This window comes from Salminus brasiliensis, chromosome 21, assembly GCF_030463535.1.
Source record: "Salminus brasiliensis chromosome 21, fSalBra1.hap2, whole genome shotgun sequence".
NCBI lineage: Eukaryota > Metazoa > Chordata > Actinopteri > Characiformes > Bryconidae > Salminus > Salminus brasiliensis.
Genome location: NC_132898.1, coordinates 6,396,482 through 6,540,660, shown reverse-complemented (window position 1 = coordinate 6,540,660; position 144,179 = coordinate 6,396,482). Strand labels below are relative to the sequence as shown.

Genomic DNA, 144,179 nt, shown 5'->3' with positions numbered 1-144,179 from the left:
TGCTTTGCCTTCAGTGATCAGAGTCGGGGAGAGCACAATTGTTCGTGCTCTCTCCGGGTGTGTAGATGGCGCTCTCTCCTCTCATCATTTTTAAGCAGTGTTGGTCGGCACATGCGTCTGTTAGCTGGTGTGGTGAAGCTGGGGACCTGGCCTTTCGTACCACAGTTCAGAAAGAGGTAGTGGCTGGCTTCAGATGAATGTGATGAGCTCCCTCCTAAGTGAGCATTGCTAGTGCTAGTGGAAGATACAAACAGGTGGGTTGATTGACAGTACAAAATTCAAAGAACAAAGGAAAAAAAAAAAAAAAGGTAAATTATTTAAACACAATGAGATATATATATATATATATATATATTTTTTTTTTTTTTTTTTTTAATAATTTGAATGCCAATACACAAAATAATTCCCAAATTACAACCTGAAAATATATATTTTTAGCTTCAGTGCAACATTAAAGATATTTGGTGTGTTGTCTACATTTTTCAGAAATATAGATAATTTGGCTATTAGGCAATACAACATTGATCTTAACCCCTTACGCTCTGTGAATTGTATTACACTCCAAGGATTGCTAAGAGATAACTACATGCAAAGAAATGCAAACCGGCTGAGTTGTGAGTTATAACAGTGGGCAAAAAAGCCAGGAGCCACCAGTGTTCAAATTACACATTTTTGGGTACTTTTTACTTCACTGGGAAGTACTTGCCTGAAAGTCATCTTTCAGCCACTTGCATTCTGTGATAAATTCTCCTGACTGATAAGCTTTTTCAGGCCTTTCACAATCTCACTCACTCCAGCTAGTGGGGACTTTTCTAGTGGGGACTCAATCATAGCCAGTTCAAAGTTTTATAACCTATGCCAGTCTTGGTGTATCTGCTACGCCAACTGTGGCTTGAAGACTCCCATGCCTCTGCTACCCTTTCATGGTGCCCCAAGGCAGTGTTGTTTTCCCTTTATCTCAATTTCCTCTGTGGTAAACAACATCAGGCCTCTTTCGTGAGTGCTCGGCGCAATGATGTCAACCCATTCTTCATGACAATGCCTGATGATATCAACCTTTCCACTGAGGGGCCTGCTTCCAGACTTGCTTGGCCTTGGGAAAGGGAAGCGAAAATACTTGATTTGGTCGCAACCAATCCTCACTCTCTTGGTCTTACCTATTCTCTTCGTTGCAACATTCTCCTTTTCAGCCACCATTCCAATCACTTCCCCTTTTATCCCAACCCTTAATTCTTTCATTCTAACCCATCGTTTATCCCAGCTTTTCCCTCTTCATCACAGTGCAATCCTTCATCATTCCACCCTTCTTACTTTTCATCCCATTCATACATCCCATTCTTGTTCATCATGATCCCATCCTATGCCAGCCTTCTCGATGCTTTAGCATCTTCACCTCTCCTCTAGCCTGCACACCCAGCCAAAACCCACCTCTTTATCCTGCCTCTGGTGAATTCACTGGCATCTTACCATGTCTTCCAGTCCAGCAGTTATGCACCCTCTGAAAAGGGTTTACCATATCTGTGCTGCCATTCGTAGTGTGCGAAAATAGCCACGAACCCATTCATATCTACTTGAATACGTTTAGCTATGAATTCTCAAATTAATTCTCAGGATTGGTGGAGGTCCATATCCATCCTGTTGGAATGCCCGGATGACACTATTACACTCAAAGGTTCTCAGGAATTCAGCAGTATTATTAAGCTCAGTAGAACTACAGATTATTATCAGCTACTATTAACATCTTAAGTTGCCTGGGACCTGCTCAGAATTCCAGCATACCTTCCCTTGCTTCTCATTGCACACGCTTTTTTCATTGCACTACAGTGAATAACTTAAAATGTGTATTATAGACCTGCTGCCTCAAATGTTCTACAAGCTTCAAACATTCCAGAAAGTCAAAGTGGCTGAGTGGTTAAGGTGATGGACTGCTAATCCATTGTGCTCTGCATTGATAATTGATAATTTCCCAAAAGTATTGGATGAAGCACCAGCCACCATTCCAGAGAACACAGTTCCACTGCTCCACACCGGGGGGTGGGGGTGGGGGGTGTGGTTGGGGGTTGTACCCTTCTAGCACGCACCTGCATTATTAGGTATGGTGCCTACAGGTTTATGCTTATGTGCGCCATATGAGTCCTAATCTATTGGCAATACTTTTCTACAGAGACTATTCTAACTGTGTGTATGTGCATTTGCCCATCTGTGTCAGTGGGTGCAACGTCAAGTAGCTGAATGCATTTGTTAGAAGGGGTGTCCACAAACATTTGGACATTTAGTGCACATACGAGTCCACTACCACTAAGTTCCTAGCACCCCTTTCTTCCTTTGCTGTTCAACACAAGCCTGAAGTTGAATTGCTTTGAGGAATGTGAACTCTAGTGTCCAGCATGGAGGTGACCCTCCACTCCTTTCGCTGTTATTTGAATGGATGAGGTGTCAGCTGTGCGAGGGCTTGCGTTTGAACTTTAGAGTAACGGAGACGTATGAGGTTCACTTAAGTCCTGCCCTCAGGGTCACGGAACTTCCTGTGGGTTCTCATCCCTCTCAGCTATACACTCACTCAATGTGTCAGAGACATTAATGTATTTAGATACTCCCACATTCCCTCTCACATGTGGTTGGACAGATACGTTCCCATGAACACACACACATGTACACACGCAACAGTGAGATAAGGCTTCTCCGAAACTTACCAACAGTAATTTACGCTGGATCTGTGCAGCCTTGTGTATTTAAGAGAAGTGGAGATAGACCTTAGCTCTTAATTAGAAGGCAAAGGGAGTTAATTAGTATGCTGTGTTTGCCGTGGACAGGAGCATCTGAAACAAATAAAGGCTTTGGGGATTTTTTCCCTTCTTCTAGTCTGGTGTGTTTGATCTCCAGAGAAAAAAAAAGAAAAAACAGTAGCCGAAAGGAAAGAAAAAAGAGAAAAATTAAAGAGTAAAACAACATCAGAGAGGAGGCAAGGTTTTTAGAACTTTCTAGAAGAGCAGACGCAAAAAAAAGGACAGGCAGAACTTCACAGCACACAAAAACATGCCTCAGGTGGATAAGTCATTATGCATCCTGTATTCTGCAGGGGATTCAGTGTGGAAGTTTCACCTATGTGAGTTTTAAGCCACTCAGGAGAAAGTTGGATTTGTGTGTGTGTGTGTGTGTGTGTGTGTGTGTAAGGGTCACCGAGTGTGGAGCAGAGTCATGCCTAAATGCTATCATCTCATTAAATCGCCAGTGCGTGGTCCAAACGTGAATGTGCCAAAACAAAAGGGACATTTTGAGGTCAGCTCTTGTCACCATCCTGTGAATGGCCAAGGGTCTGGCCTGGGACTGCTGGCTGTGGCTTCACTTCAGGGTGACTTTGCAAGATTTAACTTTAATTCATCTCTGGCCAGAGTTTTTTTTCATCGATCTGATGCAATGACACGATCTTACTGAATCCGTTTCAGTTGTATAAACTATACTGTGTGGACAAAAGTATTGGGACACCTACATGTTCCACCTACAAGAGCTTTTATGACATCCCATACTAAATCCATTGGCATTAATATGGAGTTGGTCCTCCCTCTAACAGCAGGCCTGGAGCTCTGCAGTAATTGAGGCAGCAGAGCGTTGGATACTTTTATGCACTATGGGCACTGTGGAAAGGCAGACTGCGTGGCTAGGGTTCACCTGTGGCAATGGGACCTGAATTCAATGATGAAGATTCATTAAAGTAGTGGGAATTTTTTAAATGCTGTCTTTTTTGTTTCAAACATATAACATTGTGATTGTGGTCTGATGAATAAAATGAAGCTCCACTATTTCTTGGAAAATATTTATATTTAAGCAAATTTGTGACATTGACCCTGAAGGTAAATGAAGGCCCTGAAGGCCACTGTTTTACTGTTTTGGCACTGTTTTACCCACTCTCAGGTGGATCTGCTTAACACTGGCTTTTGGGAGTTTATACCAGCTCAAGTCCACACTGTAATGAAAGTAAAAGGGAGAAACGCCACAAAATTCTGATGTTGCGGGACATTTTCTTAGTTTTACATATTTTTATTTTTTAGTATGTATTATTACAGTCACACATGTCAGATCCTTGGCTCAAAAAGTCAAAAAGTGTGCACTACTGTGCACTAAAAAGTCAGAAGCATTTTCAAATGTGGCCTTTTGAGTTTGATGAACACTATATCAAAGTATATAAGTGATTGAGTGCGTATATGAAAGAAAACAAAGGTAGGTTGGTGGCTGTAGCACTAAAAACATGCCTGTCTGTTTTTCCGTCCCCTATCTGTGCTTGCTATGTGACTTTAAGCTCAGGGTTAGCAAGGTCTACCCACTGTTCGCTTAAAACCTCCCACATTTCTGAACAAATGTAGCCCTGTATTCACGGTAAAGACTCCAGCCTGGGTGCGTTCCTCCCCTGCAGACTACTGGGCCTTCGGATGGTTAATATGTCCCTGGTTTGCGGAAGGCCGGAAAGCAAGCCTAAATAAACATACTCTGTTTAATTTATGGGTCCTCAGGCCCTCACCATTTTTTCATCCACTGCCTAACTGAGAATACATGCATCCACCTTTGCTGAAAAAGGCCAGGCGACTTCAGTTCACACCTACTTCAAAACAAATGTCTGTGCATGCAGCAGATTTCCCTGACTACAGATTCACCTTTATTTCAGTCTGCAGGTCAAAGCGCTTAGTAAGTATAACATTTACCAAGGCTTTTATGGTGTCTGTCATCTTGCAGTTTCATTCATGAAAGACTGAATGTGCCTAGTTGTCTTGCAGGGCCGGTTTTATAACAGCTCTCATTAAGGTCAGTGTTACGTAACGTCAGAACAAGGCGGATTGCAACTACAGCTTGTTTTTGCTTCTAAGCTAAAGAACTGAACGCCCAGTCAACATTAGCTTTCTTTAGCTGGTGTGGGGCTGGTAAAACAGTGAGGACTTCAGCCTTTAATTTAACATGTTCATAATGAGCCTAAAGGATGCCACATCACTGTAGATGTTAACGAAGGAACTGACCTGCAATGGATATGACATGGTGTCTTACTAAGTGAAAAGATCTGGACATCCAGGAGTTAATCAGATGGCGGAGAACACTAAAAAAACATGTGGCATTATGTCTCATGAATATAACTGGGACTTATAAGGAGGGTTGATCAGCACATATATGAAGGAAAGTGCTTCTACCCATTTCTATCAGCGGCTGCAACTAGATCTCGTACACATTCGTACATATACGACTGAAGTGTGAACCTAAGAAATTCATGAATAAGAGATTCACAAAGAGCTTCTGTCCACGATTGGGGCTGTTTTGCCAAATACACACAACTCACTTGTACTTGCCATGTACTTGAAAAGGAATTGAGAAAACAGCGACGCCAGGAAACGGTTAGAATTTCCACACTGTGGAACACTGTGCCACTATGGTTAAATTTAGAACAAAGGTTAAGTTAAGTTTAGGTAACGATTGAGTTTAGGATAAGGGCTTGGTTAAGGTTATAGTAAAGGTTAAGTTTAGGATTACAGTAGCTACAGCTACCTATTAATGTCTCTGTTTGTGTTCATACGTGTATCCTGCTTAATACTGCTGTTTTGTCATAGATGGATTGCTCATGGTTCTCACGCAAACTTGCCAGAAAACTGTTCAAATGATGACATGGCAGTAGCATCCACCAGAGATCCAAGGAAAGTTTTTTTAGTCTCTTTAATTTACTTATGCATATAAAGTATAATAGAGGAACCACTTTTTGTTCCCTAAAGATTATTTCAAAGGATGCAGGTGTGAAGAACATTTTGAAAGCTTGAGGAACCTCCAGTGACATTTTGAAGATTCCACACCAGTATGTCCTAGAGCCGTTTGTCCAAGACAATTGGGAACTTTATTTTTAAGGCATTTCTAATGCAGTCAACCCTGGCCTTCAGCTCAGCCTGTCCTGGTGATAAGGTTCAGTTCAAGACTGTGCATTCACACCCACTTTTATTAAGTGCTTTGGAGCGTGTCATTTAACCCCTGTCTGAATGCGTCCTCATGGGCTCTGCGCTTTTAAAGGTCGGAAAAAGTTAGTTCGGCATGCTCGCACGGCTGTTGCTGGAGTGTGTTAGGTCGAACAGTGTGGCAAGTGCTGTCCAGAATTAATGTAATTGTATGGCTGGGGTTTGAGAGTAGAGGCACAGTGTAGCCTCTGTCATTTCAGGTATGGTCCATTCAAATGTCCAGGAAAGAAACCCGTGTGATAAGTTTAAACCTTTAGGGGAAAACTTACAAGCAAAAGCTTACACACACTATATGGACAAAAGTATTGGGACACCTACACATTACAGTTTTTTGACATTCCATTCTAAATTCATAGGCATTAATAGGAAGGTCGTCCCCCCTTTGCAGGTTTGGAACTGGTGGTCTGAGTTGCTGTGGTTCCTGAATGCTTCCATATTTCAATAATACCACTCACAGTTGATGGTGTAATATCTGGATTTTTTTTACAAACCGACTTGATCACAATGGTGGCATCCTTTTACAGTACCACATAGTACCAATTCAGTGAGCTCTTTAGAACTACCCATTCTTTCAATGGGTGTAAAGGCAGACTGCTTGGCTAGGTGCTTGATTTTATTCACCTGTGGTAATGGGACTGAATGAAACACCTTAATTTAATCATTAAGATGTGTGTCCTGATACTTTTGTCCATATAGTATCCATATAGTATGTACACACATTGGGACAGTGTTTAAGTGGACATATGGTTAATTTCCAAACCCCTAATGTATACTGAAATCAAATCAGTTTAAGGGAAAGTCAATAAATTGCTCCACTCTTCTGTTAAGGCTTTGCACTAGATCTTCAACACAGGCTGTGAGGATCTGACTGCAGTCAGCCTCGCCAGCATTACTGAGGTCATTATTACTGATACTGAATGATTAGTTCTGGATCATCAGAAAATCCACTGCAACTCATCACTGAGGTACTAGATGGAACTCCATCACTCTGAACTGGAAAACTGGAGACGTTCCACTGCTCCACAACCCAACACTGGGGCAATGGGCTTGGGACCTTGGCATTGCTCTCAATGTGGGATCCATGGTGTGTAGCCAAGGGCTCTGAAAGGGTCTGAAGGGGTCTGTTCAAAATATAAACTTTGACATTAGCCAAACAAGGTGCAAGGTGGTTGCTGTGGTATCCCATGTGGTTTATAGGTTTTTAGCTACACAGCAAAATATATATGAGGGTCTGTCAATTTGTCCATTTACTTCTAATCGTATCTGAGCAGTCTAGACTACTGCCCACGTAGTGGTTGGCTCAGTTGGCCAGTGTGGAAAGCAGTAATGCGGTTTCTGCTAACATGTACCAACCACTGCTACACAGCTACAGTCAATTGTTTGCCTCTGGCGAGCACAGCTGAAATCTTTATTAGCAGTAGCTGTGGGGAGGTTGAGTGTATGTGTGTCTCTGTAGTCTGTCTCTGAGGAACTGAGGAACAGGAAACCAGGGGAGCAGTGAGTCCCTCAGCTATCAGCTCACACTTTAGACAAATTGATCGCTACATTGAGGAAGCCGTGACCCTGCCTTTGGAGGACTACTGCATGAAAACACAGCAAAAAACCTGGAATACTCATCGCAGACATGCCAGGATGCTGGACATTAACTGTTTCAGTACCAACCTCGCCTCAGCTTTACAGTCATACGCTCCAGCACCACCTTCCTTCAAAAATCCAAACAAAGCTAATGAGGTACAGACCTCTTTGAGCTTCTTCAGCTGCTCAGTCATTATTATTCTTTAAATCACACCTGCTTCTGAATTAGCGCTCTTAATAAGTAGGTCAGTAGCTTACACCTGATTTTCACCCATGTTGTGCTTTTCCTTCTTCTTCTCTGGGGCCAGTAACAGCTGGAAACCTATCCAGATATGGACTTCCTTCCATCTTTACATATTTCAGCATGTTTCCTCCTTTGTCCTGCTTTTGGCTCTGGACCATGAAAGTAAGCTGCTTAATTGTACAGGGACATTCCTGATTAGGCTGCCGCGGTTGGGTTTTACAGCCTCTCTTTGCAAGGCTTTTTGTCTGGAAAGCAGAAGCAGCAGATACACAGTGTTTACATCTGGCAAACAGACCTCTTCACACACTGATGAGGAAGGTGAGGAGAAATGGAGGGACTAGGAATAGGAAAAGATGCCGACATCTCCAGAATTTGCATCTGTGTTGTGAGGTAATTCTCGGAGGTTATCAAGTCTTAATAAAATATCTTCTTTTCTAACTACAAACACAAATGTGCTGTGGATTGAAAGAACCTGCATGGCAGCAGAATGTAGTAGAGTAGATATGACTGTATTAAGACTGTATTAATGTATTATAGAGGTTGGAAGGGGTTGCCATCCCCCTAGTCAGAAATCCCTCCCCTTTGTAAAACTACCACCCCCATTTTTCAGCCACTTGAAAAATGCATGTTTTGTGGATTTTCGAAGGCCCTGGCAATAACATGCACTTTGGCTGATCCAATCCCAAATGATCCAATCCCAAACGCATAGCCATTAATACCTCACATTTTAAATGCATTGTTTATATATATATATATATATATATATATATATATATATATATACCTTTCTAGCCCATGCCTGCCTTTATTAATGGTTTAAGTTAATTTGCTTCCGAGAGTCCTATTCTATTGGCCGAATTTCCGTACAGGGACTAGACAAGCTGTGTGTTTGTGCATTTCTGTGTCAATAATGGGTGCAACTTAAAGTATCTGAATGCATTAAAGTATCTGAATGCAAAAAGGTGTGTCCATAAACATTTGGACATGTAGTGTAAGTAATATGTTTGAGAGTACTTTTAAATGACTGTATACTTTAAATACCTTCAAACTCAGGGCTTAACTTGAGAGAGGTTGCAAGGGGATGCCACCCCCTAGTCAAAATCACTTGCCTTGTAAAACTACCATCCCCAATTTTTGGCCACTTTGGATAAATGTCATTATTCGGCATCACTTAAGATAAGTGAGTAAATCGTTTACATAAAACAACCTTAAATTTGAAAAAAACAATTAGAGAGTTAGAGATGAGTTAAGGTACCTCTTGCTGAAGCGGACTGGTGTAAGGGACATCCTGTGCATAAATGTATAATTCTGTTTGATTATTTTATTGCAAGACAATGAGCTAAAGACATTCTGACACAAAATATCCCACTGTTCATCACTAAGAACGTGTCCCAGATCTTTTTTTTGCCACACATTTTTAAGTGGTGTCAGGGAAGAGCTATGGATGTCTAACAACCCACAAGAAATCAAAGAGATTTTTTCCCTTTAATTGTGTAGCGCTTTCCCTGTGTTGGCGATTTCCTTCATTCTATACAACCTTATAGACAATCGCCCAGCTTATCCCCTCAATGGCTTAATACACACTAAGGTGCATTACTCACTAACTACAGGGACTTCTGTACAAACTGGTGGAGCTATTCATTGGTAATAGATGTTTGTAATAACACTTCCGGACCGCATCAGATTCAAAACCCGAAAGCTGGCCTGCAAAGCCGAGAATGGACCAGCCCCTTCATACCTGATGGCAATGGTCAAAACCAAGAGGCCTTCAAGCTTCGAGTACGGCTCAACTTCACTACACTTCGCCTGGCACTGAAGTAGTGGAACGACCCTCGCTGGGTGTCCGAACGGCAGTATAGTGCAGAATGCTGGGGTCTCCGTACTGACTTTTGTATTTAGTAGTATCTAAGCTTAGAGGGATCTTTTGGGTATTTTCTGAGTAAACAGTGAAGCACTTTTGGAAGTCGCTCTGGAAACAAGCGTCTGCTAAATGCCCTCAATGTAAAAGAAAAAAAAGATTTAAGGGAGTCTTCGTTAAATTAGTCATCCAGGTTTTGAAATTTGTATACTCCATATTCTTTCCACTTTGTGAACAGAGGCCCACCACTGGAGGATGACAGACCTTGATTATCAGATAAAGAAGCTAGCATAGACTGTTGGTTCAGCATCTGGACTGCTTTGCTATTTGACACAGTACTTCATGGAGCTTTAGCTTTAGTTACTCAATACTTAAGCTGTTTTCTTTTCTGAGCTGCTACTTTTGTGGAGTTTTTTTAAAAGGTCCTTTGAGTGTAGGTTTACACTACTCTGCATTTGATGGTTTCCTTGTAATTCTAGTTCTCAGGCTACACGGCTCCAAACACGCCCCACTAGTCAAGAGCTCATGCTCCTCCTCTTTACTGTCTGGCAGTGACGCCTCTCCAAATCGTCGATAGGACTTCAGCCCTCAGGCTCTGTCTCCACTGGCTGAACCAGCGGACAGGTATCTACTTAATGTCCAATGATTTTCAGGAAATCGACCCAGTAATAGCAACTGAGGAAATGATTAATAATGGAGGTGGGTGGAAAAGGAGGCTGAGTAAGGCTTGTGTAATCATTCCCAATGTTGTAATATGATAATATTTACATTTTAGTAAGAGAGATGACAGCCTGTGAGGCTTGGATTGGTATCATGTCTCTGTGGCTAAGAAAGAGAGTATGTGTATATCTTTGAGGCTGTGGGTGTGTGTGTGTGTGTGAATGTGTGAGTGTATATGACTGTTGCCTCAAACCATATGGCTGACTCTCAGACGTTCCCAATCCCCCACAGTATTGACTAAACACAGGAATATGAAGCCGCCTGGCTCAGTGACCTGATTTGTCATCATTTTTACCACAGCTGTTAGTTCAGGCCATGTAGCGTTACGGCTAGTTTTAGCATATCAGACTAAATTGTTGGGAAGAGGAATGTAATCACACTTGAATAGGCAACTTTAGACATAGCAAGTTTGTGCAGACAGATTACATTCGTTACATTCGACTACATTCATCTGATTGGTCATCATTTCTTCCATGACTGCTGGCTCTAGCCATTATGCATTTCAAATACATGTGCAAAAGGTCCAGTCACTGCCATTGCACTGCGCTCCCAACCAGCCCCCCCCCCCCCCCCACACACACACACACTCTCTGCTGGTCCAAGAAATTGAACCAACAACCTTCTGGACCTAAGCCTGATTCTTCAACATTTAGGGCATAGCTGCCCCCTACTTCTTTCAGCTACTTTATAAGTGGCAGCCATTGATGACACAGGGATTCAGTACCATTCACATAAACTGCTTGTATAGTCTCTGTAGAAAAGCATTGCCAGTACAATGGGGCAGCTAAACATGAGCCTATGGGCACTATGCCCACCGGTATAGACGGGTACAGACTGACAAGCCTATAGCCCCTTATCATTGAGCTTTGGAGAAGTGGAACAGCACACTTTGGAGGGAAGATCTTTCAAGAACTGACTGTTCATTTGCTGCCTAATATATCCACCATATTTCACCTCACCTGTGCTAATGTTATGGCTGATTGGTGTATTGTTTGTGGTGCAATCTGAAAAATAAATGGATACATTTGTAACCTTCCTCCATGAATTGATGTTTATAAAAGGCCACAGGCTTCTCTCAGAATTATTTTAATTATTTTTTTTGAATAAAAAAATTCTCACAATTTGGTACTGTCTTTTAACTTGTGTGCATGTGATACAGCACATGCACACCCTTGAGTGTTTGCTCTGACTCCTTGCTCAGGAGACACGTGAGTAAACTGCGATTGCAGGACATCCAGCTAAGCACCCAATGCTGTTTTCGCCCCCCTTGGACGAGGAAATACCTCCATAGCGTGCTGGCCTTATCTTAAGGTTAGAACTTTGACCTTGCTGTTGGGAATGGCTGGAGTGAGATTACATCAGCAGGTGGAGGTTTGCAACCTGGTGACCTCTGCAGGTGGTGATTCACTCCTTACCGCGTTGGACACACCCTTTCTCCTGAAAGCCTGCAACATTGTGTGCCAGGCTGTCTGACATGCGTCTAACCATTTTGAGAAATTCCCTCAGGTTCATATTAGGCTCCTAGAAAAAAAAACCCAGAATGCTAATTATGGGGTTGTGGAAGTTCAACTATGCGATGTTGTCTGGAAGGTCTTATTGTGACTGACATGATCAAAGTCAGGATACATCTTTTGCGTTATATAAGGGTGAATGTCAAACAGATGTGGCGAAGCCAATTCAGGACCAGCTGTTGCACCTTCATAACAGCTTGATGGTGGTTGTTGAACATTGTGCTTGTACATCTAACTCTATGAATTCTGTCAGAGCACCAGCTGGGTTTATCTTCAGAATATATGGTCACATTTGTGTAAAACCTAAAAAAAAATCTTTTAAGCTTTTAAGCTAAGATTTTTTTTATTTTGTTGGCCTGTGTTGTTCTTTTTCAATGTAATAACATTGGGTTACAATTTTAATTTCATTTGATTTTAGGAACACATAAAACATCATCAAAAAATCATGAATTTTCTTATCTGCTTGTTCAGGTCAGGGTCGCAGTGGATCTGGAGCCTACCTGGAATCAGTGGTCAGAGGGGAGGAATACCCCTTCCTATCCGATTGTTCTGGTCAGGGTCATGGTGGGTCTGAAGCATACCTGGAATCACTCTAACCATGACATGCCACATCCATAACGAGGAGGTCAAGGGGTGAAAACACATGCAAACCCCACATTTAGGCATAAATGGCAGGGAAGTTGAGGGAAGAAATGAAAAAAAGTTGTAATAGAAATTTTAAAAAGCAGTACTTTTTAAAGGGGAAATTCAGGGAAACTAAATCCAGATAGCAGAGAATTCTGGGTCAAATACGGCTAAGTTAAGGTAATATTAAATAGTGGTTATGGCAATAGAAATGTATTGCGGGCCCAATCTGGCTCATTTAAGGTTCATCCCGGCCATTACGTTCTGGGTTACATGTGGCCCACGTACAGCTTACATTGTGAAATGTTTGTACAACATTTCTGTTCTGTCACAACTATGTTGTGGCTTTGTCCCAGCACCTGGATTTGAACAAAATGGTCCAACTGAAAAGACCTGTTGAGCCCCAAGTTTGGAAGTTGGAAGTTGTCATTCCAAATCGAAATGTGGACCAAAGGAATAAAGTAAGTATGGGCCAGGACTGGGCTATAAGTCATTTGCTATGTGGGAAAGTACACACATTGCAACAAATTAGATATGGAAACATCAAATACAACAAGCTTCTGGAAAGCTAAAATTGAAAGGGAAAATTTGCCATTTGTGCAGAACTTGGAAATGTAGCTACTGAAGAACTTTAAAGTTTTTAGTCTTCAAAGTCTAAAGAACCTTCATGTGATGTAAAGGTTTTACACATGTTCAGAACTATTGGGACCCTAATCCAAATGCACAAACACACCTTTTAAAACTAGAGATGGAATATTAACTTGAACATTCAGATAATACATTGCTTTAGAAACCTTGATTATTGAGTTGAATTAATTGGTTTAAAAAACAGAAAGTCTCAAAAAATGAGCACGGAAAATGTACTGAACAGTGGACTATTCTTTGGTAATAGAAGTTTGGAATAACACTTTTGGCCCGCCGGCGGTCCATAGGCTTTATAGAGGGGTTAACCCCTTAACACTCCAGGGCTAATCACACACTAAGGAGTGTTACTCAGTAACTACAGTGACATGTCTGTTTCTGGTCAAACTGGTGGGGCTATTCTCTGGTAATAAAAGTTTGTAAAAACTCATTAGAAACTGGCCAATGGGGGGCCAATGGGGGTTAAGGTGCACTTATCCAGAAGGACTTAAAAATATACTTAGCTTTGTTTCCTTAGACACAGTTTTCACTGGCTATGCTTACTTTGGCAAAGGGTTTTATGGCACATTCATTAAATATCATTGATCAGTGTGATTATGTATCAGTTTTTTTGGCATTATATTTTCAGTTTTGGGGAAGTTACTTCAGATGTAATGTTCATGTTCTTCTACCTAGGAATGTTGTGTAAGAACTGTTCTAATAACATTGTGATGCAATGTTGCTTGCTGTTTTACCTCTCTTGATGGATACCAAAGAAAAAGGATGACTCTACCTTGGAAAACTACAGCGAAGCTCCTTTGGAGCACTGTATATGGTCTTCACCAAGCACCAGTGCTTCTGTGCTTCATGTATAAGAGTTCCACAGCTGAGTTGAAAGGCTGAGATCTGTGTTATGGTTAGAAGATGAAATGCAGGCTTGACTGTTGTGTTCTGCTTTCACTCTTCGTGCCAGGTAGCTTTCACTCTGCTGCAGCCTGGTGCCCTGCCCACCTGTGTGTGCTGCCTGCCTGCTTGCCTGTCTGACTTTATAAGGCACTTCCTTCTGTATTCATGTGTGTTTGTGTAGTGACATCATATCAGGAGTGTGTGTGTGTGTGTGTGGCAGGCGGCTGGCCGAGGAGCGAGAGGGAGGGATTTGGTGTGAGAGGAAAGTTCACGGCCGGGTTTCTTTCAACACTGGGCAACTTTGAGCTTGAATCAGCCGTGCAAACCTATTTTTTTTAACCTAGTTTTAAAGCAGTTGACATGAAGCGGATTAAGGGCAGCGCTGCAGGGGCATTGCACGTCAATGCATGGATCAGAAGTAGCTCCATGCTTAAAATATGTTACAGTGTGCTCACAAATTCAGGCCTACATGCATTTGCATGCAAACATACTCATGCATGCATGCAGACACATGCACATGCACACACCCGCCCACCCTTATGCACACATATGCACTCACACATGACCACAATGTATACTTGCATGCCCCGTGTGCTATATGCACAGTCATCGCAAACAATCACGTACGCAGCGCACGCACGTTCACCTCGGCGCTCTGCAAACACGCCAGCCAGGGACCGACAGACCCTCCATTCTCCCTGCTGGCCACAACTGGCCCAAAGGAATGCGAAAAGGAATGTGGTTGAAATTATAAAAGGGGATTAACGAGAGGCCTGCCCCATCAGCGGCCAAATATCTAATGATAAGCCTGTTAGGCTTGGGGGGGCCAAGGCCAGGCGTGGGGATTTACAGCATCGCAACACAAGTACATTTTGTTCTCTCTGTCTTCCTTTCCTCAGCCTCTGTTTGCTTTAGCTCTGGGTGCCTTTTTTATGTGGGGCATTGTGACTGTATCCTTGTTCGGCGCTCACCTCATGTAGCTGGTTTGTTTGGTTTTTCTGAGACAGGCCTCGTGCAACCACTGCTGCCAAAAGGGTTCGAGTTGTTTCAGTGCGAAGCTGGTGATTTCATAAACATTAACTACGAGTCTGTGATGAATCATTTATTTGACACAGTACTGTAATCAGAACCACGGAAACACTGTGCAGATACTGCCATTCGTTTGGCTTTGTGTTAATGCACCTTAGTAGGGGAGAACAGGGTGGCGTGGCACAACCACAATGATCTTCTATCAATCTGTAATATCCTTTAAATATCCGTAGTCACATTTTTCACTGAATATGCCTAGTTTGTATACTCTAGGATCCAAAGGAGGATGCCCTCAGATGCAAAATACAGTATATGTACCTATATACACAGGGCTCAGCATACTACACCTACACCATTTGGTACTGATGACCCACCTGCTCCCGACACTAGGTGGGTAAGGACATGCAAAGCCAGCCACTGTCTCTTTTCAAACTGCCGCCAAAGCAGCCTTGCCGGTCAGCCGACATGCTCAGAGGAAAGCACCTGGTTCCCAGCTCAACTGCACCAGCTACCAGATGCCTGTGCCAGCCAACATCGTCTAAGAGTGATGAGGGGAGACCATTACATTGACAATGGAGAAAGCAATTCAAATTCTAAAGCTAATTCACTTTTACTCCACCACCATGAATACAAATCACACATGCATTTCAGGTTCATGGTGGAGGAGGTAGGTTCGAGTAGGCCTAAGTTGTACGACCATGGGAGGAGCATGTATGTGTGACGATGGGAGAGAGTCAAATATCTCTAAAATCATGCAGCTTTGTTAATGAACAACCAACCCCATGTCGGTGCTGGCTGACACTACTACACTGCATTAATTGAAAATGAATGTACCAGCACTTTTATTCTTGCGGCTAGTTATGGTTAGTTATGCAAATATCCCAATGACAGTGAAAACTGTGACAACCAACCCTGTTCTTGCTAATGTAACATGCTAGGTAAACTTAAGCTACTTAAGAGGCTGAATATTTGAGGCCCCTCTATGTCCACACAACTGTGATCAGGTGACATCAACCATCTTCATCTGATGAGAAGCTACCAGGTGATATGGGTTTCATATAGCAAACAGACAGGTGATAGCGTGTCTCTGTGTGTTTGTTGGCTAACCTCGCTTATCAGTCTTGGAGCCATCTCCACGTCTGCCTCCCACTCCCACTCCCACTCTCTCTGTCCTTTTGCTCAGATTGAAGCCGTCTTCAAACAGATCCTTTTTTGTGTAGTTCCAGCTGTTGCTCTGAAACATCACTCTGTAAGACATCTTTAAACAGCTTTTTTGTCTGCTGTGAATTTTTACCCTCCAAGTCTTTGGACGCTCCCAGGTTCTAGTAAGGGTGTTCCAGTGAGTTCTACTGTCTACGATACTTGCTCTAACCAACGGCTCAGTGTGGTTAGCCACTGTGGCGCCACCAGTCACTCTGAACACAGGGTTGTTAAAGCTAAGCTAATGGAAGGGAGGTAAAGGTTTAATTAAGGGTCTTTGTTTGACTCATACCTGGTAAAGCTACCTTAAACTGAGCACATTTATATGTAGATTTGAGAAAAGCTCAAGAATGGGCGACTTTTGGCAATCTGAGCAAAGCGCTAAGGTAGTATAATACCTAGGCCTACTTTCTAGCACAGCAAAAATGGCTCAGAATTTCAGAAGATGCTTGGGTCAAGCAGTTCCAGGAGCTACTGTAAGAGAGCCCAGGCTTATTCATTAAGGACAGTGTGACTTCAGGTTTTCCAGTTCAACCAAGCAAGAGCCCACCTGATCAGTTGTTTGGTCTTCTGCTGTTGCAGCCCATCCACCTCAAGTTTGGACATGTTGTGCATTCTGAGATGCTTTTCTGCACAACATAATTGTACTGAGTGGTTATGTGAGTTACTGTAGCCTTTCTGCCTACTCCAACCAGTCAGGGCATTCTGTCGTAACATTTACAAGTCACTCACTGGATGGATTTTCTTTATTACACCATTCTGAGAAAACTCTAGAGATTGTTGTGCTGAATATCCCAGGAGATCAGCAGTTCTAGAAATACTCAAGCCAGTCCATCTGGCACCAACAATCACGCCACGCTCAAAATCACTGAGATCACATTGTCCCCCATTCTGATGGTTGATGTGAACATTACCTGAAGCTGCTGGCCCATATCTTCATGATCCACACAATTGGCTGATTGCATCTTTGCATGAATGAGTAGATGTACAGATGTTGTGCTCAGATAATAAGCAAACTTCCCCACCTCATTAACCATTTAATTCATCGTGAGAAATCCATCATGAAGTTGTAACAGAGGGGAATATTTCATGCAAAAGAGGCTGCAATGTCCTCTGTTATCAAGGGTAGATTTAGTGTAATGCAGTTACATTTCTTTTCTATGAGTATTGTAAAATTTTGTTATTATAGTTTCATAGGTGCTTCTGAATGCTTAAATACTTAAACTTAATGTCATATATTGTTTCTGTGGCTAAATAAGTCAGAGGAAGAAATATTCAGGTGCCGATTTGGTGCCAATTTTGGCATTTTATACATACTAAACTAAAACTAAGTGTGTACTAAAAAAAACAAAAAAAACAAGCAATAGCCTATTATTATATAGTATTCTCTGATACATATTCTGTGTCGAGATGCAGTTTTTAATATAATATAAATTATATTATATATATATAATTATATAATTATTTTAGCAAAAAAATATCTCAGTAAGAAATAATGGGATGATAAACAATCCTGCAACCTTCCAAAAGTAAAGCTAGAGGAATATGCCTGGCCCTGTACAACTGCACCAGGCATTTCAATGACAGGTAAATTGTTAGATTTTTCTTAAATGTAATTAAAATAATGCTACAGGTATTTTTAGCAAAAAAAAAGTTGAATATATTTTGTATCATTTTAAATATATTAATAATATCTTATTTTGTGTGTGTTTTTTTTTTTATAAGTATACGTTTTTATCTGCTCCCTGTAATACTACTTTTTACGATTTTATGACACTGTCCTTATGCTGCTGTAATACGACTTCAGTGGATACACCCGGGCTGCGAGCGCTGTGGGCTCTGCAGCGGCACCGTGGAAAGGAGTGCTGCGCCTTTAAGAGCTGTGAGGGGCGGGGCCTGCGCGTTCTGGCGCTGGAGCGCTTAAAAGAAGAGTCCACACAGACGAAGCGTTGTTAACGAGTCCATGTAAGTGCTGTAACAAAGTGCTGAATGCCTTCTGTTATCTGTAGCAGTGTAACCGAGCTCACTCCAGCTTCCAGACTCGCGGAACGGGATCTGTACGACAACATGCACTTGCTTATATGCACATGAGTTTGGAATAGGAAGCGAAGACCTACAGTCGACTCTGGGTTCGAGGTGAGGTTTGGAGGCATCTTTTGCTTCGGTCGTGTTGATTTCTGATTTCTCCTCCGCTGTGTTCTTGTTTCGGATCTGGGCGCTGATGACGACAGCAGCGGTTATCAGATTCTGTGACGAGGCTGATCTGATAGGATCTGTTATTGGTCTGAACCTTCAGGAGAACTTTAATTCATGGATGATCTTTTACCTGTATGCAGAAGATTTGGACAGCAAGTTCCATTTACTCAGTTCTGTGCTCATATAGTTTAGTATTTATATGTTTTCCAAGCACTTAGTTATACATGTATAAAGAAATAGTAATACATGTATAACAGTGATAATAATATACTATAATATGCGGCAGAAATTGTGCTTATACCTTTTACAGAGCTATTTTCGTGTCATTTACGTTCAGTACCTATTTGTTTGTGTACTTGTATTTGACCTGCTTGTGACTTTTGCCACTTTTGAGCTTTAGCAGAGTTTTTTACACAGAAAAATTATCTTAAAAATACAGAAAGTCGCCAAACAAACAGTTAACGTTGTACTGCAGTTAAGCAGGGGGCTGAGTAATGAAGCCAGTCTACTTCTACTGCTTCACTGAAAATACAAGATATTTACTTTAATATATTTTCAGCTATTCTTCCCATCTCTATATACTGTATATAGAGCAAGTTAGTCTCCAGTTCCTCTGACATTAGGCATAAGGGCTTGGATTTATTAATGGAATTTGTTCGTTGTTAGCTTATAATTATGTGGAAATTGCTCATCTGCAAAAACAATGCAAAAAAAAACATGTTAGTGTAGTTAGTTAAGAATGAGACGTGGTGTATAATCCACTGTGCAACATTTACACCGCAGACTGATTTGATTGCTGTGCTGCTGTAGGCTGGAGTAGGCAGTTAGAGCAGTGTTAAATGAATGAGTACTGCTAGTGTCTGCTGTAAATGCAGGCTTATAGCAAATAGAACCGGTTCATAAAATGATATTATTTAACAGCAGGTAGGACTTGATGTTGAAGAAACGCTGCAGTTTTATTTCATCAGGTAAAATACAGTCAGATTACGATAGTGCCCTCCTCAGATGAGTCATCCGGAAGCTAGGCGTAAAAGCTGCGTGATTTTTTTTCTTTTCAAACCCGTTTTCCGCCAAGCCCCGCCCCCGCCGCGCTGCGATTGGCTAACTTGTCGTACTAACGACAGCTACGATTGGCTAGCTGTTCATACTCGCTGCTTAACAGGTTTGTTATGGAATATATTCCATGGCTACGTCTAAACCCACATGCTACTGACCATACACACACTGCACATGCCTCGTGTTGTACTATTTAGTGTGGCAGGGTGCTGTTTCGGACGCAGCCCTAATGAGTGTCATGTACTGCATTGGCGGGCTGCTTTATGAGTACGAACAAATAGCCAATCCCAGCGCATGGGGGCGGGGCTTGTCGCTAGGAGAAGCGTTCTAGGACGGTAGACTGACTGAGGGAGTGCGGTGGACTAGCCAATCCTTCAGCCTTGCCGCGCAAGTAGAGCGGGTATGGTTGCTAGGAGACCGCGGGGAAGGTGGAGGGAGTGCGGGGTGTGATCTGGCTGTCTCGTCCCTCGCTAATGTGTTTTTTAAAAACACGAGTGCCTTTTTGTTTAAAGCAGAGGTTTAAATATCATGATAAGCCTCCCAACGATGAGACCTTTGAGAAATCAAGACGTACCGTGCTTGTTCTGCTAATTACATGCTACCACAGATATTATGCTGTGGGTTGAGGTCGTCTGTTTACATTGTTAGTTATATCCTTGAAATGCTTCAGGCTTTATAAGCCCAGGTCAAGGTTGTAAGTCTATTATCTAGTCTTGTTATTGTTGTTTACATAATGTCTGTGAAAGATCACCTCCTGATCACCTTGTGAAACATATCTAAAATATTTAATTTCTAATAAAGTGAAGCATTTCTATTGGTCCTTTCATTGTGTCCAAAAGTGAAAAATGTCAAGACTGGAGATATGATTTTTTATTATTATTTTTTTTATACAATGGAGGTTAATATAAGAAGTCTTATATAAACCCAATAGACTAACACAAGCCTGTCTCACTCTCATATCCCACCATTGTCTCCACAATAGAAAACAGTAAAACACATCAGCGTTAGCTTCCGCTGCCCATAAATACAGCGGAGAAATGTCTCTACTGACCACTGCCAGCATGGTACGCCTTGCACCTGTTGTGAGAGGAAGCGTTCGTCTCATGGGGTTCATTATAATGGATCAGGTTGCGCTGTGTGCAGTGACTGTATCCAAGGTCCAGGGCATGCAGGATGCAGCGAGGGGGATTTTCTTACTTTGCCTTTCTCCCCCTTCTCCTTTTTCCTTCTTGTCTGTCAGCGACTTTGTAAAAACACCTTTGACCTCAGCGGTACCAATATAGTGTCTGGAACTGTCCTCTTCCATGCCATCCTCGTAGTTCTCCTTTACCTTGTATGTGTTCTTCATAGCCGATGAATCGATTAACAGGCAGTATGCAACTTATGTAACCGTGCTGTGTTAATAATGTCATAAAACAACAGACACTGCAGCTGAGTATGCAGCCGAGGAGCCCCTCGTTAAAACACCAGTCCAGTGGCGCTGTGGTCGAGCATTTGCTGTTTGCTAGCAAGAACAGAATACGGGCTGCTTGTAAAAGAAAGAAACAAGATGAAGCTTGCCTCAGAGTTTGTTCAGAGCCTGTCTGACACAGATTGAAAGGCATATTGGGACGAGGCTGACCTGCAGATTGCCTTGGAGGCTGACCAACAGGTTGCCTGATTGGCTTAAACGTCTCAAGAAATATTTGCAAAGCATTTGAAACACTGCAGCTAAACAGATGAAGCTTGAGTCTTATCTAACTGGGTTTCTAGGTTTTCGATTGGCTAGCATGTGAAACTTGCTCTGGCTTACCCTAAAATAGGGGTCTAAAGTGCAGGGTATGTGGTAGAACATCCTAACAGGCCAAATTTGAGCAGTCAAGCTCTGAAATGAAGCCATCCGAGACTTGCCTATTGTATAATCTCACTCGTTATCTAAAGTTAAGATTATGCAGAAACAAATCAGTGAGCAAAACTGGTTTTCACTAGATTCTCAAGCTGTAGGCTGCTGCATTCACAGTATTCCTGTCTTTTATCGCCGTTTGTCCATCAGGCTTCCTCAGAACCCAATTCTACCTTCTTGGAGTCATGTAACATTTCCTTCGATTCAGAAAATGCCCCACTAGATACTACAGTGTTAACACTCCTGATAACGAATCTCTGCTTGCACCCAGACAACAGCATAAAAACATCAGTAGTCTGCTGAATGTTTATAACATGTGTTATAGTGTATGTGTGTGACAACTATGAGATCATTCAGTTGGATGCTTTCTATCCTCGGGGCTTGCAAGGGTGCACAAAGTGTCTCAGAGTCTTTTCAATCCAGGCGTTTGTCATACCACAGCCGCTGGAGTGGTGAAGAATGTTGCTCAATGTCCTTTTTCTGAAAAACCTCGAGCTGGTCCACTGCACAAGGCAGCCACACTGCTTCAGTTAATGTCAGGGAAGGCTCGCTGCCACTTTTGAGGAAAGTGGTTTGGGTGCCCCATTGATGAGCATATAATTATGACTCTAGATTGAGCAAACGTAAATCAGGGAGAATGTGTAGTGTAGAACTTTTGCTGGTCAGGGAACACAGAAACCGCTGCAGCACGTCACCTAGAGCTTTCCAAAAATGATACTGGTGGCCCTGCAAATGAATCACATTGCTTCCCCTCTGGCTGTGTTTCAGGTACAGCGCGGAAGCTGACCACTCGGTGAGAAGAGTGTTTCCTAGCTTGAATGCGACCCGATTGCAGCTGGAGCATGTCCACAGCAGGCTTGACTGCCCAGGAGATTTGTTTACCCTCGCAAAGCCACTTCCTGCGGGGCAGCTATTGCCATAGCATGGCCGGAGCCAAGCCCTCCTGGAAATATGACAAGTGAGTGCCTCAGAACAGATACAATGGGCCGTTGACATGTTGTTGTAAGGTGAGACTCGAAGATGGATTAGTTTTGTGGGACTCTGAACCTCCTCAGATAATCTCTGACGAACAGGGGGTGGCTTGGGTGAAATGCTTCATGAATTGTATCTAGATGCTTCATGTGAAAGTGAAAGGTCTTTTCCTGTGTTTTTACATTTCAGCTACTTGAGCCTTGATGCCTCCGTGAATTACAACCAGCAACAGTTTCCGTCGTTCTTAACAGGAGGCAGTAAGTTAAACCCTTATTCTTGTGCAATGCAATTTATTTGTTGGGACATTGTTAAGAACTACAAGTGTACCTTTAGGAATGTCATGTAAGACGAATAACCCTTTTTGGTCTTGTCATTGACCAAAGTGTCAGTCCAAAATTGTCATCAGGTACTGTCCTCGTTTCTTACAATGCATCTTTCCTTCTTTCTTTTTTTTGTACAGAACAAAGATTCCATTCCCATTCCACACATAGTCCTGGAGCCCAGCCGTTGCCTCCTAAAAAGTCCCGTCCTATACAGCTGTCCTTATCTTCCCCGGTTGATCCCCACACATCGAGCCCTGTTGAAGATGACCAGGTGGTCCCTGGCTTCCAGCGGCTGTCAGTATCTGATGGCATCTCCCCACCTCAGACACCTAGTCGGGTAGGGAAGCCTCTTCCCCCAATCCCTGGTTGTGTGGAGCCATCTGCTGACCAGGCAATGGACAGTGAGGTGGAGTCTTTTACTGGAGATGACAGTTGTTGCCTGGTTCCTGATCAGGTTCCCAAATCCCCTTTGCGATGCAGTATGCACAGTCGCAGTCAGAGCTTCAGAGACCGTGGACATCAAAATTATGCCTATTTTGAAGGGCCATCGTTGTCCCAGCAAAACAAGCAGCAGCAGCCTAAGAAGAAAAAGCAGGAACCAGATGCTCAGGAGCACCTCCTTCAGCAGCAGAGGGAACAGGAGCTCCATGAACAGCACCATCAGCAGCAGAAAGCGGTGTGTCTTCGGCAGCAGGACCGGGCCCTGCGCAAGCTGCGGCGCTCCCATTCGGGCCCGGCCGGCTCCTTTAACAAACCCTCCACCCTTCGCCTGCCCAGTCATCAACGGAACACCCAGTGCCCAGACAAACCCGAAGTCCCTCCTCGAGTACCCATTCCTCCACGGCCTGCGAAGGCTACCGCCGACTACCGCCGCTGGTCAGCGGAGGTGTCCTCGGGGGCTTACAGCGACGAGGACAGGCCTCCAAAGGTCCCGCCCAGAGAGCCTTTGTCAAGCGGGACATCTCGTACACCAAGCCCCAAGAGCCTTCCTATTTACCTCAATGGGATCATGCCACCCACCCAGAGCTTTGCTCCGGACCCCAAGTATGTGAGCCGGGGCTTGCAGAGGCAGAACAGCGAAGGTTCCCCGTGCATTTTACCCATCATGGAGAACGGCAGGAAGGCCAGCACCACACACTACTTCTTGCTGCCGCAGCGACCCACGTACCTAGACAAACACGAGAAGTATTTTGTGGACAGTGCAGCGAGTCGAAGCACCGAGGCCTCGGGCTCCAGTCTAGACTGGGCCTGTCAAAGCAAACGGAAAACGCACTCAGACTTTGTGTGAGGTGAAACGTTATAGGACCTGGACTGTACTTCATTTGACAAGGGTTCCTGCTGCCTGAGCACCTAAAGGACACTTCCGCAGCTCATGAGCAGTTATTGTTAGTTTACCTAAAAGAGTAGAGTAAGTTACATACTATTTGCAGTTACTGAGATTTCTTGTTGCTGTTATTGTGTATTTTTTGGTTGTTCTTCTCACAGTGTCAACAAAAGTCTGACATGAAAGCGCTGCTTCGAAGGCACCTGTCACTATGGACAATATCTCAGAGTAATTGTTTTATATGTGTTAATAAGTCGTTATGTGAAACGCAAGTGTTTTTAAATGATGCTGTGGTGCAGTTTTTAGGTATGAGCTGGTCTGGTACCTCATTTTATGCAGTGTTTTTCTTTCTTTCTTTCTTTCTTTTTTTTAGACTGTGTTCTTGGTAGTCAGGCTTCGTATTGCTTTGAAGAATTGCTGCTTCTGTGGCTGAAAGTGTGCTTCAGGGCTTCTTGTGTGAAAAACAGAGGGACAGCGAGTCAGTATGGCATCTGTTTGTTTTGTGTTGCACACTAAATATGAAGTACAAAAAAAAAAAAACAGGCCCAGCTATCAGGCCCATCACAGCTATCTTGCGGCCATGTTGTTAGTGAAGGATATTCCATCTAAATCGGACTATTCCATTGTGAATAAACAGGCACGGAGTTGGAAATGTCTGCGGTTTAGCCTCCTGGGTCATTGATGTTCTAAGATGTTGTCCAGAAACTGTGCCTGTTTGAGTGTGTGTATGCATATGTGCGTATGAGTGTGCATGAATGGCCCGTCTGTGAAAACTGCAATCAGACGTTCTGCAGACGATGTGCATGTTACATAGGAATGGTCTAAATATAGTATTTGTGTTCACTGTTGTGCATGGGCAATATTCATAATGCCACCTTTACAGCTTTACATACGGAACGTAGGACAAGGGTATACTCGCGATGCGCGTTGTAGTAAATGGCCGTAATGCAAGCTGGAAGTTGCTGATTTCTGATCTTTGAGAGGCAGCTTCTGTTAACCCCTTAGACCCTGTACATAAGCCCACACTTTTCACACGTTTCATAAGCCCCAACATAGAACCCTGTGGGACTCCACAAGGTTTGCTAAGCCTAATGGTTATCAAGTAATTCATAGGTTCTCCAGGTAATTCATTTAGTAGTTTCTACTTTAGGATGAGGAACTGAATAATAAAGCTAAGGTTGAGGGTAGAGCTGGGCAATATGACGATATTTTATCGTATCGTGATAAATTTTGTTATCATGATAACAATATGCTTTTCCAAGTATATAAGTATATGGAGGATACTGTTAGTTCTTAATAAACACTGATCAGCTGCAGGCTTTATTACTAACAGTGTAATTAGACTGGTTTAATTAGCTAATAAAAATCACTGTATTCAGTACGGGAGAGGATCTGAATAGTAGTTTATAAGAATCTGTCTCTACTGATCTCTACTTTTTAGTCTGTGAGTACATGTATTGTGATAAAAATGTCATGTATCATGAAAAAAGTCTTTAATCGTGATATAGTATTTTTACCATATCGCCCAGCCCTAGTTGAAGGGGTTAAAAACTCTGATCATTATAGATGCATGGACTCCTTCAAAGTTTCTGAATTTTTGCAGCTTTTTAAATTTCACCACAGCTTTTTAAATTTCAGGTCTAGAGTATTTCTCACGAACAAAAAGGGTAGGGTGCACGTTCCCTGTTTTGTCGTCGCTTTCTGAAGTGTAGCCTGCATAGCATTTTATTGCGCAAAAGGCGACTGTCTTGAAACCTGTGAAAGTGTGTTGGTCTTGTTCTCTAGCTGGTGTCTTTGAATAGCTTAAACAAGCTGTGAGTCAGAGTTGTGAAAAAGGACTGTCCCCAGTACTACCTCCCTTAACAGGAATGAAAAATAATTCTCTTTATTAATATCCCATTATCCGAGAATGATAACGAACCGCGTAGACAAAGCTTTCCCTATCTGAGCCCATTTTTTCCCCTTCAGTGTACTTAAGGCCATGAAAACCATTAACTCTAATCTCGTATATATGTCTATTCTTTGATTACATTGTTTTCATTGACACAAACCTTCTCAAACCTCTCTGCTTCTTACACTTCTCGAAAATGTTTACTTAAACCTGTATATGTAGCTACCCCCCACTACCCCCACCTCCCCTCCCCATCCATGTCTTGTACATTTGGCTGACCTGACAGAATCAGTCTTTCCTGTTCCTGTACATGCATACCTGTCAGACGTGATTGCTGTGGGTGTGGGCCTCTGAGACTTTGGCTGCTGGCAGCGGGTAAATGAGATGTTTTATTGTTCTATATTGTTCCAACACCAACGTGATTACTCAGTAAATGTAGCAAGTGCATCAAGATAGCCCTGAAAATAATGATCATAAAAAAAATACAAATAAAAAAAGCCCACAAACGTGCTGAGCTCAGAGGTCAATTTTCCACGTCACATTAGGAAGGGACACAAGCGTATCTGATGCCACTTTTTTGTGTTGTTTTTTATTTTTTATCTTTTACAAATTCATTTATCGAAAAACAGATGTTTACATTGTACATTGTATTATTTAATCATTTGACCTGTTTTTCCTGTGTCTTATTTGAACGAAATGAAGGCAAGTTCAAGAATAACTAATAGACATTCTCTGCTGTGGTATAGACAAAAAGCAAAATGCACTGAGAGAGCAGTATATTGTGATGTGTAAAAGTATTTAACATAGTCCTCCTGAGTAGTGCTATGTGTAGTATAGCCTCTAAATGGGAAAAAAGAAAAAACAAAACAAAAAAAAAAAAACCCAAAATAAACAGATTTATTTATGAATCGGCTTGTTGGTTTCTTCATCTGATGTCCATGCTGTATTTTGTTCTGCGAAAGATGGCCTATCTCTCCGGAACACAAAGATATTGCTGTTTTGCCTGTTTTATCCCGCCCACGCCTCTGCCTCATTACCGCTGGCTTCATTCCAGACAGGAGGAAGGTGAACCGTGGTGTCACCCTGCCGCTGATCTCAAGTCAGCTTGCCTGACGTGTAATGGTTAAGGTTTGATTTCACATAGGGGCCTTACAGGACGACTTGTGCCAAATGTATGAATCACACACACACACACACACACACACACTTCAACAGCTACATTACCTGCTTGGCTTCCTGTTCGGCGTTGAGACATTTTGCCCTCCTGCATAGCTGGAGAGTGAAAAGTAGAATCTGGTCTGATCTGGTCTCCCCTGAGGTGGCTTGTGTGTGTGCATGTCCTCTGTATGGACCAATCAAACCACTTAGACTGACCTGTAAGAATGGCTTGGTCCACAGGTGTGCTTGTTAACACGTTTTTGTCGTCACTCTGCGGATACATTACATTTGAATTGCTGTGTGATAAGGGCATTAACTTTTATAGTTTAATGACGGTCATTTTGCTCAGGAGTTTTTTTTCATTAGTTTAAATGGCCACAGGTGGTTCACCTTCCGAAACATTAACTCTGCTTGAGTGGAAACGGAGTGACATGACACAAGCATTATTAATAATCAGAATTATTGTGTTTTATTGTTTTATACAGTTGATGCATTGGTCAAACATTTGTTGCTAGGCCTAACTCCAACCCGAAACATGGCTTTAGACTTACTCCTGGTCATAATCCTAACACTAAACCTGCTCTTATGCCTACTTTTGGATCTAATCCTAACCCTTAATCTGTTCTTATTCCTACTTTAGGTCCAAATCTTTAATCTAGTTCTATACCTAATCCTGGCCCTTTATACCTACTCTTGGCCATAATCCTAACCTAAACCTGTTCTTATGCCAATTTTTGGATCTAATCTTTAGTCGTATAGCTAATCCTGGCCCTTTATACTAACTCTTGGCCCTAATCCTCACCTTTAATTTGGTTTTATCTCTACTCTTGGTTCTAATCCTAACTCTTAACCTGGTTTTATACCTACTTTTGGTTCTAATTCTAACTCTAAACCTGGCCCCTGAAATGGTTCTTATTCCTAATTTCTTAAATCTAATTCCTTAGCCTAGTCCTATACATAATCCGGGCCTTCAATAGCTGCTTTTGGCCCTACTCAAACCTAAAGCTTGTGTTATGTCTACTTTTGGCCCTAAATTTTAGTCTAGTCATATACCTAATTCTGGCCCTTTAAACCTACTCTTGGCCATAATCTGAAACCTGAACATGTTCTATATCTACTTATGGATCTAATCGTAACCCTAAACCTGTTTTATACCACTGTTGGTCCTTTGTCTTTTATCTACTCTTGGTTATAATCCTAATCCTTAACCTGGTTTTATACCTACTTCTGGATATAATCCTAACCCTAAACCCAGTCCCTACAATTGGTCTTATTCCTAATTTCTTAACATAGTTCCCTAATCCTTGTTTTATACCTACTTTTGGTCCTAATCTTGACCCAAAACCTGGTCTTAATCTTAACCTCGTTCTATCACTAATCCTGGTCCTTAACTCTAATGCTTTTTGAGTGATAAACTGCAGACATCTTGTCAATACCTGACAGGTATATAATCTGTAGGGTCTGTAAATGACAGTCAGTTGTCTTGATAGTGTGGCAGCAGGCATCGTGCTGTTGTGGGATGATGCATGTCTAGCTCAATCACGGCCTGATCAAAAGAAGATTTATCACAGCATCAGACTGAAAGATGAAAGCACACATCAGAGGAAGAGGAACATACCAAGGTTATCTGGTGGAAAGTCACCCAGCACTCTGTGGCTAACATTTTGAAGTCTTTTCAAGAGGCCTCTACAAGAGCAGCAGCAGCAGCAGTAAAGCGCTAGAGCAGTAGAGTAAGACCACTCTGGCATCAACAGTCCTAAAGGGCACAACTGAGATGGTTTGGTCTTGTGAACCAACTTCAGACACTTGCGTCCCTTTTTGTCTTTCTGTTTCATTTGAGGTTACGAAACTTCTGCCGTGCAGTCTGTAGTGTGGTTGTCAAGGTGACAAGTCACACCCATAGCTCTTTCCTATTGCTAAAGTTCAGTAATCCCTGTCCACTCCACAGGCACAGTGACCCAAATTCATAGAGTTTTGCTTTAGGCCATTTTAATTCATGAGTGCTGTGCAGGTAGGTATAGCTATTTATGGATTTATGGTTGCTGTTTAAACAATTATCCCACCATTTGAGGAATGGATTTTGCTGCTTAGGCTTCACTGTGGAACTTGAATGACTTTTTCCTCAAAAGAGAGGCCCAAAGGCAGCTCTCTAGCCATTTAAGCTGTCAGTGTAACTCTCTAACCAACAATAACTTAACATTTGACTGTAGTTTAACTTCCCATGATGTTCAGATGCCCACAAAAGTGTTTACTGGTCTCCACCACATAATACTCATTACTGCTGATTATTTTTTATTTTAGTATTATTTTCTTTGAGGCCTACTCTGAACATTTGTGTGGGTTTACATAACAGAAGCAGTAGTAATTAAGGTGCTTTGAGGAACCTTCGAAAACCTTCGAAAAAAAAGGTTCCTTGAAGGTTCCTCAAAGCACCTTAAGAGGCCACAGTTTCAAATTGTAGAACCTCCAAAAGTTCTTTAAGAAGCTTATACCTTTAACAGTGTACATTACCATTTACATTACCAGCTTAACAGGCGGTTTGTGTTACTGTGCCTTTAAGACTGACATGGGCAAATACGCTCTGTTCTGATTGGCTGTCCTGTGTTGTACCTGGTTCAAAAACCAGGCCTGGCTGAAACACCTACATCGATCAGCCATAACATTAAAACCACTGAAAGGTGACGTGAATAATAGTTTATCTAGGTCCAATGGCACCTCTCAGGGGTGGGATATACATATTAGGCAGCAAGTGAACAGTCAGTTTCTGAAGATGACGTGCCTGGAAGCAGGACAAATGGGCAAGCATAAGGACCTGAGCCAAGGAACAAACTATGATGGTTTGACGACTGGGTCAGAACTGACTGGGCAACTGGGCCTCACCTCACAACTTACAGGACTTTGTGCCAGATACCACAGGATACCCTTTAGAGCTCTTGTGGAGTCCATGCCTCAAGGGGTCAGGGTTTTTTTGTTCATTAATAATGGTGGACATGCTGACAAACCCTGAATACAAACAAGCATCTGTATGTGGCCAGGCCATCTTCTGCCAATTGTGTATGCAAACAGGTGTGGCTTCCTGATAATGAATTAAAATGACTGTTATAACCAACTAGCATTGAAACATAAACAGTACAGGTCTTATCAAAGCAGCAGTGGCAGTTTATTTAAAGCTGTTCTCAGAATAACAAAAACATTCAAAGCTTTTAAGCTGTACAACAGAATGCGCATTGATCCATAGACTTGTGTCTACAATACATATCCAAAAGTTTGCAGACGCCTGATTGTACTGTATAACATACTGTATATTCCTCCAGTTTGTTCCCCTCTGCGGCTGTAACATCCTCTACTCTTCTGGGCAGGTTTTGCACTAAGCATTGGAACATTGCTGTGAGGATTTGAACGCATTCAGCCACAGATGTATTAGTGAAATCAGGTACCAGTGTTGGAGGAGCACCCTATTCTATTGGCAATGCTTTTCTACAAGCTGTGAGCATACAGCAAAAAAGGCCTGAGCAAGTATATACAATCATTTTAAACACTTTACTGTGAAAGTAACAGAATGAAGAGGGTGTCTGGAAACTCTCGGACATGTAGTGTGTTTGCAATCTTCCCTAAACAACAACAACAACAACAGCAGACTAGACCAGCACTCTAAGATTCTTAAAAAATAAATACGTTTGTGATTGAGCCATAAGACTCTATTAACGAATCTGCAGTGTCCTCTAGAGGCAAAATGAGAGTACTGTCTCAGTTTAAGGTTGATCTAAAAATAAAGAATTCCATTTTAAGGCTTGTTTCTACTTCCAGACATGTTCTACGTGTTGCAAGCAGTGGTGGACAATTAAGAAGGACATGTACTTCAGTACTTAAGTACTTTTGTCAAGTATTTACATTTGATTGGCACTTTTACTTTCACTCCAAGTCAAAGCTTATTTAAGATTTCAGCTACTTCCTGTAGTGTGTCAGCACTCAGTCACAAAAGGGAGAAAACTGCACCATTCAAGTCATGACGGCACCTTTAATTAACCACCACCCCTCCCATTTCACAATTTCTCTCTGTGACTCTGAGAACTCATCCTAAAGGTACTGGATGGAGACATCTATCCAACACTGCCAAGAATGCAGTTCCATTGCTCCACAGCCCAGTGACTGCTCTAGCTGATGCTTGACGTTGGGACAGGGCGACCTTAGCCTTATGTGTGGCTTCTCCAGAGTGCCCCATTCTGTTAGCAGTGCTTTTCTATGGAGATCATACAAGCTGTGTGTGCTCAACTGTGTAGAGTAGATGCTGATGATGATGATGAACTCAGAGAACCTCTCCGAGATGTATTGAACATCTGCTCTTAAAGTTGTTGCAGAATAATACCAATCCTGAAGCTGGGATCGAGCTAATATCTTTGATTTGCTGATCATAGTTATAAATGACAAAACAGTGACATGTAATTTAGGACATGACTATAATGTTGTGACTGTAATGTATGGGCAGAAGGTGGGCAGTGGAGCCTAAATCCACACTCAAACAGTTGAATACTGAGTTTGATGGATAACGTCTACAACTACTGCTGAACGTCTTCCAGCATGCATCCAGCATCTACCAGCATTGGAACTAGCGTTGGTCAGGCTCTGCTCTAAAGTGCTTATGGAATGGATAGGCCTCTGAACTCAAGCCACAAGGTAGTACTTAATCCATGTATCCAAAAATTGTATATTTATTAAATAAAAAATCTCACAACATGCACTTAACTATGATTCACTATGATTTCTGGCCGTTTTGTTGCCACCTAGAAGAAATCACAGCCAAAAAAGAGAGAAGAAGGGAAGAGAGAACAGTTTTTAGTACATTTTAGAAACATTTTGTAAAAATAACTTGTGCTTTTCCTTTAATTTTAGCATGACATGACATAATACCATTCATACCAGCAGTCTGTTAATGAAGATCATGAAGAACGCACTAGCTATATACATGCAGCAGCACCAAGAGGCAACATGCTCTCTCACACTGCAGCCTAGATTGGGGCTATCCATGCTCTGCATTCTCTTGCAGTTAACTTTGCTAGTGTTATGAGTCCCAGGAGACTCGTGAGACTAATTCTTTTTCCTGTAATGCATGGTTAAAACGATGGGGCAAAAGATGTGCACCTCATTCACGAAGCCCTCTGAGGTCTGAGGGCCAGGTCTGTAGACGCTAGAAAAGGCACTTAGGGCGCAGCCCGCGGTAACACTGACTCCTACTGGTAGTAACGAGTAACAGCAGGTATAACGTATTCTAAAGAAACGCTTTTTTGTTTTTACATAAAATAAAATATAATACTTAAAAAGAAGTAATTAAATTTATATTTATATATAAATATGTAGCATACGGAGCGTGAAAAACATTACATGGGTTTTTCCATAATATGTAAAAAAAACCTCCTTCCTATGTAGGGAAAACACAAGTGCATTACTTACTCTGTACTGTAGGTGGCAGAAATACGCCATTCACTGTCACCACATTGTCACAATGCTGTCTTTATTATAATCCGCATTATTAAGTGGCATTGCCATATGGTATTATGACTGCATTGGCAAAATACCGTGGGGTCCATGCTCAACATAATCCAAATTTTGATGAGATGGGGGCATGCTGTCACAAGTTTGTCCCATCCTTTTAGAATGTTGTCAGATAATGTTGAAACTACTCTCTGAGAAGTCACATTTTAACATTAGTGACATAGAGGGGTCAGTCTGGAATTGGGGGGCACATTTTGTGTCTCCCATATATTAAAAAAAAAATTAAAAAATACTACTACTACTACTAATAATAATAATAATAACATTACATGTTCACAATTATAAATACTTGTAATGTATATTTTATGTTGTATTTGTAAAAAAAAATACATAAATATATATGTATTCTCAGGACACATAAATAATAAATAAGGACAAAATAAATAATAATAAAATTATATTTTATGATTTCTCCATTTCATTGGATGGGCCTGTGGCAAAGCAAGCCTATCCAGCACAAGTTGGAGTGCAGTCTGTTGTGTTATCTGGAGTTGAACGCTACAGCTAACCTCCAAATCTATGCAGTAAGGCCTGTCTGAGCTGACTAGCTGCATTTCCTACTGCCTCATTGATTCACATTTTAATGGTTTGGCGCTTTTCTTGCCCTCATATTTATTTAAATGTAATAACACGAACATGGTAACAAAATCAAAACAAAACAAGAACTTGGTGGAAATGTGATGGGTGCAATATAGTTGACTAGGCATAATGGAATTTGCATCTACACAGTATCTGATTTGTATATGTAACTATATAAAGTGGATTAGAATGAAGAGTTTTTCCTATTCATGTTTAGTTACATCTCTACAGCAAACAGCGCTCACTTTATCCCACAAATGCAAATACATTCAAAGTAACTCAACAGTACAGCTTTTACTATGCTACACTTCTGTGTTTGGTCTAAACATAAAGCAAAATGCTGAATGTAGCTACTTTTACTTTGTAAGAACATAAAAAAATGGAATGGATGCGCCTTGCATCAATACTTACATTTAATGTTGTGTCAACGTTTTCAAGACGTGGTCTGAAACTTCTAGCAGATACTGTCTCCGTCACATTGTTTGCTTCACACAGGTTGTATGTCCCAAAACAACCTTAAAAATAATAATAATTCAAATAAAGTAAGATTTATTGTTTGGTTACTGATAATTAAACATATCTGTGTTGAAGAAAAGGGTTTAAGGAGTAAGGACCTAAGCCACTGAAGTCAAAGAATTGCTCATCAAACAACGACAACCTCTTCAAGTCAGACGTCCTGGCCATGGACCTAGAAAAGTGTGGATATAAATATTTTTTCATTTGTCCATTACTGAATACTGTCAGGTATGAAAATTGCAAAATCGAAACGTACAATTTCCCCTCACGATGTCTTCGCAGAACCCAAATCACTGTTATCAGAATGACAAGCAGGACTAGGACACCTGCTAAACTCCCAAAGAGCACAGCATAAAACCCTGTAGATCTGCGGTAGAGGTCACACTGTGGCCCGTGGTATTCTTCAAAATCATTTGTTTTGCATCTGTTTGGGAAAAAAACACAACAAAACCAAAACCAGATTTTAAGTAGGCTAGGACTGATCGTTCATCTTACTTGTCAACACCTTGTAATGCTTACTTGCACTCTGGTCCATCTTTCTTATTTATGCATTCCCCATGACCATTGCAGTAGGTGGGGTTTCGTCTGCAATGACCCTCACATATCCAGGTGCCTTCTTCAATGATCAGAGTGAAGTTGGCAAAATCCAAACTGCAGTTCAAGTATGGCTGTAGTTCTGAAACATCTTTAAAAAAAACAAAAACAAAAAAAAACAACAACAACGTGTGTGATGTAGCTTCTAGAACAGAAATGACCCATGGTGCAACAATAAACATCAAACATTTAAATAAACATTAAACAATTAAATAAGACTAAGAAAATGAAGATATTATACTAGTTTTGGTATTTCAGTAACACTAGTTTTAGTAGTGATTTAGTAACACTTCAGTGTTTTATTAACATTTAAAATCAGTATTTCATTAAATTAATATTTTAGTAACATTGTAAAATCAGGATTTCATGCATTTCAGTATTTTAATAACCTTCTTAAATCTGTATTTTTAGACATTTTAGTATTTTAGTAACATTTTAGAATCTGTATTTTTTTGTAGATTTCATGGAATACTGAATTCATAGACTGATTTCTTACTTGTTATTGTACCACTCTGCACTATAATGTCTTCATACGTAACATTTGATCCCAGGGCTTCGCTTAGGTACTTAAGCGTATTTGAATCATTAAAGATGTTCTTCAATTCTTTTCCTAGATTGTTGTTGAGAAAATCAATTTGGGATTGATTGTTGGGATAGTTGTATACTGCGGTGCTGTTGACGATGATGCTTCCTTGTCTGAGAAAAGTAAATATTAAACAGGTCATGACAACAGTAGTAACAGTATTTTTTAAATCAATCATTACATATTATTTAATATAAAACCAATCATAACTTACTTTAGACTAATAATGTGTACGTCTCTGAAGTTAAGTGGATCTGCTTCTCTGCAAATATTGAAAAGCTGCAGTGCGATAAAGAGTATAAAGACATATAGAGTTAAAGAACAGAACACATAGATAGATCAGAGGTTTATTAGTATTAATGGGATGCAGACAGTATACCATACATACCATAGGTTTCAAGATGTTAATCAGTTTTTTGGACGCCTTAGAGTTCAAATCTTCTAAGTCAGAACTATAAGTTTGATTAATTTTCAGAGAAACAGTTGCATTCCTGACAGGCCTTATCCCAGCTGCAATGACAGTAATTTTTGTTGTGATAGAAGTCGTTCACTTATTCACTGGTAAAGAAAAATGTAAGTTAAAAACTATTAAAACCAATTACAAAAGGTATACTCACGCCATATAACGTCTACAGTGTTGTTTGCCAACTCACAGGAATCTCCATATGTATTATCGCTGCATTTACATTCACATTGACCAGTAATCACGTTAAAAAAACAGGAATCTTTACAGCTGTGCACAGTAACGCTGGTTTTTTGCTGATTTGTTGTTTGTTTGGCAGTTTCACTCGTCATTATGGAAGCATTAGAATTGGTTGTTAGGGGCGTCGTGGATGTCTCCCGGGTGGAAGGGGAGAGTGTCATTTGGGTCACTTTACCACTGGAAGAGAAATGTAAAGTGGTGAAAGAAGCAGGAGATTTTGAAGACTGATTTGTAAATTCAAAGGACGGCTGACTTGTTAAAGTAGAAGACTGTGTCGTGGTTTCAGTCTGAGAAAATGTCACAATTTCAGCGGTGGACCTGGAAAAGGATGTTGCATTTGTGCTAGGGGACAGTTTTCCTGCTGTGCTTGGGGTTGGTTTTCCTGTAGAATTTGTTACCAGTGTGTGGGTTTCGATTGTTGATAAAAGCGCCTCCTTTGTGGTGTGTTCTGGATTAGCTGGAGCAGTAGATGTAGCTGATTCAGGGACAGATGAAGTGGATAGTGACAAGGTAGATGACATGAAGTGGGTGGACTGAGTGGAATGCATCTCTTCAGTTGTGGAGAACAAAGAGGCTTGAGTGGGTGCTTCTGATGAAGGAATGAATGAAGTTGCAGTCATTGGACTTTCTGTTAATTTTGTTATTAGTGATGTATAGCTATATGCAGTGGTTGAAAGACTCCTGCTGGAAGAAACTGATGAAAGGCTATCTTTGGTTGAGGAGAACAAAGTGATTTCTGTGGCTTTTTGGGGTGTGATATTACTACTAGTACTGACGCTTATTGTACTGGCAGTGGTTTCAGAGGCTCCAGCAGAGGTGGTAGATGTGTTAGATGTAAAGGTTGTTGCTGAGTCTGTTGATGGTAATGTAATTGGTTCTTGGGGTTTAGTGGTAATGTGACTTGGTTCAGTTTCACTCCCTGTTGACATTGTTCGCATGGCAGTGGAACTTAATTCTGTGGTTGAAATTATAGAGACAGTTTTAGGAGTGGTAGGAAAGGACGAATGCTGTGTAGTTAACTCTGGACCTTTTGAAGTTTCAGAGGATTGTTTGCTTGTTTCTCCTGATGTGATTGTTGTTGGATTTGGAGAAGCGAGCATGTCAGGTGCAGAAGTGTCTGATGAAAGGTTTGATAAGGTAGTAAACTTAGAGTGCATGGATGTTCCTGAATGCTCCTCTTTGGGTGATGTGAAAAGAGGGGTCACTGTAGATTTTTCCATTGTGTGTGAGAATTCCTGGACTGTAGAGGTGGTGGGACTTGATTCGGTTACATTGCCTGTTGGTTCTGTTAGGATGGCAATAGAAGTAAACTCTCCAGTTGAAAGTGAAGAAACTGTATCATCAGTGGTAGGAACGATCAATGACAGTGTTGTCAAATTTGGACCTTCTGAACTTTTAGAAGATTGTCCACTTGGTTCAGTTGATGTGAGACCTTTTACTGTTGAAGAGGAAGATCTATCAGGTTCAAAAGTGGCCGACGTGGTCTGGGATAACATCTGGACTGGTGTTTCTGAAGTTTCTCTTGAAGTATGTTCTGTTGAGCTTGCAGTGGTAGGGCCTTCAGATTCAGTATTAGGCGATGAACCAGGTGTTGAAGATATAGATGTTGAGAGGGTGGATTGTATTAAATGCCCTTTATCAGTTGAGAAAAACACAGTAGTTTGTGTAGATTCTTCTGGATGTGGAGTTCTTGTTGTTGGCATTGTAGGTGTCACTCCCATTGTAGAGCTGATGTCAGGTGAAGAATTTGTGTGAACTGAGAAAGTAGATTCTGATGATGGTTGACTTGTCCCATATGGAAGTTCTGAAGTTTCTGGGGATTGTCTAGTTATTTCTGTTGTGGTGTAGCTCTCTGAGATTGACGGTTCAGACACTGTTGTGTGAATTCCTGTATAGGTAGTTGTTGAGTCACTTGACTGTGATGCATGGGGCTCAACATTTGTGTAGAATGAACTAGTTTGTGTGAATTCTTCTTGAGTTGTAAAGGTTGTGGAACTCGATTCAATTGGTTCTGTTGATTCAGTTTCTATTGTGACAGATGTTTGAAGTGGGGTTCCCGTTGTTGGTGTCACTCCCACTGTGTAGATGAATTCAGTTGTTGACACTGAAGAACCAGTGAAATCTGATAAAGTAGATTCTGATGATGGTTGACTTGTCCCATGTGGAAGTTCTGAAGTTTCTGGGGATTGTCTAGTTATTTCTGTTGTGGTGTAGCTCTCTGAGATTGACGGTTCAGACACTGCTGTGTGAATTCCTGTATAGATAGTTGTTGAGTCACTTGACTGAGATGAATGGGGCTCAACATTTGTGTAGAATGAACTAGTTTGTGTAAATTCTTCCTGAGTTGTAAAGGTTGTGGAACTCGATTCAGTTGGTTCTGTTGATTCAGTTTCTATTGTGACAGATGTTTGAAGTGGGGTTCCTGTTGTTGGTGTCACTCCCACTGTGGAGATGAATTCAGTTGTTGACACTGAAGAACCAGTGAAATCTGATAAAGTAGATTCTGATGATGGTTGACTTGTCTTTCTTGTAAGTTCTGAAGTTTCTGAAGATTGTCTAGTTATTTCTGTTGTGCTGTAGTCAAGTGGGATGGAAGGTTCAGACATGCTTGGTGTATTGGATGTATTGGTAGTTGTTGAATCACTGGATGGTGATGAAAGAGGCTCAGCCGTTGTGTTGAATGAACTAATTTGTGTGAATTCCTGGGTTGCTGAGGTGGTGGGACCTGACTCAGTTACACTGCCTGTTGATTCTGTTAGCAAGGCTGTGGAGCTAAATTCCACTGTTGAAGATGAAGAATCACTTTCATCAGTTCTGGGAGAGACTGGGAGTTGTGTTGTGGAACTTGGACCTAGTGAGCTTGTCACAGATGTTGGATGTGGGGTTCTTGTCATTGACATTGTTGGTGTCACTGCCATTGTAGAGCTGATGTCAGGTGTTGATACTGAAGAATTTGTGTGAGCTGAGAAAGTAGATTCTGATGATGGTTGACTTGTCCCATATGGAAGTTCTGAAGTTTCTGAGGATTGTCTAGTTATTTCTGTTGTGGTGTAGCTCTCTGAGATTGACGGTTCAGACACTGTTGTGTGAATTCCTGTATAGGTAGTTGTTGAGTCACTTGACTGTGATGCATGGGGCTCAACATTTGTGTAGAATGAACTAGTTTGTGTGAATTCTTCTTGAGTTGTAAAGGTTGTGGAACTCGATTCAATTGGTTCTGTTGATTCAGTTTCTATTGTGACAGATGTTTGAAGTGGGGTTCCCGTTGTTGGTGTCACTCCCACTGTGTAGATGAATTCAGTTGTTGACACTGAAGAACCAGTGAAATCTGATAAAGTAGATTCTGATGATGGTTGACTTGTCCCATGTGGAAGTTCTGAATTTTCTGAGGATTGTCTAGTTATTTCTGTTGTGGTGTAGCTTTCTGTGATTGAAGGTTCAGACACTGCTGTGTGAATTTCTGTATAGGTAGTTGTTGAGTCACTTGACTGTGATGAATGAGGCTTAACATTTGTGTAGAATGAACTAGTTTGTATAAATTCTTGAGTTGTAGAGGATGTTGGACTTGTTGCAGTTAAGTTGCCTGTTGGTTCAGTTTCTGTATGTTCCTCTGTTGTAGCTTTTGTAACAGATAGTGTGGATAGTGTCACAGGTAGTGGGGTTCCTACTGTTGATGCCACTTTCACTGTGGAGCTGAATTGAGTTGTTGACACTGAAGAACTGGTACCATCTGAGAAAGTAGATTCTGATGATGGTTGACTTGTCCCTTGTGGAGGTTCTGAAGATTTTGAGGGTTGTCTAGTTATTTCTGTTGTGGTGTAGCTATCTGTGATTGAAGGTTCAGACCCTGCTGTGTGAATTCCTGTATAGGTAGTTGTTGAGTCACTTGACTGTGATGAAAGAGGCTCATCTGTTTTATAAAACGTAGTGGTTTGTGCCAATTCCTGGGTTGTTGAGGTGGTGGGACCTGAATCAGTTACACTGCCTGTTGATTCTGTTGGCAAGGCTGTTGAGATAAATTCCACTGTTGCAAATGAAGAATCACTTTCATCGGTTCTGGGAGAGATTGAGAGTTGTGTTGTGGAACTTGGACCTTGTGAGCTTTCAGATGATTGTACATTAATTTCTGTTGATGTGAATTCTGTTACAGTTGGAGAGGAAGATATATCAGGCTTAACAGAGACTGATGTCGCCTGGACTGGAGCTTCTGAAGTTTCTCTTGAAATATGTTCTGTAAATCCTGCAGTGACAGAATTTTTAGATTCAGTTGAAATAGACATTTCAGTGTTTGTAGTTTCCACTGTTGTAGCTTTTGTCACAGATGTTTGAAGTGGGGTTCCTGTTGTTGGAGTCACTCCCACTGTGGAGATGAATTCAGTTGTTGACAGTGAAGAACCAGTGATATCTGAGAAAGTAGATTCTGATGATGGTTGACTTGTCTTTCTTGTAAGTTCTGAAGTTTCTGAGGATTGTCTAGTTATTCCTGTTGTGGTGTAGTCATGTGTGATTGATGGCTCAGACATGCTTGGTGTATTAGATGTATTGGTATGTGTTGAATCACTCGATGGCGATGAAAGAGGCTCAGCTGTTGTGTTGAATGAACTAGTTTGTGTGAATTCCCGGGTTGCTGAGGTGGTGGGACCTGACTCAGTTACACTGCCTGTTGATTCTGTTAGCAAGGCTGTTGAGCTAAATTCCACTGTTGAAAATGAAGAATCACTTTCATCAGTTCTGGGAGAGACTGGGAGTTGTGTTGTGGAACTTGGACCTAGTGAGCTTGTCACAGATGTTGGATGTGGGGTTCTTGTCATTGACATTGTTGGTGTCACTGCCATTGTAGAGCTGATGTCAGGTGTTGATACTGAAGAATTTGTGTGATCTGAGAAAGTAAATTCTGATGATGGTTGACTTGTCCCATATGGAAGTTCTGAAGTTTCTGAGGATTGTCTAGTTATTTCTGTTGTGGTGTAGCTCTCTGAGATTGACGGTTCAGACACTGTTGTGTGAATTCCTGTATAGGTAGTTGTTGAGTCACTTGACTGTGATGAATGAGGCTCAATATTTGTGTAGAATGAACTAGTTTGTGTGAATTCTTCTTGAGTTGTAAAGGTTGTGGAACTCGATTCAGTTGGTTCTGTTGATTCAGTTTCTGTTGTGACAGATGTTTGGAGTGCGGTTCCTGTTGTTGGTGCCACTCCCACTGTGGAGATGAATTCAGTTGTTGACACTGAAGAACCAGTGAAATCTGATAAAGTAGATTCTGATGATGGTTGACTTGTCCCATGTGGAAGTTCAGAATTTTCTGAGGAATGTCTAGTTATTTCTGTTGTAGTGTAGCTTTCTGTGATTGAAGGTTCAGACACTGCTGTGTGAATTTCTGTATAGGTAGTTGTTGAGTCACTTGACTGTGATGAATGGGGCTTAACATTTGTGTAGAATGAACTAGTTTGTATGAATTCTTGAGTTGTAGAGGATGTTGGACTTGTTTCAGTTAAGTTGCCTGTTGGTTCTGTTGGTTCAGTTTCTGTAGGTTCCTCTGTTGTAGCTTTTGTAACAGATAGTGTGGATAGTGTCACAGGTAGTGGGGTTCCTACTGTTGATGCCACTTTCACTGTGGAGCTGAATTGAGTTGTTGACACTGAAGAACTGGTGCCATCTGAGAAAGTAGATTCTGATGATGGTTGACTTGTCCCTTGTGGAGGTTCTGAAGATTTTGAGGATTGTCTAGTTATTTCTGTTGTGGTGTAGCTCTCTGTGATTGAAGGTTCAGACCCTGCTGTGTGAATTCCTGTATAGGTAGTTGTTGAGTCACTTGACTGTGATGAAAGAGGCTCATCTGTTGTATAAAACGTAGTGGTTTGTGTGAATTCCTGGGTTATTGAGGTGGTGGGACCTGAATCACTTACACTGCCTGTTGATTCTGTTGGCAAGGCTGTTGAGATAAATTCTACTGTTGAAGATGAAGAATCACTTTCATCAGTTCTGGGAGAGATTGAGAGTTGTGTTGTGGAACTTGGACCTTGTGAGCTTTCAGATGATTGTACATTAATTTCTGTTGATGTGAATTCTGTTACAGTGGGAGAAGAAGATAAATCAGGCTTAACAGAGACTGATGTCGCCTGGACTGGAGCTTCTGAAGTTTCTCTTGAAGTATGTTCTGTAAATCCTGCAGTGACAGAATTTTTAGATTCAGTTGAAATAGACATTTCAGTGTTTGTAGCTTCTACTGTTGTAGCTTTTGTCACAGATGTTTGAAGTGGGGTTCCTGTTGTTGGTGTCACTCCCACTGTGGAGCTGATATGAGTTGTTGACAGTGAAGAACCAATGAAATCTGAGAAAGTAGATTCTGATGATGGTTGACTTGTCCCTTGTGGAGGTTCTGAAGATTTTGAGGATTGTCTAGTTATTTCTGTTGTGGTGTAGCTCTCTGTGATTGAAGGTTCAGACCCTGCTGTGTGAATTCCTGTATAGGTAGTTGTTGAGTCACTTGACTGTGATGAAAGAGGCTCATCTGTTGTATAAAACGTAGTGGTTTGTGTCAATTCCTGGGTTGTTGAGGTGGTGGGACCTGAATCAGTTACACTGCCTGTTGATTCTGTTGGCAAGGCTGTTGAGATAAATTCTACTGTTGAAGATGAAGAATCACTGTCATCAGTTCTGGGAGAGATTGAGAGTTGTGTTGTGGAACTTGGACCTTGTGAGCTTTCAGATGATTGTACATTAATTTCTGTTGATGTGAATTCTGTTACAGTGGGAGAAGAAGATAAATCAGGCTTAACAGAGACTGATGTCGCCTGGACTGGAGCTTCTGAAGTTTCTCTTGAAGTATGTTCTGTAAATCCTGCAGTGACAGAATTTTTAGATTCAGTTGAAATAGACATTTCAGTGTTTGTAGCTTCTACTGTTGTAGCTTTTGTCACAGATGTTTGAAGTGGGGTTCCTGTTGTTGGTGTCACTCCCACTGTGGAGCTGATATGAGTTGTTGACAGTGAAGAACCAATGAAATCTGAGAAAGTAGATTCTGATGATGGTTGACTTGTCCCTTGTGGAGGTTCTGAAGATTTTGAGGATTGTCTAGTTATTTCTGTTGTGGTGTAGCTCTCTGTGATTGAAGGTTCAGACCCTGCTGTGTGAATTCCTGTATAGGTAGTTGTTGAGTCACTTGACTGTGATGAAAGAGGCTCATCTGTTGTATAAAACGTAGTGGTTTGTGTCAATTCCTGGGTTGTTGAGGTGGTGGGACCTGAATCAGTTACACTGCCTGTTGCTTCTGTTGGCAAGGCTGTTGAGATAAATTCTACTGTTGAAGATGAAGAATCACTGTCATCAGTTCTGGGAGAGATTGAGAGTTGTGTTGTGGAACTTGGACCTTGTGAGCTTTCAGATGATTGTACATTAATTTCTGTTGATGTGAATTCTGTTACAGTGGGAGAGGAAGATATATCAGGCTTAACAGAAACTGATGTCGCCTGGACTGGAGCTTCTGAAGTTTCTCTTGAAGTATGTTCTGTAAATCCTGCAGTGACAGAATTTTTAGATTCAGTTGAAATAGACATTTCAGTGTTTGTAGCTTCTACTGTTGTAGCTTTTGTCACAGATGTTTGAAGTGGGGTTCCTGTTGTTGGTGTCACTCCCACTGTGGAGCTGATATGAGTTGTTGACAGTGAAGAACCAATGAAATCTGAGAAAGTAGATTCTGATGATGGTTGACTTGTCCCTTGTGGAGGTTCTGAAGATTTTGAGGATTGTCTAGTTATTTCTGTTGTGGTGTAGCTCTCTGTGATTGAAGGTTCAGACCCTGCTGTGTGAATTCCTGTATAGGTAGTTGTTGAGTCACTTGACTGTGATGAAAGAGGCTCATCTGTTGTATAAAACGTAGTGGTTTGTGTGAATTCCTGGGTTATTGAGGTGGTGGGACCTGAATCACTTACACTGCCTGTTGATTCTGTTGGCAAGGCTGTTGAGATAAATTCTACTGTTGAAGATGAAGAATCACTTTCATCAGTTCTGGGAGAGATTGAGAGTTGTGTTGTGGAACTTGGACCTTGTGAGCTTTCAGATGATTGTACATTAATTTCTGTTGATGTGAATTCTGTTACAGTGGGAGAAGAAGATATATCAGGCTTAACAGAGACTGATGTCGCCTGGACTGGAGCTTCTGAAGTTTCTCTTGAAGTATGTTCTGTAAATCCTGCAGTGACAGAATTTTTAGATTCAGTTGAAATAGACATTTCAGTGTTTGTAGCTTCTACTGTTGTTGCTTTTGTCACAGATGTTTGAAGTGGGGTTCCTGTTGTTGGTGTCACTCCCACTGTGGAGCTGATATGAGTTGTTGACAGTGAAGAACCAATGAAATCTGAGAAAGTAGATTCTGATGATGGTTGACTTGTCCCTTGTGGAGGTTCTGAAGATTTTGAGGATTGTCTAGTTATTTCTGTTGTGGTGTAGCTCTCTGTGATTGAAGGTTCAGACCCTGCTGTGTGAATTCCTGTATAGGTAGTTGTTGAGTCACTTGACTGTGATGAAAGAGGCTCATCTGTTGTATAAAAGGTAGTGGTTTGTGTCAATTCCTGGGTTGTTGAGGTGGTGGGACCTGAATCACTTACACTGCCTGTTGATTCTGTTGGCAAGGCTGTTGAGATAAATTCTACTGTTGAAGATGAAGAATCACTGTCATCAGTTCTGGGAGAGATTGAGAGTTGTGTTGTGGAACTTGGACCTTGTGAGCTTTCAGATGATTGTACATTAATTTCTGTTGATGTGAATTCTGTTACAGTGGGAGAGGAAGATATATCAGGCTTAACAGAGACTGATGTCGCCTGGACTGGAGCTTCTGAAGTTTCTCTTGAAGTATGTTCTGTAAATCCTGCAGTGACAGAATTTTTAGATTCAGTTGAAATAGACATTTCAGTGTTTGTAGCTTCTACTGTTGTAGCTTTTGTCACAGATGTTTGAAGTGGGGTTCCTGTTGTTGGTGTCACTCCCACTGTGGAGCTGATATGAGTTGTTGACAGTGAAGAACCAATGAAATCTGAGAAAGTAGATTCTGATGATGGTTGACTTGTCCCTTGTGGAAGTTCTGAAGATTTTGAGGATTGTCTAGTTATTTCTGTTGTGGTGTAGCTCTCTGTGATTGAAGGTTCAGACCCTGCTGTGTGAATTCCTGTATAGGTAGTTGTTGAGTCACTTGACTGTGATGAAAGAGGCTCATCTGTTGTATAAAATGTAGTGGTTTGTGTCAATTCCTGGGTTGTTGAGGTGGTGGGACCTGAATCACTTACACTGCCTGTTGATTCTGTTGGCAAGGCTGTTGAGATAAATTCTACTGTTGAAGATGAAGAATCACTTTCATCAGTTCTGGGAGAGATTGAGAGTTGTGTTGTGGAACTTGGACCTTGTGAGCTTTCAGATGATTGTACATTAATTTCTGTTGATGTGAATTCTGTTACAGTGGGAGAAGAAGATATATCAGGCTTAACAGAGACTGATGTCGCCTGGACTGGAGCTTCTGAAGTTTCTCTTGAAGTATGTTCTGTAAATCCTGCAGTGACAGAATTTTTAGATTCAGTTGAAATAGACATTTCAGTGTTTGTAGCTTCTACTGTTGTTGCTTTTGTCACAGATGTTTGAAGTGGGGTTCCTGTTGTTGGTGTCACTCCCACTGTGGAGCTGATATGAGTTGTTGACAGTGAAGAACCAATGAAATCTGAGAAAGTAGATTCTGATGATGGTTGACTTGTCCCTTGTGGAGGTTCTGAAGATTTTGAGGATTGTCTAGTTATTTCTGTTGTGGTGTAGCTCTCTGTGATTGAAGGTTCAGACCCTGCTGTGTGAATTCCTGTATAGGTAGTTGTTGAGTCACTTGACTGTGATGAAAGAGGCTCATCTGTTGTATAAAATGTAGTGGTTTGTGTCCATTCCTGGGTTGTTGAGGTGGTGGGACCTGAATCACTTACACTGCCTGTTGATTCTGTTGGCAAGGCTGTTGAGATAAATTCTACTGTTGAAGATGAAGAATCACTGTCATCAGTTCTGGGAGAGATTGAGAGTTGTGTTGTGGAACTTGGACCTTGTGAGCTTTCAGATGATTGTACATTAATTTCTGTTGATGTGAATTCTGTTACAGTGGGAGAGGAAGATATATCAGGCTTAACAGAGACTGATGTCGCCTGGACTGGAGCTTCTGAAGTTTCTCTTGAAGTATGTTCTGTAAATCCTGCAGTGACAGAATTTTTAGATTCAGTTGAAATAGACATTTCAGTGTTTGTAGCTTCTACTGTTGTAGCTTTTGTCACAGATGTTTGAAGTGGGGTTCCTGTTGTTGGTGTCACTCCCACTGTGGAGCTGATATGAGTTGTTGACAGTGAAGAACCAATGAAATCTGAGAAAGTAGATTCTGATGATGGTTGACTTGTCCCTTGTGGAGGTTCTGAAGATTTTGAGGATTGTCTAGTTATTTCTGTTGTGGTGTAGCTCTCTGTGATTGAAGGTTCAGACCCTGCTGTGTGAATTCCTGTATAGGTAGTTGTTGAGTCACTTGACTGTGATGAAAGAGGCTCATCTGTTGTATAAAACGTAGTGGTTTGTGTCAATTCCTGGGTTGTTGAGGTGGTGGGACCTGAATCAGTTACACTGCCTGTTGATTCTGTTGGCAAGGCTGTTGAGATAAATTCTACTGTTGAAGATGAAGAATCACTGTCATCAGTTCTGGGAGAGATTGAGAGTTGTGTTGTGGAACTTGGACCTTGTGAGCTTTCAGATGATTGTACATTAATTTCTGTTGATGTGAATTCTGTTACAGTGGGAGAGGAAGATATATCAGGCTTAACAGAGACTGATGTCGCCTGGACTGGAGCTTCTGAAGTTTCTCTTGAAGTATGTTCTGTAAATCCTGCAGTGACAGAATTTTTAGATTCAGTTGAAATAGACATTTCAGTGTTTGTAGCTTCTACTGTTGTAGCTTTTGTCACAGATGTTTGAAGTGGGGTTCCTGTTGTTGGTGTCACTCCCACTGTGGAGCTGATATGAGTTGTTGACAGTGAAGAACCAATGAAATCTGAGAAAGTAGATTCTGATGATGGTTGACTTGTCCCTTGTGGAAGTTCTGAAGATTTTGAGGATTGTCTAGTTATTTCTGTTGTGGTGTAGCTCTCTGTGATTGAAGGTTCAGACCCTGCTGTGTGAATTCCTGTATAGGTAGTTGTTGAGTCACTTGACTGTGATGAAAGAGGCTCATCTGTTGTATAAAATGTAGTGGTTTGTGTCCATTCCTGGGTTGTTGAGGTGGTGGGACCTGAATCACTTACACTGCCTGTTGATTCTGTTGGCAAGGCTGTTGAGATAAATTCTACTGTTGAAGATGAAGAATCACTGTCATCAGTTCTGGGAGAGATTGAGAGTTGTGTTGTGGAACTTGGACCTTGTGAGCTTTCAGATGATTGTACATTAATTTCTGTTGATGTGAATTCTGTTACAGTGGGAGAGGAAGATATATCAGGCTTAACAGAGACTGATGTCGCCTGGACTGGAGCTTCTGAAGTTTCTCTTGAAGTATGTTCTGTAAATCCTGCAGTGACAGAATTTTTAGATTCAGTTGAAATAGACATTTCAGTGTTTGTAGCTTCTACTGTTGTAGCTTTTGTCACAGATGTTTGAAGTGGGGTTCCTGTTGTTGGTGTCACTCCCACTGTGGAGCTGATATGAGTTGTTGACAGTGAAGAACCAATGAAATCTGAGAAAGTAGATTCTGATGATGGTTGACTTGTCCCTTGTGGAAGTTCTGAAGATTTTGAGGATTGTCTAGTTATTTCTGTTGTGGTGTAGCTCTCTGTGATTGAAGGTTCAGACCCTGCTGTGTGAATTCCTGTATAGGTAGTTGTTGAGTCACTTGACTGTGATGAAAGAGGCTCATCTGTTGTATAAAATGTAGTGGTTTGTGTCCATTCCTGGGTTGTTGAGGTGGTGGGACCTGAATCACTTACACTGCCTGTTGATTCTGTTGGCAAGGCTGTTGAGATAAATTCTACTGTTGAAGATGAAGAATCATTTTCATCAGTTCTGGGAGAGATTGAGAGTTGTGTTGTGGAACTTGGACCTTGTGAGCTTTCAGATGATTGTACATTAATTTCTGTTGATGTGAATTCTGTTACAGTGGGAGAGGAAGATATATCAGGCTTAACAGAGACTGATGTCGCCTGGACTGGAGCTTCTGGAGTTTCTATTGAAGTATGTTCTGTAAATCCTGCAGTGGCAGAACTTTTAGATTCAGTTGAAATAGACATTTCAGTGTTTGTAGCTTCTACTGTTGTAGCTTTTGTCACAGATGTTTGGAGTGGGGTTCCTGTTGTTGGTGTCACTCCCACTGTGGAGTCGAATTCAGTTGTTGACAGTGAAGAACCAGTAAAATCTGAGAAAGTAGATTCTGATGATGGTTGACTTGTCTTTCTTGTAAGTTCTGAAGTTTCTGAGGATTGTCTAGTTATTCCTGTTGTGGTGTAGTCATGTGTGATGGAAGGTTCAGACATGCTTGGTGTATTAGATGTATTGGTAGTTGTTGAATCACTGGATGGTGATGAAAGAGGCTCAGCCGTTGTGTTGAATGAACTAGTTTGTGTGAATTCCTGGGTTGTTGAGGTGGTGGGACCTGACTCAGTTACACTGTCTGTGGATTCTGTTGGCAAGGCTGTTGAGATAAATTCTACTGTTGAAGATGAAGAATCACTTTCATCAGTTCTGGGAGAGATTGAGAGTTGTGTTGTGGAACTTGGACCTTGTGTGCTTTCAGATGATTGTACATTCATTTCTGTTGATGTGAATTCTGTTACAGTGGGGGAGGAAGATATATCAGGCTTAACAGAGACTGATGTCGCCTGGACTGGAGCTTCTGGAGTTTCTATTGAAGTATGTTCTGTAAATCCTGCAGTGGCAGAACTTTTAGATTCAGTTGAAATAGACATTTCAGTGTTTGTAGCTTCTACTGTTGTAGCTTTTGTCACAGATGTTTGGAGTGGGGTTCCTGTTGTTGGTGTCACTCCCACTGTGGAGTCGAATTCAGTTGTTGACAGTGAAGAACCAGTAAAATCTGAGAAAGTAGATTCTGATGATGGTTGACTTGTCTTTCTTGTAAGTTCTGAAGTTTCTGAGGATTGTCTAGTTATTCCTGTTGTGGTGTAGTCATGTGTGATGGAAGGTTCAGACATGCTTGGTGTATTAGATGTATTGGTAGTTGTTGAATCACTGGATGGTGATGAAAGAGGCTCAGCCGTTGTGTTGAATGAACTAGTTTGTGTGAATTCCTGGGTTGTTGAGGTGGTGGGACCTGACTCAGTTACACTGCCTGTTGATTCTGTTAGCAAGGCTGTTGAGCTAAATTCCACTGTTGAAGATGAAGAATCACTTTCATCAGTTCTGGGAGAGACTGGGAGTTGTCTTGTGTAACCTCCAGAGAATCGTCCATTTTCTGATGGGAGTTCTGTTGTAGTTGGAGAGGAAGTTCAATTAGGTTATCATTTTTATAAAACTTTATAAAATGCTACAGTTTGTGCGTGCAAGAAACTTCAAAGTTGGATTGAGGGAGTTTAATAAATGTCCTTTTGCAAGTGAGTGGCAATTTTAAAATTAACTTGGTAATGCTACATTTTACTGACTTTTGCCTGACATGTACGTGTAATGTGACTTGTCTAATGACCTAGTGTGAAAATGTCATCATTGAACAATACTACTGTAGAAACCCTTTAGTTTAGGTTTGTAAATATTGTTATCCTGACATAGAACTGCCATTTTTTTTTCTCAACAAAATTAATGGTGAGACAACTATTTTTGTTCACAGTCAGTGGTGTATCTAGGCATTAAGTATTTTTTTCTAATTTTGTCATTATGTATGTTTCTACCTTTTGCCTTTATTACAAATTTGATTGCTTTTATTTTTTCAAAGATGTCTAAATGGGCATTTTTTGGGGATATCCATTACATTGTTCTGAGAACACCAGCATCTCTTTTTGTACCACTGTAGCCTCTAGTTTATTCAAAAGATGCTTCTGTAAAAGCAGCTTTTTGAAAAATCACATTATGAAAAGCACAAAATCTATAAAACCAGCTGTAATTATGCTGTTATCTTTAAATAGAGCACCCTGGATGCTTCTGCATTAAGTAATAAGACTGCTCTCAGACCTGTCTGTTACAGCCAAGATTAATTTTAGGTTTAAATGGACAACCTGATAAAATTTAATCAGGTTTCCAAACCCCACCACAGTACCAAGACTGCTCTAATAAAAGTTTTAAAATTACATATGACTGAATTTTGAAACGCTGAAATAGTTCAGTTCTGGCATTATTAATTCTTTGTTCTAAACTTTGCCACTGCCTATTTTTAACTGCCACTAATGCAGCATCATTGGATAGCTGAATGTGCTTGGAGGAAAATGCTAACTATCAGATGCCTGCACTGACTAGCATTACTCTGGGATCAAGGGCAATTGTGCTTTCTGTCGATGAAGTTTCTGGAAATTTGTCAAAAAGGCATGTGGGAATTTTTTGGTTATTATTGTGAGAATTCTTGTCATCAAATGTGTAGGTCCTACCAGTCCCTTTAGGCAATGCATCCCTTAATTTTTTCTTTAAATTATGGTGCTAAGAAAATTATGCATGGTATATAATATATAAAAAGACACTGAGACAAAACTTGTGCACTTTAATCATGTCTGCATTGTTTGTGTATAAATTTACACTATGGGGAGTACTAGTGGTGCCTAGATCCCACAAAGCAAACCACAATGAAAAAGTGTAATCTATGTAATCTATGTAATAAACTGAACTAAATATTAAACAGATATTTGGACATACTTTTACATTCTCTGAAAGTCTAGCATAACCTAAAAATTCTACTCTGGTATAATGTTAAGGGGATGTACTAACACCCTTACTGTCATTTTCACACTAGATCCTCAGGCAAGGAAGATATTAATCAGACAGATCTATGATGAGGTCAACAGTGACACTGGGGTGAACTAGAGGCAGCCAGCTATCTCATCCAACAGTTAATCCTACTCAAATCCAATTTAGTGTGCATGTCCCAGGACAGCAGGTAGACGTTTTGTGTTTTGTGGCCACTTCACCCATGGGTGCTCTGAGGCAAACTAATGGCAGCATATTTTGCAGCCTGTTGGGACTTGACAGAATTGAATTGACAGAAACTGAGAGTGGTGTAGAACAAAGTCCAAATGTCCATCTCAAACTCAACCAAAATGACTTTCCAACCAAGGCTGATTTCTTTACATTGTAGTGGTCATAGGAACCGAATATATTATTTGCTACCCAAAATGACCTGAACCTAAACATGTATTCTGAGTTTTCATATTGATAACTGTAAAATATTGGTAGTTTTGCCTGTTAATGCCTTGGAAAACTGATTGGATTATCAAAAATATGGCTAATTCCAAAATCTTATCTCAGATTAAGCATGAAAATAAGTTCCAGGCATAGCTCTTTCATAACCAATTCACTTAACAGCTTTCTATTTCATAACTCATTAGACATCTGGTTCTTATCATCACTACTGTGAATAGTTCTGACTCAGTAAGTATCTCTAGAAAGGCACCTCTCAATCAACTTAAAATGGCTTGTTTAATTAGGCAGAACATGTTAGCAAATGAATGAAATTAATGAAAAAAGATGTTGAACTTACCTTCAGTTGCTATTGCTACTCTCAGAATTACTACAGTCAATAGGATGGCAGAACAAAGCGTTGGTTTTATACGCGGAATCAGTCCTATCAAAGTTCCCATGTTGTTTGAGGTTGGTCTTTTACATTGATATCCTTTTGTTGCTTAGGCATTTAAGTTTTCCTCCGTTCTGTAATATCTGGCTCTGGGAGAACTCCGAGGAGGCTTCACGTCTCTGGTGCTAACTTGCTCATGATGAAGGGATGAGTATAGTACTTTCCACTGTAGCCAGTATGTCATCAAGTTGGGAAGGGTAACGTTCACACCTTAAGTAAACCACTATAATTGGAATGAGCACAGGGACACTCACACCCCTCTGAAATCACTAAATCAAGGAGTTAATCAATAAACCATTGTAGCAATCCAGTGCAGAGTTTGGAAGAAAGATATAACTAGAGGTGGATTCAGAAAGCAAACTATTTTTCATAGTGAAGTAATGACATGATTTTACAAATACCCCATGCTGCTGAGGATTAAGGGTAGTAGTCAGGTCGCTTATCACTCAGGGATCACACAAAATTAGAAAGAAAACCTGCCATTTGTGTTGTTTGGCAGCAGCAGCATGTACTGTGTAACACACCTAAAAGCAAGTGGTCGAGTTAAAAATCTAAGCATGACCACTCTTTGAGGGCACAGTTTAATATTCCCTTTTTGCTTTCCATTAGCATTTGTTCGATTGGTGGTAAAAATCAGACAGCATATTCAGTACATAATATATGATACTGCTGACCGACACTCCAGTATGAAGCAGAAACAGCATTTACAATTCTCCTCTTTATGTGGTAAAAGGTAGTCATTTAAACTTTTAAATCTTCCCTGGTACGATGCCCTGGTCTTTATAAACATCTTTACCATGCAGAATATTATTAAACTCAGGTATATGTTGGAACCTAAAATCTCTACTCACCTTGCCCAGATGTGCCCAGGTAATGCGTAATGCGCATATATTCAAAATATCAAAAAATCAGAAAAGCATTGAATTTACAACTATTGGAAAGATTTCTGTGGCATACTGGAAGCTGCACTGCAGTGATTGTGTGTGCCTTAACCAGATACATGATACAGGGCTTCAGGGCAACAGATCATTTGCATAATAGCAGACACACTGCGTAGACGTAACTTCATGGAGATAATATATCAACCTGTACTCATGAACATTTCCCTTACAACGTGGACAATCAGCTTGATTTGCTGATTTGGTTTGTTATAATGTACATGCTAATTACAGTAGAAGTAGATATACAGAGTAACCGAGTGTAATATGGAAATGTTTGGGTCACCCTGGTCAAATCGCATGTCTTGTTGTAAATACATTGTAATGTTGTAAATTGTTTTTAATACACAAGAACATGTAAAATTCAGCAAATCAATAAGAATTATGCTACAACATGGGCAGAATATTTGGGAATATATAATAGATTATTTAATATTATTTAATATTTATTATATTATTTATTATTTAATAGAGGTTTAATAGCTTTAGTCAGGTACTTTCACTTAGAAAATCAACAACATGTCATTTGAACAGGAGTGTCCAAATGCTTTCATATAGCTTCGTATTGCCAAACATGCAGGTCAGCTTATGTACATGGAAATAAATCCTTGAGTAGGTTGACTCAAGGCGGTCTCCAACCCCTGTAAAATTTAGAAACGTCATAAATGAGTCACAAGCCAGCAACTTTCCAACATTGTAGGATCAAACAAGTGTGATGATTTCCATAAAGATGCTAGAAGCAGCTCTCTCATGACTGTGAATGCAGTGTCCTCGACGAGAAACCTGACCCAGGGTTTAAATTTGCATTCTATTTTATTACATAATAGAGATGGTACTTCCTGTTCTTTATAAAAACAGTGATGACGGTTTTATATTAATATAAACGATTCAATAATACTGGTTTGTCTGAGAAGGGAGGAAAAATGGAAACCAAAACCTTTGAATAACTGGAACATATTTACATATTTAAAGCCATATGTGCCACGTAATTAACTTTTATATTCATTACTTACCCATCAGTTACCAACTACTACTTCTCATTCCAGCAGATGCTAAGCTACAATACACCCACATGTATACACCCATTTTTTCCACTGGTTAACATTTTACCTGTATTAGGTACATTTTAGTTGATCTTCTTATCAAACATTACAACACAATCCTATCTTGTATAACTCAGTTAATAGATAAATAAATAAACAAGCTAAAACAACAACAACAATAATAATAATAATAATAATAATATTAATGTATGCTATTCAAGGCCATTCAAGTGTATGCCATTGGAAGCCATTCAAGATCAGATCTTGCCTGGACTGAACTGCAATTCCTAAAACCACTTTCAAATAAAGGCTTTCAAGTGGTTCTTGGTTTGGATGTTCTGTTCTTGGGGAAAAACAGTGATTGGTGGTCCTTTGAACCTCAAAAAGCTTCCACACACACATCAATGCAAAATGGTTCTGTTACTTCTGTTACTTATGGTAAGATTCTCAAACTTGTAGCTAAGTGCTTCTTCCTGTGTAAAGAAAAAAAGTAAGGGGGCCCAAAGTGACCCCCCCAAATGTAGATAAAAAGTTTAAATGCAGGCAGGGGGACGCTGGGACGATTCTAAAAGTCAGTGACTGACAGGGGCCCTGAGAAATGTATTTGAACTTCTTTTTTATTCAATATTGAACTATTAAACTTTCAGAGAATTCCTTTTTTTTAGTTTTTAAAACATTTCCTTTTATTTTTCTAAAAGTAAACATCCAGATCCTCTGCACTGCCTTATCTGCCTCCCCACCCCATTCTGTGAACTATGAAAGGTGCGAGTTGTATTTGCTAGCAGTGACTGCGAATTGGGCGTGAAGCACCATGTTGAACCTCATCCTCAACTCCCTAACTCATCCCAAAAACATTGGATGAAGCCCCAGCCATCAATCCAGAGAACACAGTTCTTCCACTGCTCCACAACTCAATGCTAAGAGGCTTTATACCCCTCTAGCTAACGCCTGGCCTCTTGCATGACATCTGTGTCATGCAATGGGTGCAACTTAAAGTAGCTAAATGCACGCATTCGAAGGGTGTCCACAAACTTTTAGACACATAGTGTACATTAAAAATGTGGTGAGACATAAGTAATAAGCTAGTCAAAGGTTTCAATCAGTACACAAATACACAAATGTTATTACATGTTTATAAAACTTGCCTATGTGTTGCCATGTCAACAAAATCCCAACAGACATAAAGCAGCATTTCTAGTAAATGTAGGTGAGTTCCACCAGCCTTTACCTTTGGAGTTGTTCATTAAAAAAGTACTACTGTGTTACTGTTCTAAATACGGACATTCATTATTTACTCTGAGCTCATAAATGTCATGATTCCATTAGACAGGCTCCCAGGAACAATGCATCTGAATGTCAAAGCTTGTTGTTATACTGCAAGGTGGCTCATACCATCCACACCTCTGTTTGCCGAACTGATACAGATCTCAATATAGATCTTGCTTAAGAGCAATAAAATATTTCCTGGTATTTGTTGACTGATTTTATATCAAAGAAAAGGCCAATTGTAAATTTACAGTGACTGCAATTAATCTTGGGGTTGCTGGGTCTGACCAATGCTAAGATCAAGGCATGATTCTGCAATTTTGCATTTTAAGGCCAGTTTTTGAAATTTTTGAACTTGAGAAAATGCTTTAAATTCCCTGTATATTTAGATGATTCATGACTCGATTTATACCTATTTTTTCCGTACTTTGGATCACCAATTACCCAACTCCTACATATTCTCCCCCTATCACATGCAATGCTCCCGACACTGGGAGGGAGAAGACTGACACAAGCCTCCTCCGACTAGCCAACGCCTCTTTTTCCAAACTCCTGCTGATGCAAAGACAAACATTAAATCCAAATGTGAGGGCCCTGAGTGGTCCAGTGGAATACGGCACTGTCGCTATGACCAAAGGATCGCTAGTTTAAATCCCAGACATGCTGCTAGCCATCAGCAGCCAGGGCAGTTGGCCAGCAATTGGCCTTGTTCTCTCCAGGATGGGCAGGTGGCACTTTTTTTTTTGTTGGGCAACCAATACATAGAGGAAACCACAATGTAGACACCAACATTTCACTGAGGGAGATGTAGGGAGAAAGTGCCATCTACCCACCCTGGAGAGAGCAAAGCCTCTCTTGGGGTCTACTGGCTAGCAGCATGACTGGGATTCGAACTAGCGATCATCTGGCCATAGTGACAGATGGACAACTCTGGGCCACTGGACCACTCAGGGCCCTCACATTTTTTAGGCTTAACCGGCCTAAGCTGTCACTGTTCAAATGTATGATATATGTACACAGTGTATAACACATATTTTCTACCAAATGTACAAAAGTATCCAGACACCTTTTCTAATTAGTAAACCTTACCACTTTATAGTGCATTAATTACTGACACCTATTACTGCCATCAAAAAGCACTGCCAAAAGAATTAAAACTACACACCATTCCATATGGGAAGCATCAACTAGAGGGGTATGAATTCAATTAAATTCTCACAGCAGTGTACAAACATCTAGTGGAAGAGTAAAGGCCATAACTGTAGCAAAAGGGGCACAAATTCCCTATTCATACCCTTGATTTCAGATGCGCTAGTTCTTCCTCATGATAATGAGCTCCAAATTAGGAAAAGGTAGGTAGCTTTCATTTCTAATAAGCTTCTTACTCTAATGTTGACTACATGATGTTAATATTTACACATCTGTTGAATAGTTTATTGCTTGACCCATATTTCAACCAGACTAATTCAACAACAAATTCAGATGTTAAAAACTGGAAACCAGTAGTGCTTCAAAAGGTGCCAATAATCAATTTACAAAATGTACACTTATGTCCAAACGTTCATAAACACCCATTCTAATGAATGCATTCAGCTACTTTAGATGGCATCCATGACACAGATGTGCAAATGCACACACTTGCCTAGTCCCTGTCAATAAAATAAGACTCTCTGGAGCAGATAAACATGAACCTATTGGCACAATGCCTAATGCCAGGCTTGAAGCCTTCTAGCATTGAGATGTGGAGCAGTGGAACTGTGGTCTCTAGATTGATGGATGGTGTACATCCAGTACTGCTGGGATGAGTTGGGGATGGTGTGAACTCACTAAAGCTCTTGTCGCTAAACAAAATCAAATACTCATAGCAAGGCTTCACAATCTAGTGGAAAGCTTTCTTCCCTGGATGGAAGAGACAGTTACTCCAACAAAAAGCAAGGTAAGCTATATTTTACTAGTCTTGTTTTTGGAAGAAATGAATGAACATATGTCCCAATACTTTTGCTCATATAGTGTATGTAGGCTTGTTGTAACGTTGAAGAAGATTCCTTAAAAAACAAGTCCAGATTTCTTTGTTTTAATTTCAGTGGTTGGGTTTAGAAACTAAATATACAGGTTTTAAAAAAACATAGCATCTTCCCAGAGGACCTCTATGGATTGCATCAGTGAGCCTAGGGTATCCATGACCCCTGTCGCTGGTTCACATGTTGTCCTACTTGGAGCCAATTTTGTTAGGTACTGACCGCTACATACTGAGAACACTCTACAAGACTTGTCTGATTTTTGGAGATGCTCTGATTCAGTTGTCTAGTCATTGCAATTTGGTTGTAGTCAAAGTGGCTCAGATTCTTACACTTGCCCATTTCTCCTGCTTTTAACACATCACATTTAAGGACTCATTTGCTGCCTAAAATGAATATCCCACACCTTGAGAGGTGCCACTGTAACAAGATAATTACCTTATTCACATCACCTGTCAGTGATTTTAATGTTATGTGAACTGGTGGTAGGATCTTGGGCGTTCAATGCTTATTGATGTGATCCATGGAGGCCCCACCTCACAACTTACAAGACTGTTGCTAATGTTTTGCTGCCAGATACCACAGGACACCTCCATGTCTTGTGGAGTCCATGGATCAATGGGTCAGAGCTGTTTTGGTGGCACAAGGGGGACCTACACTATACTAGCCAGGTGGTATTATTGTTAAGGCTGGAATTCCTACATATATGACCATAACAGAGAGGTAGATGTTCAGGTTCGACCAATTCCCAGAAAATAATTGGTTGAAAAAAAAAAAGTTGATAAATTACTGACTGAGAATGACACTGCAAACGGCAAAAAACAGTGAAACCTGTGTAACACATTGTCAGCAGGGTGTTCTCCAATGATTTTGAACTAGGTTAGGTTAAGTTGTTGAACTCTACTAAAAACAGTTCCAATAAAAAATGACTCAAAAAAAGAAATCTTAAGGTTCTTGAGAATGGCCTACTGCCATTCTCTTCTGGGGAATGTCTTCAATAAAACAGTTGGGAGCTAACATTAGTTGTATCAACTTCACTGTTCAAAGTTCAGAGTTCTTCATTTCATTTTATTGACTATAGTCAGTCTCCAACTGACTATATATATACCTGCGAACGCCGTACCCAACAAGGAAGCCAACCCGGCTTTAAAATCTGTACACATACACACCCAGCTCCAACCAACCTTTTAATCTCCCTAAAGCCACTTTCTCTGGTCTGTTTAGTTTTATGTTTGAAGAACTGATAACACAAGCAGTGCACTGATGGCAGAACAATAGAACCTCACTGATTCCATCAGTCTTTCTTTATCAGCGTTAATGTCACTGCTCTTGAATTAAAAAAAAAAAAAGAACTCTTCCTTTTCGCATTGTCTGTGAATGGCTGAAGTTTTGAGATTTACTTGGAATAAAACATTGCATTCAACATAACTGTTGTAGTAAATGTGTCAAATAATCCATTTTTTAAGTATGTAGGATAAGCCTATTTACCACCCTGTTATTTTGCCTAAGAATGAAAAACATTTTTTTCATGTTTAGTAGGCACATTTCAAAAAGTAATGTAAGTTCAAAAAGTAATGTAACCCCAGGACAGGGTTTCAGTTCTCCTGACTTACTTTTGCTGACACTGGCACAGTACAAGCCACTACCATAAGGCCTGGTTTGTGTAGCAACCCGTATTTCTATGTAGCGGCCTGGTTGGTTGGTTGAGGTGATGTGACGCCAGAAGAACACTACATTCTCCTGAAGTGGCCGTTGTGTTTCACTGCGTCACTGCTGTAGGGTTTTAAAGACGTCTGCTACTTGGCTGGGTGAGAGTAAATTTTGGGGGGTTTGCCGTAATTTAATGTAATGGTAATGTAACAGATTTAGAGTTTTAAACATTTGATTACATAATTTTCTTTTAAATGAAATGACAACTGTGTTTAAGGTTAATGGCATGCCAGTTTCATGTACCAAACTCTCATTACTAACATGTACATTAATGGCATTTAGCTGATGCTTTTATCCAGAGTGACTTGCAAGGTTACTCGTAACACAGAGGTGGGCTAATGTAGTGTTAGGAGTCTTGCCCAAGGACTGTTATTAGTGCAGCACAGCATAGTCACCCAGACCGAGAATCTAACCCCAGCTTAATGGCAGAAAGGGGTGTTATCTGTTGGGCCACACCACCCACAGTACCACACCAATTTTAACCAGTCAGCTCAAAGAGTGGAGCTAGCACCAGCTTAACGCCTTCAGCATAAATAGTGACCTGAAATTTAGTGCCAGGTTTAGTGTTAGTGAACAGAACTAGTAAGCAGGTACTAACCTAAAGAGAAATTCAGCACCAAACAGCCACATTATCACTACTGACAGGTGAAGTGAAAAACACTGATTATCTTCATCTCCAGCGGCATCTGTTAAGGGATTAGGCAGCAAGTGAACCATCAGTTCTTGAAGGTGATGTGTTGGAAGCATTAGAAATGGGCGGGATACGATCTGAGTCTCTTTGACAAGAGCCAAACACTGAAGGCTAGACGACTGGGTCCACACATCTCCAAAACATCAGATGGCAGCTCTTGTGGGGTGTTCCCAGTATGCAGTGGTCAGTACCTACCAAAAGTGCTCCAATAAAGGACTCCCTTATGCTCCGTGATGCTCATGAAAGTCCCACCTCACTCAGCTTACAGGACTTAAAGGATCTGCTGCTAATGTCTGTGCCTTCAGAGGTTTTGTGGCACCCATGCCTCGAATGGTCAGATCTTTTGTGGTGTTAATGTAATGGCTGATCTGTGTATTATATTTGTCATAAAACATGGCAACAGACCTAAGCTGGATGAATAAATGAATCATGAAAAGAACAATACAGTGGATTTATGTGAGTCACTAGTGACATAAAACATCTCTTTTATTTTCTCACTGACGTCCATCACATTAGATAGCAACCGCTCCAAACGCACGTTTCACCTGAACTACGAAAGCACTGGGGCAACAAGAGCTCTCGCAGACATTCAGGACGGTACAAAGACATGACAGCCTAACATTATTCTGACAGTGTAAGAACAGTTCATTTGAGATCATAACCAAAAGCAGGCGCTGCTCAGGCGATGGCAGTAAGTACAGTCTACTGCTCTGTCTGTTTTTCTTCCTGCTCTTCTTCATTCTGCGCTTCAGCTTTCAAAGCCTCGACTTTTCTCCGCCGCTCTGCCTCTGTTATCGTCATAGGATGCAGAGGGAAAAATCCAGACAGTCCTGCAATTTATTGAATGAATGAAATTCAGAAACACAAATGAACATTTATAGGACTGTATCTCCACTCAAATTAAAGACATACAGATGGTACTTTAAGAACACTTGCAAAAAAAAAAAAAACAACATCACATTTTGGCAGGGCTGGTCCGGTGGTGTACCAGTTTGTAAAACAGAAGATGCTTGTTATTCAGAAAAGGGGATTTATCTGAAACATGGCAGTTGAGGAACTTGAAGGGGAATTCCACAGATTTCTTAGAAAATGTCTGTCGAATTAAATCTTTAAGATCTCAACAGTCTTTCAGAGTGGTTAGATATGATGGGCTCTGTCCTGCAGAAACTGAGTCTTAACTGTTTAGAGTGGTGGAGGTAGGACCCATCTGATGACCTCTTAACACTCAGAGGCTTATTACACACTAAGGTGTATTACTCAGTAACTACAGGGACTTCTGTACAAACTGGGAACAGAATTTTGTAAGAACGCTTTTGGCCCGCTGGAGGGTTATACACCTGTTAAGGGGTTAAAAACACTCACCACCCTAAATTACTTTTTATTCCTAATAAATATGAATTAAGAAAAATGGCTAAAACTCTAGCTTTAAAAAAAGACTCATACATCAGCAAATGAGGCTTAGAAGAGCTTAATTATGAACTAAATTAATAACCAAAAATAATCAGCTTTGCTTTTAGATCCTCACTCGATAAATGCTAACCAATCAATCAAATAACAACCGCTAAACAGTGTTAATTACAGTCTCCTAGAGCGAGCATCACACTTAACACTCTCTCTACCAATTACAATGATCTTACCACGATTCTGGAAAACTGGGCCCTGGACCAGATGGGTGCTGGATGTTATGTTAACATTAACTTAGCCGAGCTATTAGGCTAACCCCCTCAGTCACAACATACGGGTTAGACAGTCTCTCAACGTTCACATCTTAACCTTCTAAACCTTCCTTTTCAAACTGTCTTCTTCTGCTTAGCTGAGTGGAGCACTGTAATGCACACACATGTTATCATACTAGCCAAGCTAGCACCACTCCAGCAGTCCTAGTATAGAAATGTGTGAAATCGTAATTGTCTAATTTGATAGAGCATCACGTCCTGCTCTACGCATTAGCCACTGCAATTTCAGAATAAACCAGCCTAAAAGACTCAGAACTCAGAAACTTGAACACTGACCTAAAAGTTTGGCCACAGGTTTGGATGGATGAGCCCCGCAGCCCATCCAGTACTTGATTCGGTCGAAGTTAAAGCTGACGAGCTTTTCGTTGTGGATGTTTGGGAGAGGATCATACGATCCCAGCTGCTCAATGTATTTGCCATCCCGGGAGCGTTTGTTGTAGGCGGCCACTATTCGGTAGAATGGCCTGTTGGTGGCCCCGCCAAGTGCCAGGCGGATGACCACATGACCTCCATGGTATTTTCTGAGTAGCAACGATGCTGTTGTAATCAGAACACACACACACACACACACAGTGAATGTGGAAAAGAAAGCTAGAGAACAATAAGGCTTGTAACACTGTTATATGTTAAATGTCTTGCCACAGCTTGATTTGGCTGTTTTGGATGGATTGGGGTGCTTGGGTGTAATTTTTGTAAGCTTTTAACACATTACAGTCTCAGCTCAGAACTTGATACTCAACTTGAATTTATACCAAATGTAAAGTCTGAAGCCCTAGTAAGGTGTCTTAATACTTAGGCAAGTGTTAAAGTGTTAAGACACCTCACTATGCCGTTTACAGGCCGTTTTAGCCTAAGATGCCGCCTCAGATACAAGCCATGAATAATTTTTGTACTAATAAAAGCTCCAACTTAAGATCTCTGTAATAAACCTTACCCCAGTACACCCTAATTCTCATTTCAGGTATAAACTTTAAAGAGTTATTATGTTATGAGTTACTATAGTATAAAAGTTACTATAGTAATGATATCTACAGATCAATAAAGCCAGTTTGACAATTTACATGGGAATGTCTCCCTCTCGGTCTCTCATCTATAATTATAACTAGAAAAAAAACCTCAATTAAAGATATATACAATTACTTTCAGTGATAAAAAATGTACATACAGAAATCTACACTGTAACTCTGGTGAGTTTTAAAAAAACTAGTCTTTGATATTAATAATAATTTAATGAATAATAATTTAAATATATATATAAATGGTAGTTCTAGAGATCTGAAACTGGATTAAAGACATATTAGAATTAGATAAAAACTAAATTAGAGATAGTGATTTGTAGTCAGAGGTTTTACAACTATATAACCAATGTTTTACTAGTAAAGAAATAAAGGCCTTACTGGTAAAAATGTAATTATAGATGAGAGAATGAGAATCTGTGGTTGATGTGGCGCAACAGAGAACACCATTACTTGCCAATGAGCAATCACACCATGTGGGAGACAGGGGTTTATTCCCGGCCCCCGTTCGAGTCCTTGGGCAAGACTCCCAAAACTACGTTGTATGTAAGTCGCTCTGAATGAGAGCGTCGGCTTAATAATGTAAATGGGTAAATCAATGGTGAGTGGTCAAAATGGCAATAAGGATATGTGCAGTATGACTGATCACATCTGTAGATCTGAAAGAATTACTAGTAAATATGTTGATATGTGAAATTAGAATTTTACTATTCCAGAGATCCTGAATTGCAGTTTTTAACCAGTAAACGTTGCGGCTTGTAATGCTGGTGGGCTTTCAGACTAATTTTAGGCTAAGACCTATTGTCATTCATTTCATGTTCATTCATTTCCCACTATATTATCTAACTATATTACCTACAGTACTGAAGGCTCTGAATACTTACACAAGTGGACCATTGTGTTTTTGTTCCTGGGGGGAAAAGTAAGAGGAATCGTCTGTTAAAATCACTGTAACAACCTATAAAATCACAGTAAATAAAGAACAGAGAAACAGAGCTGTACTGAGTTAGTCTGAGCTGGTCCAGCACGCTGACTGTACTGACCGGAGCTCTGACTGCATCGCTTTACCTCAGTTATCTGGGCGCCACATGTAGGAACCGGAGGAGTGCTCTTGAAGAAGGGCTTTTGAGTTTCTCTGTGTTTTCAGAAATACGGACCAGATTCACCGAGAACACCGCAGACATCAACAACATGACATTCGCAAGGGCGCCGCCATTTCTGCGTGCACCGGATATACAATCCGCAGAGGGTAGAAATTCAGCTCAAGTGCGGTGTGGCAGAGAAGCCACCAGATGGCGCCATGTGCCGCATTTTAAAAGCACACTACGGACAAAACGTTCAACCGAGGTGATTTATTTATTTATTTTTATTTATTTATTTATTTTATTTATAATGTCCCACCTTTGTGTATATAAAGTCCCTTGCAAATGGATTTGAGAAATGATATCGATAAAGTAGTAAACATTTATTTCTGCAGTTTACCACACGGGCCACTAGATGGCCACAGTGTGCCGCGTTTTAAATGTGCGGTTCTTCTACCTTTCTTTTTTTATGATTCCTATTTTTTTATAAAGAAAGAATTACATCAGAGAGTTTGGATTTAGTCTCTTATATCACACATTCAAGAAATTCGTCAGTGAAATTTGGTCTTTATATGTTTGTCACTATTAATATTTACATAAGTACAACATTTTAGGTGCTTATTTAATTCGTGTTTTTTTCTTTTCCATTTCTGAGTATACGCAGTCTGTGCAAGTGGCCTTCGAGCATTTATATTTACAAAGTGGATAACATTTATTTGCCAAATCCGTCTGCAGAGGGCAGAAATTCGGCTGAGGGTAGTTTGACACATTGGCCACTAGATGGCGACAGTGCTGCGTTTTAAATTACACCACTGAAGATCCGCTGAAATGATGCAAGTTCTGTCGGTCTGTCGTCCTTTCTTTCTCATTTCCTATGTGTATGTGTACAGTCCACTGCAGACAAACGTAGAAGTTATATTTAAAGGTGGTAAAAATTTATTTGCTCATAAAACAATTAATACCACATTAGGACGTTTACAGTGCTATGTTACTAGGCCAAATTACACATTTAGGCTTTTTTTATTATGAAGAAGTAGTAAACACAAGCATGACACATAATATTACAAGAAAGTCATTACACTTACTCTTACTGCTTTTCATATCTTAAACAATACATTTATGAAAAATATACATATACTTTTACATTGGAGGCATTTAGCAGATGCTCTTATCCAGAACGACTTACAGAAGGGCTTCACTGTTTACTCAGAAAATACCCTTAGCTGGTTTGTACTAGGATCCAAACGATCCCTCTAAGAAGCTTAGATACTAAATACAGAAGTCAGTATGGAGACCACAAAACTCAGCACTACACTTCACACAAACACTCTTGGAAGAGGTGGGTCTTCAGTCGGCGTATGTGTAATATATATACACACACTACTGAGATATTCTTGGGTTGTCTTGCTGCATTGCTTGTGTAAAGTGTATGGTGGATTTTGAGTTATATTTTAGATCATTATTCTGTCATCCAGGATTTTCTGTCATTTTGTGAAATCCATTATTCCCTCCAACCGTGCAGTATTGCCAATGTCACTGGCTGCAGCACAACCCCAAAGCATGATAGATCCGCCCCATGCTTCACAGTCCGCAAGGTGTTTTTTCATGAAATGCTTTTATCTGAATGTGTTTTTAGTAATCGTGACCAAACCGTTCTGTTTTGACTTCATAAGTCTACAGTTTCCAAAACTCACCTGGCAAATCTAGATGTTCTGCAGCATACTTCAATCGGAGGTGTTTTGTGATGAGGGCACGGTTATTAGGGTAAGGTTATCTTCTTAAGAAGATCTTCCATGATAGTAGTGTGCAATCTTGCAATTTTGAGTGAGCAACACTGCACAGTGGAAAAGTGCACCACCCTCTTGGGTCAGCTAAACTTTGATGCAGGGTCTTGGCAGTCCTATGGGAGTTTTGGCATACCAGCAGTTCTCTCTGAGAGATTTCTTGGTCTTCCACATCTCGTCTTGACTTCCACAGTTCCCCTAAACTGTCATTCCTTAATAACATTCCACAGTGTCTGAAGGCCTTCTCCACCCTGTGGGCATCAATTTAATTAGCTATATATAAATATATATAAACATCTGAAGTACATATATACACACACACAACAGCATCAGTATCATTACACTAGTTACACTTCTGGAGAATAAAACAAAAACAAGGCCAGTGACTTTACACTGACATTTAGAGTAAAAACATAGGAATGAATGGACTCTTTTCTAAAGCTACATGGCAAACCGAATGCATCTTACATGGTGAAGCGGCTGAGCAGCATCGTCTGAAAAAAGGCCATTGACTGCACTTGTGGCTGACGCTCTTGTGATGAACACCCCATGCTCTCTTGGACGCCAAAGCAAGCGGTTCCGGCCCTAATTGTCTGTGACAGTCCGGTTAGGGATGCTCAGATGACCAGATGATGCACCGAAGGACAAAAAATTCAGTCAGTTAAGAACAAGGTCCACTTCAGAAGGATGCGTCAGCGAAACTGTATTTATTTTCTTAGTTAAATAGTAGGATAGTAACTCTTCTTATTGGATGAGCTATGTCTATCTACACCTCAAGAGATGCAGAATTGACCTCGGAATTGATGACGGAAAATGCAGAACTAGGACTACTATTAATATTTACATATGAATATTAATCCATATTTATCACACTGTTAATATTTACATGCTGACAACATTTCAAAGGTGCTCCTCCAACCTTCGGATTAAGAGGACCCGAGTTTTATGGTCACGATATATAGCTTTTGTCCAGTGTTAGCAGACTATAGTGGCAATTGGCCTTTTATGTCAAATCCAATGTAGAATTTCACGCTGTATTTGGCGCAGCATGTTTTATCCACCATTTTCTGTCCCAAATGTCCATTAATGTGTCAGATTATTAAAATAACGGTTAGGCCGAGGCAGATTGATGGAGCTTTTGTCCACAGTGTCCGTCACTAACAAGATAATAAAGGCTTCCCTCAGTTTAACCGTCTTCAGTTAGCAGATCAGCTAGCGTGTATGTTACACATTTTGAGTCTGTATTTTTCTCGGCCTGCTGTTTTAAACAGGAGAAAGGAACAATAGTGAGAGAGAGAGAGAGAGAGAGCAAGAAAGAGAGAGAGAGAAAGAGAGAGAGAGAGAGTTTGTGACTCAGTTTCCATCTGACAGTTACCTTGTAAGTCATTAGTAGTGTTATGTAACCAATTGTGCTCAATGTTGATTTTTTTATGTAATGTTGTATCTGAAGTTATCTAATGTTCATTACTGAAGATCACAGTGACAAATCAGTTTTTAACTATTTTATGTAATGAGATATTGATTAAATTCAAGTTTTTGTGCCACATTAAGAACCAAGTTGTGAAGAATTTACTAAGACAAAACAAACACTTCAAATATACATTTAAACAAAGACTGTCTAAAAGCATAAACATCATAAACAGGTAAAAGTAAAGTAGAATACATACAGAAAATCAAATAAAGGTCCAGGTGCGTAAACAAGACCAGAGCTGATTTCAAAATGAATTATGTCACTTCAGAACGAGCACTACAGACATAGGTGCTGCTCCATAGATATATATATATATATATATATATATATATATATATATATATATATATATATATATATATATATACAGATAGATAGATAGATAGATAGAAAGACAGATAGACAGATAGATAGATAGATAGATAGATAGAAAGACAGATAGACAGATAGATTGATAGATAGATAGATAGATAGATAGATAGATAGAAAGACAGATAGACAGATAGATTGATAGATAGATAGATAGATAGATAGATAGACAGACAGACAGACAGATAGATAGATAGATAGATAGATAGATAGATAGATAGACGGATGGACAAACAGATGGTCTTTTTTGTGGAGAGACTTTAGAATTTTTTCCATAGTTTTCCTCTGTTGGATTAAATATGGATTAAATAAACTATCTATCTTGGACGGGACTGAATGTGGCCCATCTGACATCAGATGAACCAATCAGAGTGAGAAATATGTTTACGTCTCGACTCCACTAGATAATTCCGCTAGTTCATCCAACCTGCTTCCCCCACACTGTTAAGGGTATAAGTTCCTCAAGGAACTTTTAGAGGTTCTTCTATTTGAAACTGTGGAGGAACCTCTTAAGGTGCTTTGAGGAACCTTCTTTTCTTCTTTTCTTTTGAAAATCTTTTCTTAAAGGTTCCTCAAAGTACCTTAAGAGGCTCCACCACACTTTCAAATTGAGGAACCTCCAAAAGTTACTGAGGGATACTTACACTTCCTCAAGGATACGTATACCTTGTACTATTAACAGTGAGCACACTGCGCATCCCTTGTTTTAGCTGCTTGCTCAACATGTGAAGTTGCCTCATGGCTTTAAGCACAGGGTTAAATCAGTCATGCTTTGAGCTTGTGTTGAAACCAGTGGCATGTAAATATTTTACTGGTACAAACCACATTGCCTTTAAAGTAACTGAAGATAAAAAGAGGATGGCTTCTACAGTAGGACAATTATCCCATATACTCCTCAAAACCCACAATAAGGGGTGCTGTAGAGGGAGAGAGGTTAGGACGATTCTATGGACCTGTGTCTGACAGGTAATATCTTTGTGTAATATCTTTTCATGGAGCCCAAAATCATTGGCAGTGCCCCTGTCCACAATAGACTATTCCAAAAGGTACCCTACTGAAGGTTGTGCCATGGCCCTCATAGTCCCCTGACCTGAACATCATCAAAAATTTGCAAATAGACTGCAAAAAAGCAGCACAGCAGAATGACCCAACTATCTCACAGAACTTGAAGCTTTTTCCAAGGAAGGATGGGCGAAAATCCCCCAAACATGAACAGAAAGACAGCAAGTGTTTACAAGTCGCGATACCAGCGTAATAGGATCAGAATGGCTAAACCTTCAGGCCAGGTCATCTTTTACTCATTTATCTATTCATGGTAACAGATATTGTGACCATGGGTGCCCAACTTTTGTTTGCTATTATAATTAGACACAAGGGTCTATATATGGGCCCACATTTCTCATAAGCACATAACAAGTTCATTTCCTGGTAAAGTCATTTTACTCATTATAGTACTTTAGATTTAGAATATAACATTTAAACATTTAGAATAATGAGTCTTGGGGATAATGACTGAATAATAAAACGGTGCCAGTACTAACTCTGAATCTACAAAACTACATACATACATAGAAAACACTGTAAAATGCTTCACACATGGACCCTTTTCTCACATGGACCCGGTATCAAATGATCTTTGTAATCTGCTATGGCACTGAGGCTGTGTTTGCTGAGACTAATTTCGACAAACACTTTCATCCCAGACAGAACAGAGACTTTATTCTTCTCATTTTGTTTTCCACAGCAAAGGCCATCTTAACTGATTAACAGCAAAAATGCTGCAGTCCATCACATGCCATAAAGCCTTAAATGTGTCTCACATGAGTCTTTCAATGAAAATGTTTTATTGGAAAGCAAAACCACTACTCGGACATGGTCACATATTATGTGTATGGCCTTTGGTCTGCTGTTATATGTGCCTGGTTCTCCTCGTGCCACCAAAACAACTCTGATTTGTCGAGGCATGGACTTCACAAGACCTCTGAAGGTGTCCTGTGGTATCTGGAATCAGGAGGTTAGCAGCAGATCTTGTAAGTTGTGAGGTGGGATCTTATCATTGAAACTTGGGTGCCCATGACCCTGTCCCTGGTTCGCCGGTTCTGCTTCCTATAAGCACTTCTGGTAGGTACTGACCACTGTATGCTGGGAACCCCCCACAAGACCTGCCTGATGTTTTGGAGATGTTCTGGTGGGTACAGCAGGTACAATATCGTTCATCCACATCTTCTTTAGCAGTGTATCACTTTACCGTCTACCTTGCCATCTTCAGTACCATTTAGAAACCACTTTCCAAGCAAACAGCAAATCTACCTTTACCTGGGCTCAGTCATAAAGCAGGGACATTTTTGGCCCAAGAAATCCCAATCAAATCATCACATCAAGTGGGCTTATATACATAGGCATGACCTGAAGGTGTACACCCTCGTTTGCTTTAAAAGCCTTTGTGCACATAAAAGGCCTTTTTAGACAGTCAGATTGGACAAGCTCTCGCCGTTGTCTTTTAAGACGCATTCCTTGAGCTGCAGGGCGGCTCGAGCCAGACAGCAGAGGATAGTCATACTTCATTACAGATAAGAGCCCTTGGCCCTGCGTTTGAGGAGGACACTTAACTCAGCGTGACTTGCCTACTGGGTCGTGACAGAGTGTCCAGGCCTTGTGTGTGAAGGAAAGTGTCAAAGGTCAGGCCAGTTTGACAGAAGTCCAGGGAAGATGGCAACGGCTTGTTTGATCTTTGAACAAGTGGACACACACCTTTTGAGGTCCTACATTGTAAGTAATATGTATTTTTGTTATTTATTAATTATAAGTTTCTTAAATTAAGTGATTACTTAAAAACTACCTGCCGAATATTGTGGAGGTCACCTTCGTTCTGCAAAGTCAGCTCTGACCCATCGAGGCATGGACTCCACTTTTGGTAGGTACTGACCGCTGCATAGCAGGAACACTCGACAAGACCTGCCTAATGATTCAGATTCTTACGCTTGCCCATTTTTTCTGCCTCCAACAAATACCTTCAAGACTGTTCACTTGCTGCATGTTATGTATAATAGGTTGAATATATACAATGTATGGGATATACATAATGCTATCCACTTGACCTGGTTTTAATGTTATGGCTGATCAATGTAGATCTGGCCTTAGTGACATTAGTAGTTATTTTTTATTTAGTTATTTCTTCAGGAAGATCTTCATTGAAATGACCTTGGGTTTGTGAAGTGTACGATATAAATACACAGTAAAAAAAAACACTCCTCTATGCGCATCGGCATGAATGACACAGGATTCTGAGACAGAGACAGACAGCCATGGGTGTAAGGGAGCACAAACATCCATATTGCGATTATAAAGGTGTATCAGCACTTTCAGATGGTGTGATATAATTTAGGGAGAAAAACGGTTCTCATCTGATTGGATGATTTTTAAGAATTGGCTCATTTTTGTGAAAATTACCATTTAACCCCCCCGCAAGGACTTCAAAAGGGGTAATCAGGAACCCAGCGGGGTCTTAATTCGGGTCAATGGATCTTGATACTGGTTTAATTTCCATGCAATACTGGTCAGAGCAATTACTTATTTTCTGGGAAATTGTGTCTACTCCTCAGCGCTGTTGGACTGTTTATCGCGTTGGAAATCTCCACATGTTTCAGTGTTGGACTGTCTGACTTGGCTGGGTTTAATGTAAATATGCATATTTGTTATGTTTTTGGTTATTTTCTGAGTATTAATTATGTATATATTGAGTATATATTATGATGTCATGGGCATATATTGTGCTACTACATATCATTTTAATTACATATCATTTTTTACTTATTACTTACACATAATTAGCAGTCACTTTAATGCCGTTTTATGAAGAAACTAGTAAGAAATGGCTTCAAGTGTGAAGCCTTGCTGCAAATTTTCTTGAAAAGAAATATAATAAATTTAATCATTTACACTTCAATTATTCACAGAATGATGAGTGAAATATTCATGGGGAAGTTGTAATGCACATGTATACTTGCCCTGATCCATGGTGATAGTAAAATGTTTTCAGCTTAGAAGTTTGAGAAACTCTTATTATAGACCATGAGCATCGTTCTGAAAACTGGAAAAGATTCATGCATAAAATCAGTATTATTTTAGGGGGCAATAGGTTAACATGTATGATGCATGCTAATTTTCAGATTTCAGATATAGTAGAGTTGTGTCAGTTGTTCCACTTTAAGCAGACCTGATTCAACTCACTCTTTAATTGCCAGGTTTAGTTGATGTGTTAGAGCAGGGAAATAAGCAGACTGTTCTGGACACCGTCTCTTGGTTCCCCACACCTGATCAGTAATGTCAGAACCTCACTGAAACTGTGCTGAGCTTTTCTTGCAGTTGTTTGGGTAGAAGCTGTTCTAGTTTCTTTTTTTAGGACAAGCTGCCTTAATCTGTGGACCAGAGATAAAGTTTGTGGAGTCCTCTCAAACACGCAGAGAAAATACGGACTTTCTGACCACAGAAACAATGATGGTTTAGATCTACAGTATTGTGGGGTGTTCCCGGTATGCAAGTGCTCCTAGGGAAAGCACAATCTGTAAACAATCACCACCCAAGACTCACTTATATGATCCATATAGGCCCCACTTCACTACTTAGAGAACTTAAAGAATCTGCTGATAACGTCTTGTTGGCAGATACTGTACCTCAGGACACCATCAGATGTCTTGTGGAGTCCATGCTTCAATGGAATAGAGTTTTAGCATGGTTTCAGCAGCACAAGGGGGGTCTACACAATAGTAGACAGGGTTGCACCATTTAAATGTGTCAAATGGCTGCAAATTAATTCTAAAAAATATATCAACACAATTCTTGTCATAATAAGTCAAATAAAAGAAACCAGTTGTGATTTTGGAGCATATTTTTATTTGTGTGCAAACTCAATTTAAACATGTTTAAATCACTATTTGCTTCAGTGTATTCCTTGCTAGACAAGCCAGGCTAGGCTAGAAACTGTCCTGCGCTGCACTGTATCATAAAGATGTGCATCTCTGACCTGTTCCCTGTCATTAATGAAAGTGTGAAGCCTAACAAGCTGAGGCCTTCTGCTAGTACATGACATCTTACACTGCCACACTGGCTGCCCGGATAAAATAATTCTGGTGAGGAAGCAATAACACATTGACATAATTCTCAGCAGATGTGAGCGTGCCTCAGCAAGTTAACAAGAGTCCGCGGGGAGGGCCCGCAGCGGCCGCCACAGCAATCTGTGCCTGGTGTGCTGGGTTGTGCTGGGCCATGGAGACTTGGCAGCAGAGTTTTGGAGTTCATATGGGGTCCATCCATGGCTTTCCTGACTCAGGAGACAACTGGCATGGTGTCACTTTGAGGAACAGTGTTAGACTTTAATTGGGAGTCAACCCCATGGTCCCTATTGGATCTTTTGAGGCGTAAATTGATTTTGTACTGAAGAAAGAAAACATTGTTTCTCATGTAAGTGACCCCATGCTTGAATATCTTTGTTTCTTGACTGTTGTCTTATGCTATTCACATCTGTAATGATATTTGTAAGCTGTTAGCAAAAAGGGTTATCTACAGGACCAAAGCCATTTTAAAGGGCTCTTCAAATGAGCCTATAGTTCTATAATGTAACAAAGAACTATTTAACAAGGCAAAGAATAATTTAACACTCATATAGTTTTTTATCTTTGTTTGAGATATCATGGTTGTATATACAATATTAACATTTAGATTAAATAAGCCTTTTTAAGAGAGCCACCGAAGAGACAGTTTTACAGAGTATTAAAAATATAGTATGTATTACACACATTACAGTATTTAACACAATGGACAGTAGCAGTCACATGACTACTGTTAATTGATTTCCATAATAAAACATTGCACAACTTAAACTATTAAAGGTTTAAATCTAGTTTTACTGACAATATCTCCATTGAACAAGGTGGTACACTGGATTTACTTAATTCACTTGATAATATAAAATGTTCACAAAAATAAAATAGAGTTTTTTAAGCTTGCTTACTTTGGACAGTAATGGTTGATGGGTTTTTATTCATGTAGAATTGATGTAGGGTTAGGATTTTATTTTATATTTATTGGACAATAGAGTGCAAATGTTAACAATAATTTAATTAACAATCATAACATATGTAAAAAAATGCCTTCTATTAATAGTTTTTAGGGAAAATACAATAATAAACTTCAGCAAACCAATTGGATATGTACTATGTAACAGTTTAACTGTTGGCCTAAATTGGCTACAGTAATACACAGATCAGCCATAATGATAAAAACCCTTATAAAAAGCTTATATTGTTTAGGTCCTCTTGTGCCATCGGCCAGCTCTGACCCATTCAGGTATTGAGTCAATAAGACCTCTAAGGGTGTCCTGTAGTATCTGGCACCCAGACATGCATAGCAGCAGATCCTTTAAGCTCTGCAAGTTCCCTCAGTGGATCACATCAATGAGTGATTGGGTGCCCATGACTCTGTTGTTGATTCTCTGCAACTTTAAGAACTGACTGTAACCATTAAGGTTCTTCACATGTCCAATGTCATAACGGACGGGTTTGTGTTATTTGGAAAGACAGCAGTCAGTCTATGTGTGTCCATTTGAAAGTGTGTCTATTTGGGTTGGTAAATGGTTTGAAATGGACTGACCAGACCCCAGACCTGTACCTGGATTGGTCTGGACCCTTTTGCAGCCCAGAGCTAGCTAGTGTGCTGTAGCAGATGTTGCAAAAGTGGGATTATTTGATTTAGGAGTTTTCCTTGGAGACTGAAGTAGATAATGACACTGTAGTCCGTCTCAAATCAATTAAAATGGTTGAAGGTATTACTGTGCTATGAAAAGAAGCTGGTCTGTTTCTGTTTCTATAATAGACAGGCTGAGTAATGGTCTTATCTATAGCAACTAATGTGTTTGCAAACTCATAAATACAGCAATAATAGAATTACACTATGTTACAACTTTGTTATCTTGAACTATAGTAATTACAGATACAATGCCATGTTGCAATTTCATGGGCTTTAAAAAACAATATTCATATTGTTGTTGTTATTGTTATATTATTGTCAATAGCATAATAATAACCACAATGGTAAAGCAACAGCAGTGGCAACAGAGGACTTTCTGCTTGTTCTACTTTGTCAACTTTTGAACTTAACTTGTATTGGATTGTGTCTCCACTTTGCAAAATCCTCAGATGTTAAATAAACCCAGAGTTGAATTTATTCCGTTTTGGAATATATTTGATCATTTCATATATATGGCTTAACTATGCGGGAATTTAATTCAACACTTGTGATTTTACTGTTTGCAAAGGGCAGGCTTTGGAGAGAGAGAGAGGAGAGAGAGAGAGAGAGAGAGAGAGAGAGAGAGAGAGAGAGAGAGATTCATAGACGTGTGGAAAAAAGGCAGAAAGGCAGGTTCCTCATGAAAGGCCGCTGTGCTGGGGTTTCATTTGCCTGATGCTGGACTTTAATGCGACGCAGTGCAGTTCCCTGACCAAAGCTGGAGCTGTGAGGGTCAGGGCCATGTGCACGGGCACAGGGTCTTCCCCCACCAGCACATCTGCATGTGAAATCGCCATTTCACCCCCGCACACTCCCTAATTGTTGTAAAAAATTATTTGTGAAATTGCTTTCCACCAGGAGTGCTCTCCACGGCAATGCTGGCACATGGCTTCCTATTCACAACGGCTCCTACAGAGATCACACAAACACACGCATTGGTTTTTGCACAAAGTCAGGACATGAGGGTCATAAATATATGCCCAATGTGTATCAAATACATGAAAGACGTTTCAGCAGTACGTGTAAAGACTTTGTATTTACGTACAGAAGTTACAGTTTAAGCTCTATTTCACTATGTAACATACCGATAAAATAAAAAATGAAATGAATAAATATTAAATATTAGTTGGTCAGTAATTTCACTGAGATGTTGAGATGTTAAAAGAAAACATGCAGTTATACATACATGAAAACATGCAGTTATATATATATATATATATATATATATATATATATATATATATATATATATATACACACACACACACACACACACTGCTACACAACTGCTATATGAACCTCAGTGGTTACAGTCAGTTTTTGAGTTTGCAAAGAATCGGCGACAGACGAAATGTCCCTTGATCTATATGCATTCTAGGTATTTAGGTATATAAGATCAGAATGTAATAAGAATTATGTTAAACTATGAGGCTAAAACTAACTCTAATTTAGTGCGCAGCAAAAAAAAAAAGAAAGAAAGCAAGTAAGAAGGAAAAAACATGTTGGTTTACAAAACACAACGCAATGGAAAGCTCAGTAAGCTCAGTAAACCCGACAGATTTCCATAACGCAAATCACCGTAGTTTTTTTGTTGTTGTTTTTTTACCATGTCTACATTTGTTTCTTTATAATTGAATAAAAAAAGCATTATTACAGCATGTTGTTAGTGCAAGACCCTACTTCTACAACACTGTTCTCGTGTATTTAATAAAAAATAGTCATATAAAAAACACAATATTATCGCTATGACGTTAATATACGCTTTTTTATATAATTTAAATATCTTGGTTGTTCCTTATATTATATAAAATTTGAATGCTAAATGACTTGTAATAGTTTGGAGTAAAACCCTTTTTACGTTGACTTCAGTTAAAAGTTATTTTTTTCTTCTTCTGTAAATTTTCCATTTTGGAAATCCACGTTTTTTGCGAGGATGTGCTCGGAAATGTGCTGTAAGGGTAATATATAGTGTTGTGTAAGAGTGTCTGCATGTGTGTGAATGCGTTCCTGTGCATCTCTGTGTGTGCGTGTGTGTGATTAGCGCGCTCTCTGCCGTCCACCTCCAATCAGTCATGAATGAAAACGCCATTTAACATTTCCTGCGCGCGGTCTGATTAGGACTGCGTGGGAGGGCAACCGGTCCAGTGTGTGTGTGTGTGTGAGAGAGTGTATGTTTCTTCCTCCCAGCTTAATCCTATTGGTCGCCACTTTCCAGGCCCCGCCTCCTCTCTCTCAAAGCCAATAGCTGCCCACCCCCCCACCCATATCTTGTTCCAAAGTTGGACCACTTTAACTCCCCCCAGCCATGAGCAAGAGCAGCTACGAGCACTAACACACCCCTCACTCTCTGACACACACATATACACAAACACACACTCGCACCGTTTACCCTGCTGTCCTAAAAGCTGTGGTCCCCTTCCCCTCTGCCCTGCACTTTCCACTCCTCCCTGTTTCCCTTTTATCCCCCCCCAAAAAAAAAAAAACTCACTTCCCACCCCCTGTTTTCCTGGGCGCTGTGTCCACTGCTGTGGTTGGACTTTCGTTTTCAGGCTCTTTTGGCTCTTTGGTGAAAGATCTGGATCTGTTGTAGTTTTCTCCTGCGAAGGCGAGGCTGGACATATCTTTGTGACTGCTCTCTCACCCTGGTTCAGTTCATTTTTTTCTTTTTGGAGTAGCTGGAATGGCTACTTTACCAGGAACAGTTCCTCGTATGGTCCGGCCAGCACCGGGCCAGAACTACCCCCGCACTGGATTTCCACTGGAAGGTAACTTTTACGACTTTTTCAGAGCTTAAATTATGTTACTGTTATTTTACACATTTTACAAAAAAAACTGTATTTAAATATTCTTTAAAATACATTTAATACAGATAACAAAAATCGTCGAGATGTTTTCCATTAAAATCTTTGAGACCATACAACACTAGGAATTTCAGGAATTTGATCAATTCCCGCTCATAAACAGATTTGATCAATGTTTATTTTTTTATCGCTGCACGTAAACAAATCTTGTTGTAAAAATTGCAACATTCCAGGAAAATAAAAAAGCATTCTTAACTTTCCATGAAAGTCTGTGTAAAAATGCCTGCTATTGATTTTGCAGCATTTGTATTGGTCTATTTGTCCTAAAGTGTAAGGTCCATTTATCACAGATTAATCAGACAGCAAGATGCAAACTGTGCCAAAACGTGAAAAACTGCAAAAATGAAAATGAGTTTTTGCGTGACGTCGGCAATGTATTACATGATTTCTTCTTTAAGTAAATTAGTAATTTATGCTATTTATTTTACTAATGCGGGAATCATATAGTTAGTGTAAATTCATTTAAACTGAAGTGCAATTATTACAGCGAAGCTAATTTTATTATTAGCGTTATTTTACTTTTTAGCATTTTAAGATTACAGCACTTAAGTAACTTTATGTTGTCATTCCCAGTCTGTGTCAAACTTTCAGAAGATGAAGTTTGATATTAGTGAAACTGAAAAGCTGTAAACTATTAAAAACTGTGCATCAAATCATTTCTGATAAATGTTACATTTTCACCTACACTTTAGAGGAGATAAATAAATAAAATCGTATATTATCGCTCAACGAAAAAACTCAAGAAATGCAATTTTTCATTTCTCATTTCATTAGAAATCAATTTAAAAGGTTTTTGGAGTCATTTTGTGGTATTTCTATTGGTCCATTTATCGTGAAAATTTAAGGCAATATCAAAAACATTTGCCATGTTTGGTTAAAAGTGAAAACCGGCAAAATTTAATATGCGAGATTTTTGCGTAACAACGCCGAAATTGTTCATTTTAAAGATTGCGGTAAAAAACACAGCTAGGCTTGAGGTGCTATGGAAAGGTATTTGTCCATTTTAAAGCCATAAAAAATGTTCACACATCTTAAGAGATAGAGAGAGAGATTCGTGCCTAAGAGGCGCAAAGGAAAAACGCTCCAGCTCACGAATTATACAACTGAAGCTCGGGGATTGACTGAAGAGTCCTGCTGAAATAAAACACACAGCTAAGAGATGGCTCAAAGGATCACGCCAATATTTGCTCTGCATGACTACGAATAATCAAGGTGTAAAAGTGCAGCATCTTCAGTGGCTCTTGAATGGGAAATGGGGATGCTGGTGTTGGGGGGGGGAGCTGGAGTGTTGTAGTGCTTCACATCATAACATGCTGCAGGACAAATAGACTTAGAGAGAGTCTGGCACGAGCCTGGTTTGGGGAAAGCACTTTTCACATAGTTTGGTAATGACGGGATTTGGTTAGATGTGTTCGGTTCTAATATGGTTAATGGGGTATATAGTGAAGTGAGTCCTGGAGTCTTGTTGTAGACCTTTGGGAGGACAAGACAGCTTGTACTCAAGTAACTGTACGGACCCACTTTTGAACATAACAGTGCGAATGTGTCTGAATATGAGCGGCAATGTTGGAATATGGGAATGTTGTCACGACCTTTAGCATTACTTCACTTCGGCGTGATGCTAACTAGTTTGTCAAGCCTGTCAGATTGGCCCACAGAGTACAAAAAGACTAACCGTGACGTATCATAGCAACAAACCAGATTTTCTCAGCAAAACGCAAATTACAGAACATTTGACTCTTTTTTCCATTTTAATTCCTAATTTTTTATGTAAGGAGGGACTGTTGAAATAATTCTTCACTTAGGTGAATAGCTCTCATGTCTAATGGTATTTGGTTGTTCTGCTCACACAGTTTAAGTTTCGAGTTATTATATAAGCTGATTTTAGTTTTTACACTGTAAAAACGCAATTTAATTTGAAATTGTGTTTCAATCAAATAACAAAAGCAATTTTGCTTGGTACAACACGGACACCTTTTCATAGTGGATGAATGTGTGTATGTGGTGTGTGTGTGTGTGTGTGTGTGTGTGTGTGTGTGTGTGTGTGTCTGTGTGTTTGTCCCGGGACAGTGTCGACACCCCTGGGCCAAGGTCGGGTGAATCAGCTCGGCGGTGTTTTCATCAACGGCAGGCCACTTCCCAACCACATCCGCCACAAGATCGTGGAGATGGCGCACCACGGCATCAGACCCTGCGTTATTTCACGCCAGCTACGAGTGTCTCACGGCTGTGTGTCTAAAATCCTCTGCCGCTACCAGGAGACGGGTTCCATTCGGCCGGGAGCCATCGGGGGCAGCAAGCCTAGGGTGAGTGGACACAGGGTCAGAAAATGAGATAATATGGCAATATGGGTTTGGTTTGTTTAGTTTTGCATATTGTAAAAATAAATGAGCTTTCCCCTTTTAGTGAAGTCAATTTGTTTTGTTGAGATCCATCGAAATCGGGTGTCTATGTTGATGTCACCTACTTCTTTTGAATTTCTATTGAATTGTAAAAAGAATAATAAATATATTTTATTTTACCGACTAATTATTGTACTGATTTCATTTACTGGTAAAGTGATTAAAGTAAAAGTTTTAAATATGAAATGTATACGCTGTCTTTCCTGCCACCGTTTATGTAATTTTATTATTTCTAACGTTGCTTTCGATTTGTAATATATCATATTTGTAATAAAAAAAATTCTACTCCTTTCAATTGTAGCTTTACCTTTTACGGTTCATTTGAGAATTTTAATTGACTCATCATCAAAAAGTGAAAAACGGCAAAATGATATATGTATTTTTATATAATATATTTTGGAGTTTAAATTGACTACAGAGAAACCTTGAAAATGTTCAGTCTGAAATTTATTTTACAGGGCAGATAATTGTTTCAATCTGAAACACTGTTTCAATCTGATACTTTTCAAATAAGGTGAATTAAAATGCATTGTGTTTTTCTTTTTTCGTGTGTTTTGTTATTTGGTCCAAACGCGACTGGTTGACCTCTGCAGCAGGTGGCCACGCCTGACGTTGAGAAGAGAATCGAGGAGTATAAGCGCGAGAACCCGGGAATGTTCAGTTGGGAGATCCGGGACAAGCTGCTGAAGGACGGGGTGTGCGACAGAGGCACGGTTCCCTCAGGTGAGGCCTCATCTGGTAAGCAACCCCCCCTTTTCTTTCCTACTGAGACTGCACAGCTGTCTGCACTGTAACTAAAAGTGTAGTTAATTTCAAATTTAAATGTATAATGGTGGTCTCAAATTGCTGAGTTTATCAAAGTTTATTGGGTTGTCCTTTAAATTGTAAGTGAAATAAGGTGGGTCATAGAGGTTATTGATAACTGAGTCAACAGCTTTTCAACAGTTAATTGGACTTTAACGAATTTCAAAGGATTGAATAAAGACGTTTCTTTATAAAGGCAGCTTTAAATATGTAAGTCAATTAGGATGCATTTTAAATTTGAGTTAATTAAGGTGGAGTAAAAGTTCAGTTTTTACAGAAGTTGTTACCAACGGTTTAAACCAATATTAGTGGGTCTCTTTAAGGGGGTATTGATCTGATAAAAAATCTGATTGGTGTGTGTGTTTGTGTATCTCATGTTAGTGAGTTCCATTAGTCGGGTTTTGAGAGCGCGGTTTGGGAAGAAGGACGACGATGATGACTGTGATAAGAAGGATGAAGATGGAGAGAAGAAAACGAAGCACAGCATCGACGGGATCCTCGGGGATAAAGGTGAGTGAAATCAGCTGCTGGGGTTTTGATTGTTGAACCATATCCACTGGCGCGCGCACGTGTGTATGTATGTTTTTCTCTTAATAGTAGCTGGTGATTGGAGATACTGGAGTGGGTTTGGGTGTGATGGTTGGAAATGTAAAACTTTGAAATTTAGAAAAAAAAACACACTTTTGCCTGGTAGTCTCAGATTTCCGAGCCCACTGAAACGCCCACGGTAAAGGACACAAACACAGGTAGACTGAGAGCGTTTTCTGAGAACTTTGATAATTTGAGAACACACACGCTGTAACTGCTGTTTACACTGCGAGGTTAATTGGTGGTAAATAGAAAATGGCTGTGTGGTCAGCAGCTCGTTACTGTGTTATTTATGTGGAGCCTCTGCAAGAGACCCAGCCTCGTAAATTAATTTGTGGAGCTCGTGTTCCTGCACTTCATTTTAACGAGCCCCCACAGCTGGCAGCACAAAATCCATTGACTACCATTTACTAATTCATTCTTCTTCTTCTTCTTCTTCTTATTATTATTATTATTATTATTATTTGGGAGTAATATTAGTAGATCAGTTATTATTGTTTTAGTTATAACATTATATTATAATTATAAATATAATAAAAAATGTATTATTCAATGACTAATTATTGTCATATAGCATACTTACACTTTATTACATAACTCAATAACATGATCTTAAAGCTTTAAGTTGACTGTGTGTGTGTGTGTGTGTGTGTGTTTGTGTGTTGTGCAGTGGTGAGAACATAGGTAATGCACATCATATATTTATAATACACAGTGTGCAGAGTGTACGTCTATTAATTAAGTCTATTGATTTTATTGAACGTCTATAGAATATAATAAACGTATATATATATATATATATATATATATATATATATATATATATATATATATATATAATATAAATACAAGGTATATAGAGTATAATGCAAAGTACAAAGTGTATCATATGCACAGAAAATTTTCGAGTGTTAAATGAATTATTTTACTACCAATAGTGCTGATTTGCTATGTGCAGTCTAATATTACATTACAGTGTAATGTAATGTCCATGCAGTTTAATATGTTTTGTAAGAGTGCAATAGAAAGTCTATATAGTATAATATAAAGTTTATATTATAGAGTCTATAATATAAATTCTGTACAGAGATTAACTTTATGTGAACTGAGCAGTAAAACAGCAATCGGTTAAAGCACAGATAACGAACAAAAAGCTCAGTAGGTGTGTTGTTGCTTTATTGTGTTATTTTGATACAGCTATTACTGCTACTACTACTACTACTAATAATAATAATGTTCTCAAACTTCAAAGAGTTCCGATTTATTGTAATAATGTAATATTCATAATATTTGGAGTCAAACTGTAACCGGCAGCAACCGCGTGATTAACTGAGTGTGTTTTGGCACGCGGTGCAGGTGTGTGTTCTCTGTACCTGAGTGATAAGCAGTGGAGCTGTAAAGCGGAGTGTGTGTACAGCAGTGTGCAAACAGCGTGTAAAGCTATGGGTGTGTGTAAAGCAGCGTGTAAAGCAATGTGTGTGTGTGAGTGTGTTTAAGCCGTGGGTTCATTATTCCTACAAAACCTGTGTTAATAGCAGCGCGTGTGTTCAGCTTTAAAGGCGCCACTCAGTTCTTGAAAAGATTCGTTTAAGTTTCCCCTCGATCCACACAGCACCTAATAATGTTAAGACTTATTAGTGTGTGTGTGAGTGTGTGTGTGTGTGTGTGTGTGCGTGTGTGAAGGCTGTAATAGCCCCCGGCTGTGGTAGCAAACGCATTTATCCCCCATCAGCCCTGCGCGCTCGCGCTGTGTGAGTGTTGAAGGGGTTTTAAGGCCGATTAAAGCGGAGCTCTTTATTTCTCTCCACTTTCATCTCTAAACGCCTCTCTGTGGCCCAGAGCTCCACTCTCTCTTCACATCATTCTGCGGCACGAGCTTATTTATTTATTTATTTGTTTGTTTGTTTGTTTGTTTGAGTGTCTTTCTGTATGTTTATCTGCTCACCTGCCCGCCTGCATGTTTTGTATGTATGTATGTTGTTTATTTGTTCACACATTTGCTTATTGATCTTTCTGTACGTGTTTCACTTTTCTGTTTGTTTACTGTCTGTACTCGTTGATTATGTGTTCAGTGTGTTTATTGTTTAGTTGAGTGATTGATTAATTAATTGTGTAGAAATTACTTAAATGCTGCCGTTTATTTATTTAAAATTAATTGATTAATTAGATTACCTGTTTGTCTGCTTGCTGTATATTTACAGAATTTATCAGAATTTCTCTTCCTCTCCCTCGCTCTCTCCACATCTGAAGTTTAGCTTTTGTTTTCAACACAAAGTCTGACTACACTCCTCTTTAAGACATTACGTGTAAGTGTGTGTGTGTGTGTGTGTGTGTGTGTGTCTGCTGTTCTGAGGAGGCTCACCTGTACTGTTCAGCCCCATCACAGAGAGGAGCTGAGGGGATTGGACAGTGCTGGGCTGAAGGGGGGGGGGGGTATAAGAGGGAAGGGCAGTGGGCTGTCAGAGAGCCCCGAGCTCCTGAACTAAGAGACACTGTTCACATTCAATTAGAGAGAGAGAGAATAAGAGAGACTGAGAGAGAGAGAGAGAGACTGAGAGAGAGAGAGACTGAGAGAGAGAGAGGGGGGGAGAGAGAGAGAGAATAAGAGAGACTGAGAGAGAGAGAGAGAGACTGAGAGAGAGAGAGAGAGAGAGAGAGAGAGAGAGAGGGGGGGAGAGAGAGAGAGAGAGAGAGAAAGAGCTGTGGAGCAGTTGAACTGTGTTCTCTGGAATGATGGTTGGTGCTCCCTCCAGTACTTTTGGGATGAGTTGGGGAGTTGAGGGGATGAGGTAGGTTGGTGCTCACCCAACATCCTGACCTCACTAATGCTCTTGACGCTGAATACAATCAAATCCTCACATAATCTTCAAAATCTCGTAGAAAGCCTTCTTCCTCCACAGACAGTAGAGCCAGTTACTCATCAAAAGCAGGATAAACTGTTTTTAAATACCCTTGATTTCAGAAGAATCAATGAATGAGTGTCCCATTACTTTTGCCCTTATAGTATATGTATATAAAGTAGCACAGTGTCACGTTACCTTTAGCTCTCTCTCTCTCTCTCTCTCTCTCTCTCTGTCTCTTGTTACTCTTGTGGTTTTCAAAGCAGATTTTTATGGAAATGTGAAAAATGGAAAGTCTCCTTCGAAAGAGAAGAACAGAAAACTTCAAACAAATCCATCTGGAGCAGAGAGAGAGAGAGAGAGAGAGGGAGGGAGAGAGAGAGAGAGGGAGACAGACAGAGAAGAAAGAATGAGAGAGAGAGAAAGTGAGAGAGAGGGGAAGAGAGAGGTAGAGAGAGAAGCAGATGGAGAGAGGGAGGTAGAGAGAGAGAGAGAGAGAGAGAGAGAGAGGTTGAGTGGAAGTATAGGGGTATGGTGAAGTTGTTTAGTTATTAATAGAGTGCTCCTCGGGCTCTCTCTCTCCAGCTGCTCTTTTCTGCGGTTGAAATTGACGGAGCTCTGAATGCTGGGCAGAGATAAGCGCGCGGCTCTGAGTGGACCTGCATTAAACTGGGATTAACCTCCTCTGCTGCTACTCTCTGCCATTTACACCAGCACAAACACACACACACACACACACATATAACCAAACCCGCGTACTTGTGCATTATTATAATTATTATTATGTTTTATTATTATTATAATTGTCATTACTATTATTAATGATATTATATATTTTATTGTTATTTTTAAAGAGGAGATTTTGGGCTAATATAATACAAACCAGTGAGGTAAGCATGAAATATTACACGGTTTAAAATGTTGAAATCGGATTAGTGACGGGAACAGCGTCCACACCTGTAATTTCGGATTCATTCGAAGAAGTAGTGAAAAAGTAAATGTCAGGTCTGACAACGAGAATATTCATTAGGTTCCCGGATGTGATTTAAAATGTAAGAAAGGCGCTTTCGGATTATTCAGGAATTCAACTGCATTAATTTTAAGAAAAATATTATTATTATTATTATTATTATTATTATTATTATTATTGGTGTTTTATTATTATTATTATTATTATTATTATTATTATTATCATCATCATCATCAGTATTATTAGTAGTAATAGCAGCATTTAATCGTTGAAGGTAAACTGATGTCCTCGCAGATCAGCTGGTTTGCAGCTGTTTATTGTGAATGTGGCGTTATTCCCTAATCTATCACTGAACCCCTTCCTGAACCTCAGCCTTCCTGAACCTGAACTCTAAGAAAGGGCTCTGATTTCTGTGGGAATTTAACTAGACAGATCTCCCTCTTCCAGCTGTTAGGGTGGAAGACCTGGGGGATTCGTTTCTAACACAGGGGTCAGCTCATAATCCAGCCCTGCCTGGTCACTTTAAAGAGCATCATTTTCAGCCCTTTTTGAAAACGTTCAAAGTGAGCTGAGCGGTGAGGGCTACTATCACAGAGAGCTCTGGGGTCTTTAAACATCTCGTTGGTCATCTCCATCAGTTCGTCTTTTCCTGTGAGTGACGCAGTTTCCCTCGTGAGTAATTAGTCTGCTGGTCGGTGTGTGAGCGAGCTCAAATGTAGTTAATGTCTGCAGGAGCGCGCGGTGCACAATGGGTCCTGACACCCGGAGATCTGTTTAGGCTCTCTCTCCTCCTCAGTGTGATTTGTGAGGGTGGGTCACACACACACACACACACACACACACACACACACACACACACACACACACACACACGGATAGAGCAGAGGCGGTGTAATCTGTTCTCGTTAAGTGGGAGTGTGTGTGTGTGTGTGTGTGTGTGTTCGGGGTATGGGGTAAAGTGGAGTACACAATGCAGAAAAGTGACGTTTGCTAAATGCAGATCACAACGCCTGCAGAGTGCGCGCGCACACACAGCCCACTTCCCTAGCGAGCCTGTCTGGTGCGTGTTTAAACTGCGTGTTTGTTCACTGTTCGGGATTGTGTTCAGAGCTGTCTTTGTTTGTTGGTTTATTTGTTTGTTTGTTTGTGTCACCGTGGCTCATTACCAGAGAGCGCGCGCCTGTAATTAACAGGCTGTGTAAACGCCCCCCTCACCGTTTCCTCGCTGCTGTAGTTTAATGACGGGCTGGGGGTCTGTGGGGGGCGGGCGCGCGGACCGCAGGCCTGTGGATGGCTCTGATTCAGCGTTTCGCTCCCGTTGGCCGCCGTTTGAAAGATCAGCTCAAGTGGTCATTAAAGAACAATAGCGGATCCCGGGTTGCCAGAAGGAGTCCAAAAATCACTCTCAGTTGAAGAGATCATCTCGCCTCAGCGCGCTGTAAGGAGCTCAACCCGCCACTGATCTGGCAACAAGTAGCAACACTGAACCATTACTGAGCCATTACAGTCAAGTCAGCAACATCCACTGATAGCAAAAATAGAAAATTGCAAATATTTTTCATATTATGCTTAAAATAATATTTTTATTTCAATAATTTATTTATACATAATATATAAATATATGCAGTCTTGTTCGGACTGCATATATACAACATTTGTTGATTTTCTAATTTTCATTTCATTATATTTGAATAAATAAAAATTCATATGAAATTCGATAATTTTATTCCAATAAATTTATTTCTTTAATTGTTGGAAAAATGTTGGGAAAAAACAAAAACATTTATTGAATGATATTTAATGTGCACTTATTTAATACACATCACATTTCACGTCCTTCATTTTGCAATATGCTTAAAAATAAATTAAGCAAATGAACGGTAATTTCATTTTTTAAAAATGATTTACATATATATGTATATATATATTTAACATGTATGTTGAAATATACATGTTTTTCCTCAACAACAACAACCGTAGTAATCAATATGAGTATCCGTTGTTTCGGGTTATGGCGATATTTGATTAATATTTGATTAATATTTGATTAATATTTGATTAATATCGCCAGGCTCGCTATTACAGGCTTGGTTCAGCGCGCGCTGTTTCTCCGAGGCTCTTTTGCAGCTTGTCTCTGACTAAACGCTCAATTAGGCGCAGAAAGAGGAGCTGACACGGCCGGGCGGCGCGGGGAGCATCTGCTGGAGATCTGACTCGGAACTCATAAGTTGACCAGCTTTTCTTCTCCTGAACCCAACGCGCTGAACTTGTCAGATGTGATTAGGGCGTGAAAGCGCGCACACGCTCCCGCAGAAACAGTAGGCGGCGGAGGACAGCGGCCAGCAGACTGCACAGGTCTCTCTTTCACTTTCTCTCTCTCTTTTGACAGCAGTAAGGAGGTGCGGTGATATTAGTACTGGAATTTATGGTCATATAGGAGGTGCTTTCTCTTGCTAAAACTGAGACTAAGAGGCCAGAACCAAGGCGAGGTGTGTATGTGGTGATCCCTTCCTAATTGAGTATGAAATTAATTAGGACAGGCATCCCTTTAAGAGCTTCAACTTTTCACACACTTTAAAGGTAGAACAGTGGATTATTGGCTTATAGCCAATATTACACATTTATTGCCGCTTTCAATTTTGCCCTGAGCTCTGAGAAACCTAAAAAAAAAAAAAACCCTGACCCTGGTCCTGGAGAACTACCTGCCACGAAGGAGCTTTTTAAAGCATGTTAAGGGTTTATGAATATCCTACAAATTGGTACAGAAACAACATTGTTTTAGGGGTTTTAATACTTCAATCCAATGTTCTTCACTCTCCATCATTTCCAAAAATGGTTCTTTGTAGTTCTGCAGAATAAAACAGTTGTTCCTTGGACTTTAACATGCTATAGAGATTATCTGAATTTTATCTGTTCTTCACTCTCATCATTTTTCTGACATTTTTGGCTCCCTAAGGCAGTGGTTCCCAGCCTGGGTCCTGGACAAGGGGTCCTCCCGAACCAGTACTGGGAACCCCTGCCCTAATTATCCATGTTTGAGACATTTATGAGGGTAAAGAACCTTCCAAAGGTTTGAAGAAATTCTGTAACATGATGTATAATGTTTCTGCATCAGGTTAGAGAGTCTTCCTATAGAACATTCTGAACCAAAAGTGGTTCTTTATTGGCATCCCACAAAGGGCTCTTGGCACCTTGGCTTTTTTTTAAGTGTAGGTCTTTTCTTACTACATTAAGGCGGTCGTCTTTTTCTTGCAGTGGAGATCATCTTGGGATGATCCTTCTTCTTCAGCATATTCCTTTGTGAATATTAAGGAAAAGTGCGCTTTTTGGAAGCCCATTGTGTCCATTTCATCATTTGTCCTCTTCTTTCTTGCACTTTGTGCAGCTCTGAATGTGTGTTTTTCTCCCTTTGAATAAGATATCGAGGGAGCGCTTGAATCATCCTCCATCCAGCCTGAATGGAGAGAAAATTCGATTGTCTTCTTCGTTTTTTTATGAAAAGCATTTTGTTCTTTAATTGAATGCTGGCTCTTTTTCCCCCTCTCCTCTGTGTTGGGCCTAAGACCTCTCTGAAGTCTGACAGCCTCCTCTCTCCATTGTCAGAGCAAACTGCTCCTGCAAGAAAGGGGGAAAAGAGAGAAAGAGAAAAGGAGGAGGAGGAGGAGGAGGAGGAGGGAGGGTGAAGAAAAGAGCCCTCTGTTATTTTGTGTCTTGAGATTCAACGCCGCATTCTATTCAGGCAAGTTGATGAACTCCTTCAAAAAGTTTATTAAGGCAAGGAAGACAATGCAGACTAAAGCCTGCGGGCTAGCGAGCAGACAGTTTATAAACTAGCGGCCATTGTGCCTCAAAGGCAGATGCATGAATACTTTTGAATGGGGGCTTCAAACTGACACGATCGGGCTGGACAGCAACATGTTAAAAGGGAGAGAATAAGAGACCGAGAGAGAGAGATGGAGACAGAGAGCGAGAGAAAGATGGTGTGGATGAGTGTTTTTTGCATTAATGTACATGTGCATAGAATTGGAGGTGAATCCACAGTCCAGCCTTCAAACCTAAACTAATGCAAAACTTAAAATTTGCTGATGCGAATTTACTGCTTTCAAACATTTTTGCTCTTTACCAAGGCTCTTAGGAGGACAACTTGAGGTTTTTAGTTTAAGTTTAAAAGTGTATGAGACATGATATTACACATGATTTTATTTAATGGAGAATTTAAGACTTCATGCTCATTTCTCTTTGTGGATTTTAATTTCGTTTGCTCAACTTTTGCTGAAATGTGTTGAAAGGAAAAGCTTCAGCTGATTCTGTACAGTACTCAAAATTTTAAGTTGCACATTTAGTTTAATTTTCTCTATTTACATTTGTTGAAAAAAGTCACATTTGTTAAAATCCAGATTATATTCTTCTTTTCACAAATTTCTATATTTCTTGGTTAGAATTGTTGTGCACTTTAAGTTTTATACATTGGTGTTTGAACTAGTAGAGAACATATAACCTTATATAACCTAAAATATTTAGAGAATATTCAGGTTTTACAAATGTATCATAGCCTTGATTTCTAGATTGTATTTGTATTTCTTAATGTGAGAATGATATGATTTCTTTATCTTTATTTATGTTGCTGTAAATTTAATTTGCTGTTTTCTGTGGTTGCTGAAAGGCACTATACATACTGGCAATCTGAAATAACATACATGATATTAATCAAAAAGTAAGTCAAGATTATGTTCATATTTCTCATACTTGGATTGTGTTTAAGTGTTTTGCTAAAAGCTACTCTTTATTATTACTGAACACATTAGGCACAAACTACCAAACATGGCTCCAACAACCTCACAAACCAACAAACTGGATTCAGCTCCACACAAAATAATCAAAACATCTAAAATGTGCCTTATTTCTCTTTATCAGGATGATGCTTGTGTGTATTTAGAATTTAATTTGCTGGACATTTGTGGTTGCTGAAAGGATCCATGGCACTAAATCCACTAAACAAGTGGGGATTTACACCAAAACAAATACAAACGTGATCCTTAAACATCCAAAGAAAATTAATCTGGGTCCACAAACCCCCCCACCCCCCACCTCCTACCCACAGCCCCCACAATTTAGGGTGGACCTCAGACTCTGGCCATCAGAGGGAGGCCTGTGATTTGTGACCCCACTAACCCACTCTTAATCTTCCCTAAAGAGAGTGCGCAGTAAAGAGGTGATCATGCTCTGGCTGTGATGGGACTCCAGTGTCCCTCCCACCCCACCCTCCCTGATCTGGCAGGTGTCAACATTAGCAACACAATTGGCTCCTAGAGCCTTACCCCTATAGCACTGCGGTTAACTTCGGCTGTGTGAGGAGGGGGGAGGCAAAAAGAAAAAGGGGCCCAGGACAGGAGGAGGGCCCGAGCAGAGGGAGATTACACTCACAGACAGCTATTAGCAGGGATGAAGCTCCTCTAAACAAACAAGTGAGAGAGAAAAACTAGATGAAAAAAATCAATAACGCGTTAGTTGACGAAGCCTGGCTGCGACGGCCGTGGCCCCTGGGTCCCTATTTTTCTTCTTTATTGTTGTTTTTTTTTCTTTAATATCACGACTGCATTCTCCAGAATTTAGCACATAATTGATCAAGTGTCTCAGAGTAAGAACACCGAACTATAATCTTTAAAAAGGTTCTTGGCTTGGATGTATGTTTCCAAGAAAAACATTTAACTGGTATAAAACCTTTGCAATAGGCCTGAATGGTGGACAGTTCTTTAGACTTTACCATCTCTGCATTGAAAAATGGCTTAAAATGGCTTGAACCAGTCACTAAAAACTGCTTTAAAGAACCAGAAATATTACTCCTGTGCTCTTAGTGAGAACTCAAAAACTAATTAAATTTTGTGAGATGGAGAATTGCATCTGGAGAGCAACATTGCCGTAGATCTTGGATTTTCATTACTTCCTTTAGAAATTCTTGATTGTTTGAATGGGGTGTGATAGATTTCGGTTTGGGTTGGGTTTTGGGTTGAAACCTGAAGGTAGCCAAAATAATGGTTGGAGACCACTAGTATGGAATATTTAAAGGTTCTTCAAACTCAAATATAGCTTTCCTCAATGAAGAAAGAAAATCAGTGATATCACTTTAAAGAAAAATCTTTGTGGCACCTACTTTAAAAAGTATACAACATGGATGTGGCCTGGGGTAGTGCCAGAGAATGCTTTGTAAATACCTTAAGGGTAAGACTTTTGGATCTCAACTAGTTCCGTTAATTCTATTCAGTTTTATATCAAAAGACACTGGCTGATCCGAGATCAGCAGTCCTACTTAGAGAAGTTTGATAAATAGGGGTCATTGTTGGTATTGGCAATCTAATTTACCCGGCAGTCCCAGGAGCCGTATTTCGATATTCAATTGAGGATTTGTTGTTCTTGAGGTTGGCTTAAACTTTCCGCCCACAGTTGTCTAGGCCTTGTGAGTTAATGACTTTAGATCTGTGCTTTGAAACCTCTTGCAATGGGGCAAAATTCAGAACGATAGTGCTGGGTAGCAAAGCGGGTCGATATGCCCTTGGGATTAGGTCTCTGCTTTCATTAGACAAAGGTTTTATTGCTCTGTAGGAGGAGGAACCGCCAGAGCAATGAGTTGACATTGGGGTTGCTGGCTTTTGTCACTTTCAAGTAGGTGTTTGTCTTGACAAGAGAAAACCATGTCTCCGAAGGCCATTTCTCCATCTCCCCATCTCCCTCTGGTAATTCCTGACCATGCCTTTGGACAGGACAAGGGTTCTCAGCACCACAGATTAGTTCCCAGAGGGGTTTTGACTCCAACCTGTATTTGCTGCTGGAGTGGAGGCAATTCTGATCTAATTGGATGTTTTAGAACTGTTTTCTTGTCACACACTCCAAACGGCTCTCAGAAAACAAATGGAAAGCAAAGGGCCTCTTGTCAGAGGTACTGTTTGAAGCACATCTCATGAAGTGAGTGGTTTGATTGCTTTGTATTATGTGCTTGGGATGATTTAAAAAATGTTCGAAAGATAGATGTATTTATTGCTATTTTTGGTGGTAAAGCTTACTATAGTACAACAATTGATCATAGAAATCAGTTTCTAGCCCTGTTTTCATATGTAAGCTCTTGTTAAGTATGAAAAAAATGATCAGCAGTGGCATGTATCATTTCTAAGCATTGCAACCTAAAATTCCACCGATTTATCAAAATGTCAGCATAATTTGATAGTTCAGGCATTCTAAGTAAATTTGGTGTGAAATGGCCTATTGTAGAGAAACTTAAAGATTTCTTTATAGTGGTGGTGATAAGAACCGGGGGTCTCCATGACTGCAACACAAATAAAGCCATTTTATTTACTATCCAAACTGACCGACAAACTTCCTGAGTTTTATATGTAATGCTGATGATGGTGACATAGCGGTAAATCTGAAAATGAAGTTTTCTCTGGGGCCTATTTTAGCTTATAACTCCCTAAATGTACCCCTTCACCATGAATAGCTTTTAAAGTCCAATAGCTCAGTATATCTCAAAACCATCATAAAACAATGTTGCAGACATCTGGCAATGTATTCATAACTAGTTTGAAATGTCTTTCTGTGAGGAATCTGTTGGAGTCTTTAAACATAAAAAAAAAATCAGATGTCTGGTTCTATTCACGGCCACAGTGATCAGTTCAGACTTGGTACATTTCTCTAGAATGAAATGTTTTCACATCAGACTACTCTGAATAAGTTTATTCACACTGATTGGATTATGCCAAATCGTTTGGACAATTGGTAGATTTAACCTTTAAAGTTGTATGTTGTTCATTGGCCCCGTGCAGAAGGATACCTTGTGAAATTACTTTATTTTTAGCTGTATTCAATTGCAACATCACAAAATACACATGACAGCACTATAAATTACTTAACTGAGATATGCAAGATCACAAACAACCATTTTTTTCATGCTGATGATAATTAATGTCTAAGTAAACCAAAACCTGCCTTTGATTTTTTTTTGTGGTTAATTTAGGTTAAATATGGGCAATACATGTCAAGCTACACATGCATCATGTCCTTTTATCTGAAGCAAAAGTTCAGGATGAATAGTTTATTGTGCAAAGAGAATGAAACAATAATTTACTATATATCTTTAAGTAAATATATTAAATTGTCTGGATAAAGATGTAAAGTATGTAGCAGTATATATATATATATATATATATATATATATATATATTGTATATATGTTTTATTTATTTTTTCACAATGGATCAATAGAAAAGCTCCAAAATGATTTTAGGAGCTTTTTCCATCTCCTGTAAAGTTGCAATTAATCTTGGAGATACAGAGGTGTATATATATTGTACTGAGCCAAATACTATGAGAGATTATAAGAGATCATCCTTACATCCTCTTCTTCTCTTTGCTCTGCTTATTGAAGAGATTGCACAGTGAGCATCCCTCTTTCTTATTAATGGCCTTAACAAAAGGGCCCACTCATAATAGCTTACGCTCGTCCTGTAAATGATTTCAAACTTCCGCCGCCTCCGATTTTTGCCGCCTGCCAGAGATGTCAAAGTTTTTGACAGCTGGCACGGCCGGGGACAGTGTGGCAGATTAGCGACGAGAGGCGCACTGGAAAAGAAAAAAAGACAACAGGCATTTCTCCCTAATTTCATTACAATGGAGAAAATGCCCCCCACATAATGTGCAACACTAATTAAGTTTAGAGCCGTGCGGCCCGGCCTGAACACTGATGAATTAGAGTCATTCACACCATGCTCGGCTGCTTTAAAATCACCATTAGAGCATGCTACTTAGGGCCATAACATTGCCCATTTTATGCTTTTGATCTCCTTCACAAATGGAATCTTCATTATTTTCATTTAACATGTGGCCATTTTTTAAGGGACGAGATGGGGTGGGGGGTTACGGCCCACCAAGACAATAAACATGTTCCTAGAGTGTTGCAAATCAGAAATGTGTATTTTCTTTCCACCAAGTTAGGAAAAGGGAAAAAAACGATTGTGGCCGGTGAGCTCAGAGACGGGGCCAAAGTCCCGTACGTTTAAACGGGAAAACGGCTCGCCTCCCATTTTTAACTAATGGGCTTATTTATGCATCGTCTGTCGCTCCCTCCTCAGGGGAATGCACGCTCTCATTTCCAAATGCCCCCCCCCCTTTACATGCTAAAGCCACAATATGGAGAGCTGATCTGACATCAAGCACTGTGACGGGTTACAGTAACCTCCAAACCCGGAGAATATTAAAATGCCTTTCAGAAATTCAGATTTAAAGCATATAGCCGACTCATACACAAGCACGGTAGAGGAAAGCTAGTTTTCCCTTAAACACTCATTTGGACAGCATTTCCAAAAAGTTCCTTTCCCTGCTTCACAGCAACAAAGTAAAAACGGAGGCCATTTCCAAAATTCGCAGTTTTCAAAATGTTCTTAATGAGCTAACACAACATGAAAGATTTGTTCATCATCCAAAAAAATCCTTATTAATAATATTATTTTCATTTAGACAATAAACTTGACAGGGTGGTAAATTGAATAAATGGTCACGGTTCTTCACGTAGTCAAGCTCCTGACCTAGCACGCAGTTCTACATGTGGGAAAGAAACAACAAATTAGCAAAGGACAACAATTTCAGAAACTGCTTTTTCTGAACCCGGCTGCTCTAAAGGCTACCAGTGACGTCACTTCTTCTTTGTGACGTCATTTAAAGCAACAGTACGTTATTTACAGATGAAACTATTTGGAGTGACGGGGTGGAAAGTCAAACTGAAGGGATGCACACAAATTCAAGGTTTTTGTTTGAATAAATGTACCTTATGTAAACTGGGACACATAATACTAAAAATAAATTCTATAAATACATTTTAACAGTATTATCATTTGCTGATATTTTCGATGACACATTGGTCTATTTGGAAATGTCCCTGTGCTAATGAGAAATAATTAAAATAGTATTTTTTTCATGTGTAAAATAAAAATAATAGTAAGTTACTCTTTATTTTAAGAACATTTTAATAAATTGTTTTACTCCTTGGACACTTGGCACATTTTGTTGCATCTCATTAAACGTCGTGGACGCAAATAACACCCGTTTTGTACAAATACTATAAAATTATTTTTATGTAAATTCACATTATACAACTTAATAAATAAATACGGATATGGAAATACCGAAAATTTATTAGTACCACAGTATCCACCTTTACGCCGTAGCCAACCCCCCTCTCCAGTATGTTTGGGCTTTCCCTCGCGCTTCATTATACATATAAAAAAGTTTCCCGTTTCTTTTGGTCTCATTGGAAGCAGAGACCTCCAGGCGCATATCTCGCTGTCTTTTCTTGCGCATTCCTTCTCCTCCGTAAACTCCATCCTGTACATTCTTGAGGAAAAATAAATTGGCCCATCTCGTGGCATTCGCCCAAAGCCCCCAGAGTTAGCATTTGATTTCCTGTGCTGCCTCTATACAGGGCCTCCAAGGGGGCTTCTCGGGCCTGTGTGCTGGCTGGTATGCCCAACCCCCTCTTCCTCGGATCTCCTTTCTCACTTTTGTTGTCCTTCTTAATTTCATTACTTTAGCTGTGACCTTAATTAGCAGAGACCCCACCCCAGGAAATGAAATCCTATTTTTTTTAGTCCTTTAAACAAAGCATGGGGGACCTGACGTATACTAAAGCCCCTCACTAGGTCTGAGTGGCAGGTAAAGTAGAGTGAGTGACCCGCAGGAACACAGCTGGGAGTGGTGTCGTTTATTGTTGGTTATTTAGTCCTGCCGGGCGAAGAATTGTAGACAAGAAAAAAATCTGCGGTCCAAACGGGACCTGCTGAGACCAAAAAAAAAAAAAAAAATAGGACTATAGGTTTTACGGCAGACAGTCAATGCATGCTGTGGTCATTATAGAAAAAACATTTAATAAAAAATCTGTAAAAACAATCACTCGACAGTTTTAAAGTCAATTATTCGCAACAAAATGAATCCACACATTCTTTATAGTTTTTTATAAATCAGCCCCCAAAATGTCAAAATCATGGCAAAGTGTCAGTTAACCTAACCACACAAATCCAGCGCGTGCTGCGATCATTCTTGAAGAACAAGGAGAACTAGAAGTCCATTTCTCTTCCCTTCCTAAAAAAACTAAACTTTCTCCCCTGCTAAAAGGTGGTGTCTCGGCCATGGAGGGAGGGTGGGGGATAATCCCACCCTTCAAGCCCATCACGCTTTCATATTCAGGCATGCCTGTCCCCTGGCGCTCGGGCATAGGGAGTCAATATGTCAGCGTTTATCGATACCCCACCAAGCCGCGCGGCCCTGTCAGCGGCCTATTCAGGCCCTAATGGCCCCCTGAGGTGCGGCGTCTATGCGGGGCTAAAAGGAGCCGGGAGGCCCCGGGCCCGCGCTGTTGTTGGAGGTTGAGGCGTGTGCTCCCACGGCTGCGCCGCGCCTTCACACACATGACAGCAGCCATAAAAGACCAGCGCCTCTGCCGCTTCTCCTGGCTCTCTCTCTCTCTCGCTCTCTCTCTCTCTCCCTCTCTCTCTCTCTCTCTCTCTCTTCTTAAAACCTCCTTTTTTCTTTACCTCGCTGAAAGAAAAAAAGGTCTAATTGTTTGTTGTGGGAGCCAAAGATTATAGACCCTCCCCTCTTTTGGCTCTTTTCTCTCATCTTTTTTTCCTCTCAGGCCTCGTCTTCTTCTCTTGGCGCTCTTGTCATTTCCAAAAGGATGTGAGTTTTAGCCCAATGTTGGGGAAAGGGGGGAGAAAAGCGTAGGAATTTTCTTCGGGAATGCTGGAAGATGAGCAAGCGAGCGAGCGTGCTCGACAATGAGGCTCACAAGGAGAGCTGACAGCTCGAGGATGTTGTGCAAAACCTGAAGCAGGTTTATATTTCTTTCAATGTGTTTTTATTGCAATTAAAGGCGAAGTTCACTGACTTTTCAAACTTTCGGTATAATTCAATCATTAAAATGTGAACATTTTCATTCAGAAAGGTTTTAAAAATATTGTACTCTAGACTCTTACAGCAGTGCTGATAGAAACCAGGGGTTGTGATGTTTACAACAACTAAGTATCCAAATCCACCAGCGAACTTACTTTTCTTCTTTTGAGTTTGCACATGCCATGCTGTACAACACCCTGCATGTACCCTGATGAAATGTATTGCAGATATATATAAAAAAGTTGATTAGTTGTACATGGATTAGTTGTACAACATCCTGCATGTATCCGTCCACCCCCTAAATTTTTAAAGAAAAAATAATAATTTTAGACACAAAACTTGGCATCAGAAAGAGAATTTTTTTGTATAATAACATTCAGAAATGTAGAGTTTTAGAAATTCTGCAGGCGTCTGGTTCCACTCACCTCCACTGTGAACAAGACTTACTGACTGGGAGTTCTTTACAGTGATGCTGTTCACAATTACTAACTTGTCCAAATCCACCAGTCAACCTTCTTGGTCAACTTGTGTCTTTGGAGTTTTCATATGCCATGTTGTGAAACACCCTGCATGTCCCCTGTCACAGTGTAATTCAGATAAAAGCAAAAAGAATTAGGATTATTTGGGAACTATTTTGTCAAACTACACCCTGCATGTATCCTTCCACCTCGCCTGGATGTAAAGAAAAAATAATAGTTTTAGGCCAAAATGTTATCACAAAGTGATTGTAACACAATGTGTCAGCCATCAAACAGAGTACTTACAGAGTGTAATAACATTCTGCAATGCAGCTTTTAGAGACACTCACCTCCACTGTGAACAAGACTTACTGAGTTCTTTACAATGGGCATGATTAGAATCAGGGGTTATGATGTTATATACCCCTGGTAATAGGGACTTGTAAACCACCCTGAATGAGGCCTTCCATCCTTCACAGATAGATTTACAACAAACAAAACATAGTTTAAGTTAGAAAAGTTTTTAATAAAACTAACGTAACACAAAGTCTCATAAAACTGCGACGTAGCTTTTAAAAGCATTAAACTCTTCAGACGTCTGGTTCCATTCACCATCCAGACTCGGATCTCTTTACAGCGAGGGTAACAGGAACCAAGTTTAAACTCTTTATTATATACTCTTTTTTAAACAATTTATTATCCAAATCACCAGGGACTATTTTGCTGTACAGCAGCCAGCATGAATCCATCCACCTCACATAGAATCCTGCAGAACAAATACATACAAATGTCTGGTTCCTATCACCACCACAGTGAACAAAACTTACTCACTCAGGAGGTTTCTCTAGAACCATGTATTTCACACCAAATCGGAATGTTTTGTGCACATCTTAACAACTGAATTATGCCCAATTTTTGAAACATGGATGGACTTCCCCTTTAACTATTCCCCCCAAAGCATGGCCCAGAGTTTTTGCTCTTTCCAAGCCGCTTGTGCAGGAACAGGACCGTTTACTGCAGAGTCAATAGGAAGTGTTAGTCGTCTGAGCAGAACACAGGAGTTGCCCATTGAGTTTGTGTGCACAAGCATCTGGTCAGCTCTGGGCAGCAGTGAGGCCTCTGAATGGATGAATGAACAACACTCAATGGGGGTTGTGTTGGGATATAAAGTAGGCCACCACTGAGAGACAGATAGATACAGAGATACAGAGAGAAAGAGAGAGAGAGAGGCGCAGAGTTGAGGCGTATTTGAAGCGTGCCCATATCCCTACTGTAGAATCTGAGCAGAGAGAGAGACAGAGAGAGAGACAGAGAGAGAGAGAGAGAGAGAGGAAAAAGGAGGCAAGACTATTGCTCTTTTTTCTCTCTCATTGTCTGAGCGCAAATTTGAGTCATAGGACACGTTCATTTAAATCCTTTCTCCTCTTCTTTTTATAGAAATCTTTCAGCCACAGTTTCATCATCTCTTCAGGCTTCATGAGGGTTTGGCACAAACACTTTTTTTAAGGAACGAAAAGATCTGGAAAAATGCAAATGACTCCCCTGTCAGTTATTTGATCTTGTCGTAACTACCCCCATACCCCTCCACCCCCCTTCCACATCTTTCTCCGTGGGCACACCACCAGTATCCAAGAGGTCCAATCCCCTAAACAAACCTGAGGACAAGCAAAAGAGCCTGATTCTGGCATAAAAAAAAATATATATATAAATATATATCATCAGGCCACGAGCCAGAGAGATTGCTGAGAGAGGCAGATGGATGTCAGAGATAGCAAATCAGATCGCTAAAGCAAAACTATGCCACAATCTGGGGGCTGCTTGTATAATGACACCCCCCCCCACCCCACACACATACCCTCCTCCCCGCCACTCCACATACCCCCCTTCTGTACTCCCCGTTGACTGACAAAAAGTGTAATTGCAACAACAACTCTGACAAAAGGCGCGCACAAAATAAACATGTAAATAAACAAAAAAAGGAAGATGGGAAGAGATGTGCTGTTATTTTTGGCCTATGGGCATGTGTAGGGGGAAACGGTGAGGGAGGGGAGATAGTGGTGCTTGGTGGTGGTGGTGATGATGGGAGGGGGTTGTTGTTGTCATTTACACTCAACTGGTGTCATCCGCTGCTCCAAGGCTGGTCCCTTTGAATGCCTGTAAAATAGCAAGTGTGAGGGCCTGATTGTAATTATGCTGGAACTAATATGCTTTTCAAAATGAGCCATTATGAGCTAATGCTGCACTGCAAAAGCCCTGTCTGTTTTTGTCCCTCTGTCTTGGGTAGTTTGCAAGGTACGGCTGATATCGAGGCCATTGGTTACGGTATTAAAAAAAGGCTCCATGGAATCTCGCTGTAATGTCGAGCTAATACTGATTCAAAGGCAATCACGGCAGATGAGGAGGCATCGAGCTGCCTCTACCTCCCTCTCACCATGTCGTGGAAGCTTTTTATCATCCCTTATCCCTGACTAATTCGGAGGATTCCGGGTGATGTTGAAATCTGCACTTGCTGTTCTAGCTCCGATGTTCTGTTCGATTGTCTTTTCCCCCCCAGCTTTTGCTGTTTGGATGTTGTAATATTGAACTGAACTCTCCATGAGTTCTCCACAATGTTCTCCATGGCTGATGTTAGTTAGCAGTTAGCACCAGCTTCTGGAGTCAGGACTGAGGTCTCTCTTTACCAGTCTAGGTTATTACAAAGTTACTACATCTGACTTCTGCCTTTTACAGGACTACCTAGAAAGTACCTGAAGGCCTACGACAATCGAAAAGAGCGATAGCTTCTAAATCTTGAGATGCTTGGTGCTAGGCGCTAGGTGCTAAAGTAGTGTTTATTTTTCGCAAGATCGCCCTTGCAGATAAACACCACTTTGGACATGAACTTCACTTCTGGCTAGGTCCGTTTATTGACTGTCCAGCTGGGAGGTGGAGTTGATCAAGGCTGTTTTAGCGCACACTTTACTCAGGGCCTCAGCTGAAAAGGTCCCGGGAGAGATGGGGCAAGAGAAAAAGCATTTAAAAAAAAAAGACAACGAGGAGGGGTGGGCTGGAAAAAGGAGGAGTTGTAGAGCAGTGATGGAAATCCCATCTGTCTGAAGTCAGAAGTCAGAGCAGAATGGCAGAATGTATGTAGGGTCCTGAACATGAGCTCTGCTAGGACAGTGGGCTAGCTCTAAGGACTGTTTTTCTAGCAGACATGTGGAGAAGCTTTCAACGACCAGGATAATCTTTGGTTAATGTTTCTGAAACTGAAGTCTATAACGCGCGCCATTATGTGTAAAGGGCCTAGAGGGAACACAAAGTGGTGCTGGTGTGCTTTAAAACACATTAAAGCTTTTTGAGGACGTTTTATCTGGCATAACAATCTCCTCAGAGTTAGCAATAGCATCTATTTCTGAGCTAGTCCTACATAGGGTTTAGCATTAAATAGCTCTGGCTGCAGTCATTTAGGTAAGAATGGCATGTTTACCGGAGTCCTTTGAGGTTTGTTACCATCTGAAACCATATGACTGCAGAGTAAAGTCTCATTGAGTACAAAAACAAATTATAAAATGTAATAGCCCCAATTTTTCCCCTTTAATCTATTATTGCACCCGTGAACAAAGCATTTACATCCGATGTATAAAAAATCCTACAAAAAAGTCATATTGGTTATGATTTACAGAAATTGCAGAACGTCTATGATACAATTCCAAATTAAAGGTAAAACTGACTTTCCTCTTAAAACGACACACGCGTGGTACTCGTTCCATAAGCAGTATCGTCTCACAGGGCTGCTCTAATCAAAATAGATTCCTTTTAAATGATTCATGCGTCGTTAGGCGTTGTAAGTGATCCCACCGGGGAACCAGGGCCTGCTCTTAATTAATGAGACTACTCAATTCAGCAAAACAATTCTTTGTCTTTGGCACTAGTTTATCTAGCGCCGCATTTTAGTGGTCCATAAGGGTTTGCTCTGAATGGAGTGTGATCTGAAACTCTGACAGAACATCTGTTTTCCACCTGATTCAGTCCTAAATTAAATTTTGCTTAATGTCAATATTTAGTTAAAGATCGCACTGGGCCCTGGAGGAAAACGCATCCTGGCTATAGCACTGACTGAATGGAACATAATTAGGCTTTAATTGCTTGATAAGTGAGCAGGCACCGGCTTGAGGACTTTATCAATATCCCCAGAACCTTCAAATGGAATTACAGCGCAGTCATTATGTGGAGGATTAATCAGGATGTACCTTATTGTTTTAAAACAGCGAACTGTGTTTGTGAATTGACCTCATCATCCGCAGGGATTTCTTTTTTTTTTTCTTTTCTTTTTTTTCAATGAAGGTGATAATTAGCCACCGATTTCTCCTGTTCTGGTATGTCTGTAAACAAACAGGCCGACTGGAAAACCACAGACTTCAAACGGTCAGATTTAGAAATCCTAGGCCAGTCGAGTTCCCTAGATGGATAATTCCTGGTATCGGTGGCTCTACCTATGCTCAGGGACTCTTCTTGGCCTTCATGTGACCTGGCCCACATGTCTAGAAGTCACCCTCTAATAAAATTCAGGGCTATCTGGTATAACGCCTGATTAATATCCAGCTCCATCTATCCCCAAACTGGGCAGCTATGTCACCCCAGGCTCCCCTCACAAGCTAGCTGGGACCGCAGGCTTTAGCCATATTACTTGTGTGCCATAATCCATTCTAGACTACCAGGGGTTCCTGGCCCCATGATAAAAACCCAGCATCCCAATCAGAGGATCTCGCTGGGACAGAGATGGGGCTCGTATCGTGCCCCTTTCTCTCTCTCTCTCTCTCTCTCTCTCTGTGCTCTATCAGCGCTAGCGTCTGTTTCATTACCATAATCCTTCGCTCATTGTCAGGGGACCCTGTTGACCTTCAGTCCTGGGCACACTGTCCAAACTTCTCTGAGCTGCTGAAATCGAGGTTTGTGACACCATTCGAGGAAGCTGAACCTCTTCCCTAGTGTCGGTTACACAGGTAGATATACTTGCCCATAGTTCTGGAGGTGAAGGACAGAAGTCTGGGAGGATCAGGACCAGGTGTGTTAACATGCCTAGGAATATGCAATTGAGACAAATGTAGACATGTCTGTTGACTGTTTGGGAACGGGATCTGTCTTAATCCAGAATCTTTTTGTGTATCCGAGGGAACAAACTACAATAAAACACACACACACACACTTACACAGCAGCAGCACATGCTCCCTTCCCCCTCAGGAGGCCGAGGTGACTTTGGAAAGTGATCTACAGACCACTGCGCCGGTCTCAAGTGTTGTCACGGCGAATTAGCGGCAAATCACTGTGCCGCATCCTCATGAAAACCAACAAAGGGATATTCCCGGATATGTACATATTCAACTTTGTATGTTCAAGGGTATTTTCGCTGGAGTGTAAGGCCGGCTGCTGGAAAAATCAATCTTTATTAAAAGATGGGAAGACGAAAGAATTGATTTAATGAATGCGGACTCATGTCCTGCGGCCGCATGTAATCCGTTGAGAATCATTGAGCCGCAGCTCGGGGGAGACAAAAAAGACGTTCGGCGAAGACTCCTCGAGTGGCCTGTAATGATAGTCTCCATATAATCCCCTAATTCCTTGTTTAATTAAACTCCAGAGCCGGCCTTGAGACCGAGCCAGTTTGGTTGTTCTTTTATTTTTCTTGTATTTTTTTTATTAACACTGTTGTTTTTCCTATCGTAAATTCGACAGCCTGTTCAAAACATACTTATACATGCATGGGTCGACATGCACATGCACACGCACACACACCAAATCCACATGGGTCCTTTTTGTCACCTCCTTTTTGTTGGCACTCTGGCTGCAGCAGCAGTAGTGGTCCTGGCAGATGGGGGGGGTGTTTGAGAGCTGATCTGCTCCACGTTCTGGCTAAAAGGAAAAATGAGGAGGGGGTGCTGCTGTGAAGTGGTCCAGCCATGTAGCAGTGGGCACAGAGCACACATGCCGTCTCTAAAGGAGATTTGCCTTCTCCGTGGCAGCTGTGGCATTGCGGGGGAAGGTGCTCGGAGGCCCTCCGTCTCTCTGTCTCTCTCCCTCTCTCCCTCTCTCTTTCCTTCTCTCCTTCCCTCTTCTTCTTCTTCTCTCCCTCCTTCTCTCTTTTTCCTTCCCTCGCCTTTTCTCTCCTTCCCTGTGGATGATGCAAGAGCGCAGGGCCTGGAGCAACGCTTCCGTGTTCCGCCGCTTGTCAACACTCTGCCATTTACAGCGAGCAAATGCGCGAGTGTGATTTTTGTGACAGGACCTTTCAAAAGCCTTGCTGCCTCCATGAATAGATACACAGAGGTGGCTCGGGAATACAGTATGATGCAATTTTAGACACAATTATCATGGTAATGTGTTGCAGTAGTATAACTAAGCGCACTCCCATATCTCTGCTCACAAATGCTCCTCTTGGCCTGAACCGTAATGGAGCTTGGCTTTGTACAGCCCCAAATACATCCCAGGCTAAAATGCAAGAAAGAAAGAAAAAAAAAGCCGCCAACTGCAATCTGTACTTGTGTTTGACAGAGTGTCTAGGGAAGGAAGGGGTGGAAAGAAAGAGAGAGAAGAAGGTAATGTACAATTTGGTTGTAATATGTTTTGAACCCTAGCTCCAAAACACAAAGACTGGGGAATTCAATGGCCCAGAAGTAATACAGTATCATACGTACTTATTTCAAGCACTTGCCTCTTAGTGGCTAGCCTCGGGCCGGCGCACAGAGAATAAGGGGGATGCAGAATGGCAAGGTGTCCTGTGTAGATTACCCTAACCCTCCCAGCGATCGTCCTCAGGCCTCCAGAGCTCAGTGGCAGGATTATGCTTCTGAAGACTCCACTCATGTGAATAAGAGTCATATGAAGTGAACTGTAGCCTGGGCTCTATGTGAAGATAACAGCACATTAATACTGCTGGGACTGCACTCCCTGGGTTTTGCACAATTGTGAAATGTAGATATTTAGTCAGTTTAGTGATTTGTGCCCTTCGCCGGGCACATTGTGCTAAATTTCATGACATTTGTTGTATTTGTTGTTTCACTTTTATCATCTAAACTGTCCAAGCCATCTAAATCAGTGAAATCAGCTGAACTTTTGAATTACATGCTAATTACATAATTATTAAGGTGTATTACTTAGTAATAACTCGAAATTATGTGGTAACTACTACAAAGTAAATATATAAATTATGTAATTTGTTATAAGTTTAAGGACAAAGCAGAATTACAGTTGTTTTAGTGTACTTTGGCAACAGTTGGATTATGAATGGTCTATTTTATTAATAACATCATAGATCTCTCTACTCTAATGTTGACTACAAACCCAAATTCATAAATGCATTTTAAGAATGAATCATTTCGGAAATCTTAATAATAATCCTTAATAATCCTTTATATATATATATATATATATATATATATATATATATATATATATATATGTGTGTGTGTGTGTGTGTGTGTGTGTGTGTGTAAAAAAGTAAACGGGAAATACCTTAAAAAAAAAACCACGGCCGCATTCATACCAATATACATTTACATTACATTTACATTTACGGCATTTAGCAGGCGCTCTTATCCAGAGCGACTTACAAGGTTACTCGTATTACAGATGTGGGTCAGTGTAGTGTTAGAAGTCTTGCCCAAGGACTCTTTTTGGTGTAGCGCAGCATAGTCACCCAGACCGGGAATCAAACCCCAGTCTCCCACATGGTGTGGTAGTTCAGTGGCAGGTAGTGGTGTTATCTGTTGCGCCACACCAACCACCGATACAATACACATTTACCCATACATACACAAGTTGTTTGAATTTTATGTATGTCAGCTAAACCTTTGAATTATTAAGCAGTTAATTAAGTAGTTATTAAGCTGTATTACTAAGTAATTACTTAAAAAAAATCTAGTAACTACTACAAAGCTAATATATCAAAGTTGTATTATTGAGGTCTAAATATGGTACAGGTTTGAAAGGAATCAGAATTACAGTTGATTTAATGTACTTTGCAAACAAAGGGGTTGTGAATTTGCAACATTTATACCCCATTATTCATATTTAAGTGTTAAAGAGTTAAAGGTGTCAAACATGAAACAATAGTGAATCAAAGTTGCGTTTATATATTTGCGGAAAACGGAATGTTGAACCTGCTTAAATGGGCCACGGGTAGTACATATATGTGCATTCAATTCTAAGGAAATTCTGACCACTCCATCTGTACGGCAGGTAACCGTACGGACGAGGGTTCGGACGTGGAGTCGGAGCCGGACCTGCCACTGAAAAGGAAGCAGAGGCGCAGCCGCACCACCTTCACCGCCGAGCAACTGGAGGAGCTTGAGAAAGCCTTTGAGAGAACGCATTACCCAGACATCTACACCCGTGAGGAGCTGGCCCAGAGAACCAAACTCACGGAGGCTCGTGTACAGGTTAGCCATATGCACAGCATCATCTTCACTGTCATGCCAGAACCATTTTTGCATCTTTGAATCTGGCAGTTGATCTGTACATCGTGTCAAAATGACAAAATGAATGGACCAATAGAAATGCTTCAAGAAGACCTGGAATTTAATCAATTTACATTGACTTCCATTGAGTGTTCCAAAGGTTCCTTCTTTTGTAAAGATGCCATTTTGAGATACAGTGTTCAAGTCAGAAGAGAACAACAGCTCACTAGAACTCCCTAAAAGCAAATGATCTGTAACCCCAGATCAGATGATACTCACCATGGAAGCTCAGGCACAAATGAAACCACCACCCAACCCACGATGGTGCATTTTTTCCGTGCACCCCTGAGAAAAAAGGCCTGTGATGTATGAGTACATTTCTGACTGATAGGTCATTCTCTCTAGCCAGGTTCACACAGTGAGCTTGCAATCACTCTCACCCCTGCGTGTTATCTATCAGTTTCATGCTCTGACAGATACAGTAGCTTGTAGCAGTTGCTGTAGCTTAGTGGGTAACAGCACTGCCTTCATCTGTGGCAGAGGGTTCAGAGGGTTTGGTTCCCTGGCTGGGCAAGTACGCCACTTTACGCCAATGAAAGACCCTGAGAAAGACCCCTAACACTACATTCTCTGTGTCACCTGTGTAACATGATTCAAATGTAAGCAGCTCTGGATAGAAGCATCAGCTAAATGCTGTATATGTAAACACAACTGACTGACTAAACGAGATGGAGAGGTCACTCTGACAAGCAACTTAACCTGTTAGATCAACAGGGGTCCTGAAGACATGACTTCAAATTCTTTGCCTATTAGACGAAGACTGTAAACTGTGAAAATGCAGACATTCTGGGGCAAATATGACTTGTCTGCAAAGGCTTATATCTCAAAAAATGACCCAAATGGACAGGTTTACAGCAGAAAATCGAAAGTTAAGAAGAAAAAAAACATTTAGTTTACAACATTTAGTTAAACAAAGAGTTTATCCCCAGTAATTTGGAGTATTTCTATTGGCCCATTCATGATGAAATTCTAATATAATTTGACCTCTGGTTGCTCTTCTAGTTATGCTCTAATTATTCATGATCATTATCAAGAGTGGAACAAAAAGTGCTATTAATCAAATCCATCACAGTTTAGTGACAGTGGCACTTCTACTTCTAAAGCCTCACTTGTCTCGCATGTGAACTTGTGTTAACAACTTTTTTATGATCCACAATTTCTATGGCTTTTTATTTTTTTGAATAAGTAATACAAAAACAAATGCTCCCCCTCCACCCCCAAACTGACCCCCGGTGTAAGTATTGTATAAATACTGCTGTGAGTCAATGATCTCTCTACGGCTTGACTACAAATTCAAATACATGAATGAATATTTTATAGAATCAACTAGAAATAATAATAACCCACATCCAATATACACATACAATTAAAAATAAAAAGCAAACACAAAATACCTAAAAAATACACATACCAATATACACATTAACCCTTACAAATACACAAGGGTAAACAAGTAAAATGAGCCTCACTAGTCTGGGTCTCTTTAAAAAATCCTGTAATTAGCTTATGTATTTCCCCCACTTTTGCCCATAAATGTCCAGCTGCTCCACCATCCTAAGTGATAGTTTCTTATTTGCTGCAACCATACCCATGTCTGTAGCCCATTCCTGAACTGAGGTTGCTCCTACTGTTCCTACTGTAAGTCGTCTTCCGATCATTAAACTAGTTTGGATCGGGCTCTGAGTGGCTTAGAATACGCTACCACTATGGCCCGGAGGTCGCAAGTTTGAATTCCAAGCCATGCCGCTTTGCCATCAGTGCCCAGAGTCATAGAGAGCACAATTCGCTATGCTCTCTCTGAGTGGGTAGATGGCGCTCTTTTCTCTCATCGCTTTTATGCGATATTGGCCGGCACAGGCATCTGTTAGCTGGTGTGGGGGAGCTGGGGATGGCTGCCCAATAATGCTGCAACGACTGCAGTTGCAGTCTTGCAATTGCTAATAGCTACGAACGTGTGGGTCATTTGGCAGTACCAAATTTGGGGAAAATGGGAAAAATTCGATTAGAATAATTAGAATCCACATTTTTGTTGGTATTTGTCACCAGGGATCCCCTCAGTGTAATAAGGCAGAAGATTTGGCACCCCAGAATTTCATTGATGCATTGCAATCCAGAATTCCAGAATTCTAGGTCAGCTCCACAGGGCATGGACTACTTTAATCAACCTGGGGAACAAATTAAACAAACGACTTAAACAAACTTCAGCTTTCATTTGTTGCTTGTTGCATCTGTAATTCAGAATGCCTCCAGTGGACCATAATGTGTTTTCACAGATCGTTTTTTTTTTTTTTTTTTTACCCTTGAACGGGTTTTCATCGCCTTCCAACTGCGCTTGAATCAAAGCAGCCAATTTGTTCTTAACATAATTGTGGAAAGGCGGCATCTGCCAAGCGTATTTGCATAAAGGTGCTCGGATATATGAGCAAGCTGTGGCAGACTGACCTCGAGATCCTCTTTTTCGCATCTGTTCTCATGCCTCGTGTTTATCATCTTTATCCCATATATATTTATCCATGCGATCCTGGCTGTTTTGACCTCTGGTGCCTCTGGGAATGCATCACTCTATGTCTGTCTGGGAAGCCTTGCCTGCATTCGAGCCTCCGAGGTGCTTTTTGACAGCTTTTGCACCCTGTAGTTTTATGTAACACCGAAAAGCAAATACAGTAGAGTTATAGCAGCAGCTGTTCTCTGAGAGGAGGTGGAGTTGGGGGGCAAACAGACAGAAAGAAAGAGGAAAAGAGACGAAATGCATTCCTGATGGGTTTCTCATCTCGCTCCCTGGCCCGGGATCTCTACCTTGCACTTAAAAGCTGCCCGTCGCTTGTAAACCCTTCTACATATCTCTCTTACCCTCTGGGTACTCTGTGCCCCCACAACAACATTAATCAATCAAGAGCTTGTAAAAAAAAAGAAAAAAAAAGGAAGGGTGGTCCAGAGCGTCTGCTCTCTTTTCTCCCGGCCCTCCCTCCACCCCTTTCCCTCCTTGCCCTTCACAGACCCCCTGTTCCTTGCGCTCACAGTCCCCATCAAAAGGGTAACGGATTCCACATATGTCTCTCTCCGTCTTCCAGTGCTCAAGGAAGAAGACATATGTGTCTAAACGGTTGCTTCTCCACTCATGGGAGGATGCTGAGGGATTTATCCTACGCTTGTTGTTCCACAATATTTTACACTGGAAATTGTCTTCCTAGACATATTTCAATTCAGGGACATGGGTACATTGACTCTCAGCCTCAGAACTGATGACCAGTACATTGATGCATTACCCAAACGTCTGTCTTCTGAACTGGGAAAAGGGTCGACAAGACAAGTCCGTTCCCAAGATTATGAAATATGGGACCAAACGCAAAAGAAAACAAACAGAAAACACATTTTCCGGCTTATACACACCTTGTCTTGTCAATGGGAATTCCATTCTCAGAGTCCCAAAAGTTCGCCATTAGCAACAATAGCATGGACTGTAGCAGATGCTAACATGCTCATTTGTCCCCCAGGCTCACTGTCATAGCATCTCCAAATGGACAGTGGAAAGCCATGTGTCCTCACAACACAGTTCTCCCTTGTCCCTGCTTGTGTAGTAACGATTATGAGCCATATTTATGGCTATTGGCCATTTCAGGACCTGCATGCATCTTGGAATGGAGGTGGGTTCAGGTTTTGTGTATTTCTGGCAACTGATGCAAATGAGAGAGAACGGAACATGAAGAAAAGATTGGACAAGGCGAAGAACCAAAAGGACATTTCTCTCCCCTCTCTGTCCTGGCGGATAATGGAGCTAAAGGATGTCATGTGAAAAGCTGAGGTATTCGAGTCATGGATATAATTTGTTAATGCAATTTTCCTCATAATCTAATTCTGGAACACTTTGAAAATCTCAAAAGGTCAACTCAAACTTAATTTTCTTAAAAGGTCACTCTAAGAAAGTGACTCTGGTTAACCAAAGTAAATAATAGCCATAGGTCTTCAATGTTGTTCAGGCAAGAGCCTGGGGGCGGGGGAGGGAGGGTCTGGCTCTGGACTATGAAGATGATTGTGGAAGTCCCCCTTTTTCCTTCCTCGTGTCATGTGTGCTTTTTGTAACTGGGTCTGTTCCACTCCATCTGCACAGTCGAACTAAGCGTCTGCTGGAATCGTCCGAGCGATGCATTGACTTTGTTCACAGTGGCCTTCCAAATGGATGAGTACAGTGCACCCATCCAAAGAGCCAGTTTAGCAAGATCTGCAAATGTTGCGCAAGGAGTTACAGGAATGACCCAAGGCTTGTGCAAGCCCTTTATTGCCAGATGCATTGGCAGATCTCTCAACAACGATCATACTATTTCAGAGCATACATTTGCAGAGCATTAATGTGGTTGAGATTATTGCAGTAGAACTTCATACAAGATCGCTTTAGCATGCCTGGGCAAGGCTTGGATTTTTTCTAGATGTTTCTATGGTAGACTCACCCAGACTGAGCTTTGGCCAGACCTTTGGCCAGGCTTATGACCTGCTCCTCCACAGCTGTGCAGACCCATCCAGCAGATGTCAATTTAGTGGGACTGGAGGAGAGGGCAGTGGGGTGAGAAAGAGGCCACGAGAGGGGCCTCACCACTCCTGGATCATCTGCTTTAGGCACTGAGCACATCAGGACATTGCTCCCTCTGTAGCCTCTCAGCGATCTCAACACATAGGACCAGTGAACTGCAGCATGGTGTCCCTATAAACTGGTGTGAAGAACTGGTTGAGTTGATTCTTCAAAAGCTTGGCTATTAGGTTGTTGCACTACAATGTTTAGAAGATATCTTTGAAGCTTTGGGAAAACTACATCGCAGCTCTAATAGCCGTGCGGCACATCCATGGAGACACTGACATGAATATGAACTGACTGCTTTGATAACCTTATAGCCCCTTTCTCGCCGCTGAGCAGCATCTCCAGTGTCAGATCCCCAGCCAGCTCCTTCTTGCGAGGCTCCTCATCCCATCTATCTTCATCATGGCCTTGCCACCCCCCCACCACCCTCATCTACCGGCAGCCCTCCCAGAGCCCTACTGCAGTTTTATCGTTCCGACTGACAAATTGTGGGATCAGATCCATATCAGTTCCAGGCTGGCGTGACGGGGAGCTGGGAGACTGGGGTGCAGTTATGGTGTCGTAGAACCCAGCTTGGATTCTCTCTCTCTCTCAGTTTCTGGGCTACACAATACTTCTGACGTTGAGCCGAGCTAAAGGTCTAACTTTTGAGTCATTTCCCAGACTGTCCGAGCACCGAGAGAAAGAGAGAGAGAAAGAAAGAGAAAGAAAGAGAGAGCTCACTTGTTGCCTCTCCTTTGAAATGCTAGCTGGGTTAAACATAAAATCCTGGGGTGTTTTGAAGGTAGAACGACTACAGAGGAGCAGCAGCAGGGAGCAGGAGATGAAGAGCCTGGCGACTGCTGTAAATCAGCCCCCCCCACCCCTCCATCGAAAGTGAATTACATTCTCTTCTTATTTAGGCTGAAGTATTTAAGAGGCTGTGGCAGACTCCACATCAGTTAGCGCTCATCAGAGAGCCATCGAGCTGCTCACTCTCTGCTCCTGCCACATAGATCCTCTTTCAGTACCAGTGAACATTTTGCATGAAGCTATTATAGTTTAGGGGAATCTAATAAGGTATAAGCATTGCCTTTTATGAAGCGTAAAAATCAATTTGGCAAGAAGTTAGCCTGCTTTTATCAGGGAGTTGTGCAAGCATCTTGATTCTAGCAGCTAGCAACTGCCAAGCCAAGGTTATCTTGTGCCTCTTGTCACTGTCCTAGAATTTTCCCAGAGTTTTGTGAGCAAAATTTAGAAAGATAGTGAGTACTGGTAGGAATTTTGCCGTAGGTGAACGCTGACATACACCAAGATACACCATCAATCATCTTGTCATAAACAGGCTACCGCTAATGATTCAGATCCACTAAGATCCACATTAGCGGTATCTTCTCAGCTAACATGTGCATGTGGGGTCTGTATGAGTAGCCCAACTGGGAACCAGAACGTTTTGTCCCTGGATTCCATATTGGCCCCACATATGGATGCCCACCAGCATCAGTGATGAGATCAGAAGAAGTTAAACATGGGCCCCATATGGGTTGTACACTGGGGCCTAGATGGGACCCATGTGAGATCAAGGTGGGATGTAACGATGGGGCAAAAAAACATATGTACACACCAACTCAGAGCCCATGCCCACCTGGAACCCACCTAGTCTGCGTTCCTAGCTATGCATGTTGGCTGGGTTCTTGACCCCTTTAGCACTGCCTGTAGCAGACAAGATTTGGATCAGTGTTTCATACTTATCCAATCAATGCGGTGGTGTTTAAGCAATGTTCAGATTGATGTCAGAATATCCTGAATTGTGCAGACGCCCCTTGCACTGAAACCAAGGGAGCAGCATAACAGAAATCCCACCCAGCCCAACAGGCAAGCTCTTTTCCTGGGAGCCTAGGCTTACGCTCCATAAAAGAATAAATAGGATTTATGTAGATTGCAGAAGAGCAAAATTGTTGCAATGCATCAGTGTGAATGTACGAACAGTTTCTTATTATTAGAATTTAAATGACTTTCTTTCAGTGGCTCTGTATTCTTTGATACTTATCAGGCTAATCCTACTCTCCTCTCTGCGATCCGCACTCCCAGCTACATTAATTAGCATAGTGGCAGTCTGGCAGGCACAGACAGAGAGGCGAAACGGGAAGAGAGAGAGAGAAAGAGAGAGAGAGAGCAGTCAAGCAGAGTTTCGCATCATTGCTGTTAGATTTAGTCGACGCACGTCGCTGCTTTGAATGAAGTAGCTTCAGTTCTATGGAGGGGTAATAAAAATAGATGCGTCTTGTTTAATCCTAGCCTCTTTCATTTACAGCCTAAACGCCTCAGTGTTATCATTTCAGCCAGGATCCGATCCAACACCCTCCTCGATTTCTGGAGGCTTGTTTTCAGTGAAACAGAGACGAGACTGGCTGAACAGAAAGAGCTATATGCGCGTGGAGTTGCCAGTCCAGACTGCCACCGTTCTCACAAACACGGGACGGTAAATAGCCTGGAAGAAGGGAATAGCAAAAGCCGTGCGTGTGTGAGCAATATTATCCCATTTATCCGTGACAGGTGTGTGCCGTAAACACAAATCTCCACAGATGCCTGCACTGGACAGAAGGGAACAGGTTCGGATCCCTGCCTTCGCATTAGACTAGCAATGATTCACACCAGCACACTAGCTCATATACACACCCGTTCATTCACTTCATGTACCCAAGTAGGCACAAAGAAGAATTCACCGAACTTCATATTAATATCAACAGTGATGCTAGCCTCATGTGTAGGGTAGCTAGCTAGCTGTTCGATTGGTACCAAGTGTCTAGGCTGTAGTATAGTATACCAAAAGCAATATGGCTTCTTTTGCACCATACCATCATGAAAGAAGAAGCTTTGAATGGCAGCAGCGCAGTGCCGGAAACTTTGAGCCAAATAGCAGATAAACATAAACCTGTTGGCACCATGCCTAATGCCAGGCATGGGCTAGAGAGGTATAAAGCCCACCAGCTTTGAGCTGTGGAGCAGTGGGACTGTGTTCTCTGGAATGATGGATAGTGCACCATCCAATATGTTTGGCATAAGTTAGGGAGTTGTGGATGAGGTGGGTTGGTGATCACCTAACATCCTTATCTTGCTAATGTTTTTGCTGAATGCAAGTAAATCCTTGCAGCAATGGTCCAAAATGTAGTAGAAAGCCTTCCCTGGACAGTAGAGACGGTTAGTCTAGCAAAAGCAGGGTAAACTCTTTTTTAATACCCATGATTTCAGAAGAAACAGTGAATGAGCAGGTGTCCCAATACTTCTGTCCATGTCCTGATAAAAGTTACATGTGTATTTCTCAAAAAGCTGGGGTCGAAGTATAAGGTCATCATGCTACAGCGCCCCTGAAACAGAGAATGTTAAGGATTTTGCTTAAGGGCCCAAAAGTGACAGCTAATAGAACCCACAACCACAAGTATTGAACCCACAACCTTGTGATCAATAACTCTGTGCTCTAACCACTTGTTCAGTTCCTCATATAGTCAATAGATTCATCGATCATAAAAAAAGAAGTACAGTAACAAAAGAGGGTACAATACTCCATGTATAGCATCCATGTTGCAGAGTCTGTGTTTGTCACTCAGACTCCGCGTCCGTCCTCCCCCAGGAAGCAGTAGAGCCGTAGACAAGCAGTGCTGAGGGAGCCTAGGGGCAGCACTGAGGCCCTTCCACACACGGCCTCCGTGGGGGGAGGGATGAGGCGCGTCTCTGCGGAGGAATTAGACTGGATTGTGGAGTGCGGGAATCTGGGACTGTCCAAGGTGACTTTGTGATCGGGTTCCAGAGCGGAGCCCCAAATCCAGCTCACAGGCAACGGCTGGTGTGGCCTAAACCCAAGCTGCATCCTTACACACACATTCTGAAGCATTTGCTGATGCACTCATCTCTCACCCTCCCCACCTCTATCCGCACTAAACAGAACAGTTTTTATGTGGGCACAACATAGGCCTCAATGTTTGGCAGCTTTAACTCGATATAGCAGTGGACCGCTGGCATTCCAGTTAACTTGTGTTCCTCGGTGACGCCGCTTCCAATTCAAAGGGCTTGTGGCAAATTCACTTAGACAGATCGGCTTCACAGGCTCCTCTTATGATTAAGGCAGACGGGTGTCCACATGGCCAGGGCACAAGATCTAGAGTCATTGTCTCAGCTTGCAGATTGCAAACATGAAGAGTCTCTGGTGTGAGAGTGAGAAGAGGATTGCAAATCTCTTTATAGAGTAACGGGCAAGGATTGCAGTGTAGCCCCCTGTAGCCCAGATTGGGTGGTCTTAAGGCACGTTTCCATGGAGGTTCTGCTACCTTTTTTCAGTTCTGAAATAATCCCCAATTGAATCCCACACCAGTAGTTCCTGGTTCACAGAAATGTACCTATTCTGGAGTAGGAACTGGAAAGGCTCCTGAAACTACAGCCCAGGAACGAATATCAGCCCTGGTTCCTTTGGTTGAAGAGAAATTCTTAGATCCTAAAAGGTTCCTGCAGTGGACACATGCCTATTCTGCTTTGTGCATTTGTGTGAAAAAGGGTGTAAACTGACAGTAGCAGGACTACAGATCCTGCAGTGAAGATCAGGAGCGGTTTTAGGAAAAGTGGATGTGAAAAGTGTATGATTCGGGACCATGACATCTTACCCTTTCGGCTGGAGAAGAAGGAAGACAGTTGCTGTGGAGATGAAAGGCTGGCAGGGTCAGGAGTAAGGTCCTGAGGTCTTAGGTCAGGTGGCACCGCGGGGTTGACTGCCTTTTGGAGCCCCTGAGGGAAGGAAGTGGTGCATCCCAGCTTCCGTGCCCCAGGGCCAGGCAAACTGTTTGTCCAGCCCCAGTAGGAGGTCAGTTCAAGCCTAGCCACCCGCTCCAGCGCACTCTTACGGACCCACTCAAGGACAAGAGACTTACTTTCGTTGCCTTTTCCCTGCCAAAGGGGCTTGGGTTAAGGCTCGGGACTGGCTTAAAGAAGGGGGAGACGCCCCTTTAGAAGCTTTTGGGGCTGAAAGTAGGGGGGAAGGGTGGGCAGTGCTTTCTGAAAGTGAAGAATAAAGGAGGTTTGAACCCAACACTTGACAGATGGGTAAGAGTCATCTTTAGCTGCATCAAACGTTAAAGATCCATTGAGACCGTTCTGAATGAGATGCTAGCTGCTAGCGGCCTGACAGTTTTGCACACGGACAATATACAAATACTGCTTTGTATTGGGGGGAGGGGGGGTGGCGTGGGTGTGTGTATCTGTGTGCGTGTGTGTGTGTTTTGTCGAGTGTGTCTGCGGTGTCGTTGTCTCCGAATAGAGTGTGTCCTTGTGTGCATACCATGAAAGTGGGACTCTTAAAGGCCTGTTTAAAAAGGGACGCCCACTCTTTGTGGCCAGTGTTCGGTCTGGCGTATTGAGAGGCCTTTGTCCCCCCCTTTCATCTGGCCTCACAATGGACCGGCCCGTTTGAAACACAACAGTAGATGAACTGCGCTGACAGTGTATTAAGTGCGGATGAATTGCCAGAGCGAGGCATAGATCAATGTCGTTCAACCTTTGGCGCACACGGGGCCCCGGCCTTGTCCCGGAGAAATAGAGCAGGTTGCCGTCTGTACGGGCCAAGCCTTTTCACACCCTCTAATTATATTCATGTTTTGGTGAAGCAGAAGCCTTTTTACAATGTGTAAATTACCCCTGGTTAAAGAGGAGCGTCTAGAGTCGCTTTGGCTTCTGTGGGAGCTTATTTTGTAGTTTGGTGACAATGAGTTGGGGAAAAGGGGATTTGGTTGATAATGGTGGAAACTTTTTCTGTTGCGGGTACAAACATGCCGTGTTTACTTTTTTTGGCCAGGGCCTATGCTTTCAGGGGCACACTACATTTTTACATTTGGATCAAGAAGCAAAATTTCTATAGTTTACATGGTGTTAATGTTGCGAGACTGAGAAAGCAGCATATGTGCAGTGTTTCCTTCTATAGCTACCTTAAAAGTGTCGGGTAGGTTGATAAACAGTTGAGCTGTGCATTGGGGAGATGTGTGGCCTACCTTCGACCCCGTAATCGCTCAGCCTCTCTGATGATGGCTTAGGGAGGCTTGTTTACACAGATCACAGCCTCAGCCACTTAGCAAGAACAACAGAGACCTCGCTGTGTGCTTGAGCACAGGTTCCCACAGGGACACACTCTCAATCACACTCTCATACACAGTCTGTACATTAAAGCCGTTAGAATAAATGCAGTGGGTGGGTTGTTCATTTCGAGAGCTTCGCATTTGGGAGCAGTAAGGATAATAACAAACAAGCAATGCTAACAGTTTCCTGTATTCTGACTTATTGACCCAAGCCAACAGGTTCTCCCAGTTTGATTGGGGTGGTTCATCACTTAGTTCTCACAACTCTCATCTCTTCTTCATTTATGCTCCATATCCAGGTTTGGTTTAGCAACCGAAGAGCCAGATGGCGCAAGCAGGCCGGAGCTAATCAACTGGCAGCATTCAACCACCTGCTACCTGGAGGCTTTCCTCCCACTGGGATGCCGACCTTACCAACCTATCAGCTTCCTGAGGCCACCTACCCCAGCACGACCCTCTCACAGGGTAAAGACCAATCGGCTACTTTACCTCCACCATGACTGAGTCAAGTGTTTCCGATTGCCGGGTTTCACTTGAGTCTCATTGGTTTCCTGTTCTCATACAGTATCACCTTTGCATTTCAGACGGCAGCAGTACGTTGCATCGACCCCAGCCGCTCCCGCCCTCCTCCATGCACCAGGGTGGGCTCTCAGCTGACAGCAGCTCTGCTTACGGCCTCTCGTCCAATCGCCACACCTTCTCCAGCTACTCGGACACCTTCATGAGCCCCTCGGCTTCGAGCAACCACATGAACCCTGTCAGCAATGGCCTCTCCCCACAGGTTGGTACAACAGTAGGAGGGTTTGGCTTGTGCAAGGCTTGGTTGTGGAGTAGCCCTGTCCTGGATAATCTGGACCTGTTGTTTCTAAGTCTTTCATGAGTATAGGTGGGTAGAAGCAGAGCAGGGAAGACACTAAAATGTGTGAGGTAGAGGTATAGCAGAGCCTAATCCAAAGAACGTCCCGGCTGTTTTTGTGGGACCAGTTTGAGAGTTTGAATTATTATTAATGGGATATATTGTCATAATATCCCACATTAACCAAGACATAGCATGGGAAGAGTTTCCGTTCTTCACTGTAGTTGTTCTCCGGCATGCTTTGAAAGCAAACAACTCAAACCAGTATGTATGAATGCCACCGCTTGGCGTAGATTTCTTTAAATCCTGTTTGCCCTACAATAGAGCGGATGTTTTATGTGGGACAAAGCCCATGAGAAGATCAGCTTAGGTGGCCTGCCAGAGTTCCCAGGGACAGTGATATTGCTTCAGAAGAACTTGAAAGCAGCAGAAGGCCAAAATGAAGTTAAAGCTGTGTCTAAAACTGCACATCTGATCACTGGTGTCTCATTCTCAAATCCGAGTGCACCGTAGACGAGTCCAGGTCAGATCTTTGGTACAGTGTGGGAGATCTTTTGCTTCAGTGTGGACCTCAGTAGGGGTACGCGATACGTCTTGAGTATGCGCCTGCTTTTTTACCACATCTTTGTGATCCTCTCTTCTCTGTGAAAGGACTTAGCAGAGTATTACTGAATGCGATTTGATGCTTCGCTATCCTAATTGCCATTCGAGTCAATAGGCGGCATTAGATTAGCCTTTGACTGCTGAGGTTCTTCCGCGCCGTCCGCTTTGCAGCCCTCAGTGTGCGTTCGGGATGCGATTGTGTGTGTGTGTGTGTGTGTATGTGTGTTGCGTGGCAGTTTTCGGATAATGTGTGGGTGTGTGTGTTCCTTCTTCACCTCATCCTCTTTAGTACCCTTGCTTAATGACGAGCACTGAGGGAAGCTTCTCAGCGGGCCCTCGCTAAAATAGCGGGCGCTAAAAAATGACGCGTATTGATGCAAATCGCATGTGAAGAGTGAATTATACACAATTACCCATCAATACTGGGCAGTCTTGCCGACCCTCACCAACAAGATGTGGCTAACAGGCAGAAAATAAGATTGAAATGGTGTGTAAAGAGTTGAAAATGAATTTCAATGCCGCATTTGTCCACAATTACCCCCTCGTTCACACATGTTTTATTGGGAGTTTTTCTCTTTCTCTCTCTCTCTCCCTCTCTCTTTTTCTCCTTCTCTCAAAGCAGATTGGGAAACATTCTTGGTATTACCCCTCTCTTTATGCCCCCCAACCCCGCCCCCTCCGAGAAGAAAGAATTAAGGATTTGATGACACAAAAAAAGAGCTTTCCCTCTCGTCGCTCCAGCGTCGCAGGGATAACATGGGCTCCTCGCAGTGTGTGTGTGATTGTTGCTAATCGTGGCACAGAGGTTTTAAGCACTAATGCTCTCTGCGCTCAACCTGCGTAAATGCCACAGAACACCAAGAACCCCCTTCCCCAACCCCCTCTATTAACACTGGCTCTTTAATACCAACAGCGGAAGCATGTCAAAATTCCCTTCGATAATAAATAATAAGCCCGTTCCATTCCAGCCCATTCCAAGCTAACACTGCGGATTAAGACGGGGGCCTTTGGGCTACAGAAGGAATTGAGGAATTGGAAATTAATTTTTTCGATATTCTTCTTTTTTTTCACATCCAGGACACTTTTTTTTGTCAACATTTTCTCCTGAGAGTGAAAAAAACATAAAAACTTAAAACAACGACCCCTGTTTCTTTCCAAACACTCCGTCCACATCAAAGGGAGAAATTCAATTAGTCGTTTCAGCGAGGCTCAAATCACTGTGGGGTAAATTGCTTAATAATATTGGGTACACTGTAGTTTGTTTAATTGCATCAGGCAGCCTAATCTTTTTGGAGCCTATAAGGCCATAACCGAATGGAACGCCGATGCGTCGGAATGAGTTTTGCACCCCTTGTGTGCGTTCCTATACATCAAGCTGAGACGGCTGAAGAATGGGGATGAGGGATGAGGGGGAAATATCTCTCTCTCTCTCTCTCTCTCTCTCCCTCTCTCTCTTTCTTTCCCTCTCTCTTTCCCTCTCTCCGAGCCATGTGGAAGAGCCATCAGGCTCTCATTGGGCTGGAGATATATGTCCGTCCTGACAGCGGAGGCAGAGTTCAGGCTCAACTCAAACCCTCCGAGCAGTCCCTGCCAGCGGTTTCACACGAAACGTCCGGCCTCCCTACCGCACACGAGGCCCAGGAGCATCTGCTGCAGTCACTTACCGCCCCAACCTCGCGTCCTAACCCAATACTCCTGATGCTTCCACAGCACGGTACGATCCAATCTGGGCAAAGACTTTAAAAAGTGCACAGTTGTTCCCCTTTCACTCCGTGTCTGACACTGGCTTCTTTAGTTTTGCACTGAAGCTCCAAAGAAGGAAGGATAGCAAGTGCTTAAGGAGCTGTGTTTTGTAACTGTACTGTTTGAAAAAGGAGTTGAGGGCCCATCGCAAATTTGATGCAAACACTGCTAAGATTTTAAAACCGACCACTCACTCTCCAGTCTATACCGTCCACATGAGAACCAAGCTCCACAAACAGCTCCGACAACAATTTAGCTCCGCCTATTCGCACTCATCACTTTTAAAGGACCCGGTGATTTTGTCCGAGCGTGTCGGCTACCCAGCAATGCTGCATCAGCGGCAGTTCAAAAAGAGATGATGGCTGGCTTTGCATGTATTGGAGGAGGCATGTGTTAAGTACTTACCCTCCTACTAACAGGAGCATTGCGTGTGCTAGGGGGAGCTATGCAGTGGTGGGTTAACTGGAAGTACCAAAAAAGGGGGAAAAAATCGACTAATAAATATATTCATGAATTATGATAAATGGACCAAAAAAGTTTTTTCCTTGTCCTATAAATTTGCCAATTATAAGATACATGATCAAACTATTTTAAAATATTCTGAAAACAATGTCTTATTTTTTTATTTTTATTTAAATATTACAAAAATGACATATAATAAATTTGAGAATTTTAATTTTTTGAGCATCTTGAAATAATTAATTTCTCATAGTTTTGACTGATTTTGTTGAAACAATCTTAATGCAATAAGCTTCTTATAATGTTAATGCAAAAAAATAATAATATTTGAAATCATATTACCTGAAGATTTTGATGGATTTTGTCAAAATTCTCATGATTCTAACCTGTTTTGTAAAACATATAAAACACCCCACCCAGAACAGACATTAAAATAGCTAAAATACTGAATGTTCCCTAATTATAAAAAATGATCTGTGTGAATATTTCCATTATTGGAAATCACAGGAGAAAGTCTATTAGAGGTAGGCCTGCTGAAAAGCATTGCTCGGTAGGCTTCCGTTACCTACTTGCTAGCTTCATTAGCCTCATAGCGCTAGTGTTTCAGCTCCATTGGCCACCAAACTTGTCTTGGCTGATTGATTACAACTGTGAAAGGGAAAAAGCTGCGTTAATTAAACGAATTAGACTTTGGCATCTAAAGTGGTTCTTGGAATTCCGTCCGTGTTTCCCAATTATGGCCCCATTTTGGAAAGGGAAGCCCTGTGCATCAACCTTTTGTAGAAGTTCTAACTTGATGTCCTCAGATATAGTACTTCACCTCCTCTCAGCTGGCCAGAAGAAAAAAAAATCCAATTCAAAAAGAGGTTGTGCATCTCCGCTCTTGGAGATGAAAAATAACTCTGCTATATTGAACCTCTTCAGACGACATCTGTTCAGTGGAGATAGGCCCCCGTGTGCTCGCACAAGCAAGCCATTTCTGCTGGTGATGGGCTGGCGGTGGCTGGTAAAGATTGACTTGAATTTCGTGATTCCCGGGCAAATGGGTTGTGGTGGCCCAGTGGCCAGCGGTAATGGATCCCCGCTGATCCTGGGACGGCCGTCCACCTTCCAATCCCGTAACCCATCCAGACAACACCACACATTTTCTCATTACGGGTCGGGCGGAAAAGCCATCCGCGTCCAACGACCTAGCGGTTGTTGTTGTCGCCGCTTGTTAGAAAGTTTGAGGGCGGACTGTGTCCGAATGAGATCCATTAAGCCGTGCTTGGCTGGGCCAGAGGTATGGACCCATTTCTTTCTGGCTTTTCCTTTTTTTCCCTCTCGGCCTCTTTTCATTTTGCGGCACAGCAGGTGTTGGATGGGGGTGGATGCAGAAAGGGCCGCCAGCTCACTGGTGAAAGCATGGGTCAGAAAAATAACAAGGAAAACACTTTTCCCCCTTTCCTTCCTTACAACAGAGGGCATTTCTCCTGGGGGGGAAGGGTTTTCGGGGTTTTGGAAGGGGTCCGAAAGGACATGCCCGCAGAAAGATGGAACAAAGGCCAAAAGTTTTCATCGGGAAGATCTCCAGCGGTGTTTGTTTACCAAAGTCGAGCACCACTCCATCAGATATCCACACTGATGGAGCTAATACAGTTCCACGGGCCGACATAACTAAGCAGAAAATCAGTAATTGATGTTATCTTGGGAAGATATGCGCAAGTTTACTGCATTTCTGCAGCTGGGACAGGGCTGGTGGGGAGGGGGAGCTGTGTCAGGGAGAGCTGTACTCCTCTGGTCCGCAGAGCCGTAGATGGAGCAGGTAATAGAAGACTCATGCTCACCATTAAGTCTCTTTAAATGGGTTTTTAAACTCCACTCTTGGGAGCTGTGTTCCTTGGCGAACGTGTCGGAATGGATTCCTCTGCACTGCATGACAGGGACACCTGCTGGGGGAGAGAGGAAAACAACAGCATGGAGGGGCTTTTTGATGGCACTTACACTGCAAATGCCTTTGCAGGGACCAAATGAGCACAGGTTGATGGAAACATGAACATATGGACATTGCGCAGGACTTTTAGCTACTTCCCACCAGAAATGTATGTTATATATATTATAGTATATACAGATAATCCAGAGTGCAGATATTTGATTATACTGATTATATTGATTATAGAAAAAATCCCCAATTCATATTTCTGCACAGTACTGGCTATAGGACCCAGGAGTTGTGAGCTCTACAACCCTAATATAGCCAAATATTTTATTTACAACCTAAAACCACCAGTGATGCTGCAAGTGTCTTCTGGGTTGTAATATGTAATGTTGATGAGGGTAAAATACTTGTAAATCTGAAAAAATTAACTTTCCTTTAGGGACTATTTTGTTTTACAACACCCCGAATGTACCCTTCCGCCAAACATGTGTTTTGGCTTAAACGCTTCTCTAAACGTTTGTAAAAGAATGGTTTTGGCATCGGGAAGTGTACTCATAAGTATTTTATGCAGTAGTTGTCTGTGCAGTGGCCTTTAGCAGCACTGAACTCTTCAGACGTCTGGTTTTATTGAGCATCACTGTGAACAATTTTCACTCTGTATGTTTCTCTAGAAAGGAGCATTTCATGCGGGCCACTGTAAATAACTCTGTTTATGTCTTAGACTTTGCATTATGCAGCATTTTTTGTAAATTGATGGTCTTCCCATTTAAGGCTAGAGTTCCAGGTCGGTTCCAGCCTAGAACCCAAATGTATTCAGCTACAGAACGTTAGAAAAAACACATAAACAAAATGAGTAGTTAACTTAACTTAACAGTAAACCTTACTGTGATTAAACCATATTTTCTGTTCTTACGCTAATGGCTACCAAGCTACGGTCCTCTCCTGCTAATCCCTCTCGTTTTTAGAGTGCTGGGCAGCTGCTTAGAGGAGCCCATTCCTGCTGATTCTTGGACGACTCGAGGGGTCACTTTACAAAGCTTTGAAATTTGCATCACCGGACCTTTCCTAAAGATGACTGTGAACAAGCCATAGCCTCAACCTGCTAACTAGGGCCTGACCTCTTGGTTTAAGTTATGTAGGAGCTTAAGTCATTCAAGGTGCCCACGTGTTTTTGGGAGCATGCAGCACCTTTTCTTTTTGCACTCTTAACAGAAATAATCCAGTCATCCTGCCTAAAATCCTGCTTAACTTCATGCATTTTGGAGATCAGGTCAACTTCTATCCACTTACGGTACTTACTGACAGTAACAGCAGTTTCGACCAGTGGTGTAGATCCTGTAAGCTTGTGCACGCGGCGGAATGAAGGACGCGAAGGGATTTTGAGTGTAGGATAGGTTTGGTGGTGTTGGGGGGGGGGGGGGGTCTGGTTGGCTGGTGCAGGCACGGCATGGTCTGCGTGTGCGTGCACTTGGGCCCACACCGCGGGGATGAGAGAGAGAGAGAGAGAGAGAGAGAAAGAGAGAGAGAAAAAGAGTGCCGGGGCGCTTCACCCCTCTCGCTCGTGCGCTTCTGCGCTTCTTCCCTTTGATCCGTGTCCCCGGGCCTGCGCAGTGCTGCCTGCGCGCGCTAACGCCAGCCTCTCCTCACCCACTGTCTGACAGAGATAAGGCACGAGAGACTCCAGCGCTGCTCCAACCCCGCCATCCCCTCTCTTCCATTAGCCGCGCGCGCATGCAGCCCCCTTCTTTAAGCGAAGCAGGGATGAATTACGTTTAAGAAGCGCGTGCTGGCGTTGCCAAAAATAAGAAGAAACCTAACAAACAATTTCCAGCGCTCGAGCGCTCCGCCGTCTCCCTCGACGACTTTTTGACGAGACGTTATTCTCCTGAATATCAATGAGCGCGTGTAATACCACCCCCCCCCCATTACCCCCCCCCCACCCCCCAATATCCCAGCATTATTAAAAAAAAAAACTTGTGCATTAAGCTGTAGACTGGGCACCGTGTCAGCTGGCACGCGCTCCTGACGACGAATCAAAGCGGATGAGCGCACGAGGCACATATCTGTATACCCCTGTACACTCTCAAAGGGGGTGGGGGGTGGGGGGGGGGGGCACAGATACTTAATAATTAGAAGCCATATTAAAGCAGATACTGTTTATATTTGGCTTTAATAGAAAAATGAGCATAAGAGGCTTTGGGGGGTTGTGGTGCTGAGGGGAGGGGGGTCCAGAGCTGCCAAGAAATGTGGTTAGCCAGGAGCCATAAGCGAAAAGCTACTGTACTTTTCACATTAGGGGTTTCTATTTGGGGGTCTTGACGTCTTAGTGCAGCTCCATTAAAGGGCCCGTATCAGGCAAAACTGCCATTTTTCTCCACTAACATCATATGCTTTATAAATAGGGTGCAAAGCAAGACAGCCAATCAGAACAGAGATTCATTTACATATACCAGTCTTAAACGCACAGTATCAAAATCGGCCCGTTATTCAATAAGCATTGTTGTGATGTCACAAAAAACAGTGCATTTGCATGTAATTTGCATGGAGTACAAGGCGGCCAATCAGTATCATATATCAGTCTTAAAGGCGCAGAAACAAAACTGCAACAGCCCTTATTTAAAAAGCAGCGCCGACTGAAACCATCCTTATAACTTCTCATAACATAAAGGTTCTAGGAAGAACATTCTTCACATAATCAGATCTCCCCTTCTAACATCGTTATTTGCTCCAAGAACCCTTTGTGGCACATTTGTTATTAAGAGATTACCACCTGAAAAATAGGGTTCTTTGGTGGTGCTTTAGTAAATTTAACAAAGAACAGAAAGAACCGTTCCTGCAACAAAAAATCTTTTGTAGGTGCTTTGGAGTCAAAGAACCGCTTCCAGTGCTATACACAGTAGAACCCTTTTAGGTAAGAGCATAGACCTGTGTAATGCACTGCTATCATGCAAAGCGAGTTTCTTTGCTCAGTCATCATGTGCCAACCGCATCTCACTGTAAGCGATATACGTATATTAGAAGGTATGGGACATAGCTTGTTTCATATGAGGAAGTGGCTACAGCCCTAGTCTCAGTCTGGCTCAACCAGAAAACAGCAGTTTGTATTATAAATAGCACCCTATTGTCTATTTAGGGGCCTCTGCACTGTCCCATCCCACTTTCCTTCCCAGTGGAGCCAATAAAGGCCAGAGCAGCTACCTTTTAATCTTCAGTTTATTTATTTATTTATTTATTTTACACTTTCACATTCCATTTAGTATCACCGAGACCAACTTCTTCTTTCCTTTTGCGCCTCTCTCTTTCTCTCTCTCTCTCTCTCTCTCTCTCTCTCTCTCTCTCTTCCCTGGAGTGGAGGAAGCGTTTTTTTTCCCCGCCACTCGGATGAAAGGCTACAGCGGACAATAAAAATGCTATTTAAATGCAAGGCTGTTTGTATGCTGGGTGAGAGATATTTTCCCTCGCCGAAAAGTGAGCCGCCGCATCCCGATAAATAGCAAATATAAGGGAATGCGATTTACATTTATCTTGCAGAGGCAGCCAATATAAATTTCAGCAAATCCTAGAAGACGGAGGATTTAAAGGAGGGAACGATTGAGAGCGATTCGCATGCTGTGTGTCCCACGCAAGTGGAAGTGCCTGCAAAATAGAGAAGGGTGGTGGGTTTGGAGTGGGGTGTGTGGGGTGGGTATAGTGTGTGTATGTGTGTGTGTCTGATCATATCTCCAGTTGAATGCCAGTTAGACTGAGACATAGTTATATTGTCAGAAATCTCGATTTGGCCAGAGATCTCAGCACCGATTCCTTCCCTAAAGGCCAGCTCATTCACCGCTGTTGTAAAGTACCTAGCTGTAGCTTAACGTGAGCTCGTTCCATCTTCGAGTAAGGAGGAGATGATTCTGTGAACAATCTCATTTAGTCCTCATTTACACCAGTTCCCCTTGAAGACCAAATTTAGTCAGTCAGCCAAGATGTGTTTGGGCTCTGAAGTTGGCACTGGAGCTACAAGGCCGAGGTAGCTAACACGGATTGTACTAGTTAGTATCGAACTACCTGCACACCTGAATCATCACCCACTTGCCTAAAATCCCATTCAAGCTGTTAAGTCACCTCATAAAGACCTGCGGTATGAATCACAACTATTTATATAAAATGATACAAAAAAAAGCACAAACGAACAGCGACCTAGGAACACCCGATTTCTCTCACACAGGCTATTACTGGTCTTAAGTACACTCTCAGCTGTGGAAAATATGAGCCTGTAATTTAAAAATAAAGTTATAATATTTACGTTAAGCTCTTTTTTTTTCTATATTTAAGCCCATTATAAGAAAAAAAGCCTAGCCTGGTTTAATGTACTAACACAACGACCTAAGAATACTAAATCTTTCTCACATATTACTGTTACACTTGGCATCACAGAGTGCTTATGGCAGATTAACAGCGATATCTGGCAGAAAATTTGGTCCTAGATCGTTGTTTTAGCTTGTTAAACCATGTCAAGCTCTTAGCTTCTAGCTTGCCTCTATGGGAAAAGGCTTAATGTACAAGTGAGGACCTTATTTTTAGATGATCGGTACGTGTTTGTGGACAGTACAGTGCTAATGATTAATAATATGGGAGTAAAATCTGTGATTCTGGGTCACTGCTTTAGTACAATAAGCCATGAGACGATTTTTCAGGCTAAGCGTTTTAGCATGCACCAGTAACAGCAGCAGCAGCAGCAATCTTGAAGCCTGTATTTTGTCTCTATTTCTGGTATTTGCAAGCTGTTGGAAAGTACTTAAGCAAGTCTATTTTAGATTAATGAACAACTTCACACATTATAAAGCAGGAGTGTGATGATTTAGGGTGGTTTTCACTTTGCTAATTGGTAGACTTGGCTTAACATGTCCTGGCTGAGTGACCACATTTTGACCACAATTTGCTTTTAGCTTTGGCTTGTGTGTAAGTGTAGGCTAGTGGCAAACATGGAGCTCCAGAGCTCTGGACACAGGTGGGTCCAGGCTCGGCCGTGCCCTCAGAGCAGTGGGTCACAGGGTCATGAGGTCGTAGGGTCACTGTGCGCTTGGTTAGAAGTGGGTGAACCTGCCCTGGTAGCCCCGGCCCTTTTGGCCGGCATCCCTCTTCAATGTGCTTCCTGTTAGTTCCACATGCCACTCTGACAGGTGCATGGACGTGATTAATACTGCAACGAGCACTCTCTCACACCTCCCCCCATACACACATACATATACACACACACTCTCTCTCTCTCGCTTTTCCTCTCACACACACTGGCACCCTGCTGTTAGAAGCCCACAGCCCTCCACTTTAAAATTTGACGCCTTTCCAGTCTTCCACCGCTGCAGAATGACCTCTAGTGGAGCAGCAAAGCCGCAGATTGAATTCTAACTGTCTGGGATACCTAATATTATGGAAGGAAGTTGTGTGCAACAAATGCAAGTGAGATGTTATGACCCAGTCGTCTAGCCATCACGATTTAGCTCTTGTAAAAGTGGCTCAGATTCTTACACTTGCCCATTTTTCCTGCTTTTAACACATCACCTTCAAGAACTGACTGTTCTCTTGCAACCCGTTGACAGATGCCACTGTACATGATCAATGTTTTTCACCTCACCTGTAATCGGTGTAAAACACAACGTAGTTGTAAAAGTTGCAAAAACACATTGCAATGGAACCTGTAGCATCCTGTAAATAAAAACATACAAGACAAAACAAATTAATATATAATAATGTAACTAAACATTGTAAATAAAAGTACTAAAGAAATGAAATATAAAAAATAGTTGTAAGTTGTAGTTGCACAAAGTTGTAGTTGCACACTGCAAATGAACATACAACCTACTGTAAATGAACATATAACAAAATGTAAATAAACCTACAACATACTGTAAATAAACCTATTACATACTGTAAATTAACATAACAAACACTGTACATTAACCTATAGCAGTGTAATTGAACATACAACATACTGTGAATGATCACAGTGGCAGTGAACCTATAACATACTGTAAGTGAACCTATAAAATACTGCAAATGAACCTACAACATAGTGTAATTAAACATATAACATACTGTAAGTAAAACTAAAAATTATGGTAAATTAACATAAAAGTGGAAATGAACCTATAACAGTGTAATTGAACACACAACATACTGTAAATGAACCTACAACATACTATAAATGAGCATGTGACAAAATGTAAATGAAAATGCAATATAGTGTAATTGAACCTATAACATACTGCAAGTAAACCTGTAAAATACTGTAAATGAACATATGACAGTCTAAATGAACCTATAACATACTGCACATTAACCCATAACATACTGTAAATGAACCTACAGCCTCCTGTAAATGAGCATACACTGTAGCAGAATTGAACCTACAACATACTGTAAACATGAACAGTGCAATATGTGCACGGTAGCTGGGGAGGTTCTACAAGAGCTGGTGATGAATTAGTAATTAAGTTTTAATGAGATGCCAATCAACTAATTAAGGAATTGCCACAACAGGACATAGGTTTAGTATGATTGTGGTAGGCTCTATTACCATGTATTAAAATCATTTGACGAATTGCTAATATTGCTCATAGCTTTAGTTATCAGGTGCATCCCATTATTTGTACGTAGCTTTGGTTACTGAATCTTCCCAAGTTCTCATACATTCCCTCCTCTGTCTGTCTCTCTGTTTCTCTCTCTCTCTCTCTCTCTCTCTCTCTCTCTCTGGTGTGTAAAATGAGTGTGTGTGTGTGGCTTGGGGTCCCCAGCTGGCTGGCTCATGGAAGCAGCCCTACGCTCTCTCAGCCTCCAGCTGAGAGCTATTTCACTATTTATTTACATGTAATTATCGCTATGAGGTGCAGATATTAACACTGTCAAGAACAATTTGACCTGACATTTTTCACTGGGACGCTCCCCTGCTGTTTTTAGCAAACAACCCCCTCCCCCTTTCACCCAACTCCAGCTCCCGTGCTACACTCTCTCTCCCTCTCTCTTTCTCTTACTCTCTGCAAGCGCTCTTCTGGAATCATAAAATCAGCCAGTTAATTTGGCTGAGGCGTCGTTGTGAAGTGAGAGCCGTGTGTGTGTGTGAGCTTTGTAGAGGTGAGAGGCCTTCTCCGTTCCTGTTGGTTGAATCCATCCCACAGCCAGTCAAGCATATCACTAGCGGTGAATAGAGTATCGTGCCCCACGCGCTCTGACACTGCCCCAATAGAAGGTGCATTAACCCTTCAAACTCCAAGGATCTGTATGTGGGCCTACACTTCACTTCTTAGCTGTCACAGCTTCCGACATTTCAGACGAATCTCATATTCAATTTTAGAATTAACAACTGATTATGAGTATAAACATTAGGACTCAAGCATCCATTAATGCTAGTATATCTCGCTTTGCGCTTTAGTGACATGCTGAGAAAAGAAAACCCATGGAAAAACATCCACATTGCTGGATTTGCTGTTGCATCCATTACAGCTTCTTCAGTTTTTAACAGAACATCATGTAGCAATCATAACTTAAAATAGTAGCTTCAGAATCACATTGATGCTTCACTGACTGTAACAGGGAGAACGGTGTCTCTGTCATTGCCACTCCAGGCCAGAACGCTGCAGCTACTGCGCCATGGAACTTTGGTGGAGCTGCAGGAGAGAGACCACTCTCCAGATCTGCGTAGGGCTGCGTAACCCGTCATTTTACAGTAAAATCCTGTACCGCCTCAGTCCACATGCTTCTTTACCTTCAGATGCCGCTTTTGTATCTCTCAGCTTGTCAACAAATGCAGTTTTATTTAAAACAGTGGCGTAAAAGTGAATTACACTCCCAAACTATAACGGGAGCACATCAGAAAAATACCAATTCTTGAACAATAAGTTTTTTTTTAGCTATCTTATATGAGTTATTTAATCATTCAAATGTAATTAATTAGTAATATTGATAATGATTAAGATGAATTTTATGTAAGCAACATTAGTTTTAAAAAGCCGTAGGCTAGCTAACAAAATAACTATATTTTGAAAATTATTAACATTTTACACTATTAATGTAAAGAAAATTACATTTCAAATCTATTGACATGTTCTTAATTTAGGAACTTGACCACATGAAGAACTGCAACCATTTAAGGAGAAAATGTACCATCTCATCACATACCACCCCGTCACATTTTATTGTGAATATGGCCCCCTTGTATGAATGACAAATTATAATATCAATAAGGATTTTATGCCTACATTTACAATCATGTTGTGCATTTAAACTTTTTTTAAATGGAAAATTGCAATGTTGGAATGGCCTCTGTTTCGTAGAATGTAGAATTCTCGTTAAGTGAATATAGGATTTTTGCCATAATAAACGTCATGAATGACTAATCGCCTATGGCGACTAGGGGACTTAACAGGAAGCAACAGTTAATCGATACAAGTGCAAAACTGGGAGGGGGCACATGTCAAGGTTGTGTGTGATTGGTACTGGGTCTTTTCAGCTTTTATTAGTGTAGAAGATGGGTTCAGTCGAGCAGGAGAGAGAGTCAGAGAGAGAAAGAGAGAGGTGGAGAGAGAGAGAGAAAGCCTTGGCGAGGGGGAGCCATATGCGGCCTGTTTGATGCAGTTAAGCTGCTGTGAGGAGTGACAGCTTGTTCCAATGGCGGCTAATGGCTCTCATCTGTGCCTGGCCTTGTCAGTGCCCAGATTCTGTCAGTGCCAATCAGAGTCCTAATTGTACACAATTATCACACCTTCACTTCATCCCTTCAGCACCTCGCAGGTCACCCTTCTCACTCTCTCTTTCTCTCTCTCTCTCACTCTCGCGCACTGCCCCCCCCCCCCCTCCCCACCTTCCCCTTTCCCTCTCTCTCTCTCCCCTCTCTCCTAGACGGAAGCTTCTTTTCACTTTTGATTAATGTGCTGCGGCCAATTAAGGCGCTGACACCCAGCTCGGCCCCCGTCATCTGCTCCCTGCCACCAGTCGGCTCGGTTGGGCCGCTCGCAGGCCTGTTAATTGCCCTGTGCTCGCTTTCCACCGTGACCAAAAGCCCCCTAATTGAATTTATGCAACCACTGTTATTTTTAAATAGTCATTTTGTCTCCTCAGATGGGGGCTGTGCTAGGACAGCCAGCCGGCATTGGCAGCGGGGTTTGGAGGGGGTTGGTTGAGATTTCTGCGTGGCAGATTTCTTACAAAATGCCTGATCACCAGTTGATAAATGTGCAATGTGAGGGCAGGGCGAGGCCACTGTGACTTGACTGGTGCATGCGGTAAGCCTGTAATTGATTAAAAACAGTACATTTGTGCTCGTACGTTATCTGCTAGTCCACTTGCCCCCTTTAAACTGATTAGTTATTAATATTTAGTTAGTAATATTACAACATACTGTTCAGGAATGACTGGGAACTACTTTGAAACTACTGTGTAAGATACTGAACAGTGGACCCCAATACATGAGTTCATATAAACTAGTCATTAACTATTTAATGCTCAGGCATATCATTCAGACTTTTTGACTTTTCCCCAACATCCACTATAACCTCTACCCTTACAGCTTCCTCCCTGAAGAATAGAATAATAAAGGCAGCTGTTCCATGTAGAACCATGACATCTTAAAGAGCCATCTGAATGATTAAATGGTTGTTTGCACAGTTAAATGGTTTAATAATTTGGGTTTCCTAAAAAGCCTTTCAGTAATGGTTCTTTAGAGAACAATTTATGTAAATGTGTGTATATTAAAAAAATAGTAGTAGTCTAGGAATAACCCATAAACTGATATACACCTTTAAAGGGAGTTATTCAAGGTGATTTCAGTAAAGGTCATGATTCTAGAATCATGACAAAGAACCTTTAAAGAACCTTTTTTAAATGGTTCTGTATACTACCAAAAGGGTTCCACTGTTGTTACAAATCAAAGAACCCATTTTCTCTATTATATAGAGCCTTTTTTCAAACATGGCTTTTTAGGGAACCAAAAGTGGTTCTTCTATGGCATTACTTAAAGAACTACTTTCTCAAAGAACTTCTAAAAAAGAATCTTATGTGGAGCCTAATTTGAAGAGTGTACTGTTCAAATGTTTGGAGACACCTGGTGTATTAGTAACAGTATGTGATTTAATGTACAATAACAACTAAAACAATGTAGGTATATCTATAACACCTGGCTGAATGTGTGCTGATCATCATCTTGAAGGGTGACCATATTTATTTTCCTGTCATCCACGACATCCTAACTATGGTGGAAACCCTTGTGTCCTCAGTGTCCTCTTTTGAAATAGAAAATATGGTCACCCTAGCATTTGGATCAGATGTTTTGATGATGATGATGATCAGTACACATTCAACCAGGTATGCCCAAACTTTTGACTGGTACTGTATTATATAGTATTACAGTAAATAAATAAATAAATATGTATAGTGTAAGGTGTCCCTTAGAGGCAAATTAATGAAATTAAAGGAGCATTCTTATTTATAATACTACCCCCCATGACCCCCCCCCCAACACACACACACCACAACCCCTCCCACCCCCACCATCCCAACTCTAATCACCCCCTCAGGTCTCCCTTTTATAACATCAACCCGTGTGCGATAGCAACTACGAAGGAGGGAGGGGGGGGTATAAAATCTTTCGCAATTTCCAGCCGAGGCGGGTATCAGGCTGGCAGATCAGTGAAGGTGCGAGATGTTATTCTGCTTGTCTCCGATAACTCGCGCACGCACACACATGCACACTCGCACACACTTGGAGGGCGCATTCTCCGCGCTTTGCCCCCCTGACCTCCGCTAAACTTGAAGGTATCACCGGAGGGCAGTGGGGACTGGGAGAGGGGGAGATAGCGGCGACAAGGGCTTCATAATCCACTATGGGCCAGATTAGGAGAGTATGTGTGTGTGAGTGTGTGTGTGTGTGTGTGTGTGTGTGTTTTGGCACACAGGCTGGTATTGGGAACTGAGGCCTCTGCTATCTTCTCTGCAGGCAGGCTAGTCCTGAGGCTAACTCGGTCCCACTGAAGCCTTTGTACTTCACACCCCCATCAACCACCAATCCACTGTCTGGTTGTGCTTCTACTCCCGCCGTCTCTTTCTGCTGCCTCCCTCTGAGGCTTTTAGAGGTTCCACACTCCTTTTGTTTTGTACACTGCAAAAAAAATGATATCTTGGCAAGTGAGCCTGGTTGGAATCTTGTTTAAATATTGAGTATTTCCTGTTATGACATTGTTGTAAGAATATTGTAAGGATATCCCAATGCTACTGAACTCGTCCTTTTTATTGAGGACCTTATTTAACAGGCTGACCATGAACCAAAAAAACAAAATATGCAATATCTCATTCAACACACCTCGCATAGTGAGAACTGTAAGATCTATCAGCTAGATTTAGGGTGTTTTTACTTGCCAAAGGTGCAGTTGCAGTCGTTTAAAGGAAAAGTTTGGCCTTAAAATGTACAAATGTATAAACATTCCACCTGTACTACAAATGCAGCTGATCAGCAAAGACATCTTTGGTGTCAGAAGATTGCTTCTTTGGTTTCTTTGGTTCTTTGGTATGACACCAAACAAGGGTTCTTCAGGAGGCCCTCACAAAATGCATTGGTTCCACAATATGTGTCCAAATGTTTGTGGACACCCCTTCTAATGAATGCATTTAGCTACTTGCACCCATACTTTTGTCAATATAGTGTATATGAAACTATGACAGCTCAAAGAAGCCTTTGGATGCTTTACTGGTTCTTTGCCTGGTTGATGTGTTCTTCAGATTGGTGTTCCTCTATTAAATGGTTCTTTACAGAAACATAACCATGTTTATACAAAAGATGATGTGACAGTCACAGGCCCTTAGAATCATCCTAAACCCAAATCATTTGGTTGTTTGAATGGGTGTCATACAGTGTTAAAAACCTTGTACCTCCATTTTTGCCGTTTTTCACTTTTTGACATACTGTGAACCTGTCTGTTGATCTTTACATTGTGTCAGTGTAAAAGTTAATGATGAATGCACCAATAGAAATTTCACATTGACCTCCATTGAAGGTTCAGAAGGTTTTTTCATTCTCCTGTAAAGTTGCCATTTTTGGAGGCACAAGGTTTTGCCTGACAGCGTCAATAAGCAGGTCTTGTCAGATTCACTGGTGGAGTAGAAGCTCCCATCACTTGTTAGCTACACTGGCCAGAACTAAGGAAGCAAACTTTGTGGCAGAACCATGCTATTGCTGGTCAGCTGAGTTTAGGGTAAGGGGAAATGAGATTTTTTGTAACTTCCATATTAAAAAGTGTACATAACTCATAAAGAAGAGTGCCAAGAGTCAGACAATCCAACTCTAATCTCCCTGGCCGTCCTTACACACAACATACAAGCAAAAAAAGATGTCTCTGGCTGAGTTTATTAGGGTTATGGGGGCAGTTGTGTAAATTTGAGCCGATTCAGTCAAAGTCACTGTCTGATGGGTCTGTTTTTGTGGACCTTTGAGACTTTTTCTGTCTCTGGAAGTCAAACGTCAATCCAGTTTTTTGAATAGCTATAAATTGCTCAAAAAATAGCCGCCTACTTATAATTCTCCAAACTCTTCCACTTTCACTTGGTGTAAAGAATGTAATCTGGTAGGCCCGTACGCCTCTGACAAAGGCTTAGCATTCGCCTTTTGGTTAAATTGCCTCTTGAAACATTCTCATCTGCGTCGTACAGACTCTTTTTTCCAGCCTGTCAGTTGTCGAGCTATTTTCTGGAGCTGAACCGCACGCGAGAAAGACTCGTCAAACATCGAAGCGCACAAAAAAACGCATAATTGTGACTGTTAGGGAAATTAGGAGGGTATGAAAGAATCCCTTTCTGTGTGTTGCGAATGGACTGTTTGTTTATCTGAAAGGATGCACATTGTATCAATTTACAGCTTGGCGCTCCAGACGCCTGCAGGCTGAAGGCTCTCAGAAGTTGGGAGAATTAATTAGTTTTTTTTCCCCCCACTATTATTATTTATTGAGTAATCTATCGGGGGAGTGGGGGAGAGAGAGAGAGACAGAAAGAGAGAGAGAGAGGGGTGAGAACCAAGGGACACCCTGAGGCTCTGTCCTTTAAACACTGGAGTCCTGCACCGGTTATCTGCACCGCACACAGCACTCATACAAAGTCTGACAACAAATGAGAAAAGCGCTATAGAAGATAGAGCCGGATAAAGAGTGAGAGAGGGAGAACGAGAAGACTGGAGAGAGTCAGGCATTCTAAGGACTAAATGATAAACTATGCTTAAACCCAGATGATGTCTTGTTACGGCTTAGTAAAAGTAGCCTCCTGAGTAAATATCAGCATATCAGGACCAACGACTCCTCAGGTACCTAAATTCTCTTTAGAAGAACTTCTGAGCACCTTCAGCATCTACATTCTTAAGATGCCAAAGAAGGTTTTTGTGGCATTTGTGGCCTTAAAACAGTGAACAATGATAAAGCCCTAACGTGAACTTCAACCCAATACATAACCCTAACCTGGTCCTAAACCTAGCCCTAACCCTAGCTCTAACCCTAACCTGGACCTAAACCTAGCCCCAACCCTAGCCCTGACCCTAACCTGGTTCTAAACCTAGCCCTAACCCTAGCTCTGACCCTAACCCTAACCTAAACCTAGCCCCAAACTTAACCTCAACCAAAAACTAATACTGTTCCCCAACCTGGTTTTAAATCTAGCATCTAACCCTAACCTGGATCTAAACCTAGCCCTTACCCTAACCTGGACCTAAACCTAGCCCCAACCTTAACCTCAATCTAAAACCTAACCCTTACCCTTGCCCTGGTCCTAAACCTAGCCCTAACCCTAGCCCTAACCTGGTCCTAAACCTAGCCCTAACCCTAGCCTTGACCCTAACCTGGTCCTAAACCTAGCCTTAACCCTAGCCCTGACCCTATCCTGGTCCTAAACCTAGCCCTAACCCTAGCTCTGGCCCTAACCTGGACCTAAACCTAGCCCCAACCCTAGCCCTGACCCTAACCTGGTTCTAAACCTAGCCCTAACCCTAGCTCTGACCCTAACCTGGACCTAAACCTAACCTTAAGCTCAAGGTAAAACCTAACCCTTACCCTTTGCCCTGGTCCTAAACCTCAACCCAAAACCTAAACCTTACCCTTACCCTTAACTCCAACCCCAAACCTAACTCCAACCCTTAACCTGGTCAAAAATCTATCCCTAACCAAAAGCACATTACCCTAAACCTAACCCTTACCCATGCCCTAACCCTACACCTAGCCCTAACATTAACCTCAGCATAAACCCTAAACCTACCCCTTACCCTAGTCCTTAACCTAGCCCTAACCCAAAACCTAAACTTTACCCTGTTCACAAACCTATCCTTTACCTAAAGCTAAACCCAAAACCTAACCCTTACCCTTACCCTAGCAGTAAGCCAAAGTAAGAGTGGTGAGCAAAGCAAAGCAGTCCAGAATGGAATTAAACACAAAGAGTGAATTAGTAACTCCATATAAACGACTAAAAATTACTCAAAAACATTAGCACTTTAAAATGCTCTGAAAATTACAGATCCATCCAGATTTTACTCCAGTGTGTAACTCAGCAAACGGAAGTTGTTTACTACCCACCTCTGAGCACAGCTCATCTTTTGTCTGCTTCCCCTGAGCTTTTATCGGCGTCGGAGTCGCGATAGCCACCGGTGGCCTGGGGTGCTTGTTTTTGCTACTCCAACTGGAGATATTTCAGATTAGACTCAGCTCTCATATCAGATTAAGAGTGGGAATGCTATTGATTTTTGTTTATTTAGCTACATTAGCGTCCCAGGGCGAGCAGATTTGTAATGATATCTCGGCTCAGCTGAAGGGTCTAATCTCCCGCCTGCAGGGAGAGTTCAGCGTTTATATGTTTGGCCAAGGTCAAACCAACCCACTCCCAACTTAAAGCATCTCACACAACTTCACAGCAGAAATCCGCAAAACAGTTTGCAGAGCTAATTCTGAAGTATGAGAGTCATTACACAGGTGGTCCACCACTGATGAACGAAACAGACAGATGGGTCTACAGATTCCAAAATCTAGGTTGCAGGTCTAGGCTGAGATTAGACAGAAACTCAGTCTTGTAGGTCCACCTACACGATTGTATAGAATGAAGCCCTACAGTCTTTGTCTTTGCCATCCACTAGTCTGTCATAAGTGGTCATTGTCTGACCACTGAGCTGCTGTTGAATAGGTATTGTTTCTCACTCCCTCTTCCTCTCCCTCTCTCAGAATACAGTGGGAAAAGGTCCAGCAACAACTGCTGTGTCTGATGAGTCTACACACGTAGCAAGCTTGCTGCACAGTGGAACAGTGCACTGCCCTGTTGACTTGCTAAACTTTCATGCAGGTTCTTGGCAGGCCTATTGCAGTCTTACCAGCATACAAGCAGTTCTCTCAGAGAGTTTTCTTGGTCTTCAAGATCTCATATCCACCCACAAAGTGTTTGCAGCGTGTGGTTTCTACCATGTGGAATGTTATTAAGAAATTACAGTTTAGAGGAAACCATGGAAATCTTTTAAAAATAATTTATATCTAATTTTCTACCTAATTTGGAAAAAACTATTATTCAATCCCCAGTCTTGAGAACTCTTCTCACTAGCAATGCCCCCAACACCAGGAGGATGAAGACTAGCACACGTCTTATCTGACACACGTGAAGCCAGCCACCCACCCTTTTCCAACTGCCGCTAAAATAGCATTGCTAGGTAGCCAGCATGCTTGGAGTTCCAATACTACAGCTAACAGACGCCTGTGCTGACCAACATCACACTAGGATGTGCCATTAACCCACCCCTGAGAGACTATGGTTAATTGTGCTCTCTCTGATTCTGGCTGCTGATGGCAAGCAGCATGACTCTGAATTCGTACCAGCAATCCTCGGATCATAGTGGCTGCACTACAGTATATAGTCTATTGCAGCATAGTCTATTGCATATAGTGGAAGTGAGTATTCAATTTTATTAATTTCACTTATTTATCTTTAGACATTTTGGAGCATTTCTATTGATCAGTTCACCATGTTACGAACAATTTTGACACAAAATAAAGGACGAATGCCAGATTTAAACTGATTTCTCCTCAATGGCTTATTGAAATCCATCAGCATTTCACTTGATTGAACCTAATAAAGCACTGATTACCCAAACCAGGTTAACTAGGATGATGTAAACCATGGCATGTGCTCCGCTATTGTAAACTAGCCCTGCTCCTCCTTGGTGGTTTCAGTGGAGCTGCAAAAGAAGTTGCTTGCCAGTCACTCTCCAAAAGAGGTCATCCCCCCCCTCCCTCCTGTTGAGGAACTCCTCGCGAAGTCGCCGCCTTATAATTAGAAGCACTGATAGAGGAATGGGCCTCGATTGTCTGCCGCTTTTTAATTTAATGTGCATATAAAAAAGGAAGCGGTGTAATCAAGCTTCAATTAACTGATGACTAAATCTGTCCCACCCCTCCAGCTGCTTTCCCTGGACCCCCGACGAGCCAGCCAGTCCCACACCCCCACCAGCACCACCTCATCCACTCCACACCCCATACTCTCTTTCTATTTCACTCTCTCTCTCTCAACGACAAGGGCTACTTGTGCTCTCGCGCTCACTAATCCATTTTAATCAGGAAACGGACCAATCTCTCGCCCAAATGGGTGCGTCACATGTGTCCCGACTGAAGGGAAGGGGGGGTGCTATGAAACTCTGGCTTATGTGGATCCATGTCACATGTGTGCTCTGTATGTATGTGTGTGTGTGAGGATAGGATAGGGAGGGGGTGTGGGGGGCTCCATACTGATAGAATTAACATGAGGAAATGGCTAACCAGCTTTAAGGCTCTGATGTGCCTCAAGTGCTTCATATTTCCTGGGAGAAGCATTTTGTGGAATATTAATCATAATATGATTAATTCTGCTGCTCTAGAGCGCGTGTGCTGTTTCCACAAAGGCGGCTTGAATGGCCACTCTCGGGGCCCGCTTTTTTTCCCCCGCTTCCCTGCCGCAGGCTGTTGAGTTTAAACTGCGTTTAAAACTCGCTTGGAGAGAAGGCGTCGGAGGGGAGTATGTGTGTGTGTGTGTGTGTGTGTGTGTGTGTGTGTGTGTGTTCGTGGGAAGTGCGAGTCCAAGGTTGTGTCTACATGTGGATATGTGTGTGTGTATGTGTTTAAGCGGCTCCATGATGGACTAATTGGTTTAGCAGCCAGGGAGGCCAAAGGCCAGCATAGCGTAGCGAGAGACAATGCGAACCTGATGTGGGGCGAGAGACAGAGAGAGAGAGATCATGTGTGAGGCATCTCTCCATCCCTCTTCCTCCATGATCTATCCCTCTGTCTCGGTTTTCAGAGCCCATCTCCCAGGACGTTGAAAGGCCCAGGCCCATAAAACCCTCAAACTATGCTGTGATGTGTACTGCAGGTTAAAGATTTAGTATCTTGTTTGTAGAACAGGTCTAGAGTGTTTTCTGCCTTGCTAAACAGTTTCCCCCCATTTCAAACCTCTTTCCGTCCGACATCTGGCGTTACTCTACAGTAAGAACCCACCACTTGCTTGCAAATGTATGGTTTTATCGATCCACTCTTCATTAGCTATTGCACCACATGTAGCTTGTATAGAATTGAAATCACCATCAAAGCCCAAAAGTTAACACAGTTCCCTGGAGTCGTAATGAAATGTCTGTGACATGCTTTGGTCAAAAGGAATCAAGCACCACGGCACCCTTTCAACTGTTCCTTTAACCTTTTAAAGTCCTCAGAACCACAGGTAGATCCTGGCCTTTTTCCCCACTGTTAGAACTTAGGAACAACTCAGTTATCTATTAATAATCCATAGGGTATAACAAAAGTCACAGAGCATAAGGGGATAAATGAAAATGAGCCCCTGCTCAGCTCACCCCTCCCACCCCATTTCATTACTCCTCCCCCATCTACACAAGTTCTTACAGTAACTTCTAGGTTTATTCTCATTTGTCTCTGTTTGCACTAGCTAGCTAACACTTACTTCACCTTGACTTCACACCATTCAACAAGCAAGCCCTACTTATTCAGTATAAGCCATTTCCATCCATCAACAAAAGCAGAATCCATCAATGTTGGAACAAAAGCTAGTATTTCCAAAACGGTAACTTTACAAGAGTAACTTTTTGTTTCAATCATAAGTCAAGCATTTGGGACTGTTTCGATTAGTCTAGTCAGAATTGAGTTTTCCTAGAAAGTAAAGGGCAGCTAGCATGTTAGACTGTCATTTTTAAACAGTAAGTTTTGTGCACTATTTTAACAGTATATATTTTTGCATCCATTTTTAGGAAATATGCTACAAAACAATTACTGTTGAATCCAGCATAATTGTGAAGTCACTACCCTAAGCACGTTTACATAGAAAATGCAAGAGTTTAATAAAACAGCAGTATAGTGCTATTCTGCACTCACACCTTTGTATTTGAATAATCTGTCCTCAAACAAAGCAGGATACTCCGCACTGGAGGAGGTATGAGTTTGTGCTGGGTTGAATGAAGTGTTCTGGCCGTTGATTGGGATGGGAGAGACACGTACTTGGCTGGGTTTGGGCCTCTGTGCTCTCTCCTCATTATTATTCATGAGAGCGGGGCTTTCGGGATGCCCGGCGGGTGGGATTAGGTTCTCCCTCAGCGCTTGTTGAGCTGGAGGCCTCAGGACAGGGGGCTGGCTGACACTGCTGATGTAGTGTGATGGGTCTGGCTATTGCTTCTCTCTCTATGTCTCTCTCTCTCTCCCTCTCTTTGCTGGCATTTCTCAGTGCCTGGCGCTCTCATGTTTTCTCTAGCTTTCTCCACTGTTACACTGATCTGCCCACCTCTGCTCTCAGTGGACACTGACAGGACACAAAGAATGGTCCTTAATGTGTATTTGAGGCTATGGCCATGTCATCAGCCACTGACACTGAGCTCTACCTTCTAGGTCACTATATATATATATATATATATATATATATATATATATATATATATATATATATAGGTGTACAGTTCCAGACTGTAGCCCATCTGTTGTGATGCACAATTTGTCAACCTCTATCCCATATTCATCATTGGTCACTGGTTGACCTAACCCTCTTTCTCTCTCTCCCTTTTCTCTCTCCTTCTCCCTACAGGTGATGAGTATCCTGAGTAACCCCAGTGCCGTGCCCTCTCAGCCCCAGCACGACTTCTCCATCTCTCCGCTCCACGGCAGCCTGGAGGCCTCCAACCCCATCTCGGCCAGCTGCAGCCAGCGCTCTGACCCCATCAAGAGCGTGGACAGCCTGGCCTCCTCGCAGTCCTACTGCCCCCCCACCTACAGCGCCACTAGCTACAGCGTGGACCCCGTCACTGCTGGCTACCAGTACAGCCAGTATGGCCAGAGTGAGTGATTACATACTGTTGTAAACACTGCGTGTCTGCATTGGCATTTAAGAGTCATACATTAATGCAAGTCTATTGGCAAGGGTCAGGGGTGTCTAGTGCTGGTTGAGGAGGGCCAAAGCCCAGCACAAAGTCTAACACACCTACAAAACGGAAAAACCAATGAGTTGAATGAAACTGTGCTGGACTAAACCCTTCCTGGACTAATGCTGGACATCCAAAGTGTAAGGATCAACCAGTGGGGATCCAGGCCTGCTTCCAAAACTGGGTGAAAGAAATAAGACGAAATCCACAATGTGCCTATTTCTGATCGCACTCAAATAGGACTCTAGTAGCATGCTAGTGCTAAGCTAATGATGCTACACCCATTGAAAATGTGTTGGTGGTTAATCAGAGACATTTGACCTTCAGTTCAGCTCCTAAAGGCATAAATAATGGGAAATCTACCTTTCTCATTCTTCCCGGATACCTTACAGAAATATTCTCATTGGGCAATGTTTTATTAAATATTTTTAGAATTATTAATTTTTATTCCAACCCTTTTATTTTCCTTGTTTTTCCAAAATAGCAGCGCTACAGAAGCTTTTACAGAAAACCTTCTTAACTTTCAATGGAATTCAATGTAAAAACATTCCATTCCAAGAATTTCTATTGGTCCATTCATTGTGAAATTTGGACACAATGTAAACTGCAGTGAGAAACTGCTAACATGGCTATATAAGGCTTTTGCGTGACAGCGATGACATATAACAAACATGATCATGCTGGAAAAATTGGCTATATATATATTTTTTTTTTACCTTAAAGGCCACATAGTTCACCTTGGGTAGGAACTGTAGGTGTAGAAAGGTGTCTTGATGCAGTTGAAGCATCACATTTGGGAATATTAGATGTGATTTATTGGTTATAAACATACTTCATTAATTATACACCACATTTTGGATAGTCTAAAAACTGTAGTGTCTTTAGTGGGTTTATCAGCAGCATACCGACCTCCAGTCATATTTGTGTATCCAGTGTAACAATTCTGAATTGTACCAAATGATCTGAATCGAATTGTGGTGAAATCTTTCATTTCATGAGGCACTGTTTCATCATTTTCTAAAGAATCATAACTTAATGTAATCGCTGTCAGCTCATTTATACAGACTGCATTTACACATAATGACTCACTGCCAGTGCCTGTGTGCTAGTCCAAAAGCAGGGCCTACATTAAGAGGCTAATTTCATTATCACCTGTCCAGTTCAGCTCTTCTAATATACAGTTATTCAGTGAAGGTTACTAATTGGTTTCCTTTCACCTGGAGCAGCTCATCACTGTTTCAGCCCAGTGGCACCAGCCTCCCTTATCCTTATCCAGTCCCAGCAATCCTAATTGCTTCCTTTAGGGGCAGTCAGGGTGCTGAGTCGGGGGGCGATCAACGTCCGAATCTGCAGCCTTCTCCTGCCCTGACCCCTGTGGCCAGTGCGGCAGACACATGCTCCTGATAAAGCATTGCTCTGCTGCCCTGGGGGCAGCTGGGTTAGTCACACTCGTTTGTGCTCCGCTGGGAAACCGGGCACGGGGGCCACTTCAAAGCCAGCCCCCTACACCCTGAGGGTGCCACTGTCCTCTTAGCCACCTCCTTCAAACATGTATACACACACACACACCCTGGCAAAACACACTCGCAGGCTCAAATACACGCCGCAGGGCAGGAAAGGACTGATTGATTGAATTAGCATAATCAGTGGCTGATGTTGTCACTTGGGCAGACCGGAGAGGTTCTACCCATCGCCTCAGTGTGGGGCAGGTGAGGTGTGTGTGTGTGTGTGAGTTTGTGTAGGAGTGTGTGTATGTGTGTGTGGGTACAGGAATAATGCTGGATCAATATGAAGGTGCAGGGACAGATGGAGGCTGGCTGATGAGCGAGTGTCAGGTTAATTACGGATGAGATTGAGCGACGTGGGTCGCTTAATGACTGCGGGATGCAGTCATGAAAGGGGTTTGATGAGGAAAATGAAGGAAGGATGAGGAGTGTGTGGGGCATGAAATCCGAGATGCCAAGAGTAATAAAGAGTGGCACGCACACACACACTCGCACACACACACTTCATTATTACTTAATGTCCTATGCCTTTCTGCTTAATCTACATCAGTATTGTACTGCAACAGGCTTGGGACTTACGGAAAGCGGCCTACTGTAGCTTTCCATCTTCTTCTAAGCAGTTTAGATATTTTAAAGTTCTGGTGAAAATTCATTGAACTCAATATTTATTCTTCTGTTATTAATAGTAATGCCGGAACTACTGTGAATTATTTGGTAACAATTTTGGTTTGGCACATCCTATGGAGTCCCACAGGGTTCTAGTTTGGGGTCTATGAAACTTAATGATGTTAATTCTCACAGTAATGTTGTAATGTTGTTATGAGAGTAACAGAAGAGGAGTTATGGTGTGCACTTGTTTACATTAAAAGTGAAACCCTTCAGTGTGTAGAATCAGAGATTACTATGAGCTACCGCATGTCTACCGATATATAAAGCAGCCATTAGGCTTCCTGTATTTAAAATATCTATATATGAAATGACCACGTGTCAGACTGAGGAAAGGGGTTAACACATAGTTGTTTGTAGTTTTGTTAGTCATATCATGTTTGGTGTCTGAAGCTTCTTTAGTGTTGCCCTGGAGCCAGAAGGCTATTGCAGCCTCGTGAAGTCATGGATTGTTGTAATTAGCATCACAGCATCGTGAAAACTGCTTTCCTGCAGTTCAAAAATGCTTGAATGTATGGATAATCTCTAACAGACTTGTTTACATAGTCAATATATGACCTACTTTTGTCTTTTTAAAAAGAACTGAATGGATGCAAGAAACTTCATATGCAAGCCCATGGATAGCAGGTGGATAGCAAGGTCATTATTTGGCCAATAATGACAAAACTGCTATTTTCCTTTCTAATGCTAAAATGATTTCTCAGCTGTTGTTATTATTTCCTTTCCATGTCAAGCCAATGGAGTGATAGATTCTTACATTTACACACAACGTTTGAACAAAGCAAAGCCCTGTATAGTAGCTTCCAGTATGTGTTAGCTGCACTTGCCTTGTTGCTAAACAGAGAAACTTTGGGCATTAAACACATTGTAGCTAATCCACTATACTGTGTGTTGGTCTAAGCTGATTTGTGGTGGTAAGCTGCTGATTTAGCAGCAAACCAGTGTCCAAAACACAGCATGTACTGGTTTTGCTAGTGACTAGTATGCAGGTCTATGCTAATGTTTCCAGAAACTGTATTTTTTGTCCATTTAAAAATTTTGCAAAACAATTGCTTTAATGTATCACATTCCAAACAGATATATTGATTAGAATTACTCAGATATATATATATATATATATATATATATATATATATATATATATATATATATATATATATATATATATATAGTCGTGTATATTGATGCATTAATTGTGCATATTAAATAAAAAAATAAAACAGATGTAGCTTATGACATACTTTTCCATACTCATCACTCTCTGTGTGTCTGTGTGTCTCTTTATGTTTCTAGGTGCAGTGGACTACCTGGCTAAGAACGTGAGTTTGTCCACCCAGCGGAGGATGAAGCTGGGTGATCACTCTGCTGTGCTGGGACTCCTGCAGGTGGAGACAGGACAGGCCTACTGATCCCCGCCAGGCCACACACACACAGCTCAATCTCGGACCAGCTCGAAATCTTGGAAATCTAGGAACCTGGTCCAATCTAACATTGTCCCATTCCAGTTGCCCCTTCTTATTCTTACCACCCTGGCCAGCCTCATGAAGGGTACAAAAGCCCAAAGCCACTTCAATCAGTGACTGCTATGATTAGCATTCTTGTCTGTAATTCCATCATGCTGTATATAGTTGTCTAAGAATTCCAATTTCATTCAAATTGATAACCTTTTTTGCTATTGATATTGTTCTAATAATTATCCTCTTCATAGTTGTT

At 41.4% G+C, this 144,179-nt stretch overlaps 4 protein-coding genes across 7 annotated transcripts; 2 read left to right on the top strand and 2 right to left on the bottom strand.

The window, feature by feature from the left end:
• The first annotated feature begins 18,234 nt into the window (after positions 1–18,234).
• Positions 18,235–26,801, top strand: errfi1a (ERBB receptor feedback inhibitor 1a). The gene is made up of 4 exons (XM_072665765.1): positions 18,235–18,405; positions 22,172–22,361; positions 22,565–22,632; positions 22,836–26,801. Exons 2-4 carry the CDS (start codon positions 22,222–22,224, stop codon positions 23,984–23,986), a joined length of 1,359 nt encoding a protein of 452 aa, XP_072521866.1. The 5' UTR covers positions 18,235–18,405; positions 22,172–22,221; the 3' UTR covers positions 23,987–26,801.
• Positions 26,802–30,209: 3,408 nt separating this feature from the next.
• On the bottom strand, positions 30,210–51,502 carry LOC140542714 (uncharacterized). Its single transcript, XM_072665616.1, has 10 exons — positions 51,279–51,502; positions 35,511–49,067; positions 35,282–35,403; positions 35,108–35,172; positions 34,807–35,006; positions 34,236–34,401; positions 33,973–34,140; positions 33,815–33,888; positions 33,612–33,715; positions 30,210–31,852 (listed from the first exon to the last, which is right to left on the bottom strand). Exons 1-10 carry the CDS (start codon positions 51,376–51,378, stop codon positions 31,811–31,813), a joined length of 14,598 nt encoding a protein of 4,865 aa, XP_072521717.1. The 5' UTR covers positions 51,379–51,502; the 3' UTR covers positions 30,210–31,810.
• A 7,986-nt stretch (positions 51,503–59,488) lies between these two features.
• Positions 59,489–138,651, bottom strand: mrps16 (mitochondrial ribosomal protein S16). 2 transcript variants are annotated; one of them, XM_072665525.1, is made up of 4 exons: positions 138,642–138,651; positions 62,674–62,701; positions 61,050–61,310; positions 59,489–59,867 (listed from the first exon to the last, which is right to left on the bottom strand). In XM_072665525.1, the coding sequence occupies exons 2-4, from the start codon at positions 62,684–62,686 to the stop codon at positions 59,740–59,742; spliced, it is 402 nt and encodes a 133-aa protein (XP_072521626.1). In that variant the 5' UTR covers positions 62,687–62,701; positions 138,642–138,651; the 3' UTR covers positions 59,489–59,739. The 2 variants fall into 2 exon arrangements, with proteins under 2 accessions (XP_072521626.1, XP_072521625.1); XM_072665524.1 differs by lacking the exon at positions 138,642–138,651 and adding an exon at positions 62,858–63,021 and having other exon boundaries at positions 62,674–62,699.
• On the top strand, positions 75,958–143,954 carry pax7a (paired box 7a). 3 transcript variants are annotated; one of them, XM_072665522.1, is made up of 9 exons: positions 75,958–76,043; positions 78,210–78,445; positions 79,135–79,264; positions 79,727–79,855; positions 104,351–104,550; positions 115,593–115,758; positions 115,878–116,074; positions 139,962–140,211; positions 143,760–143,954. In XM_072665522.1, exons 1-9 carry the CDS (start codon positions 75,959–75,961, stop codon positions 143,873–143,875), a joined length of 1,509 nt encoding a protein of 502 aa, XP_072521623.1. In that variant the 5' UTR covers position 75,958; the 3' UTR covers positions 143,876–143,954. The 3 variants fall into 3 exon arrangements, with proteins under 3 accessions (XP_072521623.1, XP_072521622.1, XP_072521624.1); XM_072665521.1 differs by having other exon boundaries at positions 79,135–79,279; XM_072665523.1 differs by lacking the exons at positions 139,962–140,211; positions 143,760–143,954 and adding exons at positions 97,220–97,225; positions 119,761–119,766 and having other exon boundaries at positions 115,593–115,757; positions 115,868–116,074.
• Positions 143,955–144,179: the final 225 nt, after the last annotated feature.

What these genes read in the sequence shown, in the direction of transcription:
- errfi1a (XM_072665765.1), top strand. Translation starts at nt 22,222, where the DNA reads ATGCGACCCGATTGCAGCTGGAGCATGTCCACAGCAGGCTTGACTGCC. An exon ending in CCCTCCTGGAAATATGACAA is followed by an intron (nt 22,362 to 22,564) that starts GTGAGTGCCTCA and finishes TTTACATTTCAG; the next exon opens with CTACTTGAGCCTTGATGCCT. An exon ending in GTCGTTCTTAACAGGAGGCA is followed by an intron (nt 22,633 to 22,835) that starts GTAAGTTAAACC and finishes TTTTTTGTACAG; the next exon opens with AACAAAGATTCCATTCCCAT.
- LOC140542714 (XM_072665616.1), bottom strand. Translation starts at nt 51,378, where the DNA reads ATGGGAACTTTGATAGGACTGATTCCGCGTATAAAACCAACGCTTTGT. An exon ending in TTAACATCTTGAAACCTATG is followed by an intron (nt 35,173 to 35,281) that starts GTATGTATGGTA and finishes ATCGCACTGCAG; the next exon opens with CTTTTCAATATTTGCAGAGA. An exon ending in AAAGATGGACCAGAGTGCAA is followed by an intron (nt 34,141 to 34,235) that starts GTAAGCATTACA and finishes TTTCCCAAACAG; the next exon opens with ATGCAAAACAAATGATTTTG.
- mrps16 (XM_072665525.1), bottom strand. An exon ending in ACCTGTGGCCAAACTTTTAG is followed by an intron (nt 59,868 to 61,049) that starts GTCAGTGTTCAA and finishes AATAAATTGCAG; the next exon opens with GACTGTCTGGATTTTTCCCT.
- pax7a (XM_072665521.1), top strand. Translation starts at nt 75,959, where the DNA reads ATGGCTACTTTACCAGGAACAGTTCCTCGTATGGTCCGGCCAGCACCG. An exon ending in CTCAGGTGAGGCCTCATCTG is followed by an intron (nt 79,280 to 79,726) that starts GTAAGCAACCCC and finishes ATCTCATGTTAG; the next exon opens with TGAGTTCCATTAGTCGGGTT. An exon ending in CAGCACGACCCTCTCACAGG is followed by an intron (nt 115,759 to 115,877) that starts GTAAAGACCAAT and finishes TTTGCATTTCAG; the next exon opens with ACGGCAGCAGTACGTTGCAT.